Source organism: Solanum dulcamara, chromosome 5 (assembly GCF_947179165.1).
Source record: "Solanum dulcamara chromosome 5, daSolDulc1.2, whole genome shotgun sequence".
Classification (NCBI taxonomy): Eukaryota; Viridiplantae; Streptophyta; class Magnoliopsida; order Solanales; family Solanaceae; genus Solanum; species Solanum dulcamara.
The window spans coordinates 2402198-2521976 of record NC_077241.1 but is presented as its reverse complement, the minus strand read 5'-3'; the positions used below and the strand labels follow the sequence as shown (position 1 = coordinate 2521976).

General features: G+C 31.7%; 8 protein-coding genes and 1 non-coding gene across 17 annotated transcripts; 6 read left to right on the top strand and 3 right to left on the bottom strand.

The window, feature by feature from the left end:
• Positions 1-28129: 28129 nt before the first annotated feature.
• LOC129890327 (expansin-like B1) lies at positions 28130-32081 on the bottom strand. The gene is made up of 5 exons (XM_055965895.1): positions 31899-32081; positions 31172-31278; positions 30220-30401; positions 29135-29267; positions 28130-28552 (listed from the first exon to the last, which is right to left on the bottom strand). The coding sequence occupies exons 1-5, from the start codon at positions 32035-32037 to the stop codon at positions 28352-28354; spliced, it is 762 nt and encodes a 253-aa protein (XP_055821870.1). The 5' UTR covers positions 32038-32081; the 3' UTR covers positions 28130-28351.
• Positions 32082-39689: 7608 nt separating this feature from the next.
• LOC129888752 (haloacid dehalogenase-like hydrolase domain-containing protein Sgpp) lies at positions 39690-48494 on the top strand. Of its 8 annotated transcripts, none has more exons than XM_055963747.1 (5): positions 40260-40966; positions 41777-41891; positions 42428-42579; positions 43171-43432; positions 48063-48494. In XM_055963747.1, exons 2-5 carry the CDS (start codon positions 41880-41882, stop codon positions 48252-48254), a joined length of 618 nt encoding a protein of 205 aa, XP_055819722.1. In that variant the 5' UTR covers positions 40260-40966; positions 41777-41879; the 3' UTR covers positions 48255-48494. The 8 variants fall into 8 exon arrangements, 3 of the variants coding, with proteins under 3 accessions (XP_055819722.1, XP_055819721.1, XP_055819720.1); XM_055963746.1 differs by having other exon boundaries at positions 41774-41891; XR_008766710.1 differs by lacking the exons at positions 42428-42579; positions 48063-48494 and adding an exon at positions 39691-40187 and having other exon boundaries at positions 40909-40966; positions 43171-43262.
• A 4293-nt stretch (positions 48495-52787) lies between these two features.
• On the top strand, positions 52788-65397 carry LOC129888750 (regulator of nonsense transcripts 1 homolog). The gene is made up of 29 exons (XM_055963744.1): positions 52788-53529; positions 55387-55638; positions 55725-55895; positions 56045-56095; positions 56550-56642; positions 56793-56888; positions 57135-57185; positions 57296-57414; positions 57823-57931; positions 58318-58440; positions 58534-58605; positions 59106-59177; positions 59259-59325; positions 59496-59638; positions 59761-59832; positions 59925-60053; positions 60661-60816; positions 61044-61157; positions 61233-61331; positions 61406-61483; positions 61852-61986; positions 62425-62499; positions 62609-62720; positions 63002-63372; positions 63451-63513; positions 63589-63660; positions 63818-63949; positions 64186-64305; positions 64555-65397. Exons 1-29 carry the CDS (start codon positions 53020-53022, stop codon positions 64693-64695), a joined length of 3798 nt encoding a protein of 1265 aa, XP_055819719.1. The 5' UTR covers positions 52788-53019; the 3' UTR covers positions 64696-65397.
• A 1091-nt stretch (positions 65398-66488) lies between these two features.
• On the top strand, positions 66489-66560 carry TRNAM-CAU (transfer RNA methionine (anticodon CAU)). Its single transcript has one exon. It is a non-coding gene; the product is annotated as a tRNA-Met (tRNA).
• Positions 66561-76328: 9768 nt separating this feature from the next.
• Positions 76329-78353, top strand: LOC129890326 (BOI-related E3 ubiquitin-protein ligase 1-like). Its single transcript, XM_055965894.1, has 3 exons — positions 76329-76851; positions 77148-77473; positions 77573-78353. Exons 1-3 carry the CDS (start codon positions 76662-76664, stop codon positions 78086-78088), a joined length of 1032 nt encoding a protein of 343 aa, XP_055821869.1. The 5' UTR covers positions 76329-76661; the 3' UTR covers positions 78089-78353.
• A 4662-nt stretch (positions 78354-83015) lies between these two features.
• On the top strand, positions 83016-87280 carry LOC129888749 (beta-amylase 3, chloroplastic-like). The gene is made up of 4 exons (XM_055963743.1): positions 83016-83604; positions 84652-84862; positions 85594-85704; positions 86181-87280. Exons 1-4 carry the CDS (start codon positions 83087-83089, stop codon positions 86967-86969), a joined length of 1629 nt encoding a protein of 542 aa, XP_055819718.1. The 5' UTR covers positions 83016-83086; the 3' UTR covers positions 86970-87280.
• A 1649-nt stretch (positions 87281-88929) lies between these two features.
• Positions 88930-91950, top strand: LOC129888748 (60S ribosomal protein L37a). Its single transcript, XM_055963742.1, has 5 exons — positions 88930-89030; positions 90323-90362; positions 91325-91413; positions 91549-91631; positions 91718-91950. Exons 1-5 carry the CDS (start codon positions 89028-89030, stop codon positions 91779-91781), a joined length of 279 nt encoding a protein of 92 aa, XP_055819717.1. The 5' UTR covers positions 88930-89027; the 3' UTR covers positions 91782-91950.
• Positions 91951-93251: 1301 nt separating this feature from the next.
• Positions 93252-94480, bottom strand: LOC129888746 (peroxidase 41-like). Its single transcript, XM_055963739.1, has one exon. It carries the CDS (start codon positions 94266-94268, stop codon positions 93309-93311), a length of 960 nt encoding a protein of 319 aa, XP_055819714.1. The 5' UTR covers positions 94269-94480; the 3' UTR covers positions 93252-93308.
• A 1069-nt stretch (positions 94481-95549) lies between these two features.
• LOC129888747 (calcineurin B-like protein 1) lies at positions 95550-101507 on the bottom strand. 2 transcript variants are annotated; one of them, XM_055963741.1, is made up of 9 exons: positions 101298-101507; positions 100023-100200; positions 98928-99010; positions 97806-97865; positions 97415-97523; positions 97207-97259; positions 96716-96796; positions 96177-96289; positions 95550-95857 (listed from the first exon to the last, which is right to left on the bottom strand). In XM_055963741.1, the coding sequence occupies exons 2-9, from the start codon at positions 100105-100107 to the stop codon at positions 95794-95796; spliced, it is 648 nt and encodes a 215-aa protein (XP_055819716.1). In that variant the 5' UTR covers positions 100108-100200; positions 101298-101507; the 3' UTR covers positions 95550-95793. The 2 variants fall into 2 exon arrangements, with proteins under 2 accessions (XP_055819716.1, XP_055819715.1); XM_055963740.1 differs by having other exon boundaries at positions 100023-100171.
• Between the last annotated feature and the right edge of the window lie 18272 nt (positions 101508-119779).

Sequence of the window (119779 nt, the reverse complement as noted above, 5' to 3'; positions counted from 1 at the left end):
GGCACGTGTTACGAATTCGAACTTTGTCACAAATAGAAAAATGATATTTAAGAAGAAAAGAACGAATCCATTATTCATCAAATTTTAAATTGTGCATCACCAACTCATAATCATTTGTTGATTATAAAAATTGGTTATATTTTATTTTATTTGATATTCAATATTTGTATTGAGACATCAATTACATCATGTGTAAAATTTATTTAAGGGCAAAGCATTCGTGATTAAAAAAGTTTCATACTCAAAACTCAAATTTGAACTGATTTAAGATAAAAGAAACTTATCCCTCACACCATAACTCTTAGGGGTTGTTTGGTGGGATGCATTAGAAAAAAATAAAGTATGCATTATTTTGTGTACTACAAATACTTTATTTGGTACACTTTTTTAACTCAAGCATACACTCTATTTGACATATACATAAGAATTCATGATATTAGTAATGTAAGAGATTTTAATACATGCATTGATATGGCTAAAGACACAATTGCCCCCTCCCTCCCCCTCCCCACCCCCAAATCTTTTCCACATCTTTTTCACCATATTTGTAGAGGATATTATTATAAACGGATAATTATTTTTAAAAATAATTATGCAATACATGTTATTTTTAATAATTAAATCAAACAATGCATATAAGAAATAATTCCAGCTAGCAATTATCATAACTAATATCATCATTATTAATAACTATATTCAACATTATTCTTATACATTACCAAACGACCCCTTAATAATTAAAGGTTTATGATGAATAAGAAATGGATGTAAATATTGGACCAAATACTGAAATACAGAACACAAGGTTCGGTTTGATAGTTGATTTGTGGGTGAGTTATGTGGGTATTAAATCCTACATAAATAGTATCACTTTGATAACTGATTACTAGGTAAATTATTTATATATAAAATTAATAAGGTGTTTGGTTTATAATTTAGAAATCGCATAACTAATACATGTATAAGTTATGAGGAAATCTATGTATTATTTCATGCATAGTAAAATTTTAAATAACTAATACATAAATAACTAAAATCTACATAGCTAATATAAATATAAAATACATAATTTTTTTCATAATTTAGTTTTACCTTACTAATATATCCATGACTTTAATCAGGTATCAAACGACCCTTAAATGCATGTGGAGGTAAGTAAATGAAGATTTTCTTTGAAAAATAGTTATATTGAATTTGATTTGGAAAAAGTTGACTTTTGATTGCTGCCATGGAAATACAGATTGTGACTAGGACTAGAAAGGTAGTGTACTTATCATGGTATTTGACAATTCAGAATCAGTAATTGCACAATTTATTTCATGATTTCAATTGATGTGTACTTTAATTGGATACAAAATTTAAGAAGAGTCTTAATTACGTAAAAGCGTATAGTATGAAAGATCAAAGTATCTAATTTTTTTTGTGAATTTGAGCACATATTCTTCAAGTTTTAAAAAATAAAAATTTATATATTTGAAAATTATAAAAAAAAATTACTCTCTATATTTTCGTTTATGTGATTTAAAAAGAACATATACTTTTATATTTAGTAAATTTTTAATTCAAATATATGACATAACATATTCAAATATCTCATTTACTTTCTTAAATTTTTTAACCAATTGAACTAAAATATTAAAATAATAACAATAAATTTAATATAATTTCATAAATAACATTAAAAAAATAGATGTATACTAACTTTATTTCTATTTTTATGAAGTAGAAAATTTATTAATAAATTTTCGACTCAAAATAATATTCAAAGTAGGGTTGAGGAATAAAAATGACAGAACAATCATTGTGGGACAAGATAAATAGCAGAAATAATAGAATCTCATTTCTGTATTTATTAATTGCAGGATTTTTGAAATTATTAGTACTGCATGCAGTAAATTCTGTACTTTGACGCAAGTTTTTTTTTATTATTATTTTTATAAAACATGTGTTTGACCAGAAAATTTTGACAACTGTCTTTTCTTTTCTGTTGCTTTTGTTGACTTTGTATTTGCTGTCACAATTTGAACACAAAGAAACAGAAAGTCGCTAACTATGGAACACACCTTCGTGAGGTATATACGAGTGGTCGGATCAGTTTGATTCGGTTTATCAATTTTTAAATAAGTCAAATTAATAATTAAATAAATAAAATATTTTTTATATTGATTTTTAGTTTATCGATTGTTGATTTTTAATATTTGATTTTTAATTTAAAAAATAAAAAAATATTCATAAAATAAATATATATGACTTCTCCAATAATTTAACGCGACAGAACAATAATATAACTTTATATAATGAATATAAAATAGAAACAATTTATCTATATATAATTTGAGAGGCAAAATGGACATGTGGCAGCGCCACAATTAATCTCTAATTTATCAGTTTTAAAAATTAAAAATATTTTAAATTTAAAAATCTTTTTAAAGGATAAAAATAATTTTTAATTTCAAACAAAAAAAGAAAAAGAAACAAAAAAATATTAAATAACTAATTATATATATGTGACTAAAATAACTACTCCATGCACGTATTTATCTAATAAACCTTATAAAAAATAAAATAACCGTACCAGTTTATTTTTAAAAAAATAACTTCCCACGTTTTAAAAAGTATATATTTTACATAAATTTGAAACACAAATCAATTCAGACTATTTTTGTGTAACTATATTTTCACATCACATGATTCGTTCCCATTGTTACATTAACTTTTTTTTTACATTTATCACGTAAAACATTGCTCATGCAGTGTTAGATTTCATATGTTTTTATCAAGTTATTCTTTTTTATTTATTTATGTAATTTGGTTTATAATTTTTAGGTCTTGTGAAAGTGTCCATCAACAAATCTTTCATTGGAATGATACGTGGTTAACTTTATTGTTAAAAGCTTATAAATGTTCATGTTGCTAGGGTTTAAAAAACTACTAGCACACATATTGTTTTATAATTTATTTTATTGGTTTTAAAATTTTAAATTCTTTCAATGCATTGACAATATTGTTGACATTGTTATAAAATAAATTAATTTAGCAAATTAATAAGAAAGAGAGATAGTAAAAGAAAGAGAGAGTTGAAAAAATTTCAGTGTTTGTGTATTATTGCATAATAGCAATGGCTATTTATAACCACTGCAAATAAAAAAAAACAGAAACAATTGGGAGAAAAAAATTGGTGGAAGGGAAAAGAGGAAGGAAAAAGCAAAAGAAGAAAGGGGCATCCACTTGCTTCAATCATTTTACAACACTCTTCCTTGGATGTCCATACAAAAATAAAAATTCTAATGAAAGAACAAATATGTATAGTTATTCTGAACACCCATAGATGTTTTGCTTCGTTAAAACCTTACTAGGAAAAAATAATGGAAAAAAGCCTAATGAAGGAAAAAGAGTACATTGCCTCATTAAAAACCTTACCAGAAAAACCCACTGAGACAAAACCTTGATTAAGAGAAAAAGAGTACATCGCGTATTTTACTCCCCTTGATGAAAATCTCATTTGATATTTTGGAGACGACGCATTCCAACCTTATATCTTAGCTTCTCAAAAGTTGATGTTGGTAATACCTTTGTGAATAAATCTGCAAGATTATCACTCGAACGAACTTGTTATACATCAATATAACCATTCTTTTGGAGATCATGTGTGAAGAATAATTTTGGTGAAATATGTTTCGCTCTGTCTCCTTTTATGAAGCCACCTTTCAATTGAGCAATACACACAACATTGTATTCGAATATAACTGTGGGTACTTTGACATCATTTTCCAGGCAACATCTTTCTTTGATGAACTGTATCATCGATCTCAACCACGCACATTCTTTACTTGCTTCATAAATTGCTATTATTTCAGCATGATTTGAAGAAGTTGCCCCAATAGATTATTTTGCAGATCATCATGACATAACAGTTCCTCCGTGTGTAAATAAATAGCCTATTTGAAATCGAGTTTTACGTGAGTCTGATAAATAACCTGCATCTGCATAACCAATAAGGTCTGCACAACCTTTGTTAATATAAAACAAACATGTTTTAATGGTACCTTTTAGGTATTGCAAAATATGCTTGATAACATTCCAATGTCTTCATGTTGGGGATGAACTATACCTTGCCAACAAATTTATAGAAAATGTTATATCAGGTCTGGTTGCGCTAGCAAGATATATAAGTGCACCAATAGCACTGAGATATGGTAATTCAGGACCAAGAAGTTCTTTATTCTCTTCTGGAGGTCGAAATGTATCTTTATCCACTTCAAGTGATTGAACAACCATTGGAGTACTTAATGGATGTGCTTTATCCATGTAAAATAGTTTTAAGATTTTCTCACTGTAGGCAGATTGATAGACAAAGAACCCCCTGCTAAATGTTCAATTTGCAAACCCAGACAAAGTTTTGTCTATTCAAGATTTTTCATCTCAAATTTTTTCTTTAGATATTCAATCGTCGTTTGGATCTCTTCAGGGGTTCCAATGAGATTTATGTCATCAATATAAAAACACATGGACAAATGACATCATTTATATAACCTTTATTTATCAAGCACTCACTAAGGCGATTATACCACATACACCCTGATTGTTTCAGACCATATAATGATCTTTACAATTTGATTAAGTACATCTTCCGAGACTTAGTACATGCTTCACGCAATTTTAATCCTTCTGGATTTTCATGTAAATTTCATTATTAAGTAAACCATAAAAGTAAGCTATAACTACATCCATTAGATGCATTTTGAGATTTTTATGTATAACTGGGCTGATGAGATATCGAAAAGTTATTTCATCCATAACAGGTGAATATGTTTTTTCATAGTTGACTTGGGTCTTTGAGAGAATCCTTATGCAACAAGGTGTGCCTTGTATCTTGTAATTTCATTTATCTCATTTCGTTTTTCCACAAAAATCCATTTGTAGCCAACTGATTTTACACCTTCATGGTTTGAACTACAGGTCCAAAAATCTCACGTTTAGCAAGAGAGTCTAATTCTAATTGAATTGTCTTTTGTTATTCTGGCCAATCACATCTACATCGACATTGTTCGATGAATTTATGCTCAAGACTTTCACTATCTTGCATGAGGTTAAGTGCAACATTATATGCAAAAATATTATCCTTCGTGATTTTTGATCGATCTAAATTTATCTCATCACCGGTAGAATTTATTGAAAGTTCTTCATTCACTTGAATCTCGGGTGCATTGATTTCTTTGGAAATATCAGAATTACTCAATTCTTGACCTTCTTTAGGAGGTTCTTTTGTAGTATCATCTTTATTATTCCTCACGCTTCTTTTTCTCGGATTTTTATCCTTTGAATTCAATGGTCTACCACGCTTTAAGCGTATTTGGGATTCAGAAGCTATGATACTAGTAGATGGCCCTTTTGGGACATCAATCCGGATAGACACATTTACTGCATGGATATATGTGACTTAGTTATCCGTTTCAAATCAGTAAATGCATCTGACATGTGATTTGCTATTTTCTGTAAGTGAATGATCTTCTGGACCTCCTGCTCACGTGTGCGAGTACGTGGATCAAAATGAGATAGTGATGAAACTTTCCACGCAATTTCTCTTTTGGGTTTTTTTTTCTCTCCCCCTAATTATGAAAATGTTATTTCATCAAACCGATAATCTACAAATTGTGCAGTAAATAAATCTACTGTCAACGATTCAAGGTAGCGAATTATGGAGGGTAAGTCAAACCTAACATATATGCCCACTATTCGCTGAGGGCCCATCTTTGTATGTTGTAGTGGTGCTACATGCACCTATACCGCACAATCAAAATTTCATAGATGGGCTATATTTTGCTCATGAATAAATACTAATTATGACGGAGAGTATTTATTATGATTTGTCAATCTGAGACGTACAAGTAATGCTGCATGTAAGATAGTATGACCTAAAACAGTAATTGACAATTTTATTTTCATTAGTAGATGTCTTGTTATCAATTGTAGGTGCTTAATAAATTACGCAAGGCCATTTTGAGTATGAACATGAGCAAAAAGATATTCAATTTTTATCTCAATTGATAAGTAATAATCATCCAAAGCTTGGATGTAAATTCTTCAGCATTATCAAGGCAAATAGCTTTAATTGGATAATCTTGAAAATGCGCCCTTAATCTTATTATTTATGCTAACAACTTCGCAAATGTCAGGTTGCGAGATGATAAGAGGCACATATGAGACCATCTTGATGATACATCTATTAGAACCATAAAATATCTAAATAATCCACTAAGTGGATGAATAGGTCCACATATATCCCCATGTATACGCTCTAAAAGGCCAGGAGATTCGATGCCAACCTTCAGGGTTAATGGTCTGGCAATTAATTTTCCTTGATAACAAGCAGCACATGAAAATTCATCATTCGTAAGAATCTTCAAGTTTTTTAACGGATGTCCAGTTGAATTTTCAAGAATTCGTCTCATTCTTATTGATCTAGGATGACCTATTCGATCATAACATAGCACAAATGTATTTAAATCAATAAACTTCTGGTTTACGATCAAATATGCTCAATTGCACTAATTTTTGCATAATATAGGCCAGACAACAAAGTTGGTAATTTTTTCAAAATATATTTCTGGCCTGAGACACTCTTGGTTATACCAAGGTATTCAGTATTCATTTCATTTTGTGTCTCAACATGATATCCATTTCTATGGATATCTTTAAAACTTAACAAGTTTCTTGGGGATTTAGAAGAGAATAGTGCATCTTTTATAACAATCTTTGTCCCCTTATGCAGAAATATAGTAGCTCTTCTAGAGTCTTCAATCATTTTTGAATTACCAGAAATTATAGTAACATTTGCTTTTCTTCTAAGCAAATAGGAAAATTATTTTCCATTTTGAAAATGGCATGAGTCTTTCCACTATTAATTACACAAATATCCTCGTGATTGATCATTGATCCAAATAAAATTTGAGGCATATCCATATTTTTCTTCAAAAAGAAATAATGTAAATGTTATAATTAAAACATGGCTCATTATACAAATTTTTGTTTATTTACATGAATTTGAAAAATATAAACATATTATTTAGTACAGACAAATAAAAGAAAATTATTTAAATATTAGCAGGGTTATCAATATTCATATTTCCTTCTAGGAAATTGAAGAAATCGGCTATATCCAGATGCATAGGCTCAATATTATCTTCAAAGATAAAGTTTGTCTCCGAATTATTTTATGTCCTCTTCAAAGATGTCTGATATAGATGAACCAGGCGTTTTGATGACTGAAAGGTCTGTCACCAGTGATCCATACCTCCACATCTATGACATATACTTTTTAAATTTTTCTTTGGTATGGCTTCTTGCTTTTCACTCTTCTTTTTCTATTGCTGATCATTTCTCGATCCCAGCCGAGCATCATGATTATAGTTTCTTCTTCGACCACGATCACGACCACGACTGGGGCCATGATTTTTCGTTGGTTATAACTTATCTGATTCTCTTCAGGGAGTGACAAAGAACCAACGAACCGACTATCATGATTTTTCATTAACAAATCATTATAGCGTTCAGCAATAAGAAGGTGAGAAAGTAGTTCAAAATATTTTTTTAAAATCCTTTTCGCGATATTGCTGCTGTATGAGCATATTCACGGGTGAAAATATGGAGTATGTTTTTTCAAGTTTGTCTTGCTCAGTGATTTATTCTCTGTATAAATTTAACTGTACTATAATTCTAAACAAGACAGAATTATATTTAGTTATATTTTTAAAATCAATTAATCTCAGATTGAGCCAATCATGACCTGTCCGTGGAAGGATGACCAACTTTAGGTGGTCATATCTTTCTTTTAGATTCTTCCACAATTTAAGGAGGTCTTTTAATGTGAGGTACTGTAATTTTAACCACACGTCAAAATGGTGGCGGAGAAATATCATGGCTTTGACACAGTCTTGACTAGATGTCATATTTTCATCTTTGGTTGTGTTTGCAAGACCCATCGATTCTAGGTGTATGTTTGCATCTAGTGCCCATGATGAGTAGCCTTTTTCAAATATATCAAAAGCAACAAATTCAAGTTTAGAGATATTCGATATTTTAAGAAAATAAAATTCTTACCCTTTTGTTACTTTTTTAAAATAGCTCAAAGCGATGGAGGCTTGTGCTGATAACGTGTTATAAAATAAACTAATTTAGCAAATTAATAAGAAAGAGAGATAGTAAAAGAAAGAGTGAGTGTTGAGAGAATTTCAATGTCTGTGTATTATTGCATAATAACAATGGCTATTTATAATCACTGCAAAAAAAAAGAAAACAAAAACAATTGGGGGACAAAGATTAGTGGAAGGGAAAAGAGGAAGGAAAAAGCAGAAGGAAAGAGCAAAAGAATAAAGGGACATCCACTTGCTTAATCATTTTACAACAGACATCTCAATATACTTATTTAATTCTCATCTGTTTTCAAAAATCATGTATTATTTCATAAAACATTTATACGCTATTCTATTTGGCTTTAATTTCTTTGCAGTCATTTCTAAAGATTCAAACGTATTGGTCAGTCCTAATAATTAAGTTCAAAATATCAACTAAGATGAAGATAAAATAGTGTCACGTACCCAATATAAAATAATGAGAAGTAGAAAAAATTAATGTCACGTACCTCAAATTATGGTGTGACGTGATTAAGATCCAATTTGTACTACTCATGTAGTGAAATAATCCTTAGTTTTGTGTCCGATTTCTTTAAATATTAAATGTTTGGGTATTTATTATATTCGCAAGAAATATAACCGTAATAGTGGGAAGAACTAGATCAATATTCATACTTTTCTATGCAACAATTTGGATGGACTTTTTCTCCTATAACGTATAAGATGATTTATATTTCATAAATAATAAAATTATTAACATGGTCAAGCTAATAAGTTTTTAAAATGAATTTCTAACACTTTTCGCGCATCGCGTGAGTAATATACATCTCCCCCCCCCCCCCCCCCTCCCTATATATATTTTGTATATTAAAAAGCACCAGAATAAGCCAAGTAGCAGGTAAAATTATGTCATTTGTACAATTTTAGAACAAATCTCCAGAGAAAAGTTGGAGTTTGAAAATATTAAAAATAATAAATATGAACAAATGAAAAAGATTTTTTTAAAAAAAAAAACTAAACCAAAAGAAAAACTAATCTACACGTCCCCTATCCACATTACCCAACTAACTTACAAACACTGTTAATTTTTCAAATATTTATAATTATTTTTTAAAAAAAATAAAATTATACCAACCCATCTAATTCTCCGCTCTTAATTTATATATTTTTCTCGCTTTGTGTTAGATATGTACATATATTTTTAGAAAAAAAAAATCCTACTTGCGTACCGAATATAACAAAAATACAATTTTTATTTTAAGTAAAGTCTTGAGGCTAGTAAAAAATACTTTCCTAAAATCATATATATATATATATATCTTACATGAAACGAGAAAAAAATTGAAAGTGGAGGATTAGATGGGGCAGGGTAGATTTTTTTAAAAATAAAATAAAATATCTAAATTATTATTTGAAGGTGGGGAGGGGGAGGGGAGATGAAGTAAGAATTTTTTAAAAAAACTTTTATAGAAAAAATTTAATAAATAAAAATAAAACTAAAAAATGGGTGGGATGGGGGGGGGGGTTATGGTGAGAGAAAGTGGTAGAGTGAAGTAAGAAAAATATTTTATATTTTATTTTATAATTTTTTTTGGGCGGAAGATATTAATACTTTAATCTTTAATTTTAACTAATTCTAATAATTTATTTAATTTTTGTTAAGGTGGAATGTTTTGTCCATGTGGAGTGTATTGTGATAAAAAAAAATTAATGAAAGAGAAAGTGTAGTACACACACCATGATGAGAGTGTAATTAAAGAGTGGGGCGTGTTTCTCAAACTAATAAGTGATAGTTTACGTATGAAACTCATACTTTCAATATAAATTAGTCATGTTTTTTTCATTTTTGTCCTTTCAAACTCCATGCTAACTCTTACTACTAATTTAATTTATTCTTGGAACTCAACCTTGGAAATTTAATTAATGAAGGGTAAAATTGGAAAAAAAAAAATAATCAACATCTATCTTGAATAGTGAACAATTCAATTATTTTGAACACTAAAAAATACTCCAACAATTCAATTATTTTGGAAAGGAGGGATTATGTTATATTATTGCAATTAAATATAATATAATGACAATTATATTATTATCGTTAAATAATTACCGTAAAATCTTTTATTTATTGTAGTGTCTACTACATTTGAAATTAAAATGTTACGAAATTTTGAAATATAACAGAACCTCGCTATTTATTTTATAAAAATGAACGCTAATAACGTTATTTATTTAAATTTTTTTGTATATAGAATGTGTTATCATTGTCAGAAGCTTGTTTATCTAAATGCAAAATTGGTCATGTAAGCTGTTAAATCATCCAAAAAGAAAAAAGAGAAAAAAGGAAACCAAAACAATTTTGTCTTCTTTTATTATTATTTTTTCTTTCCTCCTGCTATCATTTCACACAAATCACGTTGTTCTTTTTTCTTTTTATATAAATATAAAGTATTTTTTTGCATTATATAGTTAAGTTCTCTTAAACATAAAATTTATAACTATAAAATAAAGAAGGTTAGCTGTTACAACATGTAAATGTGATTAGATGGATATTTAAATGATATTTATTTTTTGCATTGATATATGTATATAACTCTTAAATTCTAATTTTTTTTAAAAAAAATTGTCTTATGCCACTTAATTAATTTATTTTATATTTCGACTATTATAGGTTAATATGAGATAGTCCATAATTAACCATGAGTCCAGTGATAAGTGTAATTATTGGATATTGAATATTGCAGTTTATGTGCTTGGTGAGTCTAGCGAAGTAATAAGCAATGAGGCATGTAATGCAAGATTAATGATTTCAATATTTGATGAAGGGCATGGAAAGGAAATTGAGGCCGACGTAAGATTCCGGGAGAAGCTAGATTTTCAGTATTTATTTTGATATAAGATTCTGAAATTTGGCTAGTTATTCCGATGTAAGATTCTAGGAGATGCTTACTCTTGTTGTGGCTTTCCGATGTAAGATTTTGGGAGATGCTTAGTCTTGTTGTGGCTTTCCGATGTAAAATTCCAGAAAGGACTAGCATTCGATGGTTCTTGGAATTATCCCGATGTAAGCTTCCGGAAATGACCGGCCCTTCCGATGTAAGATTTCAAATAGGCTAGATGTAATGACCTTGAAGGTCATTTTTGGTAATTTTTACAAAATGACCATTTTACCCCTCCCGGTAGTTTCCCTGAGTCATGTTTGATCGGTATTCAAAGTTGACTTTGAGAAATTCTTTGAAAAGTTAAGGTTTTTGAAAAGATTTGATTTTGAAGGCTTAAGTTGTGAAATAGTGGTATTCGATGTCATTCGAAGTTTCGAGTCTCAGAATTGAATTCCGTCGATTTCATCAGCTCCGGAATGTGAAATTTGGTCTAGGAGAGTTGACGAAATAAGATTTGGAGTTATATCGAGGATTTGAGGTTTTAAGTTGAAAATTCTTGAAATTTTGATCACAGAGTTGACTTTGGTCAACATTCAGAGATCCGATGCTTGAAATTGAATTCTGATGACTCCGTTGGATTTGAGGGATGATTTTAGGCCTAGGAATGGTCTTAGTTGAATTTTTAGTGGTCCCGAAGTTGATTGGGTGTTTTGGAGGCCTAAAACTAGTTTCGTTCGACTTATTGGATTTCGGGTTACGGATACCTCGAATTCGAATTCCGTTGGTTCCATTCTGAAATTTGGCTAGTTATTCCGATGTAAGATTCTGGGAGATGCTTAGTCTTGTTATGGCTTTCCGGTGTAAGACTCTAGAAAGAACTGGCTTTCGATGTAAGATTTCAGATTTCGAAAATGACTGGCCCTTCCGATGTAAAGCTCCAAAAGAGGCTGGCCTTCGTTAGACGGGCAAATATCATTTTAAGAAAGAGTTATAGAGAGGAAGACTTAGTCTTACGTCAATTATATATATATGATTCAAATTGATACACCAGTCTCTTTACAATTTTTAACTTATTTTTAATAACAAAGAAATCCTTTCTACTTCAATTTAAAAAACACTTTTACTAAATGGCTAGACATCTCAAATTTTCAAAATAGTGCTTTGGCCTCCAAAAAGCTTGGTCAAACAGACCCAACATCAGTTCTATACAACTCAAAATGATAAGCCAATTATCATGTTAGATATGGAGTTTATTATGTTAAATATCTAATGTCTTTTCTCCAATGACATTAACAATAGTAATAAACAAAAAAAGAATTGTAAATTAGATTAGCAATCAAACCAGCTTGGCACATATATTTTAGTAGCCCCAATTGTTTAAAAGTTGATTAATACATAACTTAAAAGTGATAGATTATAAAACCGCCCCCATTAGCTTTAATCATAAAAGGAAAATTATTTGTATCTTTGTTAAACTGTCATACATTTTAATTTAGTCGTTTTCAAGGGAAATTTCCATTCACTATTGATTTGTTTTTTGTTTTTTCTTTCTTGTTCATCTTATTGTATTTTCCTTTTTCGAGATAATTACAATTTTGAGCTCTTAATTACTGATAAATTCTAATTTTCAGTCTCATAATATTCAGCTTATAAGTATACTTAACCATTAATTAAATAATACAAGTATTTTTGGTTTCTATATACAACAACAACATATCCAGTGTACTCTCACAAGTGAGGTCTATGATATAGAGGTTTTTTGGATAGACCCTCGACATTTTTCGGTCCATCTATATATAAAATATATGATATTCATACTATTTTTTAATTTATATTAGCCTCAAATATGGAGTAATGGTAATTATGCATGTAGACGAGCAATATATAATTGAATGATTTAGTATTTAATAATTCGTTAAATTCGTGGAGATTCATAATCAGAGAGATCAAAAGTGCACATCTCAATTACTCTAAGGTTAAACATACTTAACATGAAATAACAAGTACCAAATGCAGAGTTTCTCAATATTTGAAGAACTAAAAGAGTTGAATTCTCCTTTCTATTCCTTTTCTATTTCATGTTTTATTTTTAACAGAATTGTTTTTAGAAAAAATGGCATAATACACCATAATATATTACTTAATAATGTATTACCCGCGTCAAATGTAATTTTTTACACTATACTATCCTAAATTTGGGTTGACAATCTATTACAAAACGAATACGTCACTTTGGTACACAAGCATGGATACTCATCGCGCATGGCTAAAAGTAAATGAAAAAAGACCAATTATTTTTTTAATTAGCTCCACTTAAAGAGTCTTTTATATACAAGATATCACTTTACAAAAAAAAAATTATGATATACTATCAAGAAAGAGTGTCAAAATTAAAGTAAGTCTTTATAAGTATCTCAAAGGGCATATAATTTATCAGTATAACACAAGTAAATGCTTTTGTTTGTAATTTTACATAGTCAGTAATCACGTTACAATGTTTAAAATAATTATCTTGCAAGTTTCATTTACCATTACTCGTACATTTGCTCATATGCCAAAGAGGTTATTAAGATACACACAAGCTGATATATATATATATATATATATATATATATATCACATTGACATTGAAAAAAATGCATCATAATATAAAGCCACCAAAGTTACTTTTGGAGCCAAGGGTAGGTCACTAATTACACTCATATGATATATTTGAGCAAAAAAACAAATCTATAGATATTCCATAATAACTAGTAAGCAACTTGCACTTTTCCCTCTTGAAAATCTCATGTCTCTTTCCCAATAGGAAGATAGGATAATTAGTTGGATACATCACTATTTCCAATAGAAGCCAACATTTATTTGGTATACATCTGTTCATCTTTATTGTTTTTTATAACCAAAAATACAAGTGAGAAAATTATGTTTGGTGAGATACAGTACAAATAACCAATCACAAAAGAGAAAACTCAAGATGAAATGTGAAAGGAACAAAGAAGGTACAAAGAAAAACCAATCAGAAGAAGATGTTAATAAAATATTTAGGACCACAAAGCACACTAATTTTGAGGAGTGTATATATAATAAAATAGATAGATATGGTCCATACTCTATGTAAAGAGACAAAAGATTATTTCCTCCTAGAGAAAAATTGATTATAGGGATATTTTTACTTTTTAAAAAATTGATTAGGGTTCAATGAGGTTTTTTTTTTTTTAATTTGGTGTTCAGCCTCGATTAATTTAGATTTGGGTCGTATAAGGTCTATTAAAAATGAAAAATGATTCTTATTAAATTATTTTTCTATTCTAAAGACTCGAATTTGAGAAATTAGGCTAAAAAATGAAGGGATCCTATCCATTCCACCATACAATCGTTGGTGACAAGAACAATTGTGTCATTCCATATGGATCTTAACAGAAATATTCAATAAAATCTTATATTCATAAATTTTAAATTTTAATTTTGCCTCCACTTGTAATTAAGCCTCTAGATCCGCCCCTTCATACAACTCGAGTTGTTATAATAGACTAACATGGTTTGTTATGCGTAAGCCAATGAATTAATTAAGAAATATACCAATGAGAAAAAACTACAAGAAAATAAATATTGAATAGGACATGCACTTGTAAACCCTCTCAAATCTCCAATAGGAAGAGTTTGAGACGTCTCTACATTCAATATTTGGAAATTAGAATATTGAATAACATTTATAGCAATAATTCCTACTAAAAATAGACTATATATTAAAATAACACCGTCCATAAATTTAAAAGTTATAATTTTAACTTAATTAAGGCAATAAAATGGTATATAAGTTATGAGTTCAATTGTGGTCCTTCATGTACGATTGAATTTTTTAATATGTATCATGAGTCACAATCTATATATATTATTGTTGTGATCATCCTATTATTGAAGACCATTTTTATATATATTCCTACATTATATTAGTTTTGAAAGTTATTGTTGTTATCAAACCATGTTCAAAGCAATGAATTAGAAATGTAGAAGAAATAGAAAAATTATTTCGAGCCCATAATTTCTTATGTGCTTTTAAGAAATTTGCTATCTTTATTATTTTAAATATAATTGGATTAAATCCTTCTCGGATAAAACTGAATTTTTAACAATTTAATATATATATTGCAGAATTTTGAAAGTATCAGACTGTCAATAATGACTCGTTCTTATAAAGAAAGAGTATGTGTGTTATTATGTTCTTATTCTCTTAAGTTTAACGTAAAAAAACTATTCTTACATGTGTAACAGCTTATTTACTCTATAAATCCATTAGTGTTACTCTTTTTAACCGATGAGGGGTGATTGACATATAACAACCACCACCGCTTGAGAACCAACAACCTCGTTGGTCAATGCTAGCACCCCTCTTGGATCCAAGCCATCACTCCTAAGTCGCGACTTCATGTGTGGATCGATGGGCTCTAATATCATTGTTATAGTCTTATATACATATACCAAATAGAAAAGCCCAGCCCAAATGAGTACTAGACTGATAGGTGGGAGAACTCATTTAGTCTATAAACTCATTAGTATTTTTCTTGGATCTTTTTAACCTATAAAGGACAACTAATACATAAAAGTCCTTACTAATTAATACTTTAGAGAGAGAAAAAATTATTAATATTACTAGAAGAGGAATCAATCGAATACCCCAATCGAATGATTGACTAAATATAAAAGAGGATTATCATAAATATGTTTAAGCATTTCAACGAATTCACATGAACGTACAAGTATTTATGAAAGTCAAAAAAGATGCCACATCAGCAACGATCAATGATGGGACCCATTTATTGATTGAAAGATAATAAAGACGTCTTTGTTAGGAAAGCTCATGCAACATAGAGTCAATGGAAGAAAGTTTTAGGCCTAAGGGAAGAGGCAACCATGGTTTGCTCATTACCTCATTCACTACTTTGTCAATCATCTCTTCTCCCTAATCACAAACAAAAAAAAAATTAACATTATCACATCTTTTCTTTTGGGAAAATCCATAGAAGTAAAATTTGAATCTCTAGAAGTTTAATCATTTTTTGGGTAGCTAAAGCTAATAGAAACATTAATTCAAATACTTATTCACCCAATCGCTTATTAAACTAAAAATAGTTGACAGATATTTACATGAATAGCTAGTTAGATTCACTATTTACGTTTTCTAGTTGGTATACACTTATTATACGCATATTATACTAGAATTATATATATTTTATACACTAGCAGACTATTTTTTTAATTTAAGCGATTGAATGAGCATCTATTTTGGCTTTTGTTAAAACATAATATAATACATCAACTCAATTATTATTATTATTAACTCAGTATCAATTATTTGAACATTAAACATACCAATTTTCTAATATTAATCTCCAATTTGGATGTATTAATGTTAAAATGTAGATAACTTACAGGGTGAACATCTAAAGATATTTGAGGAATGCTATTGCTCATATTGTTCTGCATCCAATCAGCTTCAGCACTATAATATTCAGATGTATTCTGCATTTTTTCAAACAATTATTGAGTTAATGAAGAAATTGGTACAAGTTTGAACACAATTAAGGATCATCAAGATCGTGGTGAGATAAATAGAAATAATCCGCCATTCTTTATCAAAGGTCTAGGGTTCGATATCCAACAATGGTATAGATTTTGAAAGAAGGTGCTTGCTAATTCCTTTTAATGGGCCTTATCTTATATAAATCAAAATTAATTGAGGCTCCAAGACATGTACACTATACTCTATCTAGGTGGAAAATTAAAAATATACAAATCTAGGTCGGATATATAATATTAGGACACTGATGGTTGTCACGTCTTTGCGGCTCAATCTAGAGACAGATTCAACATTTTAACTAAATGAATTCAATATTTATGGTTTTATCGGTGAACACATTGCATGCAGTGGGGGCGGTAGTTTTTCCTTAATGAGGTTTGAAATATGAAAAAGTAAAAACAAGATAAAGTCTAGGGGGTTCAACATCTACAATATATATATATAAAAAAAAATTAAATATATATAAATATTATAACTTTTTATCGAAAGGGGTTCGAATGAATCCCTCGACTCTGTCTGACTCTGCCCATGATTGCACACTATCAAAACTATGGATTCACAAGTATAATATTTATTAAACGTACTTATGATGAATTTTTTCATATTAATTTCTCGACCCAACTTACATAAAATTCTGAATCCGCTTCTATCATAATATCAACTAATAAACATTTGGTATTTGCCAAATGAATTTTACCTGAGGATATGCTGGACAAGATACTGCAGAAGGAGGCACAGGATAGCCCCACACATCAGCATAAAGCTGCAACATTACCCAAAAAGAAAAAATTAAGCATAAATTTTCATTGGTCATGTTTTTTTAATTTAAATTCAACTTATATCATCATCATATCAAATAAAAATCAAAGTAAAAAATATTTAAATATAAAAATAATAATACTCCATTCATTTCAATTTATATGTTATATTTTCTCTTCATCTATTTAAAAAATAGTGTCGATGTTTATATTTAGTAACTCGTTAATTCAAACATTCCACTTGACACATAAAATTCAAAAATCTTCATTACTTTCTTAAACTATATGAATTAAATCCAACTAATTAATAAGAGAGGGTATCTAGGATTTTAATTTAATAGGTTGCATCTTGAAAATTCCATAAATGAATTCATAGCACTATTAAAATTATGGGTTAAAAATTAATTAAAAAATTGATGATTTTTCTTACATTTTGTGTGAAAATAACTGAATTCAGTTGAACCCTATAGCTTATTAGCTACATCTGCCACTATTAAACAATATAATTGTTGAACAAAGTATAATTAAAAAGTATACGTTAATTTATATTAAGTTCACATCCACATAATAATATCTCGTCCCAACTGACATAAAATTCTGAATCCGCTTTTATCACAATATCGACTAATAGACATATGGTATTTGCCAAATAAATTTTACCTGAGGATATGTTGAACAAGATCCTAGAGAAGAAGGCACAGCAGGATAACCCCATACATCAGCATGAAGCTGCAACAATTACAAAAGGCTTAATATAAATTTCATTTCGATATTCGAAGTATGATTTGTTTTAATTAAACTTTTGGTTCAAGTTTGGGAATTTTTTTTTGTAAATGTTCTCAAGCATCTATTAGGTAGTTAAGTTGATCACATAAAATATATCATCTCCTTTAATTATATACATGATCCTCAATTGAAACATGTCTGAGGTTTTTATAGCTAATTCGTATAATTAAAGGAGATGACATATTTTAAATGATTAACTTAACTGCGTAATAGGCATTTGAGGACACACAAAAAAAAATCAAAATTTGAATAGAAAATATCTAATAAGAATATCTTATCATGTGTTCAGTTGCTCAATTAGAATACTTTATTGGTGAGAGCTCGATTGCTCACCTTATAATTTCCTTACTCCTAATTATTTTCTTTTTAAAAAAAAACACTGATAATATAAATATTTATTTACACCGTAAATAAATATAAGTTAAATTCATACCATCATTTGTACACCATTGGGAACAAATTGATAATTGGAATGATAGGCTGTTGGAAAGGCCATGACATGTTTATGTGGATAATAATAGCTCCAATCTCTTGCTTGAGACAAACTTTTCCTTTGTTGTTTTTTGTATTTCTGCTTGTAAAATAACATGATATATAGTCCATCATTAAAAAAAATGGAATTAATTATGTGATTTGTAGTTAGATAACATTATAATTAACTGGATTTTTTGATAATTCATCATCAAATAATATTCGCTATTCGTCGAATACAGTTCGTATATATCTAGCATTTTTCTTCTCTCCTAGATTTCGCTCGCTTTTCTCCTCTTGATATGAATAGTAAATACCAAAATAATATCTATAAATTTTTAGTTAGCCCTAAACAATAGTCATTTCTGAAATTTTCTCTAATGATGTGTCTTAATTTTTTTTAATTAGTTTGTTTAATGAAAATGTCACTTAGCTTTATATATTTAGTAAAAAAAATTAGTTCCAACATTTTCATAATTTTTATAGGAATTATGACATTTTTATACTTACAAGCATCTATGGGCGAAGATAAGGTATAAGAATTTGAACCCCCTTCGTCGAATAATTACATTATATATATAATTGGATCAAAATTTAATTTTTACGTATATATAATAGGTATTGAATTCTCTTGACTTCTTTATATTTTAATTCTTTATATTTTGAATCCTCTTAATACAAATACATATTTCAACACTGCAAGTATATATATACATTATACACCTATAGTTTAATCAGCTTAGTTTAAAGATTCAAAAAATTTATTTACCTTCTTAAACTTTGTATCGTACGTATCAAACTAAGAAACATGAAATGAAACGGGATAGCATAATTTACTAAACCAACCTGGAGATGGCTAGCTATATTTTGTCTTGTCAAGTCTTCCATATTCATGAACTTTAATATTTTTGAAGGAACTGCTTGATCTACACCAAGTTGTTCTATTGCTTCAACAAACTTTTTGTGCAGCTGTGGTGTCCATTCTATCTGAATCCCAATGCAAGTAGTAACATGATCAACCATTTTTCACATATGCAGAATTTTTTTTAAGCAGTGTCGATATTTAAAAAAGTGAATAAATGAAAATTTTATAAATAGTAGAAGCTAAGATGTGTAGTGTTTTAAAAATAGAGTATTAAATTATTTTAAAAAATTCTCACTTAATAAAATCATTATACTTGAGTATTTTATTATTATAAAAAATTAAAATTATAATTATAATTATTACTTTATGAATAAAAAGAAATTATTATTCATAATTAGGATATAGCTGGGAAGTAATTTCTCCATTGTTAATCAGAGACTTCGAGTTCGATCTTTGACTATCAGGCCTCCTTTGGTAAAAATATTTTATTCTTCAAAGTGAAAATTCTTTGCGCAAATCTAAATTAATTGGCTCAAAAAAAATATTGGACGCAGAATGATTTTGCACATATGTATATATAAGTTGTTGATTTCAAGATTTAAATAAATATAATATTTAGATTAAAATATTAGGAATCGAAGCAAGGAAAGTAGCATCAAGAGATATCGCACATCTTTGACATCACAACAATATTTTTTATATAAAATGAATCCGGAAAGCCATCAATACTTTAATGAATATATATATATATATATATATATATATATATATATATATATATTGAATCTCTTATTTGATTTCAAGATCCGTCACTAAGTTCAATATTAAAAATCCTAAAACATATAGAGCTTAAGTTCTGAATTCGCCTTTAAATATTGAACCATAAAATTGTGTAACTCTAATGATTTCATCTTGTATGTACATACCTTCTTCATCTTCTGTTTGTGCGATTTAGTGTCAACAGAATGACTATTTCTATTGGCAACAGTAATATCATCCTCCATACTTTTTTCAAGAGAAAAATAGGATGTAAACCCTAGAAATACCTCAGAAAGGAGAGCATATAAATAATTTTTAAAAACCGCTCCCCGTCTAGGGACGAAGTCAGGAATTTATATAAGGAGATTCAAGAAAAAGAAATACTAAAATGGCATGCTTGAAATTTGTACTAGAAAAAAAATGAGATAACAGCCAAAAACACGCATAAATTATCATATTTTTGCGAGTTTTACCTACCTTAGCAATCATCTTTTCGCGAGTTTTATACCCTCACTTTGTATTAAAACTCAATGTTGTTGAGTTGAGTTAGACACTACACAGGCATGTTATCAATCGAGAACAAATATTTGGCCAACTCAACATTGAGGTGTGTTTTAATACAAAGGAAATGATAGTTTAAATAGATAGGTAAAGAAAATAATGGATAATTGAGATATCAAACTCGAAAACAAGTGATAATTCACGTATAACTAGTATGAGAACAAAATGTCACGCCCTGATTTCTGATTGAATCGTGATCGACATTCGATATCTTAACTTGACCAAATGAATTTTTGTGGCTATTTTATTCTATATAACTTTGTCATGCTTATGCAATAAAGCAATATTTTTTGAAACTATAAAGTATGTGCTCAAAACTTATTATCTAAATGAAAGTTTAATTATATAGTTTTTGAAATATTGACAAATAAATATGTGTAATATGACACCATAACCCTTATAACTGACATTGTTTATGAAGCTTCTATTAATATAACTTGTGAACTACTCAGAGCATAATTTCCTTGATATGTTATCAAAATATCATAAGAATTGAATAAATGACTAATATGAAGATAAAAGAAAAGACTCCACGAAATAATTGTTGGAGTGAAGGAATGTCCTAGTCTCACTACAATAAATAAGGATTTTGGAGTATTATTTAGCGGTAATAATATAATTGTCTTTATATTATATTAAGTAATAATAATAAATATGAAATATTCATAACCTGCATTCTATATAAATGTCACTAAAGACTTTAGCGACCCTAGAGGTAATGACATTAATAGCCTGTTTGGATGAACTTAATTATTTTAAGCAGTTTATAAGTTGAAAACTGCTTATAAGTTAAAAACAAAAAAAAAGTAGGTGCAACCCAACTTATTTTTCTTGACTTATAAGTTGTTTTCAATTTATAAGTTGCTTAAAATAAGTTCATTCAAACAAACCCAATTATTTATTGGGGCTTATTTTAAGCACAAAATGACTTCAAGTTGGCCAGTTAAACACTCAAAAAAACTGAAAACAGCTTATAAGTCAATCCAAACGGGCTCTAACTCAATTGTTATTAAGGACAAATCGATTTCCACTACATATCTCTTTCGTTATAGTGTCAGTAACATGCTTGTTAGCAAATTATGCACCTAGATTGACATAAACCAATGTAGGTCACAAGTAAATGAAACAACAATACACTCTAAACAATCCTCTCACTAATGTTGAAACGAGGGTTAGAAAATAAGATATGCGTAATAATAGTATTTTGAATGCTATATATATATATATATATCATGACAAGATTTTAAACAAGTTATGATATAAAAAGGTTATGATATCCCATTCCCAACACCCCGCACCCCTCACTCCACTTCATCCGACAACGAGAATTTAGAGTATAAATTATATGGTCACACAGTATCTTGTGATTTTTCCCTACCCAAACCCTCCCTTATCTCTCTACCCTCGTAGTGTTTCTTAAATTATATATAAATGTTATTGGGATAGTATTTTCTATGTACTTTAAAAAACTACTTATTTTCAAAGGAAAACTACTCCTTGCCTTCATTCATTTTATGTGACACTTTTCTTTTTTAGTATGTCCCAAAAAGAATATGTCACTTTATTATAATTAGAAACTTAACTTTAAAATTCTCTTTTTACCTTTAATAAAATTAATGATTTAAGGGTATACAAATATTTAAGGATTGTTTTAAACTACTAGTTTTAAATGTCTTTATTTGTTTTCTTAAATATCGTGTCAAATCAAACGACGTCACATAAAATGGGACAGAGGAAAGTACTTATTTTCATGAGAAAAAAATTCCTTCATACGAAATACATCCTTAGTGATTTTCTAATACATATACAAAATCAGAACAAAAACTACTAGCTTCACGTGAATTTGTTTCCTTTTTTTGAATAGCGCGAAGGAAACCTTTTCAAAACATGTAAAAAAAAATAGAAGCAACAACAGCACACTAATATAATAAACCAAAACTTTTTATGTTGATTATACCATTTGTTTCCTTTTTTGGCTATATAGGGCAGAGAAATTAAAAGTTTTTCCAATTAGAAGAAAGTGAAGAAGATGTTGTATAATAGGTGAAAATATTGTATGACCTAATTTGGTTAATAATTAGCTCATTTCCCTATCCTCATGTGACCAATTCAGCTCATGATGAAAAATGCAGAACTTAGTACATTTGTAATTGGAATTTTGTTGTATTTGCAAAATATAGAAAGAGCTAACAAATAGAGACAATTAAACCATACACATTGTCTCAAACAAGGTTAATATCGAGAAAATGATCTCATATGATCAGATATATTAATTTAGATATATGACTAAATAAAACTACATGTATTGGTGTAATTATGATTGTAATATATAGTTAGTTTGGAAGACTACATGTCTCATTAATATAGTTGTTTGTAACAACTTTTAAAGTGATAAAGAATAAATTGAAGTTACAAAAAAAATAATATGAAGAAATAAAAATATTTTATTGATAAATAGTGTGGGTATAATTTTGTTCCTTCCTAGATTTTCTTTCTAAATTTTTTCTTGATTCAAGAGTCGTTAGTTGAGTATTTCTCGAACTGGCTAGGATAATTTGAACTATCACGATCCAAAATGGGTCATGAGTGGCACTCACACTTAACGTCATAGGTGGGAGAACCAATGATACAAACCCCAACTTATAAAATATGACAATAATGCAGAAGCTCAATTTATGAGAGTAAGAAATAATAAAAAGGGCAGCCCGGTGCACTTAAGCTCCCGCTATGCGCAGGGTCCGGGGAAGGGCCCGACCACAAGGGGTCTATTGTACGCAGCCTGGTGCACTTAAGCTCCCGCTATACGCAGAAATAATAAAACCACTAAAGTTTATTAAATACGTTTTCTCAAAACCTGAAAGCTAAGTCATCACTTCAAGGACATCTAATTCTAAAATACTAAGTCTGAAAATATCAACACCAGAATAAATAAATAACTTAATGTGTCCGAAAACTAAGGACATCATGCCATGCTCGAGAGAATCCAACATGAGCTAGAAGGAATAGCTCACCCTCGAACCTGATGTGCTGGACACTGGCTAGAGCTGAGATCTAGTCAAAATCGATGCAACACTCGTTGCACTCCACAAAATAAAAAAAAAAAAATACAAGTAGGGGTCGGTACAGGACAACATGTACTGAGTAGGTATCATCGACTGGCTTAAAATAGAAATCAATATGCATAAAATAATAGCGGAAAATCAACCATAGCACTTAACATGTGGCAACCAACAAGATCAAAATCAAGTGACAACACAATGAACCATTACTTAATCAGTCAACAATATCAAGATCACATATGAGGACTCAAGCCTCCACATTACGCTCTTTTGAGAAATGAGTTATTTGAGATTAGGTAGCATTAAGTCATTTTAATCTATTTTCCTTTAATATTACTGTGCCGGAACGTGACACCCGATCCAATAATATCATATTTGCTCGTGACACCTGATTCAAATATACCATATCAGAACGTGACACCCGATCTAAATATATTGTGTCAGAATATGACACCCGATCCAAATATACCATATCGGAACGTGACATCCTATCCAAATATAATTAATTTATCATTCTTTCTTATCACTTTCCACTTTATTAAAAATATTTCATCAAGCCCTCTTTATTCAAGACATCACTTTTGATGGAGCAAGTTCAAGATTATGAATTTCACGGTCTTGGAATTTCAGACCAATCACAACAACATGTCAACCATCCAAACCACGACAATTAAATGCATAGTAAACTTCACACATTACTCAATGACTATCAATCGCTATTAAAAGTCTATCTATGATATATAATAAACCATAACCTACCTCAACCGAAAAATCGAAGTCAAGCAAGTTAATTCACTGGTGATTTTCCTTTTTTCGATACTTCAAAACGTTTTCAATCTATGAAGTGTATAATATTCGTAAGTAAACGAATTCGTAGATACCAATATTATGTGTATGTTTAACCTAGATCCAACACTCACCTAATTCTATAATTATTTTCTTAATTCCAAACCTAGGATTAAGTCCTAATTTCTCCCATTAATATAACTCTAATGGTATTCATATCATATAATATATCTAATATTTAATTGTCTATCTCAATATATCAAAATGTGAATCATGATTTGATAACTATAAGAAAATCATAAATCAAAATCAAGTTATGCAAACCCGTACTAAAACACGATAACCAGTATTACTTATGAAATATTTTATCCAATATGTTACATGGATGCTTATTCTATAATATAACATTCATTGGTCATCATAGATCAATTATTGGCCATAATTACCTCATAATGACCAATAGCCCTTGTTATAGTAACCAATAGAAACAATATTTCACTTTGCAAATCCAATCTTAAAACAATTGAAGTCTTAACTCTTTCTAGTACACCAATATAATATTACTTTATGCGCAGAATTTACTACAGAATTAGAGTTTACCTGGTGTAATTTGGTTCCTTTTTGTTTTGTGTTCGCCGCCGCCGTCGCACATGTACATTTTCTGTATTCGCCCTTTCTTTTTTCTTTTCTAAACTCCTTGTATTAAAAGTGACAAAACCTACTAACTTATTTTAATAAATATGGAATAAGTAGTATAATGTTTTAACTAAATCATCATTTTAGCCCACTAATTAAATGGGTTATCTAAAGTTACCCCTCCACTACATAACCGTAATTATAGAATAATCCAAAATATCCATTAAAAATTCACGGAATGCATTTTTTTTTATGAAATAAAAATCTCTAGTGCTCAAAACGACCTAATGGATCGTTACATGAACTTGATCTCCATGAAAGGATTTGTGGATCGTCTTGGAGTATTTGAATATCAAAAATATTCTAGCATATTTTGACCTCTTGATGGATATTCAGTGAATTTGTGAAGTTTTCGAAATGTCTTTTTAAGAGAATATAATACCTTTTATATAATAAGTACTTTTGATCCTCATATATTATTAATAAGCGCATTATTATTTCACATTATATCTTGTATATAAAATATAATATAATATAATATAGTTTTTTTTGTGTGTAATTTAATATCGATATTATTTGATATTATCAGCTAAACATTACATTCACTAAAAAAAAATATTTTTTAATTATTTATGCCAACCCCCCACCCCCACCCCGCATCTTACCCCCATCCCCGCACTCCAACCCTTCCCATTCCCAACGCACCACCCCTCCACCCACTTCATCCGACAATGAGAATTTAAAGTATATTGTATGGTCACATAATATTTTATTCTCTACTTCTCTTTTATATTTCTATCGACTTTGTTTGTTTGAATTATATATAAATATTTTAGAATAATTTATTTTATTTATTTATCTAAAAATAAGAAAATAACTACTTGTTTTCATGGTTTTTCTTTTCTTTCGTAGATTTTTAAGATCGACATGTATAAGATTTGAACAAAAATTATTGATTCCACGTGAATATTAATTACCATTTGTTTCCTTTTTATTTTCCAATAAAGTGAAGGAAACCTTTCCAAAACATGTACAAATAGAAAAAGCAACAAAACACTAGTTCTAGTAGTATATATAATAATAAACCAAAACTTTTTATGTTGATTATACCATTTGTTTCCTTTTTTGCTCTATAAGGCAGTGAAATAAAAAAGTCTTTTCCAATTATAATAAAGTGAAGAAGATGTTGTATAATAGGTGAAAGTATTGTATGACCTAATTTGGTTAATATTTAACTCATTTCCCTATCCTCATGTGACCAATTCAGATCATGATGAAAAATGCAGAACTTAGTACTTTTATAATTGGAATTTTGTTGTATTTGCAAAATATAGAAAGAGCCAACAAATAGAGACAATTAAACCATACACATTGTCTCTAACAAGGTTCATATCAACAATTTTTTTTATATCATGACTAGTTATTACTCAGAAATATGATAAAATATAATTATTTTTCTTAATTTATAATATGATCTAATTTTTTCGTGAAAAGAATCATATAACTGAAAGAACATTTGTAATCATTCACAAATTAAGTCAATTATCTCCTAACAAGTGAAGAGACAATGACAGTTGTGCTAGTTGTGGGGTCTTTGTGATCTTATTATATTAAAGAAATTAATGTAGGGTTCATTTATAATTTCAATGTGAAAAAATAATTTAAAAATTACGATCCTTTGTATTTTATTTACTAATTTTATGTATTATATTATTATTATTATAATAATTTAAATGTGAAAAAATAATTGTGTTGTTGTTGTTGTTTATTTTAAAAAATTGATTAATTTCCATTCAACGAAGAAATAAAAAAAATGATTTAATAATTACAATATTTACAAAAGTATTACAGATGCATTTTTTTGATAATTATAGAAAAAACTAGTAAGTAATTTGATAAAAATAACAGATAACATTATAATAGAGTATATTGTTGCACAGCGTATTACAACTCATGTTCTTTAAGTTATATGATTCTTTTTATGAAAAAAAACAATAAAATAACATAATATATGAGATCCGTAAATTAAGCATATAAGATTGTAAATTAAAAATCTATTTTTTTTCATTTTCAAATTATAACTAAATCATAGTAATAGTAGTAGTAGTAACAAAGGTACAAGTAAAACTGGCAGACGTACCACAATACTTGTCACTGTCTTTGTCATTTGTCAAATGTATTTTTTCCAAATATAAAATAATTCCAACGTTCAAAACTGAACCATAGCTAAATGCTTGACAGACATACTCCAAAGTCCAAACACACACAGAGATATTAACTTTTTTTCAAAATTTTGAACTCTTTTCAAAAAAAAATCGAAAACTTAAAAAATACTCTTTCCGTCCGCTATACTAAAAATAAATGTTTATATTTATGATCACTTAGAAAACTTATATATATATCGACTTTTACTTGTCCAGTTTACAAAACTATGAGATTAGATCAAATTACCGCAAAAGATTACTTATTCTCTTTACTTTTACTTATTCATAATTCTAAAAATAGATTTTTACTGTTATTTGTCATTTTTAACATATTAAGAAAAGACAATCATATTCTTTTATGTTTTACTCTTAGTATTTTTCAAATTATTTATTTTTCAAGATCTAATACTAAATATTAATTAATATGAATATTATAATAAAATATTCATATTAATTATTATCTCTTAAAAAGACATGTAAAATCCAAAGTCCACAGGAAGTGAAGAAAGATTTGGGTGACAAAGTGGAGAAAGATATTTGAGAAATTGCTACAATAGAAATCTAAACTTTTTATTAATTGGCAATACAATTATTGAATTGAGAAATTATGGTATATATTAGGCACCTATATCAACTACTTATTAGGGAGAGAGAAAAAAGAGCCAATATACTCTTTATTTTACATGAAAATTAAATCAACAAACAACATTAAATAATTATTTTGTGTTTACAAATTATATAAGATGCATTATACGATAATAATTTACGTAAGCTGCTTATTTATTCTGATATCTTCTCGTTGGCAATAATCATAGTAATAGTTGCGGGATTATTGTATCGAATTAGGACAACCTCTTATTCCTGCTCCGCGTTATTATTAATCCACTTGTATCCCAGAGTCATATATTTCACCAGCTTTCCAATTTTCAGGAATATTATTTAAAGGAATAACCCATTTTTCATCTCCATCATCAGAACTCAATAGCATTCTTATTTGCAATTGTCCTTTTGGTGGTGATGAACTTGTCCATACTGCGCCACGTGTCCTATCCAATAATTTGCATACAAAATTTTCTGTCTGCATATTTGAAATTAAAATATTTTTTAAGTTAATATATACAAAATTAACTTAATTAAGATCGTTGTGTAAGATCCAGAATTTAACCATAAAGTTCAAATAGTAAATCAATCGTAATTTTAAGTTAGTATATATACATACGAGGCATTTTAATAAGGGATGAATATAGGGTAATATACGAGTTATGCAAAATTTAGCAATTTTAACTCAAATTTTATATGTGTGTGTTAAAAAATACAATAAATATGTTACAAAATTATTTTTTTATAATCAAGTTGCTAGCTCTTGATAAGGTCGTTGTCTAGAATTCAGAACCCATAAAGTTCAAATCTTAGATTTCATTCTGATTTTAATTAAGTTTATGTAGTTAAAAGTTGCTATCATTTTTTATGAGTTATCAATTAATGATTATTATAAAAAAATTATCTTATTAAAATATCCTCATGAGTGTATAAATATATAACCTTTAGTTGATTTTTTGGTAATCTAGAAAATAAAGCAAGTTATTTGTTATCAAAAAATTAAAGTATATTTATAGTCTAACTTTTTTATATTATGTGTATGTATAAGTTAAATGTGTACCTCACACAGTTGAACAGCAGAAATATCAGTTTTGCCTTGTTGATACCATATAACAAAAGCCAAATAATACGGATTATCACTGCTCTCATCAATCTTGAATGTAATATTCTTATTTGGATAGCTGCAAGAAACCCTGTTCAATTCACAAAAAAAAATTGCTACAAATGTTAGTCGATAGTATACTATATATTTTATATATAGATAGAGATTATGTACGGTCAAATCTCTGTCTGAATATTTTTAAATTTCTATAACAAAATGTTATTATAGAAAATATATAATACAACATAACATGAAAAATCAATCGATTTCATATAAAATATGGTCATTTTAATTAAATATTATTATAGAGGATGTTTATTATATAGAGGTCTGACCATATTATAATAACATTGTTTGTCTCAATATAATTTGGTTGCTATAGCAAAATGTTGTTATAGAAAACGTATAACATATAATATAACATAACATGAAAGATCGTTTTCACATCAAACACAACTATTATAATAAAATATTATTATGAAAAAATAATTGTTTTAGAGATGTCTAACTGTAAAATAAAACGAAAAATAATAATTATGAATGAATATTATACATTGTATACACAATTGCCACATTATCAAGTGAAATAACATAATATGAAAGATCGATTTCATAGCAAACACGACTATTGCAATGAAATATTGTTATAAAGATGTTTGACAGTAAAATGAAACTAAAAATAATAATAATGAAATGAATAGTATACGCTGTATACTCAATGCCCACATTATCAAGCGATATAACATGACATGAAAGATCGATTCCATAGCAAACACAACTATTGTAATGAAATATTGTTATAGGGAATGATTGTTATAGAGATGTCTGACCGTAAAATAAAATAAAAAATAATAATTATGAAATGAATATTATACGTTGTATACACAATGCCTACATTATCAAGTGATATAACATAATATGAAAGATCAATTTCATAGCAAACACGACTATTGAATGAAATATTGTTATAGAAAATGACTGTTATAGAGATGTTTGACCGTAAAATAAAATCAAAAATAATAATCATGAAATGAATAATATACCTTCTATATTCAATGCCCACATTACCAAGTGACAATAGAGAAGCAGCAGCATCTTTAGTTTGGGCCATACGAGAAAAAGCCCTTTGGCTTAAAATAAAGTCTGTACTATCACTTGCTCCATGGTCAGTAATTACCACAGTAACTCCATTTTCTGAGCAGTAATTACTGTTTGTACACCTCACCTATCAATCAATTATACATGGTAAATAAATTTCAAGATTTATTCATGACGACTTAAACATGTTTTACCATATAAAGATTGTGATGAAATAGTAAGTGTTTCTTCATTTTTAATCAGTCGCAGAGTTAGGATTTGCATTAAGAGAGTTCAGAATATGAAGAAGTCAAAAAGATTCAACATTTATTATATATACGTAAAAAAATAATTTAACCTTGCCTATACAATGTAATTTTTCATTGAAGGGAGATAGATTCATCTCCCACATGGCTCCGCCCCTGTTCTTATTAGATGTTTCGAATTCAAGTCCTACTGATAGATTCATCTCCCACATGGCTCCGCCCCTATTCTTATTAGATGTTTCGAATTCAAGTCCTATTGAATATAAAGTCAATTTTATAAGAAAACATTTTACTTCTGAATGTGAGACTTTTGACATGCGTAAATCTATATTTATCCAGGGACACAAATCTTATTTGACCTATCCTTAACATAAAAAAGGCTTATCCAACCATGATTAATTTATTAATTTGACTTATTCTATCAAACTAAAATTTGACCTAACCTATTCATTTATCATTATTATTTTCATGTGTAAATTCTTTCGACTTCAGCTAAGAAACTTTTTTTCTCCTATAATATTATTAATATGAAAAATATGAGTTTTCAACGGATATTTCTATCATAGCAATATCAATAATATGAAATTTAATTTCGATGAAAAATACATTAAAAATATTATCAACAAGCCAAATTTCGATCCGTGTATATTACCTGGTAGCATGCACCACATCCTAGGCCATCTCGATAAAGATCTGATGCAGCCGATACATCTCCACCGTTGATTGTTGCTCCAAAAGTACCAAATCCACATGCTCCAGCTGCATACATTTAAACAGAAAATTAAATTATTAAATTGATCAACACAAGTATTTTTGTCTATTTTAATATAATTAAACATAGGTGTATTTGGTACAAATGAAAATATTTTTTTAAGGAAAATATAGGTGATTTTTCACTTAATTTTTTATGTTTGGTAAATAGAAAATATCTTTCCAAAAATATTTATAAAAAAACATTATGAAGATGAAAGTACGGTAGGTAGGGGTAAAGGGGGATGAGGGGTTGGGGATACGTCATCGGCGGAACTAAAATTTTTACGGAGGGGATTCAAAATATAAAGAAGTAAGCATACAAAAAAGGCAATATAATGAGGTTCAACATCTACTCTCTCTCTCTCTATATATATATATGTATGTATATAAAATTTTGATTTTATATATATAATGTAATCTTTCGACCTAAGGAGTTTCAAATGAACATCCTTTCGATATCCTAGCTCCGCACCTGGGATACGTATGTTGTAGGGGGAGGGTGGGCTATAGGGAGGGCGGTTGGGGATGGAAAAATTTAGACATTAAATGTTTTCTGAGAAATATTTTCCTTCGTAATGAACACAACCATGTCTAGTATGTGTTTTATGATGAAAGTAAATTCTTACTTTCTGTTCCTTTTTCTTCTGAATTTGGATAATAAGCTGCTCGAGATTGGATGAAACTTTGAGCATTTCCCAAATAAACTTGCATGAAGATTAATAATAAAAATGTGAAAAATAATTCAAGAACTTGAAGAGGTGCCATTTGAGAAAGAGAGTTACAAAAAATATTATTGTAATTAATTTTAATTGTAAGGAATAAAAATAAGTTGTTGTGAATGAAATTGTTGATGACATTTGATGAGTATTTATAGGAAGGTTTTGTTGAAAATTGGTCAAAAAGTAATTGAGACATTGACATTTTTTAGTTCAATTTGAATACATAGAATTCTAAACTTTGAATGAAATGTATTATAATCTTTAAAATTTCTCTCTAAGTTGAAAGTTTAATTTTTTTATTTTATTTTTACCAAACTTTAGAAAGTTGAAGGAAATCAATGTAGAAATCAACAAGTATAGGTGTTTTAGGAGGAGACTAATCTAATTAGCACCCCTTACTGATGGATCCAACTTCATTTGCAAAGTCTAGACGTAAGAGAATTTATTTAAATTCTCATTAATTAAAAAATTACATTGTATATATAAAGCCAAAATCATTAATTGCATTGAGTTTTTTTAATGTGTGCTCTTAACAAAAATTCAGACTTTATCATTGCTGAGACCCAATAGCTATTTTTCAACAAAAGCATGATTCTAGTGCAATTTCAATGTCAATGATTCACTCTCGTGACAATATTCTATTTTTACCGACTTTAACTTTAATGTATAAATAGATATTTTTGGACCTTGAATATTTTGTCGGTAATTCAAAGTAACTATTTTCTTCGTTCCTTTTTAGTTGTCATTTATATTAAAAAATATTTGCTTTAAAATAATTATTAATTTAAATAATCAAGAGAAAATTAGTTATCTTTTTTAATTTTGTCCTTAGAATTAATTATTTTAGAATTAAAAGGTACATATATATATAAAAATTAAATAATTAATAAAGAAAATATTAGTTAAACAACACTTTTAATTAATTTTTTCTTAAAGGTTGTGACAAATCTCATCTTGACAATTAAAAATGGACGAAAAAAGTATTTCTTTCAGATTATATAAGAATAACTCACTTTTATTCATTCAATTATAAAAATATATTTCAGATGTATGAAACCATATAGATTCCTCTTGTATTTTGCATAAGACAAATTTTAGAATGAATTTTCTTGTAGTAGAAGTAAATTGAAGGATGAGTTAGGTACTTGTGCATTATATAGAATTGTATAAAATTAGGAAAATATAATATTCAATCATTTTGTTTTTACCTACTTTGCAGCCTTGAGAATATAAGCAAGTGTCCAAATGAACAATACGTCTCCTTATTTCACCAACTTAGGATTGAGGAACGGAGCTACAATATTAGGTACAAGGTTTAAATAAATTTAATGAATTAAATATGTATATTCGTAAATATATTATTGCAAGCTTAGTAATTGAAATGAGTTACATATTGTGATCATGATGACAAATTTAAAATTTCGACTCCATTTTTATTTAAAGGGTAAAGATGGAGTTTTAAAATATATAATAATAGTAAGTTATCACATTCCTAATAACAAACTCGATCAGTAACTAAAACGATCTATTAATTCGATGACATGTTTAGAATTCATAAACTACTCCAAATTTAAATTCTCACCTTTGTTTGGATCCTAAACCAAAATATACCTTCAAAGTATGTACACTTTGACCCAATTTTTTCATTTAATTAATAAAAAAAAAGATACACTATTTTTTTCTTGCACCCAATTAGTTAATTTTCATATCCTATCTCTGAGATTATTGACCAGCCATTAAATTTTGTTTTGTCAAATAATTGTCTCCATCTTGTTTACAACAACAACAACCCAGTGAAATCCCACATCGTAGGGTCTGCTGGGGAGAGTAAAGTGTACGCAGACCTGACTCCTATCAATGTAGTACGGCTGTTTCTGAAAGACCCTCGGCTCAATAGAAGCATAGAAAAAGATCAGACAAGAATATTAAAAGTATATAAGTAGATAACGAAACAATCAAAGCACAAAAAACAGTAGGTATTATTAGATAATAACATAAATACCATAAATCAGAGTACAAGAAATCATAGTGCATTAATACGCCTATAGATAAGGGGGAATAATGCCACTATGTACTAGCCTTCTACCCTAATGTGTGTCATCCACACCCTCCTATCTAAGGTCATGTCCTCGGTAAGTCGTAAATGCGCCATGTCCTGTCTGATCACCTCTCCCCAATATTTCTTCGGCCTACCCCTACCTCTTCTGAAACCATCCATGGCCAACCTCTCACATCTCCGCACTGGTGCATCTGGAACTCTCCTCTTCACATGCCCAAACCATCTCAGTCTCGTCTCCCGCATCTTGTCTTCCACCGAGGTCACTCCTACCTTGTCTCGAATAGCCTCATTTCTAATCCTGTCGCTCCTGGTATGCCCACACATTCATCTCAACATTCTCATCTCGGCAACTTTCATCTTTTGCACGTGGGAGACCTTAACTGTCCAACACTCCGCCCCGTATAACATAGCTGGTCTAACCACCACTTTGTAGAACTTGCCCTTAAGTTGTGGTGGCACCTTCTTGTCACACAACACACCGGAGGCGAGCCTCCATTTCCTCCATCCTGCCCCAATACGATGTGTGACATCCTCGTCGATCTCCATCTTGTTTCAATATTATATATGCAACTATGAGGAAAAATTAAATTATAATAATATAAGTAATTTATAGACTTCAATAGTGAAAACTAAACACGTAATTACTACACCAGCTATGACATGGAAACCATTCAAGTTTTTTTATTTTATTTCGGACATTCATATCGAATTATTTTTAATTTTATGAATTCAACATTTAAATACTTATAATTAAATTCATATAGTATATCACTTTTTTTTCCTTTTCACTTTATCATGTTTAGGATATCTTTTTGGTTTTGGTTGATATGTTGGATTTGTTATTTTAAATCAATATATTTGATATTATCACTTACTGTTAAAATTTGTGTGTCCTCAATCAAACTATTGTTAATGATCCAAATGTATTAAGAAAATAAATTTGGATTCCAACTATTGATGGAGGGCACAAGTAAATCATTTCTTATAATTGAGAAGCAAAATTGAACTTTTTCCTTAATATTTTTGGAAGATAAACAACAGTTTAAATAACAAAATGATCCATAATATCAATGTTATTAGTAGAATGTTTGGACTTGAGATAGCATAGGTGGAACTAAGAATGCTCTGTTTGAGTTTTATGAATGATAAAAAATTTATTGGGAGCGGCCACCTTTGAAAATGAATCCTTCAATACATATTAGTAAAGCTTATCAAATATCGAGTTGTCACGATCCAACCCCGTAGGTCGCGACCGGGTTCCGATCTGGACCCCCGTATACATACCTATCAGATATAAGAACTATACATAAGAACCCCAATGGGTCATAACATCTTCTTATACACGTAGCCTCTTTCATTTGTATCATAACATGAAAGGGCACGCAAGCCGACAAGGCTGCCATAACATAACAACACTTACTACACGCAATATAGGCACAATTGAAGCAAACTTACAAACAACCCACATACATAAGTCTACAGACCTCTAAGAATATCAACGGTAATAAATGGCGGGACAGGGCATCCGCGTACCCCTGAACAAATAAATGTATACATAGGAGGACCGGTACCAACAAGCTAGGCTCCAAAACAGTGGAGCACTCCCAACATAGCTGAGTGGAAATCCTAAGCTGACGGATCTCCAAAATGCGTACCTGTATCTGCGGGCATGAAACGCACCCCCCCGAAGAAACGGGGGTCAGTACGGTACATGTACTGAGTATATAAAGCATAAAACATCATAACTGAGACAACAACTGAAATAAGGACGCAGGAAAATGGGTATAACAATTAACAATTACTATGCCTGCACCTTATGAAATGAGGGCATGTACATCATCCTCATATACCGTACTCGGCCCACTGTGGGGCTCGGTGTTATCACATCATCGTATACGGCATCATACCATCGTATACGACATTATCTTATATGTTACAAATACATCATTATGTTTTCACATGCATGCCTATCTATCGTATCTGGCCCTTTAGTGAGGGACTCGGTGAAAGAGCAATGTACATAACGTACCGCACCCGGCCCATTATGGGACTCAATGCCATTATCACATAGTAAAATATGCCGAAGAATGTTCGGCCCAATCCATAATTTAAAACAATGCCAAGGAACGTATGGCCCGATCCATATTTTTATTATATCATCGTATACATATATATATCTGGCCCGGGACTCGGTGAATAACATCATCACATACGGCGTCATCGTGTGCTTCATCTTCATCATATACGGCATTTCATCATCGTATACTTCATACATACATACATATATATATATATATATATATATATATATACGACCCGAGACTCGGTGAAGTAGTAGTAAAGTTGTGCACGATAATGTTCCCGTCCCCTCTATGGGACTCGAAGGAAGATGGGTTACAGCGTGCACGAGTAGAGTAGTGAGAAACCATATGCAACTTAAATCATCATCCAAGACTCAATGAAACAGTCAAGTGAACCTTCACTTGAAGACCAGAGTAGTAATCGTCTTGAGTACCTTCTAAACATCGTTAGGAATCATGTCAACTGGAGTCTCAGAAATCGTAAATGAGTATCGAGACAAAGCTAAACAACTTATGAATTAGAGACGTTTGTCATCGTAGAGACCTTAGGAATAGGAGCTTATGCATTCAATTACTCTTCATCAAATAGGAGACTCGAGGGTAGTAGTTCAACTACCTTGAGAACTTCAACATTCAGAAGTGAATAATGGTCACGAGTTATACTTGGAGCTCATAAATGGAAGTATCCTCAAAGCGTATTTCACATTTCATAACATTTAAAGGTTAGTAAGGATCATGCATCATGTTCAGGACTAGAGAATGGAATTACCCCAACGCTCATATTATTCATCTTTTACATCTAAGAAATGCCAAAAGAAGAGAAGGATAGCTCTACATACCTGTTATGGATTACTCGCATCCAAGCTCGCTTCGTTACTTCTTTAACCTATTTAACATGAAAGTAATACTAAGATTAATAACCTTTCACTTTCCAATTTCCAAATCTACAATCAAGTACCCATAGGAATCATTTCCTTATCCATTTCCTTCGACTAGTTCATTATTAGTTCCGAAGTTAGCGGAAATCGGACAGCATCTCCCCTATAACTTGCCCTATCAAAATTCTAATCTTAGCAGCCATATTACCAACAACAACCAGCAGCCATATACAATCAAATCACCCAAATACGACGCAATACAAGTTCTACACAACTCGCCCAAAACCACAATACCAAAATAAGGTTTTTCATCTCTATTTCGTAAAACCTTTAACCACATGAACCGGAGGGCTATAAGGCTGCAACCAGCAACACCCACACCCCTTTTGAAATACTTTCCAGCCCTGCAACACGTAACCAAATCATCTCCAACCGCAGCACCACAACCACAACGCAGTACTCGACTTTGATTTAACTAGAACGACTTCAACTTAGTTTGTTTCTCACATCAAGTATACTTATGAATTTTTCCTACTTCCAGCTTCATTTAACACATGTAATATACTCCATATCAACGTTATTAACTCCAACTCGAAAGGGAGAACCTTACCTTATCAAAACTCGCCTCGAAAGTTTCTTGATGCGGCTGAACATGTAGCGGTTGTTCGTTACCCTTTTGGTGCTGCTCCAAACCGTAAATTTACGTTATTAACACCTTCCTTTCATCGTAGTACACCGTAGAAAATTAATTCACGGAATGAAATCAAAAACCTTACCTTGGAGTAGCCATGGCCGACGCCCCTCTTTCTTTCTCCATAGGTTTTCTCTAGCTTTCTTTAAGTGTAAAAATGCTGAAATGAAGACTTAGTCATAAGACTAAGTATATATATCCACTTTTAGAGAGTGACATGTGTCATCTCCTAAGGGTGACACGTGTCAAGCCCTTAGGCAGCCACATTATCTCATGCAACCAATCACATGCTGCCACGTGGCAGGGGGGTCCACCCCAAGCAGGTGAGTCACCTACTTGGTCCAAGTAGGTGCATCACCTACTTGTTCAAGTAGGCGCATCGTCTCCTTATTTTTCTTTCGTGGGTTCGTAATCTCGTCTCACTTCAAGAGCATATGTATTCCTTGCTACTTAAGCTTGACGTGTACTCAAGTAGCTTAGTTATGTAAGATGTCCAAGTCGGTATCTTACGCAAGTAAGTCGAGTCCTACGATTCATTACTTGGCCTCCAATTCCTTTCAAATTCCTATAACCCTATTTCCAATCATCCCTATTATTGGGCATCACATCCTCCCTTCCTTAGAGTTATTTAGTAATGTTATAGATAATGTGGATCACATTATAGCTTTAGAGAAGCTAGATAGGTGTTCCCATGTACCAAAAGTGCGGGGCATAACACGAGTGAAAAAAATGAGGGGGATTTAATGATTAGTTTTTCAAAGTAGAGTGTTGTTAATTCAAATGTATATTTTTTAAAATATCTGATTTAGACAAAATATTATTAGAAAAACAAAAGTAATAGGCTAAAATTCTTCAAATTATTATTGATTTGTGAAATTCATATCTAAATTTCGAGAGTTCGCTAAACCTCATGAACTATCATGAGCTCATATTAAAATGTCTCGAAAGAAATATATGACATGCTTCATGAATATTACATTCCAAAAGCAAGTGTCGTTGACCCCAAGTTTTCAAATATTCTTGGCAAATTATTTTTGGGTGAGGTTTTGGTGAAGTTTTACTATGCGTTTGACCACAAATTTTCTAAAGCTTTGGTGAAGTTTCAAAAAATATTATTTTGTACCTATAGGATCTAAAAATTATTAAAAATATCCATATATTTGTGTTATCATTTTATAATAAACATGTTTCGTTAAGAAAAAACCTTATAACATAATTGATAATAATCAACAACAACAAAATAAAAATATGGACAAGAGCAATACATTAATCGAATTAAAAATAAATTATTCTATTTTCCCAATCTTGTTATTCAAACTATTCTTTTTCGGAGGAAGTAATAACAGACTATTATTTTATAAAATCTTCTCACATTGTACGAACAATCTTTTTCCGACAAGTTTTTATTTCTAGATAAGATGACTGAGAAGACAAAGCAATGGAGTAAGTTGCTGGATAAATATTTAGTTAGAATTAATAAATGATGAATGTTTTTATAAAATATAAAAGTTTGGGGTAATTTTTAAATTTTTAAACTTTCCAAGTTTCCAAATTTAGTTTTTTCTAGAACTTGGGAACTTGAGATTTTTGCCAAATATATTTACCAAAAAATAATAAAATTATATGGACAAACACTAATTTTCAAAAAAAATTCAAATTTATCCCAAAAACTATTTGGGCCAAACGATTACTAATATTACACATGGTAAAAATTGAGTAAATAAGTCAAATCCCTCATCCCCACCCCCCAAGACTATCATCGTTTTGAGAAATTCATATTTAAATTATTGAGTGTTCACACGATTCTCTAAATTATCATGATTTAATTGAGCTAAGTAAACATATTTTAAAGATTTTTTTCATTTTCTACACGCCTCTCGATAAGTTATTTCAAACGTATTGGCAAAATTTTAATCTTAATAAACTATAGTTTGACGGGGACAGTTAGGAACATTAAATCATTATGAAACTCGCAAAATAATGATAATTTAAAATTTTTAATCAAACATAACTTTGTGAGTGGAAAAAGGGGTTTTAAACTCCTAAACCTCATTTTCTTGAGGATCCAAACGCAGCCTATCTAAAACCTCACTAATACGACGCCGTAAATGGCCACCGGAACTCATCTCCTCCGACTACTCGTCTCCTGCCGGAAAATCACGGCACAGGTAACAACCACCAGCACCGACACCATCGTAGCTATGGCTTCATCAGCTGAGCAAGAGTTCGCTGCGCAGTGTAGAGCCAAGCTCAACCGAGTGCCTAGGTGCCGCAATCTCTGGGACGTGAAAATGGCTTCTAGAGTAGGCGAGAAGCTCGGCGATCGGCTCAATGAAGTCAGAGTCCACAACGTGGAGATTGACGTTGAAGAGGAGCTCAATAGACCCGTTCACTATCGGCAAATGGTGGCGCCGCTTTTTGAGTCCGTCAAACGCAAGGGCATCGCCGTCGTTGGAGCTGACAAATTGGTTTTCTAGTCAAATTTTGGTATTTTTTCTAATCCTGTAAAAAAAAAATTAAAAAAATCGTTTATTATGCATTCATACTTGCAGGAGCTGATTCAGAATTTTAAGTTTATGTATTTACGCAATCTCAAATTATTATCCATTGATAATTGGATTTAGAATCGAGTATTTATAGATATTTAGTGAATTCAATTATATTTATTGTGTATACACAAAGAAAGGTACTGGTTCCTGTAAACCTGCACATTATAATCTAATTCTGCCACTGATTTATAGGACTCGTAAATTGATCCGTGGTGTCGTGGATTTGAATTCGATACTCTTCAAACAATTGTTGCTTATTGAGATATCTTACATGTTCTGATTTTTTAAAAAGGAGACAAAAATACTTCATTTGGTTTAAATGATGGATCTATTCACATTAACCAGTAATTCGAGAGGCTAGTTACCAGTTTTGAAGGGGGAAAAACAGTAAATCAAGGCTCTAATTTATTTCTTTCAAATCAGAAAATCAAAGAAAGGGTAATAAAATGTCTAAAGGGATGGTTTGAAGTCTGTTTTGTTACAAATCAGATGCAAGTCCCTTACTTTTTGCCATTTATTTGGGTCCAACCATATGACCTGTATGCTATTTTCTTGTGCCGAATACTTTTTAATGATTATGAAACTTCTCCACCCCTAATTTTTCATCATATTATTCTCCATGAATTTTTTTTATTTGTGTTTTTATGCTTCTGAGACAGTTTCAAGTTTAAGCTGATCCTCGAGGCGGTTTTCAAAGCAGAGATTGGTTCATCTAAGGTTAGACAACACTTTACAATTGTTTATTTCTGATTATAACAAGATGGCCACTTCTGCTGGGGAAAACTCTAAGGAAAGGTGAAATTTTTGGTCCTCGTTTTATCTTATATTTGAGGGACAACTTGTATTTTGACCAACATTTTGATTTGGCTGTTATCTTCTTGCAACATTTCATTTGATTGCAATGTGAATTGAGATCCATTCCCTTGTTGCATGATTGCAATCAAATCATCATCTCCTAATGACCATTTGGAAATTTGATTAAATTTTAATTTCTCACACGTTTTGGAAGTTTTGATATGTTGAATCTCTAATTGATGTATCCCAATTATTTCTCATCATTCCCACACATGGATTTCGTGAAGTGCTTATATCTATTCTTCCACTGGTTTTTGGTCGTCTTGTTTTCTTTCATATAGTATCTTTAACGACTCTTTCCTACACCCAGAAGGAAGAAAATTAAAGACTAGGTAGGCACATTCCATCAAATTCAATCTTCAGAGAAATCATTATTAAACTATGCTTACTCTTACCGTTAACCTATTGAAATCCTTCTCCTTTTTTCTGTGTTTAAAGTCGATTATAATTTGGGAAACTCAAATAGTGGAATTTGTATTCCAACCAGTTCAGTTTTCAGTGGATTCATCAAAATTAGACTATGTTTACTCTTAACTGTCAACCTATATATTGGAACCCTTGTACTCTTTCAGGCTTAAAATATTGTAACGATTCTTTTCTTTTTGAGATTTTTGTGTGATGGGGACCAATAGAGCATATCTGATTGCTGCTAAATTTTGTCTTAATTAGCAGTTCTTCCTCTCTAGCAAAGCTTGCTCCCCTTCAAGCTGTATTATTTGACATTGACGGAACCTTATGTGATTCAGATCAATTTCACTATCTTGCATTCCGTGAAATGCTTCTGGAGGTATGTACCGATAACTATGATTTATTTCCTGTAGATAAAAAGAAATATCAGTTATCAATGGAGAAAAAAGAAGAAGAAATTGTCCGCTCTAAGGGTGTATTTGGTATGAAGAATAATGTTTTCCATGAAAAATGTTTTCTCGGAAAATAAGTGATTTTTTTTTTTGGTGTTTGGTAAGTAAACAAAAAAATATTGTTTCAAGAGCATTTATATGTAATATAGGAAAACACTATGAGGTGGGAGGGAGGTGGGAATTCGGGGGTTGGAAGCAGTGGGGGTTGGGGGATGCGGAGAATATAATGGACTTGGAATTCTACTTATGGAACTTTTTTCCCATACTCCTACTAGGGAAGTTATTTTCCTCATTTTCAAGAAACTTATTTTTCCATAGAAATGTTTTCCAAAACATTTTGACCAACCGAACATGAAAAAATTAGAAAATATTGTCGAGAAAATGTTTTCTTCCATACCAAACTACATCCAAAATCTCAAGTCATGATTTTCATTCCTTTTGCAATTTGGGTTAATTTCAACAGATAGGATACAATGGGGGAGTGCCAGTTGATGAGGAGTGGTTTGTCAAGACTATTTCTGGGAAACACAATGATGATCTTGTCTCTGTACTTTTTCCTAATGATCACGAACGGGGTGTAAAATTCTTGGATGACAAGGAAGCTTTGTTTAGAAGGTTTTAACTTCCCTACCATACCTTGTCTCTTTCAATAAGTTTAATTTTGGTTCTATACACTGATAGTCTTCAGAAATATGTACATAATCAGATTCACTTATAAGGTTAACAGTTAGATCTCTGTGATAACAATTAACTGGTAACCTCCTATAATAGATGTAACTACACTTGGTGGTGCAAAAATTTGGATCCTCTGCATGTGAAAGCATAGAGAAAAATGACATGCCAAAAAACCAAGAAGATAAAATTTACATCTATTAATCAAAAGAAGCGACCTTTTGAAGTTAGAATAATTTTCCTTGATACCTAACATAATGCATGAAAGGATCCTTGAATAACCATAGGGTATCCTGACAATCCTTACCAAAGACTTCTACAATACGTTCAGGAAAGGTTTTATATGAGCATATTGGTTCTTCAGTTTATATAACTCAAGTTCCATTTACTAGATCAAAACAAAAAAAAAACTTAAGTCCCATTCTTTATCAAAAAAGTAGCTCAAGTCCCATTTTAATTTTAGTGGTATGCAATTTAACTATAAGCTCAATATCATTCCACCAATCTAATTTCTCTTTTGGATGGACAATATAGGTTGGCAAAAGAACAGTTGAAACCTCAAAATGGTCTCTACAAGTTGAGAAAGTGGATCGAAGATCGCGGTCTGAAACGAGCTGCAGTTACCAATGCACCTAGAGCTAATGCTGAACTATGTATAAATCAAGTTGGCCTTGCTGATTTCTTTGATGCAATTATTCTTGGAAGTGATTGCAAGCATGCAAAACCATATCCTGATCCTTATTTGAAGGCTCTTGAAGTGTTGAATGTATCAAAAGATCACACATTTGTATTTGAGGTATGATTTCTATTTCGACTTCCAGTTTTTCTTATCAGTTCCGTAGGAGTAATTTCATGGACAGTCATCCATCTTTCAATTTGTCGCACAAAACTCACAAAACTACTTTTTATGTCTATGTATTAAAGACAATAAAAAATGTCAAGAAAGTGCTAAATCCGGTCCCAGAAACACAAGTATGCTGCCACTTCAGCAACTCACTTTACATAATATCCATGTGCCACCACTAAAAAAGTAAATATCCAGTTTCCGACCCACCTTAAAAAATAAAAAGCTGATGATCGTGTGCCACATGGTGAAAGGCATCGGATATTAGGTTAATACTTAATGAGTTCTTTTATTTGTTTTTAAGTGGTGATGTGAATAGTATGTAAAGTGAGTTCCAGACGCGACTACACCTACATGGCAACTTTTAAATATAACAGTCTACCAATTCACTTCACGTAATATCAACGTGGCACCACTAAAAAAAATAAAAGCCCAATTCCGACCCACTTAATAATAATAATAATGTTAAAGAGCAAGTGGGACAATGAATTGGATATCCACTTGCGATTGCTTTCCTTTTTTTTGTGTGGAGCCCACTTAAAGTGGGCAATTTGCCCACTATTTTTCTTACTTTCTAGTTTTTTTTGTCTATAAAATGCCTGTTTTGGCATTGAAATATACACACAGATATATATAAGGCAATTTCCTCGTTTTTCGTTTTATCTCACTATCTCTCTTTTCAATTAATTTACAAAGTTAATTTATTTTATAACACGTTATCAGCACGAAGCCCTAATTTTTTTCCAGAAAATTAACTTCTATATCAGATATATCTACCGAAGAAATTTAATTTTTAGTTGTCTTTGCTATTTTTAAAATTAATTTTCATCATGTCAAAATTGAAATTTGTAGCACTTGATATTTTTGGCAAAAATTATTTGTCATTGGTACTTGATGCTGAAATACACCTTACCGCTAAGGGTCTTGGTGATGCTATAATCGAAGGAAATGCAGCATCAAGTCAGGATAAAGCAAAGGCTATGATTTTCCTTCGTCATCATCTAGATGAAAGCCTAAATGTTGAATACTTGATAGTGAAAGATCCACTTGAATTGTGGAAAGACTTAAAAGGGAGGTATGACCACTTCAGGGCAACGATATTGCCAAGGGCTCGTTATGAATGGATGCACTTACGTTTTCAAGATTTTAAAATTGTAATTGAGTATAATTCTGCTATATTTAGAATAACTTTCCAATTAAAATTATGTGGAGAAACTATAAATGATGAGGACATGTTGGAAAAGACACTAACTACTTTTCATGCCTCTAATGTGATATTACAGCAGCAATATCGTGAAAAGGGTTTTCAAAAATACTCTGAATTGATCTCATGCCTTTTGGTGGCTGAGCAACATAATGCCCTTTTAATGAAAAATCATGAAGCCCGTCCCACTGGAACTGCTCCGTTACTGGAAGCAAATGTGGTAGAAGCACATGGCCAGTCTGAAAGAAGACAAAATAAAAATCAAAGCCACAATAATGTGCGTGGGCGTTGCAATGGCAGAAGACGATATAATAATCGTCATGGTGATGGTCAATATAAAGGAGAGAACAATATGAGTTCTCAAAGTGGACCTTCAAGAAGTAACTGTCATCGTTGTGGCATGAAAGGCCACTGGAAAAATGAATGTCGGACGCCTGAGCATTTTGTAAGGCTTTATCAAAATTCCTTCAAAAGAAAGGCAAATAGAGGTGGTGCCTCTTCTTCTAATGCTCAGATAGAGTCACACTTGGCGTTTGAAAATAATATTGAGGCAGGACCTTCGCATAATAATAATATTGAAGCACATCTGGCTTTGAAGGATGAAGATTTTAATGACCTCAAAGATATTACTCATTTGGGGAGAGGTGATTAGACAGGACATGGCGCAGTTACAGCTAACGGAGGACATGACCTTAGATAGGAGGGTGTGGAGGACCCACATTAGGGTAGAAGGCTAGTTCATAGTCTCGTTATTCTTCTCTATTCATAGGCGTAGTAGTGCATTACGATCTCTTGCGCTTTGACTTCTGATTTCTGTTATTTCTGTTATTATTTATTGCTTTCTATGCTTTGATTACTCAATTTTTTTACCTGTGACGCTTTCATTATTTATTTAATCATTATTTGTTATTTGTATTTATTTATTTGTATTTATTTGTTATCTATTCGTTATTTGTTTGTTGTTTTTCTCATAAAGCTTTTAATTTTCTATTCTTATCTAACATTTTTATGCATTTATGCTTTTACTGAGCCGAGGGTCTCCAGGAAACAGCCGTCCTACCTTGGTAGGAGTAAGGTCTGCGTACATTCTACCCTCCCCAGACCCCATGTTGTGGAATTTCACTGGGTTGTTGTTGTTGTAAAGATATTACTCATTTGGAGGTTGAAGACTTCTTTAAGGATTATAATTAATGTTTTATTTTATTATATGATTTACAATATGTTGTTGTTTTTATGTACTTTTGATTATCATGTTTTTTTTACGTTTATCTATTTAAAAGAAAAAAAAAGGGACTTATGTTTTTCTAGCAATACTGTTACTTATTTTATCTCGTATAATGTATTTTTATTTTATGAAGATAAATAAATTCCTCAGTCTTCAATTGGATCCAAGATGAATAATGGAGATATGTGTCTTTTGGATAGTGTCACAACTCATACGATATAGCCAGATTTGCTTCAATATTATTATTATGCGAAAGTCCTGCCTCAATATTATTTTCAAACGCCAAGTGTGACTCTATCTGAGCATTAGAAGAAGAGGCACCACCTCTATTTGCCTTTCTTTTGAAGGAATTTTGATAAAGCCTTACAAAATGCTCAGGCGTCCGATATTCATTTTTTCAGTGGCCTTTCATGCCACAACGATGACAGTTACTTCTTGAAGGTCCACTTTGAGAACTCATATTGTTCTCTCTTTTATATTGACCATCACCATGACGATTATTATATCGTCTTCTGCCATTGCAACGCCCACGCACATTATTGTGGCTTTGATTTTTATTTTGTCTTCTTTCAGACTAGTCATGTGCTTCTACCACATTTGCTTTCGGTAACGGAGCAGTTCCAGTGGGACGGGCTTCATGATTTTTCATTAAAAGGGCATTATGTTGCTCAGCCACCAGAAGGCATGAGATCAATTCAGAGTATTTTTGAAAACCCTTTTCACGATATTGCTGCTGTAATATCACATTAGAGGCATGAAAAGTAGTTAGTGTCTTTTCCAACATGTCCTCATCATTTATAGTTTCTCCACATAATTTTAATTGGAAAGTTATTCTAAATATAGCAGAATTATACTCAATTACAATTTTAAAATCTTGAAAACGTAAGTGCATCCATTCATAACGAGCCCTTGGCAATATCGTTGCCCTGAAGTGGTCATACCTCCCTTTTAAGTCTTTCCACAATTCAAGTGGATCTTTCACTATCAAGTATTCAACATTTAGGCTTTCATCTAGATGATGACGAAGGAAAATCATAGCCTTTGCTTTATCCTGACTTGATGCTGCATTTCCTTCGATTATAGCATCACCAAGACCCTTAGCGGTAAGGTGTATTTCAGCATCAAGTACCAATGACAAATAATTTTTGCCAGAAATATCAAGTGCTACAAATTTCAATTTTGACATGATGAAAATTAATTTTAAAAATAGCAAAGACAACTAAAAATTAAATTTCTTCGGTAGATATATCTGATATAGAAGTTAATTTTCTGGAAAAAAATTAGGGCTTCGTGCTGATAACGTGTTATAAAATAAATTAACTTTGTAAATTAATTGAAAAGAGAGATAGTGAGATAAAACGAAAAACGAGGAAATTGCCTTATATATATCTGTGTGTATATTTCAATGCCAAAACAGGCATTTTATAGACAAAAAAAACTAGAAAGTAAGAAAAATAGTGGGCAAATTGCCCACTTTAAGTGGGCTCCACACAAAAAAAAGGAAAGCAATCGCAAGTGGATATCCAATTCATTGTCCCACTTGCTCTTTAACATTATTATTATTATTAAGTGGGTCGGAATTGGGCTTTTATTTTTTTTAGTGGTGCCACGTTGATATTACGTGAAGTGAATTGGTAGACTGTTATATATTTAAAAGTTGCCATGTAGGTGTAGTCGCGTCTGGAACTCACTTTACATACTATTCACATCACCACTTAAAAACATGGCAAAACATAGTATGTAAGGTTAGTTGTTGATGTGATTATACACGGCATTCTTATATAGCTAGCAGTCTACTTGTGTTTTCTGTGATTAGAAAGCTTTTCAGGTGTTTTTTTTCTTTTTGAGAGACACATTTTATACTTCGATTATTGTATTATTTTGTTATAGTTACGGATCCTTTTTCCATAATGCTTTGTCATTCTTCCTATAGTATTTTGCAATGACTTCTTTACTTCCGCTATTTTTTTGCCCCTTAACCTGAGGGTCTATTTAAGACAGCCTATCTACCTTTCAAGATAGGGGAAAGGTCTACGTACGCTTTACCTTCTCCAGACCCCACTTGCGGAATTACAGTGGGTAGTTATTGTTATTGTTGTTGTGTCATCCATGAATAATTAAACTCAGAGTATATGCTTCTGTTCCATGGGCAGGATTCTGTCTCAGGAATAAAAGCTGGGGTGGCTGCTGGAATGTCTGTCATTGGCTTGGCGAACCGAAATCCATCTGAGTTACTTATGGAAGCTAAGCCTGTTTTTCTTATTAAAGATTATGAAGATCCAAAGTTATGGGCAGCTCTTGAGGAGATTGACAAGATGTCTGGCACCAGGAAGACCACAGCATGAAGCATAGACAATAAGAGGTGATGGTTCGGCAAAAAAAAAACTTACTCGTATTCGATGTTTATACTAAGCCTTATCGGTTTTACTATCACTAATCGACAGATTGAGGTTAAAGTACACAGTATGAATTAACCATGGTTAGCGATAAGTGTATGTGAAAGACACGTGTCATGTACTTATTGAGTTAACATAAACAGTTAAACACCATGTATGAAAAAAATTGTGAGGAACTTTTTGTTCTTACTTAAGCAGATCTCTTCAGGGATATTAGTTATATATAATATTGATGTACTTTTCCAAAATTGTGTACTAAATGATTTAGAATCCATGGAACACGTACGTGTCACAAAATTAGTATATACAATTTGTAAAGGATTCAGTTTAATAGTCAAAATCATAACTCAACTATTTTTATTTTTTTTTGAGTTTCACATTTTAAGTATCGTGTATTATTCTCTTTTTTTATTTAAATTATCATCGTTCAAGACACGCCTCGAAACTGATCAGGTCAATTATCAGTTGTTCTTTTTTTTCTATATGAACTATTATTATTTACTTAATTAAGTGTGTTTTAATATATGGATAGCAATAATTCAGATAGAATGTGCACGATTTTTAATATACTATGTTGATTGCACCTGATGTTCAGTATCTGCATTAGAGTTTGATTATATTTGAATTCACATGGGAAAGTCTTGCATTAGGGGGCAAAACACTTTCTAACAAAGGCAATTTCATATTCAAAATGATTCAAACGAAAAACTTCTGATTAAGAAAGAGGTTATTGAAGATTGAAATCTAATAACATGCTCAATTAGCATGCTATAGTTGCAACCAACATCACCATCTTATCAATAATTAGTTCAACTTCTCGATGATCACAACAATTCTAGTTGGTGATTAAACATAAGATTAAGTGCCTGTTTGGCTTAACTTAGGTTAAGCAGTTTATAAGTTGAAAATTGCTTATAAGCTAAAAAAAATTAAGTTATCTGTTTTTAGTTTATTAGCTGTTTTAGATAAGCTAAGCCAAATAGACCCAATTATTTTTTTGGGCTTATTTTAAGCATAAAATAGCTTTAAGTTGGTCAACAAAACACTCAAAAAAACTGAAAACAACTTATAAGTCAATCCAAGCGGGCTCTAATTTTCACTTTAGATCCGAGTGGCCCAATGGTAGAACTTCCATATTGAAGGTCTCAAGTTCGCAACCCCTTGCCAGCGAAAGTAAGGAGTTTGCCTTTTGGGTCAAGTCACACCAAACTTACCTAGTGCGGGTTACCTCTCCTGTGTGATTTGTGAATTATTACTAAGAAGCGAAGGTTTTACCTATGCGCACCCAAAAAATAACAACTACGGATTTTCTTGCCATAAATATTAATTTTCCCTCTCATCAATTATCACACGCTCTCTTACTTGTTAGAAAACTCATGGAGAAAGGGAGCTCGTACATAAAATCTAATAATCACGATTAAAACAACACTCAAAAAAGTTAAATGTAACACCTTGTTTGGATGGATGTTACCAATTATATTTTATTGTATTGTTAGTTTAAAGACAATATTTGTTTTGATTGTTACTTAAATTTTATTGTTAACTTCATTGTTAAGTAACGACGAAAAGTCCTATTTTGTGTAACAATTGATTGATGTGATCCGTCATTACTTTAATATTTTCTTCTCATTTTTTCTTTATTTATTATTTAATATTTTTTATTTTAGACTTTACCTTACATTTCTATAATAGCTCTATCACATACTCTACTTTTCTCGAAGGTTTATTATTCAAATTGTTGATGTGTGACATTATGTAAAAACACAAAATGATACAATTTATCCGAACATTAGATTCATTAAAACATTATAGTATAATACAATACAACATAATACAATATAATACAATACATTATAAAACAATACGTAACAACCATTAAAACAAAGTGTAATAGAATGCCATAATAGAATGACGTATGGTACATTTGATTTTTTTCCCCTTCTACAACCATAATTAGAGTAACAATGTAAGAAGTTAAATAAAGTAAAAAGACATTTTGATATATATATATATATATATATATATATATATATATATATATATATATTTTAAATCTATATTAGGGTGTGAGAGCAAAGGACACGCGATGTGGATCAAGTGAAGTGTTTAAGGACGAGCATGGAAAAGTTTTGGTAGAGGAGACCCTTATTAAACAGAGATGACAGTCGTACTTCCATAAACTCTTGAATGAAGAAGGAGACAGAAAGATTATGTTGGGAGATTTGGAACTTACAAGGAGGCTTCACGATTTTGGGTGTTGCAAGAGTATTTAAGTTGAAGAGGTTAAGGGTGCTGTGCGTAGGATGCGTTGGGGAAGAGCGATCGGACCTGACGAAATTCCTGGGGAATTTTGAAAGAGCGCGAGCTCGGTAGGTTTGGAGTGGCTGACTAGGTTATTTAATGTCATCTTTAGGACAACAACGATGCCCGAAGAATGGAGGTCGAGCGTAATGATCCCTTTATACAAAAACAAGGGGGATATCCAGAGCTACAACAACTATAGAGGTATCAAGCTTCTAAGCCATACTATGAAAGTGTGGAAAAGAGTGGTGGAGATGAGGGTTAGGAGAGGCGTGTCTTTTTCAGAGAACCAGTTCGAATTTATGCCGAGACGCTCAACTACTGAAGCCATCCATCTTATGAGGAGACTGGTGGAGCAGTATAGGGAGAGAAAGAGGGACTTGCATATGGTATTCATAGATTTAGAAAAGGCTTACGATAAAGTTCCACGAGAGATACTATGGAGATGTTTGGAGGCTAAAGGTGTACCTGTGACGTACATTAGGGTGATCAATGATATGTATGAGGGTGCCAAAACCAGGGTAAGGACAGTAGGAAGGAACTCAGAGCACTTCTCAGTTGTGATGAGATTGCATCAAAGATCAGCCCTTAGTCCATTTTTATTTTCCTTGGTGATGGATGGATTGACGCGAAAAATTCAAGGTGAGGTGCCAAGGTGTATGCTTTTTGCGGACGACATAGTCCTGATCGATGAGACTCGTAGCGGAGTTAACGCTAAGCTGGAGGATTGGAGACATACATTGGAGTCTAAAGGGTTTAAGCTGAGTAGGACCAAGATAGAGTACTTAGAGTGCAAGTTCAGTCAGACACCTCAGGAGGCTGGCGCGGAAGTTAGGCTTGGTGACCAGGCCATCCAAAAGAAAAGTAGTTTCAAGTACCTTGGGTCTATCATGTAAGGCAGCGGGGAGATTGACGATGATATCCCACATCATATTAGGGCAGGGTGGATGAAATGGAGGCTCGCTTCCGGTGTGCTCTGTGACAAGAAGGTGCCACCACAACTTAAGGGCAAGTTCTACAAAGTGGTGGTTAGATCGGCTATGTTATATGGGGCGGAGTGTTGGCTAGTTAAGGTCTCTTACGTTCAAAAGATGAAAGTAGCCGAAATGAGAATGTTGAGATGAATGTGTGGGTATACCAGGAGCGACATGATTAGAAATGAGGCTATCCGGGACAAGGTAGGAGTGACCTCGGTGGAAGACAAGATGCGAGAAATGTGACTGAGCTGATTTGGGCATGTGAAGAGGAGAGACGCAGATGCCCCAGTGAGGAGGTGTGAGAGGTTGGCCATGGATTGTTTCAGAAGAGGTAGGGGTAGGCCGAAAAAATATTGGGGAGAGGTGATTAGACAGGACATGGCGCAGTTACAGCTTACCGAGGACATGACCTAAGATAGGAGGGTGCGGAGGACTCACATTAGGGTAGAAGGCTAGTACATAGTCTCGTTATTCTTCCCTATTAATAGGCGCATTAACGCACTATAATTTCTTTTGTGGAGGATTCAGATTAGGATAAAATGCTAGGTGACTTAATCTTACACCATAGTAATTGTAGTTCTGCTTATTGTTTATTGCCATTTGATTTCTGCATTGTATTGCTGTTTATAGGTGTGAGGTCATTATACTTTGATTAACTTATTTATTTATAGTAGTTAATGCCTCTTTCTTTCCGTACTATTCTATCATGACTTTCTCACTTTTGCTATTTCTTGTTTTCATCTTGTTTTCGGTATGCTTGTCCCTATCTGACCTTTTATCTTGTTTTACTCTTTTGAGTCGAGGGTTTTTCGAAAACAGCCGTCCTACAGGTAAGGGTTAGGTCTGCGAACACTCTACTCTCCCCAGACCTCATATGGTGTGACTATACTGAGTTTGTTGTTGTAGTATATATTTTTTAAATCTTAAAACATAATATATTAATCAAGAGTAAAATAATACTATAAAAAATTAAATTAAATAAAATGATATTGTGGTACAGTTTAACTTCTTATCTTAAAACAAAATACATTAACCACGCAAAAAGTTAAATAAAACAAAATAACATTAATATACGTTTAACTTCTTGTCTTAAAACAAAATATATTAACCACTATTAAAAAAATTAATACTATAAGAAGTTAAATATAATGACATTTGGTTGTACAATTAATATTTTTTTTCCTTAAAAAAAGAATTATTCATCATATCTTTCTTCTTCATCGGCCCTTTTCAGTTTTCACCGAACCCTAACTTTCCCCATTTTTTCCAAACCCTAAAATTCGAACACTCTACAAAAATCTCACTTCGAAAAATCGAAAATTTTCATGCAAAACCCTCGCCTTTAACACTAGTTTTTTAATATACAATTTTTGATTTTGGTGAAAAAAAGTATACAGTGTAGAAGCAGTTGAAGGATTTTTTTGGATTTTTTAACTATGGATTCTCAGCCGAACAATCTCTACGACACGGCGTCGCAGCCGGATACTGGGAACGACGCATATACATTCCTGGAATTCAACACACAAGGTGAAGAGTTTGATTATCCTGAATTTCAAGAGCTTTCACAGCCAATTCGATCTTCTGCGTGGCCAACACCATCGGATTCTCTGGTATCAGAAGTACCTGATCGACCTCCGTCGTCGTCGGAAGCGTCTCCGTCGACGAAATCACGAGGTGGAGGTGGGAATAGTAATGTTAGTAGTAGTAGTAATCAGGCGTCGGTGGTGGATGCATTGGCAGCGGGGATGAGTGGGTTGAATTTTGAAGAGACAGGGGATGATGAAGGTTTTGAGTATGGAAAAGGGGATTTTGGTGTTGAGCATGCTTGTAAGTACTGTGGAGTGACGAATCCTGCTTGTGTTGTTAGGTGCAATGTGCCATCTTGCCGCAAGTGGTTCTGTAATTCCAGAGGGAATACTTCGGGCTCACATATTGTTAATCACCTGGTATGTAAGAGGAGATATGTGCATTTTAGCTTATTTTGATTCTTATGGATTAGTGAGTGGCTCTCTTCATTGTGCAGAATAGCTTTATCATAAATAAATTGTTTGTGATGAGTAGCTTTATAATTAAAAGACAAAATAAATCAACAACAACATACATATGGGGAGGGTAGAGTGTCCTATTTTAGGGAGGTAGAGAGACTATTTTGGAAGGACACTGTGCTCAAATAGCACATATCAAAGCTGTTTGAATAGGAAAATGCAGAAGTAAAGAAGGCATGTCAAATAATATGGAAAACATTACATAGCATTCAGAAAACAAGGAATAGCAATAACAAGCCAAATAACACGATAACCGTAGCATAGGAAACAACATGTAGTAACAGAAATCATAGGATAAGAAAATATAGGAGTACTGCTACTACTATTACTACTACTTTTGTTAAAGGAGAAACAGGTACAATGTATCAAACCACCCACCAAGTCTATCCCATAGGAAAGTGAGACAGCAATCACTACCTACTAATCTTATACCCTAATCTACAGCCTTCATATCCTCTTAACTAAGGCCATGTCCTTGTTAGGCTGAAGATGTGCTGGTTTTTCCTTTTGTAGTTTATTTGGATGCTGAATTGAGATGATTTTCCAGTTATAGTGATCGAATGAAAAATAAAATTTTCTGCCCGCATTTTTGCTAACGGAAGCAGGATTTAAGTCTGAAAATCTCACACTCACTACTCCCCTGGTCTTAGTAGAGGGGTATATATAGTTCAAGCAAAAGGCAGTGCTGTGCCTCACTAGCTGCAGCAAGAGTGGGTGCTGCAGAAGAAGTGGATTACTTGTGGCAGGGGCGTGTTTCACTTAATGTGGTAGTCTCCTTTCCTCCCTGGCCCCTCCCCGTTCTCTCTGGGAAGTTGTGTTAGGAAAAGGTACAGACATGATTAAACATGGTGAAGTATGGAACCGGAAATTCTTGTACAGGATAGCACCAGAAAAGTGAAGTAGGTGAAGCTTATACAATTATGTTTCACTTAGCGATCATTACATGACTAGCCAATTAGTCTTTATTCTCTTTCTTCTTCATGTTAATCGATGTGGATTTTAGTAGTAGGTGGTTACTGTTGGAAAGGTTACTTTGCCTATTTATTCAGATCTGTTGTTAGTCTATCTTTAGTAATATGACCCTATGGGATGCTACACATTCAGAAAATAAAATTAAGGCAGTTACCATAATTTGGTTATAAGAATAAGGATAATCACAAGAGGTTGGTGGGAGTTATACAAAAATGATGATAGTAGATTTATTTCTAGCTTCATCGATTTTTTAACAGGAGTTTCCTCAGAGTGCAAATCTAGATTTCCTCAGTTCATGATAAGTTTAGTAAACAAACTACGGTTTTCTCTTTTTTTTAGTGCTGGGGGATCTCTTAGATAAAATGAACTCTTACCCCAATAAAAAGAAGGTTTTGACTTTTGTCTGAATCATGCAACTTTCATCTCCGCTGTAGTTCCTAATTTGTACATGTGAGAGAAGTTGAAAGGGAAACTCTCTATATGTTCATCTGGGAGAAAAATCAAAGCATCACTTTTTCTTAGTTTATAAGGGAGTGACTTGTCTATTGATGATCCAAACTGTGGGAATTTGCTAACGAAATATAGAATCTTGAACGCATGTTATATTTTGTTAGTGTCACCAGTCTAGACAGTTTGATCGGCCACTTGTGTCTAATGGATTTACATTGGAGAGTTATATTCATCTTGGCTTTTCCTACAATTGGCACGTCTATTATTTTATTTCCAAAAATAAGGCATTTATTGTAATTTTTGTTGGTGTTGTAAATTCTCAACTTTTCCCAATAGGTGCGAGCAAAACACAAGGAGGTGTGTCTTCATAAAGATAGTCCACTTGGAGAAACAATTCTAGAGTGCTACAATTGTGGATGCCGAAATGTCTTTCTTCTTGGCTTCATTTCTGCCAAGACAGAGAGCGTCGTTGTTCTCCTCTGTAGAGAACCTTGTCTAAGTGTTAATGCATTAAAGGATATGAACTGGGACCTGAGTCAGTGGTGCCCACTCATTGATGACAGGTGCTTTTTGCAGTGGCTTGTTAAGGTCCGGATTCTCTTTCTTATTCTTCCCTTCTGTTCCTTTTGGTTTCTGTTTTCTTTCCTGTATTTGTGATGTGTGGAGTGCTGCAGGTCCCTTCCGAGCAAGAACAGTTGAGAGCGCGCCAGATCAGTGCTCAACAAATCAACAAAGTAGAAGAATTGTGGAAGACAAATCCTGATGCTACCCTGGAAGATCTTGAGAAGCCTGGTGTGGATGATGAGCCTCAGCCTGTTGCCTTGAAGTATGAAGATGCCTATCAGGTTCTCGCTTGGTGATACTATTATGTTATCTCCTTTACCTTTTATCTGTATAGATGCTTTGCAGAAATTACTCTGCTATGTAGTTGTGAATTGCCTCTGTATTGAGTATTGACATTTTAACTATGCTTGCCTTGACTCTTCTAATGTAGTATCAAAACATATTTGCACCATTGATCAAGCTTGAAGCTGACTATGATAAGGTATGTCAGGATCTTAAGATTATTTTAGATGCTGGAGCCTGAATGTTTCACTGAATACTAGCTTTATCCTATTTTATTTTCTTAGCTTTTTGTTGCATCCTGAAGTATCATGGATTTTCCTCTAAAGCTACCTGCTTCTTCTCACTTTTGCTTTTGGATAGTGGGTGTGTTACTTCCTAAGTTTTCCTGATAGTGAGTTATCCGTAGAAGTGCTGAATTAATGAGAACAATTGCATTTACACTTGATTGACTTTTTCTTCTTGATTCTTAATCTCCATGACAGTTGAACTAAGACATACTAAGTTACTACTCTCTGTTTCACTTATGAGCAAAGATGTGATACTTTCCCTGTTCAAATTAATTTGCTCATCTTGTTCTTTTGTCTTTAAGTAGATTTTATACTTGTCTTGAGGGTAAGCTTACAATCTTTGGAATTTTGTTTTCTGTTTGGTAGATGATGAAAGAGTCTCAAAGTAAAGACAATCTTACTATTCGATGGGATATTGGTCTCAACAAGAAGCGTGTTGCATATTTTGTGTTCCCGAAGGTATATCCTTGTTATTTTATTCAACCGTGATTCTTCTAGATTCTTCGACTGTTATAGTGCTTATTGTTGTCATTTACTATTAAATCATGGCATGGAAACTTTTTTGTGTCTTAACCTACCTGAACTGAAGATAGTCTGCTATTTTTTCAGGAAGATAATGAGTTGCGTCTTGTACCTGGTGATGAGCTAAGGCTACGATATTCAGGGGATGCAGCTCATCCAGCTTGGCAATCCGTGGGGCACGTGGTATGGACCTTTTGTCTTGATATCCGAATCTTTTGAGAGGGAAAATATCGTATGGAGTCTGGCTAACCACAAACACCCTTAACAAGTAGAGACAAATTGGTTGGAATGATAAAGGCTCCCTGATCATGGAAAATTTACTTACAAGAACTTCTCCCAAAGCCCCCTGCTTCCTTTTTCTCAATTTTTTAAAAGGATTTCTTTTGCGGTTTCTACTCTTAAGATTTTGGTTGTATATTCAATTTTCAGGTAAAATTAACTGCTCAAGAAGAGGTTGCGCTTGAACTTCGTGCCAGCCAGGTACCTTAGATTTTAGATTGCTAGTCTCATTGTAATATTTTCTTCTCTCTTTTTTCACCATGTGTTCGTTTGTATTTTGGGTCTTAGCTAAACTATTCCCGTCTCATCAGGGGGTTCCAGTCGATGTGAACCATGGGCTTAGTGTTGACTTTGTTTGGAAAAGTACGAGCTTTGATCGGATGCAGAGTGCAATGAAAACCTTTGCAGTGGATGAGACTAGTGTCAGTGGGTGAGTGAGAATGTCTGGGTTCTACTATAGAAAGATCTAAAACAATTGTGAAGATTTCATGTCCTTAAATCATATTACTTGCCTAAGATTTATAATTCCATCTAAAATCAGATCAGCTTGTCCCTTCTTTCCCCTTCATTTTTAGGTATCTTGTGATGCTGCTGCTGATTTTATGTTTAGAGAAATGTCTGTTCTATTTTAAGCTTTGTCACTGTTGGAATGTTTATGGTAGTGCAGCTTTTCTTTTGTTTCCCATTCTCGGTATTATGAATGAACTTTGAATTAATTTATGCAGCACAAGGAATGTCATATTCATAGATTTAACCACCAACTTTATTTGGGTCAACCAGTTTGTAACTTCTGTTGTTGGAGTATTTAGTTTTGTATTCTTTTTTGCCTCTTGTGCAGGTATATTTACCATCATCTGTTAGGTCATGAAGTTGAGATGCAGATGGTCCGGAATACACTTCCACGTCGTTTTGGTGCTCCTGGTCTTCCGGAACTTAATGCATCTCAGGTTGACTGCTCTATCTTTGATATTGGCCATCCTCCCAATTATTTTTAGGGATACCTTATTGAACAAGATATCTTTTGACAGTGAGAATTGTTATTATTTTTAGGGATACCTTATTGAACAGGATATCTTTTGACCGTTAGAATTGTTATTAGTATTAAACATGTTATGATGGTTAGGTTTGAGAATTATAGTGAATGATCAACCCTTGTGCTGTGCTTGTTACATTGTGGAGCAGTGGTGCTCCGTAATCAGTTGCTCCCCCCCACAAAAAAAAGGAAGCAAAAAATGGAAAAGAAAACCTCTACCACCTCCAGTTGAAGGAGGACCTCAAAAAGAGGAGTTATATTGCTTCTGGTTGTCTTATTTTGCCATGTTGGTATTGTTAGGTTTTTGCTGTAAAAAGTGTTCTTCAAAAGCCCATCAGTTTAATTCAAGGTCCACCTGGAACTGGAAAAACTGTCACCTCTGCCGCTATTGTGTATCATATGGCGAAACAAGGCCAAGGACAGGTAACTTTGAAGTCCTTTTTTCCCTATATTTGTTCTCGATGTTTGTCACTTGATTTAAAGGCTATTTTTAGTTGTTAACTATTTTTTCATCAGGTTTTGGTCTGTGCCCCCAGTAACGTGGCTGTGGACCAATTAGCCGAGAAGATAAGTGCTACCGGTCTGAAGGTGAGGCACCAGCTATTTCTTTATCTCCTTCCCATCCCCAATATAAGTGAAAAAAAAAAGCCTTATGAAGACATCTTGAACTGGCTAAGAAGCTCAATCGCTATTTTAGTGGTCAATCCACATTTATGCAGAACTTATATCTAGTGGAAGCATCTGGCAGAATGTCGGACTGCTGTCCTCCTACCTTTTTGACAATATTATATACTTCTCCATCCCCAATCCAGCCTCTTTTATGGTGATGAGTTGAAAAAAGAGTTCTGTTTATATCCTCAGAAGGATTGAGTATGTCAGGAAACTGAAGGTTAAAAATGAATCTCCTATATCCATCCCAATTGACCTTGTCCCACCCATGAACACAAACTGAAGGAGAAGGACATAGGAGTCTAGAAGTATTGGAAATATATGAAATATAAGAGAAGTTAATAAATATTTCCAACATCATCTTTTTCTATAACTTGTGAGATTTTAGGTCCGTCCTTATTTTATTTTCTTTTTCTCAGGTGGTTAGGCTCTGTGCCAAGTCAAGGGAAGCTGTCAGTTCTCCTGTCGAGCATTTAACCCTTCACTATCAGGTTACTTTTTATTTTTTTGTCCTCAAGTGTTCATATATCGTTCTCTTTTTAATGTTGTCTTTTGAACTTTTGTCTATACAGGTTCGCCATCTTGACACATCTGAGAAGAGTGAACTTCACAAGTTACAGCAACTGAAAGATGAACAAGGTTGGTGTTGCTGTCTTGGCCACACTTGTGTTGGGATTTAGAATTTACCTTGGGATATTTTTGTAGTTGTCCTGTGTTTGTTCCTTTCTATTTCTTATTTAATATCCTTTAGTAGAGCATTCTTAATGTGTACACATGATTCAGAGTCATTTGATTTAATGGACTTTCAGGAGAGCTCTCCAGTAGTGATGAGAAGAAATATAAAGCTTTGAAGCGGGCAACAGAGAGGGAAATAGCTCAGAGTGCTGATGTCATTTGTTGCACATGCGTTGGTGCTGGAGATCCTAGATTGGCTAATTTCAGATTCCGCCAGGTTGGTTTACCTTACTACAAAAAACTTAAAAGTTTTTGTGAACTATTTTAGCTTTTCTGTTTCTTATGTTCTTATGTACTCATTCATGCTGGTTTTAACATTTCTGTTAAACCTCTTTGTAGGTGCTCATTGATGAATCCACTCAGGCTACTGAGCCTGAATGTCTCATTCCGTTGGTTCTTGGTGCAAAGCAGGTCATTATTGCAATTAATGTCTTCATTCATAAAAAAATGTCAATACTGAAAAGTAGTACGATGTTGGATTCTTACTGTGAGTTTTGTGCTAGGCTGTTCTTGTCGGTGATCATTGCCAGCTTGGACCTGTCATTATGTGCAAGAAAGCAGCTCGTGCTGGACTTGCTCAATCTCTCTTTGAGCGCCTTGTGTTTCTAGGCGTGAAGCCAATTAGGTTACAGGTGATTATCTGAGTCTGTTGGATATGTTAAACATGTCTATTCAGGGTGTTGGGGCTGAAGTGAAATTTAAGATTCTCTTTTTCCAGTTATTCTCTTGTTCTCATATAATTGCCATATCGATTGAAGGGCTCCTTTGTCATCTATGTTGATTTGAGGAGTCTTCTTTCCCTTTTTTTGGGTGGTAGTGGTGATGTTTGGATGAAGATGTTCATATCATTTTATATTGCGTTCTCCAATCTGCCACGTGCCATTACCCTAATATTCTAGTTTTAAAGGTTTTTTATTTTTTTCTATGCTTCACACAGCATAATGTTATTTGGATATCTAGTTTGTCATTATCTAGTAATACTTGTGTGTCTGACCTGTTCTGAGTTTCTTTTTCTCTAATTTAGCTGCTTTTGATTGATTGCCAAGCAATGATTGTTGATCCCCTCCTGGTCGGCTCTTTCTGTTTTTTTTTTCTGTTTCCTTGAACTTTTGATGTGCTTGCTCACATCCTCTATAAGTACTGTTTTACCCTTATTTAGCTATTAAATTGGGAAGTGTCAGAATTCTTATTTTTCCATTACTAGTGTTGATTCTGTTGTCTGTTTGCTTGCAATATCAGGTACAATACCGTATGCATCCTGCATTGTCTGAGTTCCCATCAAATAGCTTTTATGAAGGTACACTTCAAAATGGTGTAACCGTCAATGAAAGGCTATCATCAGGAATTGATTTTCCTTGGCCTGTGCCCAACCGTCCCATGTTCTTCTATGTTCAGGTACTATCAGATTGTTTTAGCTGATTCATCTTCAGTTGTTTTTGTCTAAGTCGCGGAAAATCCTGTCATTTCTTGTTTTGGTCACCCTGGGTGTTATTATGATGGTTATGGAGATATTAATGATTATTTCTTGAAAGATCTCTTGGTGCTTCTTCGATATTGTTTGAGGACTTTTTCCTGGTATGACTGATTTATTTAATCTTGAATACTTGGTCATTTATCTGTAGATGGGACAAGAGGAGATCAGTGCTAGTGGAACTTCCTATCTGAATAGAACTGAAGCTGCGAATGTGGAGAAGATTGTGACTACATTTCTGAAGAGTGGGGTAGTCCCTAGTCAGGTACGTTCTTATTTGCATATTTAAGGTTGAACACCTTCATTTTGTGGTAAGAATGTAATTAGTATATATTCACAGATTGGGGTCATAACACCATATGAGGGTCAACGAGCATATATTGTGAATTATATGGCAAGAAATGGTTCTCTAAGACAACAGCTCTACAAGGAAATTGAGGTAAGCAGTTAATAAATTGGCATTATAGTTTTCTTAGATTATTAATACATATTTTGAGTCTTTGCTATGTTCAGGTTGCAAGTGTAGATTCATTTCAAGGGAGGGAAAAGGATTATATTATTTTGTCTTGTGTCAGGAGTAATGAGCATCAGGTTGGCTTACATATCCATTGATTTTTTTTTTTTTGATGCTCAATGTTTTAAGTTTTAAATATTTTGATTTGTTTTGATCTGTTGTCAATTTTGTATCCTCTGAACCATACTGCCTTCCCTCTTTTCCCTCCTCTGGGGTCTTTGTTTGCAAAAGTTCCCTCTCCCCTTTATCTCGGGGTGCAGGAGGTAGGGAAACGTTTTGTTAGTGTTGACATGTGTTTTTACAATTACTTGCTTGCTTAATATATTTAGTCCACGACTCCACGGTGTCTCTCTTGTGCATATGCTTTTAGTCTATTCCACCATGTCCCGTCTTTTCATGATTAAACCATAAGTTTTGACTTCTATTACTTTCTCTTTTCTTCTAGGGCATTGGGTTCCTTAATGATCCACGTAGGCTTAATGTTGCTCTTACCCGTGCTCGTTATGGTATTGTTATTCTGGGAAATCCTAAAGTCTTGAGCAAGCAGCCTTTGTGGAATGGCTTGTTAACACACTACAAGGTAATATCTTCAAAATGTTCTCCTTTGGTAATACTACTAAAGCATTATGTCATGATTTCTCTGCTCTTCAAAGTAGTTATGACCTGCCAAATTTGACCCAACATTCGATGGTTAGTCTTTTGGGCTAATATATCTTCTTGTTATTACTTGCATACTTGGGGGTCGTTTGGTTGGCAACAAGTTATTCCGGGATTAATTATCCTGAGATAAGTTATTCCATCATGTATATGGGATAACTTATCCCATCACTAAGGTATAAATAATCCCATGACTGCCTTATACCTCCAACCAAATGCAGGATAAAATAGTCTTACATTTTATCCCTGGGATTATTATACCTTATACCTCACACCAAACGACTGCTTAGGGATGTATGTAGACGTCAGTAGGTGTTTGATGCTTTTGAGATGTTCCTACTTTAATGCATTTTTCTCGCAGGAGCATGAGTGCTTGGTAGAAGGTCCTCTCAATAACTTAAAGCAGAGCATGGTTCAATTTCAGAAGCCCAAAAAGGTACTGATGGTGGTTAAATACTCTACCAAAGTTACGTGTCTCTGCTCGTGCATGATTATGCATCAGTATTGAGGTGTGATGAGGCGTCTTTTTGTGTCATGGTTTGCAGATCTACAATGAGCGCAGACTCTTCTTTGGTGGTGGACCTGGAGCAGTTCAAGGTGATAGTTTTGGATCTGCTTCAGGCCCCGTTGCTGACAGGAGAAATAGTCGTCCTAGGGGTATGGTGAATTTGAACTCCCCCCCCCCCCCCCACTGGCTGTGAATTGTTTGTTTTGATGTTGTATGAAATTTAGGATTCCTGCATTGGAACATGTTTCTGGTTCATCTGATTATGTGTTAGAACCCTGCTTTTGCTGTTCTTCTTATTGTAGAGTTCTTCTCAAAATGGTTTCGGAGAAACTAGGAAGAGGCATTTTTATTATTATTAGAATCTCGAGTATATTTATATATGTATTTATCTGCTTTTGCTAAGGATATTTTTTTTTAAAAAATTTGGTAGGTTCCTATATGGCACCTGGTGTACCCAATGGTACTCAGAAACCTGGTGTTCATCCTGCTGGTTATCCGATGCCTCGGGTTCCCTTTCCCCCTTACCATGGAGGCCCTCCACAACCGTATGCAATTCCTACTCGTGGTGCTGTCCATGGGCCTGTTGGAGCTGTTCCTCATGTTCCACAGCCAGGTAGCCGGGGTTTTGGGGCTGGACGTGGCAACATCAATGCCCCAATTGGTAGTCATCTCCCTCACCATCAAGGCTCCCAGCAGCCGGTCGGAAGTATTGGATCTAACTTCAACTTTCCTTCATTAGATAATCCAAACAGTCAGCCTTCTGTTGGGGGACCTTTATCTCAACCTGGATATGCTTCTAATGTTAGTAAATTTTCAGATTGCTTATCCGATCAAAAAGTAGGTGATTTGGTGTAAGCATTTTTTTCTTTTGAATTATAGATGGCTATCCAGGGACCAGGCCAGTCATTCCGGGATGGACTTTCGATGGGTAGCATGTCACAGGTGATTGAGTCTGGACATCAAAATTGATATGTTAATTTATTTCTCTATCATATTGACCTTAAACTTTTTAATCAGGATTTTGTGGGAGATGATTTCAAGAGCCAGGGGTCTCATGTTCCATATAATGTTGCTGACTTCTCTACACAGGTGCCTTTCCTACACATTTTCTAGTAATTTGTGGATTGCGCCTGCACGTCACTGCCTTGATTATGCATAATTATTTTATTTTTCTCCTCTCCAATTATTTCATGTAGGATAATGTTTCTTTTTTATATTAACTGGCCTTTGTTGTCCTGGTCTTTAGGCTTCTCAAGGTGCATATGCTGTTGATTATGTAAGTCAAGGAGCACAGGCTGGTTTTCCAGGGAACTTTTTAAACCAGAATTCTCAATCTGGATACTCCCGTTTTGGTTCAGGAAATGAATTCATGTCTCAGGTTAATCTAAATTCACTCCTTTGGCCCCTCATCTTACTCTTTTAGGCCTGGAAAATATGTTTTTGAATGTGAGTCTAGAAGTCATGCAGTTCATCATACATGATGACTGATCTGTTGACTCTTCTGACTGGGTGGCTTGGTGGATGAGCTATGTGAAGTCGTTTCCTATGATCTCTTTTCTCATATCTTCCAGTTCCCCTTTGGTCCTCTGCTTATCAGACTTGATATATGTGCAGGACTATATGGCTCATGGTTCACAAGGTCTATTTACACAAGCTGGATATAATGATCCATCACAAGATGATGGTTCACAGAATCATTTTGGCATGTCCAATGTTAATTCACTTCAGTCTCAGGTTAATTTATTATTTAATTCTGCCTGAGAGTTTTCTAAATTTTTCAATGTGATCAAAATATGAAATAAGCATCAGACGAAGTCCACCAGATTGAGGAGGTGATTCTTCACCAGGATCTAATTCGGCAGACTTCGCTTGTTGCAAAATATTCTCTTCTTGCTATTAGTTCATTTCACCAAGTCTCATTGTGACTTGGAGGATTCAATTTTTCCTTGGAATGGCACTTGAATTTGTTTCCTTTCTTTCCAGAGTTTACTTAATCCACTTTACTCCCAGCCATTTGCGCACTACAATACACAACCATTGAACTTGCAAAGTTCCCAGCCTCAACAGCAGCAAAGGCCACAAGGCCAGGGCTTCCAAAATCAGAAACTCCATTACAATAGTTGAAGACCGCAGAGTTGTTATATGATGATTGATGGGTTATAGTTTTGCATCCAGCAATTCGGTTTGTGCTGTCAACATGTGACTGTATTATCTGACCTTAAGATGAAGTAAAAGAGTTTGCTAATAATTCAGGTCAGTTGGTGACATATTCCTTGCCAATAATCTTGAATGTCGAGTCAGAGGGCTTACGTGGTGAAAGGCTTCTTCTCTGGTCAAGGAAACCAAGCGCAGGACATCCGGTGCTGAGAAAGAACAAATAACCCATGTTATCTTCGTGAAGTTTTAAGTACTGTTTGAAAAGAAGGTATTAAACTGTTTCTCCATGAGAGAAAGGTTACATGGCGTGGTATTTGGCCGGAAGGGTGGGTTGTTCAGGACACGGAGGTTGTTACCTGCACATTGTAAGAGTACATCATTGTTTTTGTTTGAAGCTGCGACCATATCTTTTGTACAGTGTCCAGGCAAAATCCAGCTAACCCTTTCAGCTCTTCCTGACATGTAATTATACTCTCAGTTATTAGTATTACGGGGATGATGACGATAGATGTGTTTGTTATTGCAGCACTTTTAAGTTATTGGGTATATAAACATGCAGGTATTGGTCTTCTATTTAAATTGGGTTGCTTGTAATCCCAGTTATCATTTTTGTGGATGTCTTACGAAGCGGTTTGCTCATTAATGATGAAAGAATTTACGAGTACATAAGCACTGCATTTGTTCTTTCTGCATATGTCCCTTCTATTTCTACCTTTGAATAGCATATGGATTGCATATAGTGGCGCTTGACTAGCTTGTCTCTTGGTTGAAGCCATATGGGGTAGTACGCCCGATTGTTTTTTTTTTTACAATGCCAGTTCCACATTCTTTTGATTCCGAGGGTCCATCGGAAATAGTACAAAGGCAGGAGTAAGGTTTGTGGACATTTCATTCTTTTCGGATCTCACTTGTTGTATGACTATTACATTGCGTATGTTGTTGTAATGCCAGTTCGACATGGAATCTTTCCCAGGTTGTGTTTTTATAATTGGCATAATGGATAAATAGACATTCAAATTTGGCCTCAACTGATAAGTAAACACATTAATTTTGAGAGTACACATTTAGATATTTTAAAATGAATTATTTTTGAATATGTAAATAATTATTCAAAAACCTTAAAGATTTTATTTATGAATGTATGGTTAAAGTAAAGAAGTTTGACTATTGAAATTTAAACTATGTCATATAAATTGGGTGCAAAAAGAGTAGTATTTAATGTATATACATCAACATTGATTATACACCGATGACTACAAACTGTTACGATTACATGAAGGGGTTGTTTGATAGAGTGAATTTAAAAAAATAGCATGCATTAGCTTTGTGTTTTATTAGTATCTTGTTTGATACATTTTTTTCAACTTATGTATAACTAATGCTTGCATTAATTATATACTCTATTTGGTATTAAGGTATCTATAACTAATACATGGTATAAGGAATGCAAATGATTTTAATGCATATATTAGCATGATTAAAGACACAATTACCGTTCAAATTCTTTTCCACTACATTTGCAATAAGTTTTTTTTTTTATAGAAATTATACAATGCATGTTATTTAATACACCAAATCAAACACTTTATAAGAAATAATCTCAACATACCTAACGCAAACATAGCTAATACATCATATTTACCACTATTCTTATACATCCTACTAAGATCTTAGATGGGTCGGGTCATTTCATGTCAACAACTAAAGGGAATAAACAAAAGAGAAGATTTATAATTAGAAAAGCAAATCAGTAACAACAAATCAGAGTGGCGCAGCGGAAGCGTGGTGGGCCCATAACCCACAGGTCCCAGGATCGAAACCTGGCTCTGATAGAATAATTTAGAGGCAAAGGCTTCCATCCACTCAATTTTTTCCCAACATTTGCTTTTTCTTTTTTCCTCACTATTTACTCTTAAGACTTTGCCATTTTTTTTCTTTAGGCTTTAAAGAATTTCTGACACACGAGTTATGGATGTGTCATCATTTCAATTAAAAGCTTCAAGAAATTAAAATATGAGTAAGATTTGAGCTGGTTAGATTATGATATGCTTTTTAGCCCAAATAACTATTGACTCATCCAAATTCAATTCAACTCGCCGATTTGACACCTCTAAATTTTTACTAATGGTGGACAACTTTAGGGCAAAGGAAAGGAAATAGTGACACTCATTTTAGCATTGTATTGATTAGGGAGGTAGCTAGGGTTGATGTGGGGGACAAAGGTTGTGGGTATATAGAAATTGGAGATCATGAAATTGACTAGCTCATTTATTAATTATGTTGGTTGAGGTGGCAGAGGGATTTGTTTGTTTGAATTTTTGAAGATGGACTTTGAATTGAGACCCCTACCATTTCATTCCTATCTCATTTCAACTTTAAACTTTGTTGCATCTTGAGTCTTAAAGAATTGGGTCCCATAATTTTATTTTTATTGAAAATTATATGTTCAAATTATATTATTAAATATTATGATTTATGGGTGTGATGTAGTGATCAGTGAAGTGAGATAAAAAATTATGAGGTATCAAGTTTAAATTAAATTCCTAACAAAAAAATGCAAGATAATTTTATTCACTCTACCCAAATATTAATGATAAAATTACTCAATAACTATGCTAATGGGAGATAGCAAACACTCAATAGAATTAGTTGAGCTCAAGCTGAACTAAACACTACCACCACTAAAATATATTCACTTAAATTTATAGTTAGATTGTGTCAAGTAAAATAAAATGAAAGGAATATTTATTTCATGCATATAAGTATGCAATCCTAACTTCTCATGTTTGATAATTTCATGCATATAGATATTTTCTTGCCTTTGCCTAATTATATATATATATATATATCATGGCCAATAATGATACTAATAAATTTAAATAATAAACATGCAAAGACTACACACACTCATTAATTCCATGAAAATGGCCAGCCAATTTTTGCTTGATTAAATCTCTCCACTTCTCTTATAGCTTTAATCAATCACCTTTTGTCCTTCTTGATGGTCCCCATGATATATAATTGATGTGTTAGCAATTAATTAATTGTAATTTTTGGTCCCTTATTTATGAGTAAGTTTTGATGTTGGTCATTTTGATACTTTACTAAAATTGTTTAATTTTAATTTGATTAAGATATGCTACTCTTTTTATAGCCATTTCACACTTAATTAACAACCATTCTGGTTGATTTGATGATTTTTTGGCATTTAATTCCTAATGTGAAATATCTATATCTATAGAAAAGTGATTTTGTGGTGAGTCTAATTAGCAGTAGCCAGAATTTTCATTAAGGGCATTCAAAATCTGAAGACTAGACACACAAACTAATCGAAGGAGGTTTGACATCTACTATATATACATAAAAAATTATTTTATCTATGTATAGATAGTATAATATTTTATCGAAAGGGATTCGATTGAACCCCTAAACTTAATATGGCCCCGCCCCTCCTAGTTAGCCATCACTTTCGAGTTTGATGAATCAACTTCGTAACGTTGCTTAGCTTTCAACATTGCAAAGGATCGACAACCTTTCACTATATCATCTTCCATCAATAAATACTCTCTAAGGCATCGACCATATGCCTTAACATACAAAATATAGAAAGATAATTTTACAACATAATTTTAAATAAATAATTGATCATTTAAGCAATGAACGTTAACAACAATAATATAATCAATGTAATATGACAAATGGAATCTAGGGAAAGTAAGATAAACATAGATCCACTCGTAATTTTATAAGATGGAAAAATTATTTTTAGTAGATCCTGAAGTATCAATTTGTATTAATTACGTGTCAGATAGAAAAAGGGACAGACAAACAATTTTTACTAATAATAGATAATATTTCTAATAATGTCAACTTGTTTGTTTTAGAAATTACTAATTAATCCTTTGTTATTTATTGAAGTTCACAACATCATTAGTCTCTTGCTGGCCTAAAAAAAGATGAGGAAATGGACAATACATAACACTGGACCAGCAATTAAAGCCTGGATTTGTGGGGAATTCTTCAGACTCTTTAAGCTACTTTTTTGTTGTTGGTTTTTCATTAGTATTAGCATTTGAAATTCGACTCAATCAGAATTTGTGTTACGAAATTTGATATTTGGGTAGGTTGTTTATTGGATGAATTGAACGGATAATAATGCTTAACGGTTTAACTTATTGTATATCTGTTTTTTAATATACTAATTCGCTAGTCAATATCTATAAGCTATCAGTTGGTTCGGTATTGGATTAATAATTAACGGGTTGTTATCGAATGGTGTATTGACTCAATCATTTCATTCTCCCTTCTTTCACTTTCACTCACCAATATATTGATCTCTAATAAAATAAAATAATTTTATTTAGCTCTACTTAAGCTGGTAATTCTATAGTTGTAAATACAATAATTCTTAACGGGTTAACGGTTTATCCAATAAAGAAATTAAGTAATCCGTCCCTGCATCGACAAACCGTTAACTATACAATTTTAATCCGTTCACCAACTGTTAATTTGATAACCCAAAATAAATAAGCCAATAAACTAATTTTGCGATTGACTTATTGATTATAGTTCAATTTTAAACAACTTTGTATTTAATTTGGGGGTAAAGCATATTGTAATAAAGATGACTTGCTTTATATTCAGTCTAAAAATTCAAGATTTTAATTTAAAAATAAATTAATTACCATTTCATCACAATACTTATTGATAAGCTACTTTTTTCAAAATGACATATGATGAGTGGGACCTAATACCTAAAGAAAATAACTATTGCACTAGATCTCAAATTAATATATAATAATAACGAATCAATAAATTGAATTTCAAGCTAAATATTTGTATACATTAGATAATTTCCAACCAAAAAATAAAAAATAAAAAAAACATTAGATAAATTTTTTTAATGCAAATACATGTTCAAAACAAAAGTTAGAAATTGTTGAATTCATGCAAATTGTAACTATTGCACCAAATATATGTTGAAATTACATGTTAGATTTGGTAGATGCATGTTGTTGTTTTTTGTTTTTCTTGGCACACTATGAACATTTATTTTGAAGAAAAGATTATGAAGCACAAAGGCAAACCTTAAGTAGGGTCTTTGAATTGACTCAAGTATTGTGACTGTTGGTGTATATGTATTTTATTATTAAAATAAAATATTAAGTGCATTTGTTAGTGGGTATAAATTGTGGTAGAAGATGACTATCGATTTTTGTAACTTGTATGATCATTAGTTCTTGTAACTTTTATGATCATTAGTTTTTTGTAACTCATATGACCATTAGTTTTTTGTAACTTATGTAACATCTATCACATTCATCTACCCACATTAATACCCCTCATTCTATCTATTGATTACATGGAAGACTTATTCACCTATGAATAATGGTGGTTCTTCCTTTGTGAAATAAATGGAAAAAAAAAAAGATGAGATGAATATGTTAAGTGTGAAAATATTGTAATGTGTAATAGTGAAAGAGAGAGTTGAGACAAAGGAAATATTCTAAGTCTTCAACTATATTCACTATATAAAAGAGAGTATTTATATGTTGAAGGAAGGTGTTCTTTTGCGGAGCTTTGAACTCTTCAACTAATCCGGAGTTGCTTGAGTTGTACAACGTTGTTGGGCTGTTGTATCCTTGAGGGGACAAGTCAACAGATATACTGCTGAATCGGTGTAGATTATGCTGCAGTGGGTTTGAATCTCTGTAAAGAGAGCGAGATACCCGCGCCTCAGTCTGAATATATTTTTATTCATTTTATTTTTAACTTATTGTAATTTGTGGTATATTACACTAACAGTAACCACATTAATGAATGATATATGTTATTTGGAAGGGGTGATAATAGTATCGGCGTCAGAATTTTCATTAAAAAAAAATTAAAAAATAAAGAAGTAAATATATAAAAGGTTGAAGCGTAAACTTCACCAACCTTCTCATTTTCCTCTATAGTCAAGTGCTTTCAGCTCCTTTCTTTAATAAAATATATAGAAAAATATAGTTGATACTGAAAGAAGATTTTCAAAAAATTTCTTTTATGTTTTTACACGTATATAATTTTTCAGCAAAAAAGATATCAATCGATATTTCATGGATACATCTATCTCTTTCTTTAACATTAAGTGGCGAAATAAGAAATTTTAGCTAATAATATTTTGAATATTCACATAAATTTTCTTTTATGTTTTTACACGTATATAATTTTTCAGCAAAAAAGATATCAATTAATATTTTATGGATCTATCTATCTCTATTTTTAACATTAAGTGGCGAAATAAGAAGTTTTAGCTAATAATATTTTTAAAATGTTAATAGATACCATAAAAAGTAACTATCAGACTTATATATACTATTATTACGTTTTATATGCATAAAATAATTTTTCGACGAGATGATATACACCAATTCTGAGAAGATCTTTTTTGTTTTGAGGATTTTAATTTTTTCTTTGTGGGGATTGCTGAGGTTCTTGATTTGCAGCAGGAAATCTCTGATTCTGTGCAGCACAATACAAAGAAGACCCACCCACCCCACCCCACCCCACCCACTCTCAAATGTTCTACACCATTCCATATGCAATAACATTGAATTCAGAATTTAGACGTAGTGTATTTTTATTTAATTAAAATATATATATGTATATATATTTTTGAATTTGTCTTTGTATATTTATTTTTTCATTTTTCTAATGTTCCTTCTTGTGCTCAAGATTGAGCGTGACTCCACGAAATCTACTTGTTCTATATGTTTTTCAAATAACTTAGTCGATCGTTCTAAATTCTAAAGTTGAGTCTAATATGACCATATACTAATACTAGTATCAAATTTAATGTACTTTTAAATTTAGTTACAACTGTGAAAAATAACATGACAACTTTTAAAAAGTATATATGATGCGATCGATTCATATCGTATCGTATTACATTATATTTAATTGGTTATGTTTGTTTCTACCTAACCTTGTTTTGAAAAAATAGTTGTCTTATTTATGCTTGGTAGCTCCTTCTCGTGACTCTCATCAAATTTATTACTTAATTAATATTCTTCTATTGTCAAAAATATGACAAAGTACATACATACAGTAGCATTAATTTGATTAAATTTTGAATCGTAGTAGGACGATCACTCATAAGTGGTGGGGAAGGTAGGATGGTACCGCTCTGTGGCCAATCACTCTAACTATGTGTGGGTCTAACTTAAAGTTCGTGAAACTCACCACTATCTCATGTGAGCGTTGAGATAACTTCATTTAACTAAGAATTAGTAAGATAAGTTATAACCCCTTTAGCTTATATTCTTCTTTTCTCCAGTGGCAAAACATACTTTTAACACCTTAGCTAAATTGTAAGGAATTAAAACTAATGATTAAAAAATAAATAAAAAATTGGATGGATGTGATAATGTATATGCTTTTTATTTTTTTTATTTTTTTAGCCTGCTATTCTTATTCACAGAGGAGCTTAATTAATTTGAATTTATGTTGTGAAATCTCACTTTAAGATAAAACGCATTCTTCTAAAATGACTTCAATCACAAAGTCCAAACTCAAAATTTCTTATTAAGGACGAAGATCAAAATAATTACCCAACCATCATAATCTTTGGTCATGTGATCATCCACTCACCTGCTACAATACATATCACACCTAGAAAACAATAGCAAAGTCATGCTAGGTGTTGTTTAATTAGGTAATAATTCATTTGAAGCTTTTTTGTTTTTTTTATCAATAAGTGGAGCTTATCAATACCAATAATTTCCACTATCTAACTTGTCAAACACCTCTCATAAATCCATGAAACTTTTAATTAGCTTAATTAGAACATTATTAGCTATTTTTTTCCTATTGCTTTCAATAACAACAATAACATATACAATGTAATTTTATAAGTGAGATTTGAAAAAAAAAAATAGTATATGTGCAAAATTTATCCCTACTTGTGAAGGTAGAAAAATTATTTACAAAAAGATTCTCGATTCAAGAAAAACACAACAAATCACGTATGAAAAGAAAAGACAATAATAAAGAAATCAAGACAAAAAAACAATAGTTACAACAAATAATACAATAATCGAGATAAAAAAAAACATGTTTCTTTTGCTTTCTCATTATAATTAATTAAGATAAGGAAATATGGTTGTTGCACCACTTCCATCTATTCTTTTGATTTTTCAATCAAAAGCTAGCCATATTTTTCTTTGATTGCTTCCCCTTAATTTGATGGATCTTGTACACAAGATATGTTTAATTAACGGTCCTCCTCTCTATTTTTCTCCCCACTAAAAATCTTTAAGCACCATGCATTAACTAAATATTGTCGTTATTTTAATTTATGTGAATCTATTTGACTAAATACGAATTAAAGAAAAACAAATAAGAGTTTTAAGAGATGTGATCTTAAACTCTTAATTAAATGTGTCATACTATTTGTGTGACTATAAAACTTTTGACATGTCATAATATTAAGGAGATTTTTTCTCGATACAAATATTAACTATTAAGAACCAAATATAGATTTTTGGGTACCATTTTTCCGTCGTTAATAATTATTTTTCTTGTAGTGTTCAATTTTTTCCAAAGGTGAAAAAGGTTGAAAATGAGAGGATATAAGTTTCTCCCACTTGTCAATTAAACATAAGGCTATGGTCACAACAAAAAAAATGAAATTGACTACGAATTTTATCGCTAATCTATTATCGCACATAACTAAATAGAATTTTTTAAAAATATATTGCTAAATAAAACTAGTATCACTATTTTTGTTTATCTACGTAATTTGTCTGTTGCTAATTCATATTGTTTTAAGTGATGGATTTGGTTTGAGGTGTGCTTTTGGTGCAAAGAAAGGCGTAGTTAGTGGGTAGATTGTTGTAGGGGAGATGGTGAGGTTAGGAATGAGGACGGTGCTATATGTCAAGAAACTAATTAAACCAAATAATTACAAAGTCCAAAAGTGATTAGTTGTTGGAAGACTATTCAGATTATAATCGGATGAATAAGATTTCGACAATTTTAGTTAAAAATATCAAATTTGAATATCATAAATAAAATAATTTTGATAGGACGTTATAAATATTTGACATCTTACTTCAGGAAAAAAGCTCCATCTAACACCAAATCGATAATTTGGACAACAGGCACCAATTTTTTTTCAAGCATACAAACACCAAAAATTAAAGTATAATTGACTTTCATGATAATAAATAAATAAATATATATTTCAATTTTTTATTTTTTTGCAAAAAAATATCAAATTCAAAATAAATATTTGCTTGTATGCATGTCGATCAGTTACACTAAAATGAAAATTAGCTAGCAGTTGATGATATTGGCAACACTTCTCCCTTTAATGAGACTTATATAATGTGAATCCAAAATAATTTTAGGATCATAAAATAAGTATCGATTACCGTGTGAAAATATTTTAAATAATTATTAAATGAAGGACCACCATAATTTTTTTTTAGTGCTAACAAGAGTACAAGTATGACAACCAACTTGTTTTCAACAATATAAATGACAAATGAAACAAGAATAGGTCCTACTTGCTTAAAAATGGATGGAAAATTTTGACGTGCATGCAATTGATGTTTGAAAATTAGAAAAAACTTAAGAGGAAAGTTCATGAACATTAGCAAGAAATAATTGGATTGATTTGGCCACCTCAAATTGTCTAAAGTGTGAACACTTGTTTAAGTTAATTATAATGTTAATATATCATGTTAGTAATTAATTGTCTAAATTGTCAATTTATTTGGTCTGGTTAAGACGTGTATTAAGTATTACTAGACAACTTTGTTCAAAAATCTCGAAACACCATCTTCATCATAATATTTCTATACTTCTTTTTTCTGTTTTAGTTTCCTCTATAGTTAGGAATATAAATCTTTCCCCTAATAACAATAAAAATAATAATAATAAATATACTCAATATAGTTTCACAGACAGGACATGACGCATTTACGACTTACCGAGGACATGACCTTAGATAGGAGGGTGTGGAGGACACACATTAGGGTAGAAGGCTAGCACATAGTGGCATTTCTCCCCCTTATCCGTAGGCGTATTAATGCACTATGATTCCTTGTACTTTGATTTATGGTATTTATGTTAATATCTAATAATACCTACTGCTTTTTGTGCTTTGATTATTTCGTTATCTATTTATCTACTTTTAATATTCTTGTCTGACCTTTTTTATGCTTCTATTGAGCCGAGGGTCTTTCGGAAACAACCGTCCTACATTGGTAGGAGTCAGGTCTGCGTACACTTTACCCTCCCCAGACCCTACGATGTGGGATTTCACTGGTTGTTGTTGTTGTTGTTGTTGTATAGTTTCACAGTTAAGATCTAAAGAAGATAGATTGAACATAGATTTTACTCCTGCATAACGGAGATAGAAATATTGTTTTCAAAAAACTCCAAACTTAAATAACACATATCAAAAGACATACAAAATCTTCTCTCCGTAATAAAGTTTAATAAAAGTTGTGATAGAAATAAAAAGACAGTTTCCAGTGGACCCTCAGCTTAAATAAAATCTGTCAAACAGTTTGAATAAGGATACATATATGAGAGTGATAACAACAACAAATTAATGCGAAAATGAGAGTGTTATACAACAAACAAAAAAAAGAACAATATCAAAAATAAAATAATACAATAATCAAAGTAATATTTTGTTAATATAAATATCAAATATCGATAAAAAATTTAAAAAATTTCTTATTCCTATCTCATACTTCATATGTGTTCTCAGCAGCACATGTGGGAGATGATTATGAGAAGTGTCTTGTTGATCAGATTGCCACATGACTTAATTAATTGGTTTTGTTTTTGTTTGATGTCTCATATTCATATTTTGATATGATTAAATTTAAATTTTCATATCGCAGAACTCATTTTTGAGAAGGATTTATTTCTGAAAAAAAATTAAATTTAGAATAATTACATTTTTTAATCCTTAATTAGTAAGAAAAATAAAAATAGATTTAATCCTTATCATATATCATTAAACATAGTTAATTTTGAATTGATTAAAATATATATGTTTGGTCCTTCAAATCTCTATAAGAAGAAATATGTTGGGATAGCTCCTATTACAAATATATATATATATTATAAATTCGTTCGAATTCAGTAGCTATTCAAATTCAGTATATGTATTAAAATTCTCGCTAAGATTTTGAGTTCAAAATTACTTAAACATATTAGATAAAACTTTTAACACAAATATATAATCAGAGGCCAAAGATATTGAATTATGCCAGTCTCATTAGTAGAATTGCAGCTCCACTCCTTAACAAATCAAATTTTAAACACAACAAATCGAGTTATTATAAAATTTTAAATTTAAATTTTGAATTTACCTCGACGGAATAAAAGAACCAAAATATGGGGCTACCCCTCTCTTTCTCTCTTTGGACTGCTTCCCTTCAATCACATCTCTCCCCCTTTGAAGTAAAAAAAAGTGTTATTCATTATTTTCTCTTTAAAAACACTCTCTCTCTCTCTCAAAAATCAAAATTTTCTTATTTCTCATTCATTCTTGTCTCTAAATCGTTCAAAAAAAATAATTAAAATAATCTAGAAATTTTTAAGGCTCAATAATGCACGATTCGAGATTATTTTTGAATTTAAAGAGTTATTGAAGAATCCACCATGATTTATAATGGCATCTTCCTCTCTTTCATGTTGTTTATGTGTTGGCCTTTATTGTTAACCTTTTCTCCTTCTCTTTCTATCCCTATTACCTCCACCAATCACACTTCTCTATTGCAATTCTTATATATTCAACTTTGCGAGGTTGAATTTTTTACCACGAAAAATATATCAGTTCTAAATTACAATTCGAAAGTTAAGTGTATATCAGGTCCTTTTCCCTCCTTTCCTTCCTTCATTCATTCATATTCTTTTGAAAGAGAAAAAAAATGGCAGTTCAAGCTCAATATCCATCAAATGTTCTATTTCTAAATAGAAGTGTAGAAGAAGGAAAGAGCCAAATTGGCAATAATCATTTATCATTAGTAGTAGTACAACCTCAACAACAACAACAACCAAGAGAAGTTTTTGGTGAAGAATCATTTCTTGATCCTACACAAATGTTATTCAACCCAGGAGGTATATCAATTAGCCCAACTAATCTGAAGTTGCGTTAATCACTTCTCATTCTTAAAGCTCGAATCCTGAAACATGTGTTAAAGGGTGGTAAATGGATTTAGCACACAAATTTAAATGTCATATTCAGTATTACTCAGATTAATCTGAATTCGCGTTAAATATGACTTGTTAAAGAGGATTTTCTTTTTCATTTTCATTCTCGAACTCGAGACTTCAACCAGTTAATTGATTGATAGATTGATCAATGCAAAAGGAACTGATGTTATCTCTATGTTTTTTGTTTGGTTCAATGACAGTTAGGGTGAATTCGCGAAAAAGAGGAAGAGAACATACCTCAGCTACTACTACAACATCAGAGGCAAGGAATCCATTAATGTCGATCCAATCTCAACCGCAGCTCATCAATCTTATTCAACTTCACAACAATTCATTGCAGCAGCAGCACCATCAACAGACAAATGTTGTATCTACTGGCCTTCAATTAGCTTTCGGAGATCAATGGCATCATCATCAACAACACACTATTTCTCATCTCTATCCGCATCAATCATCACTTGACGATTATTTAGCTTCTCATATCAAACAACAACAACACGAAATTGATCATTTCCTACAAGTTCAGGTAATGATTTGAAATCTTTTCGATAGCTTTTCAATTTTACCGTTGCATCAAAGCTCGCGAGCCCTCCAATAAGTAATGTGCGTAAATTTGCCAATATAGGGAGAACAATTGAGGCGTACGTTAGAGGAGAAAAGGAATCGTCACTATCATGCGCTTATCGGAGCAGTGGAGGAATCAACGGCGAGGAGGCTGAAAGAGAAAGAAACGGAGGTGGAGAAAGCAGCTCGGAGGAATACGGAGTTGGAGGCGCGTGCATCACAGCTGATCGCGGAGGCGCGTGGGTGGCAAATAAAGGCTTGCGAACACGAAGTTACGGCGGCGACGCTGCAATCTCAGCTGCAGCAAGCTATGATGAACGGCGGCGGGATGAGTCCGCCGGAGAGAGACGGCGGCGGTGGTGAGGCGGAGGATGCTGAGTCAGCGTATGTTGATCCGGACCGGGTTGTGGAGTCGACCGGCCGGTCGAGTTGCAAGGGTTGTAGAAAACGGTTCGCTTCAGTTGTGCTTTTGCCGTGTAGGCATTTGTGTCTTTGTATAGAATGTGATGTTGTGGCCCAATTTTGCCCATTGTGTAGATCCATTAGAAGTTCAAGTATTGAGGTCTTTCTTTGTTAGTGGTCCAAAATGGAAAAGCCCAATTCTAGGCCCAACATCTTCGAACTTTATTGGGTAAAAATAGATATTCAAAACCTATCTCCACAATAAGTTCCTCAAGTTGATCGATCCGGTCCATCATGTTTTGGACATTGCCAAGGAGATCGTTGAGACCCTATGAAGACGACTCATTAGCCACATTTTAATAGGGTCTATGAAAAATAGTTATTATCATAAGGTTTCAATTGTGATTTTTAGAAATTTTGGACAATGACTATTTTTTAATTACGAAAGTTGAAAATGACTATTTGTGAAATTTCCCACTTTATCTCATGATAGTGGATAAAAGAACATTTTCTAAAGCTTCACTTATGAGTTTTTAAACTATATGATAGTAACTATTTTTCAATTACAAAGTTAAAAGCGGCTATTTGTGAACTTTTCCCTTTTATCTCATGATTGTCAAGTAAAAAAAATAATACCTTTTACTCTTTTAAATTGATTTTTCATTTAGGAAAGACATAATACATAAACAAACATTCAATTGATAAGTACGTATTTAATTTTGAGAAAACACATCTAAACACTTTAATTTGATCCCAACTGACAACTAAATCACTTTGTGAAAAATCATTAGATAAGAATATGTTAGATACATATGACTCGATTGGTGAAATAGTATCTTTCTCAAATGAAAGAGACCAAGGAAGAGTAAGATAGATTTACGGTCGATAGGTGGGTCTAAAATAGATTCTCCAATGGATCCTGAATTTTCAACAATAGAGGTGAAAAAACGGCAAGGCGTTGTTGGATACTTCTGATCAATAGAACACAAAGAAGATGAAATCTAATTATGTATGATGAGCTTGAGTCAAGTCACAAAAAAGGATAGAAGTTTTCCTCTGCTAAAAAGCAGCCCTTCATGAATATGGAAGCTTACTCTACTGTTGCTGATTTAGTAAGCTATTCAAATACTCGCCATCTATTTTCATTGTTCAAATCTTTGACAACACGAAAAAAACCATTGTTCAACTCTTTGACTACATAAAAAAAACAAAAGCTCTTTTATTCTTAATGAGTTTTGTATATAAGATCTATCATCACATCTTTGATGAGATCCAATTTGTCCCTATTATATCTCATGGTCACCCGACGCTGATGTGACACATAAATTTGGAGGTGTCTAAATGATCATTTTGTAAGTTAGAGTATTCAACTGACATGATGAAGAAGGATTTAGGTGTCTAGATGTGCATAATCAAAATTAAAATATTTATTTATCAGTTGAGTCCAAATTTAAATATCTTTATGTATTATATCTTTTGGAAACCAAATTGGGACTCAAAACCAAGAAAAATCATGCTGGATCTTTAAATTTAATCGGGTAAATATAACATTCATTGATCACTTTTCAATTATGCTTTTGAAAAATAGTCATTATTTATTTATTTTGGAGTTCTAAAATTTTCGAAAAAATGACTAGTTTTTCAATAACGAGATTAAAAGTAGTTATTTATGAACTTTTCCCATTTATGTCATGATGGGGAGTTTTTTTAATAACTTAATTTATTTTAACATATTTATTTAATAATTTTAATTTATTTTAATTTGTTCAAATTCAAGTCCATCTATTTTCCATCCCTAATCACATGTTTAAAATAGAGCAAAGCTCAACACAATTCAAGTAGCAATGATTCACAACCACTAAAACATTTTGAAAGGATGTTGATGAATGACTATTCCACTTGATGTTTAACCTCATCCCAAGTGGATTTTTCCTGTCACTTCTTTTGATGAAAGAACATAAAATACAAAAAATCTGACTGTATTTTGTATTCTTAATTTATGACATTTGGGGTCCCTTTGATATATGCATTATCCAAATCTCAAATTAAATATATTCTTCTCCTAATAAATGCGTAAAATATTTTGATATAATTAAATGATATATGTCCCTTCATAGAGATTTCTTATGTTTCATAACCCCAAGAGTTAGGATAAGAGAAATCTGGAGAATTAAGAAACAAAAACAATTAAGTTTTAGAATTTTACAAATTGAATAGTGAAAATAAGAAAGAATAATACGATGGATTAATTGTTGAAGTCGATTAAGGAAAAAACTTGAAATTCTTATTATTTTGTGGGCTAATAAAACATTTAACTTTCAATTACTTTGAAATGTGTATTCTTCTTTCTTTACTCCATTCCGTATCGGGGCTCATAATTGAATAAAATCTCCTTAAATAAAGAAAGGAGGCGTCCAAATTGGGTTTTTTGGCTCACAAATTTGCTTGTGAATAATGGCAGATTAAAAAAAAAAAGAAAAATCAGATAATCCAAAGCATCGACGTCCTCCAAACCATTAGACTCCGGGTCATAAACTCCCCTAATCCCTTTTTTTTTTCTTTTCATCCCCGTTCTTAATTTTTCAAAAGCTATTAAACGTTCCATCATTTAACTACATATATATAAGGGTAATGTAGTTCTAAAAATAGTTCAAATATTATATATTTCTTACATAAAAGAATCAAATTACACATTTGAACTTACGGAATGTGAAATGTGTTGAGTCATATAACCTAATGATCATAATTAGAATTTACCAATAATGGAAGAACAAAAGATGTTATCATCCCTTAAATTTATACTTCCCTTGATTGCATTTTTATTATTGTTATACATCATACATGTATAATTTTATAATACTAGAACCATTGTATGATATCATCTCCAATGTAGGATATAAGTATTTGAAAAATGTTTGACAAGGGGAATTGTTCTCTGACATCACTTATGAGATATCATATGATGTACCAATTCAATTTTCTTTATTGATTATATATATATCCTTTCTTAATGCAATGAATCGACAAATCATAAAGTACTACATAATTGAGGATAATAAATCATAGCATTATAATCTCAACAAATATGGAAATAAAATCCTATTTTCTGTGTCATACCAAAATATTGCAAGTGTTAGTGGAACAAACACGTATGAATACTCACAGCCAATCAATTTTCAAAATTTAAACTCAAAGTTAAATGATATCATTTAATTATTGCAAACTTCTTAGTCACTTCCTGGTCCACTTTAGTGCCAAAATTCTAATTCTTTCAAAAACATCCTTTTCATCATAGCCTTCAAAAAGTTGTTTGCAAAGTTTAAAGTGCAAATGTGTATTTTTGTTTAACTTAGGAAATTTGTGTAACTAAAGATTTTGAATTTTAGATTTTCTATGTGAAAAATATACGATAGCTAGCATTATATATTAAAAGTTATTGTGTAATTGATAAGTTGGATTAGCATTATTCGCACAAAATCCTGCATATATATGACATTGTGTCATGCATATATAAACTTTATTTCTAAATTACTATTAAGCGATATGCACTCTTACCGTTATTGAAATGACGTGTTTTCTTATATTATTATCATATAAAAATGAAGAATTAATAAAGTTTGGTGCTCTAATGGGATGTGAGTAAGTATTTGAGGTTCTTAATCCCGAGTTAGATATTTGGTTATCAGTTTAACTTGTTAATTACCTTCAATTTATATTATGATTTTTTTAACTTCTAAACACTTTTGATTTGATTAAGTATTTTACTATCATTCTTTTCCATGTAAAGATATTTTAAAATTTTATTTTTTGTAAAATAACTTTAAGGACATGTTAGTCATTTTAACATAAAATTGATGATCAACACTTTATTACCATATACATCAATAGGTTATTATCAGTTTTAACACTTCAATTCAAATACATACTTATTTATTAATAAAATTAATTTCAACATCAAAATATTATTTTCAATACGTATTACTTATCAATTATTTTTAATCAGCTAATCCAAATGAATTCCACATTTTGTTATTACTTGCAAAGCTCTTGCTTTACTAGAACACATTCAACACATGTGTAAAGTTGGATTAATATGAGTAGCTATATGTTTGACTTATAGTGATTTCTTGAGAAAAAAGAGTTGTTAAAGAAAAGGAAAGCAAAGACTTTTGATTATACCCACAAACTCAACTTCTTTTGAGAGCCCTTCATATTTCATACTTATCTTTAAATGATGAATTACACAAATTGGGAAATTCAAGTTTTTTTTTTCATCCACAAATGAATTTGAAGAGCTAGACTTTATTCAAGTACATGACAAGAAGAATATGCTAATTTCTTGAGGGTTTTGCTCTATTGTGGCAATAGCAAGCCACCCATTGGTTATCACACAAATATGGCTAGAAAATGATAGTGGAAAATATAAAAAATCACTTATCCGCTTTATATTTTTTCTCTATCCAAATAAAAATATCTTTGCAAAAGAAAAAAATAATATTCTAAAAGCCATTAATAATAATAATAAAATTATCAAAACCCTAAAAATTAACTCATAAATTGGACTCAGACAACAAGCAAATAGAACTATTCACTTGTATTTATCTAAAAGAGACATGAAAATAGATTTTAGTGTTCCATAATACACACTAAGTTCTGATTTGAGAAGTTAAGCTAAATAGAATTTGTGCAAGGCAAGTTCATTAAAGGGTAAAATACTAGCGTCATCGAGAGGTTTTTCAATTCTTAATCTTAAACTTAAAGTCTTGAATTAAAGATAAAAAGATCTCACCACACCTAGCAGCGATATAACCTCCAATATCCTAGGAAAACAAATAAACAAATATTGATTATATTTTTTCCCATAATATATTGCATTTTTCTTGACTTGGTTAAAAAATTCTAGATGAAAATAAAATAAAATATAAAAATGTATTTTATATGTGTCATTTCATCAAGTTGAGGGCAGGACATATCTTGAAAAGGTATATGTGTTGCTGACCTGTCTCGAACTTTTACACTTTTTTCCTTTTAATTTCTTAAAACTAGAACTCTCAAAACTTTTCTCATCCATACACCATATGTTTGATACCCTTTATAAATATACATCCAAGAGCTTCACCAATCCCTACCTCTTCTATTTTTTTAAAAACTTCTTTTTTCAAAATCACACAAAATGGCTTTAACACCTTGTTCTTCAACTTCTTTTATCAATAAAAAAGAAAGAAAAAATTATAGAACACATGATGATATCTCAAGCATGATTTGCTTTGCCAGAATCAATCCACCATCATACAATCTCAAAGCAAAAAGTTCCAATCAAGAAGTTCAATTCTTGAATTCCAATATGGCAGAAAAAGAGAAATTCCATGTGCTCACAAGTAATACTGATCATAGCAACAATAGTAATACCAAAGTGCCTGTTTTTGTGATGTTACCACTTGACACTATATCAATTGGTGGCAATTTGAACAAGCCAAGAGCTATGAATGCAAGTTTGATGGCATTAAAAACTGCTGGAGTTGAAGGGGTAATGGTGGATTGTTGGTGGGGTTTGGTTGAAAAAGATGGACCTTTGAAGTATAATTGGGAAGGGTATGATGAACTTGTCAAGATGGTTCAAGCAAATGGATTGAAGCTTCAAGTTGTCATGTCTTTTCATCAGTGTGGTGGTAATGTCGGAGATTCTTGCAGGTATTACTGATTTTTTCTTTCATTTCTATCTGTCGTTTAAAATTTCGATATGCCTATTAAGAAAATGATTTGATAGCATCAATTAATCATAAGAGGTGTTATTTGACTATACTACCCCTTTATCTATTACTTAAATGAGTAATTAATGACCATATACCTTCTTGAATAGTAATAATGGGATTAAAAAAAAATGTTTCTTGATTTGTTAGAGTTCAAAACATCTATTATACCTTAGTTTTCTATTTGAAATTGTATATAGAATTATACCTATGGCCGAAAATCTATCCTACTATTGCCACATCTTCCAAAATCTCAAAATGTATCATTTTTATATAATCTACACTCGTTCATAGTTTTTATGATTAAGTGTAGTAATGAAGTCAAATTTTTTTTTAAAGGAGCTCGAGATTTAACACATATCTTAAAAAGTAACTTTTGACTAATAAACATAAAGCCCGTTTGGATGGGCTTAAAAAAATAACTTTTATGTATGAAGTGCTTTTAGAATTTTGAAGTGCTGAAAATTATTTTTATAAATAAGCAGTTGAGTGTTTGGATAAAAGTTCTTATGTTGAAAATAAGTATTTGAATTTTAGGGTTAAAAGAATAAAAAGAGCAGTTTGGGAATTTAGTTAAAATATAAGGGATATAAAAGTAATTTTCATGGTCAAACAAAACGGCTTTAAGCAATTAGAAAAAAAAACTTAGAAATCCTAACTTTTCATTTTTGACTGACTTTAAGAACTTTATGGCTTAGAATTAGCATTAGACAAACACATCCAAAAGCTAAAAAGGAGCTTTAAGTTGACCAACTTAAAACCGATCGGGTCATAGTATACTTTTCTATATACAACCACATATTTCTGAGAAAGGATATTCAACTGTCCGTCCTTTTGTCTATGTGGTCAAACTTGAAACAAGCAAATACATGATATACTTTTCTATATACAATTAAATATTTCCAATAAAGGATATTCAACTGAACATCCTTTACTCTATGTGACTCCGCCATTGATTAATTTTAAATTTATTAATTTATTTTTACAGCATCCCTCTACCTCCATGGGTACTTGAAGAAATCAGCAAAAATCCAGACCTTGTGTATACAGATAGATCAGGCAGGAGAAATCCTGAGTACATTTCTTTAGGTTGTGATCAATTACCAGTACTTAGAGGAAGAACACCAATTCAAGTCTACTCTGATTATATGAGAAGTTTTAGAGAAAGATTCAAGAATTATTTGGGAGATGTTATAGTGGTAAGTCTTTTAATTCTTCTGTATAAAGTTTAAGTCCTATGCATTGACGTATGAAAAATACTTAAAGATCTATTAGGTCACTTAAAATGGAATTAACTAGCTCACTTGGCAAAGGTCGACGGACTTTGTCGCTCAAGTCTCAATTTCTGAGTCCTATGCCAAACGAACTAAGCCTAGTATTTAAAAGGAGAAAGGTAGAAACGCCGATCTATCATCTCGAAATTTCAAAGATTGCAATTGATTTTAAAGGTTATCTGACGTTAGATTTCTCGATAACTTTAAAGAAATGATAGGTAATCTATTATAACATATTAAATTACACTAATAATATAAATATTCTTTAAACTTTAGTCTATATGACTTAAATCCATTGATATCATTCTTTGTGTTGATTCATCAAATTCTAGGGAACCATCAGTTGAGAACTCTAAGGATAAGGATTAGAATTTCACACACACAAACATGTAGAATACTTGGAAGAGAAAAACAACTATGTTATTCCAATAAGGAAAAGAAATTGGTAAAGAAAACAAGTGAAAAAACAAAATCAATGAATTACTTTATGTCAATCTCAAGTGATCCACTAAACTTGTTTGTTTAACAAATTACAAAATAGTGGACCACCAAAAAATTTAAAAAGTTACATTATTAGGGACCACATTTTCCTAGCAAAAAACAAAAGAGTAACTTTTGAAATTGATTTTTTGTCTTTTGTTTTTCTTCTTCTACAGGAAATACAAGTGGGAATGGGTCCTTGTGGTGAACTAAGATATCCATCTTATCCAGAAAGCAATGGTACTTGGAGATTTCCTGGTATTGGTGAATTCCAATGCTATGACAAGGTAACCTTACCTTTTTTCCCTTCTGCATTTTGAAATATTAGTAGAGCTACAGATAGCAGTGAAGACAGGAATTCAACAAAGAAAATTAGAAAAATACAAGGATCATTTCACACCTATCTAAAATTTATGTTGTCCAAACACTTTAAAAATATAGATAGGTATGTGTCCGATTCTCCAAAAGTTATATATTTTTGGAAGATTTGATACTGGCGCCACAATAAATTTGGGAGAGTCCGAGCAACATAGCCTAAAGTGGTTTCTGAGCCACTTTTTGTCACTATACTGAAAGCTTCTGTTATGTCAAGGCGATTGATTCAACAATATATATTGAATCGATCGCCTTGACATAAGAGAAGTTGTTTTTACTGTATTTATATCGTATATATAATTTTCTGGCGAAGGAAATTCATTTGAACACTTCCACAAAATGAAACATAAAAAACACTAAACATTTTCCTTTCTTGAAATTATAACAGTACATGAAAGCTTCACTAGCAGCATCAGCACATGCAATGGGAAATGAATCATGGGGCCGAGGTGGGCCCCACGATTCTGGTCAGTACAACCAGTTTCCAGAGGAAACTGGATTTTTCAAAAAGGATGGAACATGGAGTAGTGAATATGGACAATTCTTCCTAGAATGGTATTCAAGAAAGTTATTAGAACATGGAGACAAAATCCTAGCATCAGCACAAGGCATATTCAAAGGAACAGGTTCTAAATTATCAGGCAAAGTAGCTGGAATTCATTGGCATTATAACACAAGATCACATGCAGCAGAGTTAACAGCAGGGTACTATAACACAAGGAACAAAGATGGTTATTTACCAATAGCACGTATATTCGCGAAACGTGGGGTTGTTTTGAACTTTACGTGCATGGAAATGAGAGATGGGGAGCAGCCACAGAGCGCAAATTGCTCACCAGAAGGTTTGGTACGACAAGTGAAAAACGCGACTAGAATTGTTGGAGTAGAACTAGCTGGAGAAAACGCGTTAGAGAGGTATGATGGAGGAGGATATGGACAAGTTTTGAGTACAAGCAGAGCAGATTCTGGAAATGGATTGAGTGCATTTACATATTTAAGATTGAACAAAAGGTTATTCGAGCCCGAGAATTGGAGAAATCTCGTTGAGTTTGTCAAGAACATGTCGGAAGAAGGTAACACGAGGCTTCCAGAATGCGATTCGAGTAGAACAGACTTGTACGTTAGATTTGTCAAACAGAGTCATGCTAAGAAAACTGCAGAGGTTGCAGTTGTGTAAGGATATTCATTTGGTTCAATGGTAAGAGTGCAACACTTAACGTGTGGATTAGATAAACGTCAGGAGTTCAAACTGTGCTATTAAAACAATTTGAGTTACGAATTGTCTGCCAATTGATCTTCAAAGATTTCTCGATTATACAAGCAAATGTATTCATCAATATAACATGTTAAATATATAGTCACTCCTATATAGTATATACTATAGCATATAAAAGCTAAAAACTATATTATAGTACCTAGCTCCTAAAAAGTCTGAAAACTATTTGTTATTTCCTGCAATTATACGACTCAAATGAGTATATTCTTATCTTTGTACAAAAATAATAAATTTTGCCTTTCCACATTTAAATCATATTTCTTATTACTTTTCTTGTGATATTAGATTAAACAACTATACTTGAATCTTTCTATAGTAGAATGATTTATTGTATACAGCTTTACCTTGCATTTCTGCAAAGACCGTGGAGACAGTTTCTTGTAGAAATGCAGGATAAGGCTGCATACGAACAATAGACTCTTGTGGTCCGATCTTTTCCCGAACTTCGCACATAACGGAAGTATTAGTGCACTGAGCTCGTTGTATACACACTTGTACTATCGTACCATTGATTGATTAATTTTAGTGCCTTTCAACATGTTGCAAACCCAATAATGTATACTATTACAACTCAACACAATAGATGGATCCTGACTAAACAAGTCACTATTTATCAATTCCGATCCCAATCATAGCCACTTAATTCAGTGTTGGACTGCTTTGCCAATACTGATTCTGGCCCATTCATAACGATACCTCCAAACATGCCCTTAGGCCCAATATCTCTCCAAACAAAAAGAACCTTGTCCTCAAGGTTCAAGTCAAGAATAGCTATCATAGCGCATGTCAAGACAAACTGTGCCAAAAAATAGTATGCAATCATGTTGTCCAGTAAAGTTGTTGCAAAAAAAATTGACCGAAAATTATATTACCAAAATATTTATGGGCTAACATATACAAAAAACTGAGAAAATCACTTAATTTCGGTTGAGTGACCTGACCCCTAAATGCTAAATGAATGGAGTGGATCTTGCCGAGGCTATATGTATTGTTTCACCAGATCATTACTGAGGGTCCTGTAAAGTTTTTACAAAAAAAGTGATAGAAAACCATATCACTAAAAAATTCACGGGCTAACATACAAGCAAAATTGAGAAAATCGCCTAGTTCATGTTGAGTGGCTCCTAAATGCTAAATAAATGGCGTGGATCATACCGAGGATGTACACATTGTTCCCCTAGGTCATTACGGAGGGTCCTGCAAAGTTTTTGCAAAAAACATTATTGAAAATCATATCATCAAAAAATTCATGGGCTAACACACACGAAAAACAAAAAAAATTATCTAATTCTTGTGACGTGGATCATGCAGAGGCTATACGTACTGTCCCCCCAGTTCATTACAAAAGGTCATGTAAAGTTTTTGCAAAAACAAGTGACCGAAAATCATATCACCATTCATGGGCTAACACATACGAACAACTAAGAAAATCATCTCAGATACATAGAGCTGATAAAAAAAGGAAAAACTACACAAATTGAACCTATTAGGCAAAGTATTTACCCAAATTGAACCCAACCCAAATTATTTATTCGATTTGGACCTATGACCCAAACTATTTACCCTTATGTCTCCTTTTTCTCTTTATTGAACAATTGCTTCTTCATCATTGATACCATCAGAGTATATATATACTCTTTGTTATTATCAAAGTATATATATACTCTGATGCTATCAAATAGTAAACGCGAATTGACAATTAAAAATAAAAAATATGAAAGTAAAAGGGTAGTTGGTTGTAACTGGTTTCCCTTTTTTAAATATAAGTGTTCTTTCCAAAAAAAATAAAAATAAAAAATTAAGATGCTAGGCCTGGTATTAATTTGGGTAAGCCTAAATACATACTGGGCCTCATCCCAACCCGATCCAAAGGCTATAAATCTGTTGAGCGAGTAGATTTCTAGGGTTTCTCTGCCAAACGCCCTTCATCGAGAACCGCTACATCAACGTTCAGCAAATATGGTAACCTCTCACCTCAATTATTTTTCTATATAATTTGTGTTTTCGGTGATTGATTTCTGTTATTTTTCTGTATTTTGTTCAGTAAGTATGTTGATAAAGTGTCAAAAGGATGCGTAGATTGTTCTGGTCCTATGGAATTGGAGCTGTTTTTGTTGAATCAGAATTAGTATATAAGCAGAGGTGGATTAGTTTTTTAAGCTAGTGGGATTTGGAGTTGTGACAGTTGATTTGGTCTATTTTCAGCTTTATTTACCACTTTTTGGGTGCAGTTCTCGTCGAACAATTTGTTTTAAAAATGGTGTCTTTTGAAAACTAAAATGTTAATTTGTGCATTAGATTGTGTTCTCATTTTATCTTATTATCTTCTTGTTGCTTCTGATTGTTGTTACTGCCTCGTTTTATCGTTCCTTGAGCTGATGTCTATCGGAAACAATCTCTTTATCACTTCGATGGCAGGTTTAAAGTCCGCATACACTCTACCTGCCCATACCCCACCTTTGGGAGTGTCTGGGTGTTGTTGTTGTTGTTGTAGATTGTGTTCTCTAGGCTCACTTGGTTGTAACATTTTCATGAAGAGAAAAGGTAGTGGCTTTGATGGATTTGGATTGAGAGATTGAGAGATCTGTTGTGACAGCTGATATCCCATGTTTCATTCAAGCTTCATTGACCCTTTAGTGCAACACATTGCTCTGTTCATGAACAATTTGAGAGAAAAAGGTGTCTTTAGAAAACTAAATTGTTAATTTGTTCGTTAGATTATGCTCTCTAGGTTCATCCAGTTTGTAATGTTTTCAAAGTGAGGAAAGGTAGTGGCTTTGATGGATTTGCATTGAGAAGTTGAGAGATCCACTAAGGTTTTCAAGCTTCGCGGGATTGGAGTTGTGATGGCTGATATCCCATGGTTCAGTCCAGCTTCATTGACCACTATGTCACACCCTTTAGTGCAACACATTGCTCTGTTCATGAACAATTTGAAAAAAAAGGTGTCTGTAGAAAACTAAAATGTTAATTTGTTCAGCTCATATGGTTGTAATATTTACATGATGAGGAAAGATAGTGGGTTTTGATGGATTTGGATTGAGAGGTTGAATGTTCCTAAATGAGCAATTATGTTATGAGTTACTGATCCACTAAGATATTGACAACAACATTGTTGTTGTAGAGGTGGGCTTGTTTATTCCACCATTGATGGCGGACCTAGTTGTAGATGACTTTGGATGATGCAGATGCATTTTTTCAGTTGAGGTTATTTTTGATGAGTTATAAAATAACATACTATATTTTTTCTGCAGACTAAGAGGACCAAGAAGGCTGGAATAGTTGGGAAATATGGTAAGTAGATGGTTCCGCAAGTTATTTTCTGTTTTGCATTGTCCATGCGACAAATTTGTGAACTTAAATACACAGATAGAGCTATGTTTACTATGCACAAATATGGTTGAGAAACTTGCTTCAATATGTATTTCAAAAATAACTTGTCTTAGCTGGAATGGCGAGCCAAGCTGAATCTGAGTAAACGCCAGTTTAGTTGCACTTAGCTAAACAAAGATGTGACAGTATTCCTTGTATTCTTGATTATTGTAGAACATGTTACTTGAAATTTTGTATAACTTCAGTTTATTCAATATACAAATATTCGCTGGAAATATAAATGGGATAATTTGTTGATGATTTTTTCGAGCAAATAGAAAGAGCTCACATAGGAAATAGCAGAACTGTTCTAGTTTGTTAAGAATATCAAATGATTGTATACATTGTAGAGTAAATATGTAAAGATTGTACCCTAGCTAAATAGCTTTGATCATGTTTGTTTTGCAAGTTTACTCAATTGTCTGTAGTCCTTGATCTGAGGGTCTATCGGAAAGGACCTCTCTACTTCCCAAGGTTGGGGTAAGGTCTGCATAGTTCTACCTTCCCCAAACCCCACTTGTGTGATTACACTTGATATGTTTGTTGTCCTCAATTGTCTGAGGTATACAAGCTGAATGTATTGGTCTAGAAAGTTATGTGGATTGGGTGGAATACTCCGGAAGTATGCTTTCTTGTTCCCCATTTCTATGGAAATAGGGTTCTTTTGTAGTAAATCAGCTTTCCATCTAATTATTTGAATGAAGTATTGTCTTCCCCTTTTTGTTCTATTGGTTATTTGATTAGAACTCCTACATAACATACTTCTCATTTTACATTGATTATTTGTGCATAGATCGCCTTTTCCTCCTTCTGCAGCTGCATAAAGTGTGTTCTGTTTTTTGTCGAGCAAAGTTATGTTTCTAAATATCTCATATATGTTTTAGGTACCCGTTATGGTGCCAGTCTGCGAAAGCAGATTAAGAAAATGGAGGTTAGCCAGCATAGCAAGTACTTCTGCGAGTTTTGTGGAAAGGTATGTTTTTCTGGTCTTTTGGATAAATTAGTAGCTATATGCAACGGGATTTAACCATCTACGGAATGCCTTTCTGCTCTACTTGGTTTGCCTTGAATACATATGATCTGAAGATATACTTGTCATTATGAGCAGTATGCAGTGAAGAGGAAAGCCGTGGGTATTTGGGGCTGTAAAGATTGCGGCAAAGTCAAAGCAGGCGGTGCTTATACATTGAAGTAATACTTCATTCCCTTATCTATATTTGTCTTCAATTTTCCCTTCTTTTTTGTGTGATTAACTGATTCATCTTTTTCTTCAATAGCACTGCAAGTGCTGTGACAGTTAGGAGCACAATCCGAAGACTGAGGGAGCAAACTGAGAGTTAGAGCAATTATCAGTCAGCCTTTTTGTTTATCTGCTTATGATGTGTCTGCGGAATTTAGATCAGATATCTTTCTCAATTATAAGACCATTTTGATGTTTGTGAACGCGTAATTTAGTAAGTTAGCTACTGTTGGGGAAATTGATCTATTCTGAGAAAGTTATTATCGTTTACATCTGTTCTTCCAATGAGTTTTTGAGTAAGCAGAATAGTTCCAATATGGTATTCACTTCTCCGAAACTGGCTACAAAAATGAAAGCTACATACTATCCCCAAAAAATTTCTTTCGACTCATTTGTTCTGGACTGTTGTGCATGTCATCTTTGCGCGCATGTCATGTTAGCCTTTTCTTTATTGTTCAAAAATTCTCCCTACTCTTAAATCACCTCAAAGGGGATTAGAGTTTTATCACTTCTGTCCTCAAACTATTCTTTGAATTTGACCTCCAAAGCTGTAAAGGGTTGCAATTCACTTAGTTAATTGTGAAATGGTGTGAAATACAGTTGTACTACACTAACAATCATCCTCTATAATAGTATTTCACTGTAATGATGAAATTTTTCTTTGAAATTGATTTTCATATAATGTTCTCTATAATAGTATCTTGCAATAGTAGTTGAAAAATGTATAAACAATTGATATTGTTATAAAGAGATTTGATTGTACTTAAATATATGATTCTTTTAGTCTTTAGTAACTCATATGCGCCGCAATGAAGTTTGTAACACTACCTCTTTCAAATTCCATGTACCCAAGAATGGTTTAACTAAATGCAACAGTTCGAAATATTGGAATCTTTTTTATAAAAAAAAACAAATAATGTTGATTTCGTTTATGTGCGTTCAATGAAAGAATAGTTGATCTCAAATCCAAATAAAGAAAGACAATTGTGGTGAATAAATTAGCAATCACCATAAAAATAAGGCATTATACATGGATAAACATTTTAACTTGGCTATAACTAACAACTAAACACTTAAACTTTGAGAATGCACATTTAGACATCTCAACTTGTTTTTCATTGTATCTCGTGGGCGTCCAATGCGGACGTGACACATAAATTTATTAGGTGTCTAGAAATTGGAGTGTTCAATAGGAGACGAGTTGAAGTGTTTAAATGTGCATTTTTAAAGTTTAAGTGTTTAGTCGTTATTTGAGGCTAAGTTAAGGTGTCTATCTATGTATTATATGTTCTTTGAATAGTGAATTATTGGGATAAAATGAGTTTAGTTTGAATAGAGCATCACATTTGTACTACCCACTTTAATTATTTTGAAATTGAAACAGCATGCCTTTAATTAATGCACAATATATGTGATGGTATTAATTTGGACAAAATGATGGAACAAAATTTCAAACTTCGTTTGATCAAACAATTATAAATTACTAATAATATTCTTGTCCAATATTATCATTAATCATCATATGTAAACACAAATTCTACACATCATCATCATGGAGAGTACTTCTTGGATCATTCAAAAACCCAAACAAATCCCATAAAATAAAATAAACATTATGTCAAATTCTTTCAAGTGTGGTTAATAGCATCACATCTCTTCCTCACCTCTCCTTGTTGGCCAATCTTGACTTGATATACACTTACTTTCTCCATTGCATGAGCAAAATCATTAGCAAATGCAATAGCATCTTTAGCATATAATTCAACAAATGGCTTTGTCCTAGGATCACTATATAATAATTGGTCTGAACCGAGTAACCCTATGCCCTTCATTAAATTCTTGAACAACACATTGTCAAAATTACCAGGACTTATAACATCTAGGAAGGCTGACATGTCATTGTTACTAGTATAATTTGCACACATTGTTCTCAATCTCTCAACTAATATTGGGTTCATTGTAGGATCAGGAGTGGGGAAAATCCTATGAGCAAACTCCTTACAATGAACAAATCCAATTGTGTGTCCACCACCAATCAACACAACCATGTCCTTGACATCAAAGCCCATGGATTGGAATTTATTGATCATTAGGTCAACCGTCGCGTTCTCACGCGTCAGGTGTGCTTCCACGTTTGAAATGTTGGAAACTAGACTATCTTTCCGGCCCAACTGGACTTTGTAGTGGGGCCCACCGGTTATGACGATGAGGTTTCGGGTGGCGGTCGCCAAGATGTCCGCGCACGAGACGACGCCCGGGCATGCGAGCTCGACCGCGGTCTTGACGCGGTTGACTAGGTCAAACGCGTCGCCCGCGAGGGAATGGTTGATGTCGTAGTCAAGCTCGGATTTGTTGAAGGCGGTCGACTTGATAAGGATGGAGGCATCACAACCATCTACAACACAGTCGTGGAAAAAGACGCGGAGAGTCGCGGCCGCCGTGACGGGGAATTCCATTTGTTTTTGTTGAGTGGTGTCCCTCACTATGGCATCAAATTGTGGACATGTTTTGGCATAGTAGTCCAATGTAAGTTGTGCATGAGAAAAAGCAAAAGATGAAAACAAGAGAAAAAGCAATGGCCAAGTCATTGTTAAAAAAAAGAAGAGAAGAAAACAGATCAATTGATCTGTTTCTTCTCACAAAAGATGATTATGGAGTCAAATTCCAAAGAGGATTACAAAAAACTAAACACATTTGATAATGAAAGAAGAAAACAAATGTAGAGAAGAAGAATTGGATGATAATTAGTGTAATGGTTAAGAGATGTTTTAGGGGAAGAGTGGTTATATTTTTATTTAATTTATTCATCTAATGTTTTTTATGTGATTGAAGAATTTCAATTAAGCATGACATGCGGTTAATCGACCATTTAAATATATTTCATTTACAAAGTAATCATAGGTAAATCTTTATGATAAGCATTAATTGCTAATTAGGTAAAAATATATATTAAGGCGACAACTTATAAATATCAACTCTGCAACTTTATACCTTAAATCCAATTTTTATTTTATATTCAACTTTAGTAATTTTGATTTTGTTGAAGACTGTATTTCCAAGTTCCAACAATTGAAAGTATTGGTTCTCTGAAATGGAAAATATTCTCTTAGTTATTCTTATTGGTCTAAAGCTATCTTACACATATTATTTCACTTTTTATTCGGCATAAAATAAAGAATCCCGTATAATTTGTATAGTATTAGTTATGCGGAGTTTAATGAGGCCAACAAAATATTGTATCAAGATATATTCACTTACAGACTCCAAAGAAAAGTTGATTTATTGGAATGAAAATCACAAGTACAATCGGACTCTCTTTGGTTCATGATACTTAAAACCATCAAGAACAATAACGTAATAATGAGATCTTTTGGTACGACTAGTGTAGTTGATGGTCACAACGATGGAGTCTAAGATAGAGATCTTGTTATATATCTTTCTAGATTAGGCAAAATTGAAAGACGCTCTAAGATAATTTCAATAGCAGCCAATCGTTAAGCCTACTAGCATTACGGTGAGAGTCCAGTTGCGTGCTAAGTATACATTCATTTTTATTTAGAAGTCTCGAGTTTGATTCCTGAGTATAAAATGAATCGTTTTTTATTAGAAGCACTTTACCCTAATATAAAACTTTCTAACACAAATCTATATCCCATCTTTAACCAGTGTCGCGAGTTCTAAAGCAGGATTTTTCAATGCAGATTCAAATTAGTCAAATTTCATAATGATATCACACGTGGATACCACCAAAAAATAGTATAAAGACTTCAAGTACAATGCATATACCAAAAAGTAGAGAATCTCATATGGAAAAACATAATTCTCTACAAAAGGTAAAGTTATCTTTTTGTAAACAAAAGAAAAGTATGTCAAGTGAATCTAAGAAAATTATATTACTTTACCAAATTGGCAAAAAAAATATAATCACTTTACAAAAAGGGAGGGCTAAACAAAACCTCCTCACCCAATTTAGACATATATTGTTTGCATTTTCCCCCAATAAAATTAGATACATTTTAATAATATATTTAGAGGGGAAAAAAGACAAATGAAATATGTAGACGAGAAGAACTAATTAAAATCTGAACTTCACCCCTTTTTTCTCCCTACTCCTCAAGTAGCTCCTTCATCAACTTCTGAATGAAATACAAAACTTGGAAAAGTAGTTGTTACATCCCTGCAAATTAAAACGTAAATCTCGTTAGACGATATAATCCTCGTCTTATCTTTTACGAGTTGAACCCATATACAATGACGGTAAAGAAACTTTCACACTACCGGGTCACCTAAAAGATACTACAACCTATGTTTGCTCGAACTTTCCAAAAATGGTTTGGCGCTTGTGGTGGATCCTCAAAGAATGCATTACTTGTGGAGGATCTGACACGCACTCATGACATTTTTGAAGAATTTGAGTAACATAAGCTTACAACAGATAAATGTGACCTGATCGTCTCATCGTTTAAATGTATTATCGATTATCAAATGGTATATACCTTAGATATGGAAGCGTCATAATCTTTAGTATTGAAGGATTTCGATCCACAAAACTTTGCCATTCTGATTTGTCAATCTTTCCGTCTTGATTCGAGTCTGCCTCTGAAAACGTCTACATATAGGAATAGAATCACTAATCATTCGAAGCTCGTTGAGACTATAGTTAGGACAGGAAATGACCAGCAAAAGCCAAGTAAAAAAAGGTTGTATTAATGCAAGGTTGTCAATAACTTAAAGAGTGACTACGCATTTCAGTTATACTTGAAGCAAACACAATATATGGACTCCCAACGATAAAAGCTTACTAGCACCTGATGTTCACATCAAACCAAACATGTAAACTTAACAAGTCAAAAGTTAAAAGTGAGAATATAAGCTTCTTAACCAAATGTGTGTACGAAAAACACATCAGCTTGCATTCATTGTTGTGCACATCGGGTGCGGGTGAGTTTTACCATAGATCTTGAACCCCTTGTCAAAATAGAAGTCACAAATACAAGATCGCCTGATCATGAAAAACTGGATGGGGTAAAATTACCTTATCAAGTATTATCTCAATGGTTTCATCAGCCAACTTCATCTCAGACTCGCGTAAAAGTGCAATCAACATTTGTTTAACCTGCCATTACCACAAATAATAAAGCTTAACAATAAGATAAACTATAAACCCAAAAAACTAATTGATGCATCGTGTCAGCATGATCGTTCGTCAAACGAGTTGAAATGTTATAAATATGTGATAGATGTCTTGAATGCCTCGCTAAAGAATCCCATATAACTTAACATAATGCTGAAAGCAGCTCCAAATACACAAAATTTACGTGTGTCAAAACTTAACAGCCACAAATGTCAGGAAGGAAGTCAAAATCAAGTTTCTGTTGATCAAGTGATCACAAGAAAGATAACACAAGCAGGAGAAATACAAAGTAAGCACATGAGATGCCAGGTTACATGGAAAGCAAGCGTAACGAGAAGCACATAGGCCACTCTCAACATAACATGAAAGAGAAATACATAAAAATTACGCACCTCTTGTCGTTCAATATACCCCGAGCCATCCAGATCATACAGCTTAAATGAAACTGCAATAGCACAAAATGGAGTTTCATGCGACTGTCTGCATGCAATTAAGCATTAAACTAAAAAAATTACAAAATACCAAGATATATATCATCTTCTTTTTTTTTTGATGATGAAGTAAGAGAATACCGAGATATACATCTTTTCTTTTACTTACAAGTGAGCTTATCTTCATGCGAGGCATTTGGGTGGAAAACATTCATTGCCATAACGAAATCCTCAAAATCGATGACTCCTCTTTGCTTCAGATCAAAGAGATCAAAAATCTGCAAGTAAGAATTTCCTAGGGGAAATTAATATCCCACACGCATCAAGGTACTAAAAATTAGTAGTTTTCACCTAGAGAAATAAATTAGCAAACTTGCCAATTCGATGCATTTCATAAGTTAAATGTCCATATTTTGGCTAATTACTTATAGGTGTTCTTTAAGACCAACAAAATATTACAGAAGAACCTCTATGATATGTTTACTCGAGTAATACTTATTAAGCATTCTAAGCACAACATTACATCAAAATATTGAATCAATACCAATGAAATACCATACCCGATTCGCAAGAAGGTCTTCTTTCTTTCTATTCTCGAATAAAGCCAACTGAAACTCTTCCTGCACATCAATAAAGCAATTGTTCATTGATCAGCAAACAAAGACATATTATCGACTGTAATGCAGTTAAATCAAATATGTTACACTAAAAAATAACATAAGGTGCGCTATGTGACAAATAAACTCTACTAAATATCTCACAAGAACAACTTTTCCATCTCATGATAGAGAAACCATCACAAATAGACAATATGGCAGATTTGGATGTTTCAAGGCCCCTTCAAAAAAATTCCATTACAGCAACATACTCAGTGTAATCCTACAAAATGGGGTCTGGGGAGGATAGAGTATATGCAAACCTTACCCCTACCTTGAAGGTAGAGAGGTTGTTTATGATAGACCCTTGGCTCAAAGGAAAAACAATTTGAAGCAGCATGGCAAAAGAAATAATGGAAGTGAAGAAGCCATGGTAAAATACTACAGAAAGCTGACAAATCATTCTGAACAGTAACTACCACAAAATAATACAATAATCAAAATGCAAGAAACAACAAATTGTAACAAAAATGAAGGGACAAGAAACTACATGAATAATGCTACGACTACTAGTATGGAAGGATAAGCGAGACAACTATCTATTACTTAACCAAGATTCATTAGGAAGATTTCTTTTTCAACCGATCAGAAAAAGAGGAAGATTATAACAAATTCCATTATCCATGATTAACGAGGAAGATTCCCTTTTCCATCGATCAAGAGAAAAAAAGAGAGGAAGATTTCCTTTTCCACCGATCGAACAAAAAAGAGAGGAAGGTTTCCTTTTCCACCGATCAAAAGAAAAAAGAGAGAAAGATTTCCTTTTCCGCCGATTTGGAAAAAAAAAAGAGAGGAAGATTTCCTTTTTCGACCCTTCCCAACATATAAGATTTCTCCAAAATGACCTCTTTTAACAGCTTCTTATCTTAAAAGGTCAAAAAGAGGAAAAGCGAAAACCGTTAGTATTGACCGGCTGATGATAAGAGATTGAGGAAACATAGTCTACTTTAAACCATCCATCCAGAATTATGCAATATGAAATCATAAGCCCATTCGAATAAATTTCACCAGTTAAATAGAAACTACCTTGCTTATCAGCCCATCATCAATTACTGTACTGCTAATAGTCCTGAACATCTCAAATAATGCCTGAACTTCACTTACAGTAACTGCAAAGAAGAAGGCAAACAAATAAGGCTAGTGGAGGAAGGTTCAGTAATACATAAAAAGTTCAATTAGGAGGTTCGGGAGATAAGTAAAGAGTAAAATTGTAAAGTGAAAACATATGGCATTACCGAATTAGGCACACAAAACCAGCAATAGAAGAACGGGCATATTGTAAGAGTAAACTGAAATATAATTAACCTTACTACTCTTTCAAGGTGGGGGTTAGGTCTGTGTACACTCTACCCTACTCAGATCCCACATGGTGGAACTATACTGGACTTGTTGTTGTTGTTGTTGTTGTTGTTACTACTCTTTTTTTTAATGAACTGAGAAAGCCGTAAGGGGCCAACCCTTGAGACCAACCACAGCCTTCATAACTTGGTGATAACGGGTTCGTCTTCTCTGAGTTCTACCCTTCTTCATTTAAATACCAAACTTAGTTCGCACAGCACAGCACAGGGATCGAACCTCCGACCTAAGTCACAAGTCCTTCAAGCTGTGCCACTTTAACTAAGCTCTTTTGAACGATTTTCAATACAACCCAAAAAGATTAGTTTCTTCTACATAAATGAGGAAAATCCCTGTTTCATTGTGTTCTAACACCAGATCTAATTTTGAACTCTTCTTCCTGTTACTCCCACCTTTTTTTAAAGTAAAAGCAAATGTACTAGTACTGCTCTCCCAGAGGAGGAAAAAACACAAGGCGATTTCTTTCTATCTGTCCAAGCCTTGGTGGACAAATTACTCCATATCTATGCTAGTGGGAGGTAGGAGGTGCCCCATGGAGCCGGACTCCACGGTATCAAAAAAAAAAAAAACTAAAGGAATGAACTCTGTACATGAATTTAGCAACTTAAAAATGGTAAGGAAGTTGAAGATCGTTACTTTACTTCTCCTCAAAGTTACATATTCATCTCAAAACTTCCAAATTCATACCACAAGTTCAACTCTACTAAGTCAATTGGTACACATTGAAAAACCTCAACCGACCAAGATCAGTTACGAGTAACTCACATGCTGTTTGGGATGCCAGGATTACAGGATCTTCATATCCAGGAAACTGATGTCCTCTTGCCACCTTAGAGCTAAAACAGCCCATCTTCTTAAGAACAGAGACCGAGGAGAAAGCACACAACTAGAATGGAGTCTAGCAACCAGCTTCACTACAATATATCATCAAAACCATTTTAACCTTGCAATACAAAACCGAAATTCACATACACATACCAATAAACAGTATAATAACTATATCAACTCTCAACAACAAAACATAAAACCACTATGGATTACTCATTTCGCCATAACAAAAGATAGGGAACATGAACATACATCCTCCATATAAGTTTCTTGCTAAATTGTAGTAACTATAATGATACTATAGGAACTCATCCGTCAGGCTTTCACCAAACTACATTTCCAACCACACAAAAAAAAGATGAAGGAAGCTTAGCAGGTTACTTCTTTGATCAAACTGACACTATTCATGCAAAGGATTTTGGCATTTAAAAGTCAAAAGACCAGACAATACTCCTAGTTTTTTTTTTTTTTCATTTTCTTAATTGTTTATTAGCCTAAACTTCCTCTCTGTAAGCTTCTCAAAACCTGCCTCAATCAAGCCCGGATAAACGAGAAGGATCAGTGTAGATTAACAATCATTAAGAAGTATTTAATCCTCTAGACAATTAGAATCAAATGTGTCCAATAGAGTATTAATATACAACAACAAAATATTGAGTGTAATCCTACAAGTGAGGTCCAAGAGGGTGGTGATGTTTCCGATAGACGCTCAAGTATATTTTTGTAAAAAAAAAGTACGGAAAAGAAATATAGTAGTAGAGAGTATAAATATAAATGATTCAAGAGCTAACTTCAACTAATTTAAAATTGAGGCCCAATACATTATTGATTCTTGAATTGTCTACCAGCCTAAACTCCCCCCCCCCCCCGCCCCTCTCCAACCCCTCCATGGTGGCTAAGGAAAAAACCAAAAAATTTGCAGAAAAATCATTACTTGATTCTCAAAGAACAACAAAACTTCAACATATCAAAAAAGGGGGAGAAAGAAGAAAAAAGATCAAAACTTTAACATGAAAAACTTCAAAATTCATTTCAAATTCGAAATATATGAAACACCATCATCTAAAACATCATAAATTTCTATCCTCTCTTTGCAAAAACACCAACTATACACATCCTAAAACACAAAAACAAAAAATACCCACAAATCTTGAAACATCAAAAGAGCATTAAAACACCAGAAAAAACAAAATGGGTATTACGAAAACATACAGATTAAAGATGTCCCAGATGAAATTGCTCGTCCTTTAAACAGAAAACCAGGAAAAAAAACCAAAAAAGAGGGAACTTGTCTTAAGAGAAATATGAAGTGTTTTCAAGAATTGATGTGTATATATGCACCAACACATAAAATTTGTGTGTATATATATAGGAAAAAGCTGAAAGAAGAGAGACAAAACAGTGGGAGAAGCCAAAATTGGTGACCCCAAGAAGAAGAAGAATAAACAAACAAGAAAAAGGAATAAATAAATTGGCAGGGAGATTGAAGTATACGCGCTACAAAAGAGCGTAGTCTTGTAGGGAAGTTACGGCAGGATTATTACCGCGGTCCACGGTAAAAACATTTGAGTTATTTCTGGAGTAAATGGTTAATTAGCTATATACTCTCTGACTTTTTATGCTATTTTTTAGAATAAACTTTTTTTTGGAAAATTTTACTTTGACAATTTTTCACTGCAAACAACATAGCTAATGAAATTCAAAAAGGATTGTGTGTACTCATTTTTATCTTTTTTTTTCATAAAAATAAAAAAAATATTTTTAATAGACATTCGAACAAATACAGTAGCAAAAAAGATATACTGAGAACAATGATGAAGAGAACAATAATAATAAAAAAGAAATGATAAATTAAGCAAATAAAATATCAAGTAATATAAAATTGAAGGATAAAGATAATATGAGAGTAATAATAAAAATAATGAAAATGAAATTAAAACAACACTCGACCTATGATAATGGCGGAGCCACATGTACTTGAGGGATGCAGACCGATATTCCTTAGTCAGAAAAAGTACTGTGTGTATCTATGTTATTTTTTATTTTTGTGTATATACTTTACCTAATGATAGTCATTGACTTCTTCGTGAATTTATTTCTTTATATTTTGATGCCTTTAGTGAAATTTTTTAATTTTGTCATTGCCTACTAATCTTCGACCTTCATATATCCCTATTTAAAGCTACGCCATTTTATTTAGGATTAAAAATACTTTTGGTTACTCATTTTTTTAATGAATTTTAATTTTAATCTTTATAATATTTGATTAAGCATATTTAACCTTTAATTAATTAACAAGTGCACTTCATACTTACTTCCTAATTATTTGTTATGCTAAGATTGTACATTGTTATTTTATACGGCGATAATATTGTTCTAAATAAAATATAAATACATAAAAAGATTTAAAAAATATATTTTAATTAATTAAAAGTTAAATATGGTTCGTCAGATATCATAACTCAACAACAACGGAGGGGATGAGAGACCGACATAGCTATGATACCTTTTATTTAATTTCTTTTCATGTGAATGAAGTAAAGTTAGACCACCAAAGATGTGTTGCAGTAGATGAGATTGTTTCTCTCCTAATTATAGTTTTTGGATTCGAGACTTGGGTATGAAAAAATCTTTGATAGAGAGCATTTTCTGCCAAATGATGCTCTATGTGGTGCGAATCTAAATTAGTTGTGCTCCAATCCAGATATCGAACATTGATAAAAAAATCAAAAAAAGAAAGAAGTAAAATTAGGAAAACCTACTAAATTAGACTAAAAGGATTTATTTTTTCTACTTATGTTTAAATACATTCATACGTTACAAATATAAAATCAACATGTTTGATGTTTATTTTCCTTTTATTGAAAAACTACTTAAAATTAGGAAATTATCAGTAATTTTATATGATATAGTATCAAGTATATAATCAACATGTTTAATGCATAAGATTGTAAAATTGAGTGTCCAAGTTGATTCTGTAAGTTCTAAAATGAAAATAAATTATGGACCCTATCTTCAATAATATCATTCAATAAATTTGAAGTATAATATTCAAATTTGATAGATTCCTATGTCCTTGTCTATGTAGAAAATCCATTTTTTAAATTTTCTATGCAAAGGTACTTTATATGCATATATTGAAATGCAAAAGTAATTTGAACTATAAAGTATCCACCACTAATTTTCTACTCCAAAATAGAAAATAAATAAAGAAATGATAATGATAATGATAATAATAATAATAATAATAATAATAATAATAATAATAATAATTTTAAGAAATATAGGATTATGCACCAATGCTAATATTCTTACCATCTTTTTTAATATATGTGATTTTTTTTAATTAATAAAAGAACAAGTTCAATGTTGTGTGGAATATTCTCCCTAGAGAATTAGATTAATTTAATATCCGCTTAATCCGTTAATCTTCTTGATTAAATACTAAATATATATAAATATGAACTGATTTAGTTATGTAATTTTTACATTTTCAAAGTATCATAGTAAATGAACAATCTCAATGTCCTGTGGAATATTCCCCCTTAGACAGGTGCAATTTAATTGACTAAATTAATGTTTGGACATATGATATAAAGTCATGATATCAAATCAATGTTTGAAAAATGCAGTTTGGGATCATGATTTTAATTTTTTAAAATGTAAAAACTTGACCTATAAATTTATATTTTGTAAAAAAAAAAGAAAAATCAATCATTTTAAATTTTGTTAAAAAAAAAAGACACATGCTCAACGTGAAAAAAATGTTTATAATATTTGAAAGGATGTGTAGATATCGAAATTTTGTAGGACTCTACACGACAAGTCTTATTTCAGTTAGAGTTTCTTGAAGGTTACTTTACCATAAACCCTAATTCATGCCTATATAAAGGGTATTATATTCCCTTAAATATGCATCTCGAATATTTCACAAATTCATGGAATATTCATAAAGAGATCAAATCTAAATTTTCTAGTTCGAGAAATACGCCACTAACGACCCTCGAATTATGGAGAAATCTTATGAGAGAAGAATCAAGGAAGGAACAAAATTGTACCCATATTGTCTTATCAATAAAATGTTCTTGTTTCTTCAGATTTTATTTATGGTTGATTTATTTTTCATTTATTTAAAATTTGTTTCAAACCGGATGATACTAAAGAATAACTAGTTAGTAATATTGTTGATTAGCAGATATTTATAAAATTATGTGTATTTGAAAGTTTGTAATTGCAAACATGTATTTATAAAAAGGACATGGAGAATGCAATATAATTATCAATGTGACACCTTAGGATATCCTGATATTTTGTTTATGAGAAAAAATACAACTTAAGAAATTCAAATTGAATGTTCAAACAAAACTTCAACTTCAAATCAACCTGATTTCAAATCATGTTTCAATAATCAATATCACATATCCAGACGGACCTTAAGTATTTAAGTTTTAGGGAAACTTACATAAATATATAATATTAAGAAAATATTTACTATCTATAGCAATAAAACAAAAATTTCACTGAATATTTATAATACATTTATAATACAGTTTTAATACATATTGCAAAGAACTATTTATAAAACATATATAATACAAGTTTTATAGATGGATAATACATTTATCACATACTTTAATAGACTTATAATACATTATGTTAGTTTTTTACTACACAAACATAATATATATTTTAAAACACTTATAATACATTTATATTGTATGCATAATTCACATTTAATACAAGTATAGATTTATCATAGTATTGTTATATATTGCTATAAATAGTAATAAATAAAAAATATTGCTAAAATCAGTAATTATTTTTAAAAAAGCAATTAATCAAGTAATTTTCCCTAAGTTTTAACTAGATTTATTTATGGCCCTTTAGGTTTCGGACTCTGATTTTTGCACTTCCAAAGTATTTTAATAATAAAGGAACAATCTCAATATCACATGGAATATGCTCTCTAGGGGGGGGGGGGGCTGAATTAGATTCACTTAATTCTATAATCTTCTTAATTAGTGATTTTGTATGTGATTTTTGTACATCTAAAGAATCCAAGTAATGGAACAATATCAATATCCTGTAGAACATGCCCCTAGGGAGGTGAATTACCTTGAATTAATTGCCACCTTGTTTGATAATTTTCTTGATTAAATATTTAGTAATAAAGGTATCATTAATTAAATATGATATTCACTATTATAGATTAATAATGCTAACAATTAGTCCAACAAGTCACATGCTTTTGTTTGACGAGTACGTAATGGAATAACCTAGTGGACAACAATAACAATAATCAAACGGTTGGCGTAATTTTATAAGTGAGATTTGAGAGGATAAAATGTATGCAGATTTTATTTTTATTTTTTAGTGGAGGTAAAAAGATTATTTTCGATAAAAATTTATCTTGAAAGAAATGTTTTTGAAGCAGTGTGACAAGAAAAATAAATGAAGATAATATAGCAAGATACAAAACAAATAAAGCAACACATATAACTAGTAATACACATTAAAAAAATAAGACATTGCATGAAATAATATTACTAATAAGGACAAGTAGAGAGGAGGAGGCTAGCCCTGATCGTGATCCTGCAAGGGTGAGCTAACCTCCAAAAATCTGTCTTCAATTCGAATTGCAGGCCGCAACTTTCGCCTGCATCAAACCCGGAATAGCTAGTAATCGTTGATCGATCACACGACGAATTTACCTATCTTCTGAAAAATGCAACAATACTAAATTACCTATCAAATTTCTACGGTTCTAACCTAATCCTCGACAACAAAGTTTTTCTTTTGAAAATTATTTTTCAATTCGATATTATTTATTTATTTATTCATATTCTAGTTAAATGTATGCCACAAATCAAAGAATTAAGAAATTAGACATATATATGCCCTTATTTAATCTTCTAACACTTGTGCATTATCCATGATGCCTTTGTTCTCTTTTTTCTTTTTCTTTGTTTTTTTTTTAAAAGAAAAACAACTCAAACTTGTGGTTATCAAAATTGGAGAAAAATTTAAGGATTTAGAATAATAACGTTAATGATGATAGATACGAAAAAAATATGGTAAAATTACCCTTTTACACATATTCCCCTAATATATTTACTTTTATTCCCATATACATCAAAAAATTTCCAAATTCCCTCTTTTTCCTTTCTCTCTCTATACCTCTCTGATACATCCGCCTATTCCTTTATTCTTGCCCTAATTTGTTCTAGTTAATTTGTTACTCTTCAAGGTTCCAAATAAGGTATATTTCAATCTTTCCTTATATGGAATTTTACTTCATCCTCATTCAATCTGATTTCTCCTAAAATTTGTATATTTTGATTTCTTCTGAAAATTTTTGAAAAATCTTCTAAATTTTTATCATTTGTTTTCTTCTGTAAATCTTTCTGTTTTTGTTTCTCATACCTTCAATGGAATCTGTTCATGGTCTCAAACAGTCCACTAAAAATCAACGAATTCTTGTTTCTCCTAGTTCTGATTCATCTTGGGAAGGTTACGACGAAGTTAGATCCAAACATCGTAACGATCCAACAGTGATGAATAAGCTACGTGAGAAATTGAAGTCGAAAGTTACAGTTAAACATGCACCCAAAGAAATAGACAACAAGATTGAAGGGGTTACAACACGCCCTAATCTCCCAAAGGTATGTGGTCAATTAAGTTTTTTGTTTTAGAATGAAAATTTTGTGAAGGTTTTAATGATTCTGATACATATCATTTATGTATCAGATTCATAATGTATTTTTAAAAGGAATTTTTTTTGGAGATTTTATATTTCTGATACATCATGTTTAAGTGTCAGTTTCTGTTGTTTTAATTTTTAATGATTCTGATACATATACATTTATGTATCAAATACATAATGTCTTTGTCAAATGTATTTTTTTTAGAGATTTTCTATTTCTGATACATCATGTTTAAGTGTCAGTTTCTGTTGTTTTAATTTTTAATGATTCTGATACATATACATTTATGTATCAGATACATAATATCTTTTTCAAATGTATTTTTTGGAGATTTTCTATTTCTGATACATCATGTTTAAGTGTCATTTTATGTTGTTTCAAGTTTTAACGAAGCTGGTTATGTATCAGATACATAATGTCTTTTTCAAATGCAATTATTTGAGATTTACTATTTCTGATACATTATGTTTAAGTCCCAGTTTCTGTTATTTCAAGTTTAATGATTCTGATACATCTACATTTATGTATCAGATACATAATGTCTGTTTCATATGCAATTTTTTGAGAATTATTATTTCTGATACATCATCTTTAAGTCTCAGTATTTGTTATTTTCAAGTTTTAATGATTTTGATACATATACATTTATGTATCAGATACATAATATTTTTTTCAAATGCAATTTTTTGGAGATTTACTATTTCTGATACATCATGTGTAAGTGTCATTTTTTGATGTTTTAAGTTTTAATGATTCTGATACTTCTACATTTATGTATCAGAATATAATATATAATTGTTTTTGATACATCTTCTGTATGTATCAGATTCTCATCTCATGCATCATATATTTTAATGCATATGATACATCGTATTTATGTATAAAGTTCAAGTTGTATTTAAGCATTTTTATGTCAATGCAGGGAATGAAATACGTTATCAAGAAGATCCTGTCCCACCCATTGAGATTCGGAACGGCATATAGGGCTAATTTTCTTGATGATTTTGAATCATCAATAGGTGGAGATATTGTTGTCAGAAGGCCATGGATGGTTATGTTAGCGATAACGACGATCCAAAAAAAAAACTAGGAGAGACATCTCTCCAAACCAAGGAGAACTGATTGATGTCCAGTAGTTTTTTTTTTATAGTAAACATTTTAGGTGATTCTGATTCTTTTAATGTATCTGATACATAAACTGTAATGTATCAGATTTAATATGTTTTAATATTTTCATACATCAGATTTACTATGTTTTTCTCTGGTGTCAAAATCGAATATAAAATCAAAGTTTATGTTTTATATTTCTACTGTATCAAACTTGTATCGAGTATAATATTCATAAGTGTCACATTTTGTGAATTCTGATACATGAATCAAGTTTTATTTATTATGATACATCATGCACATGTATCAGATTCTCATTTCTCAATATTTAATGATTCCGATACATTAATTTTTAAAATTCACGTACATAACTGTCGCCTTCTTTAATAGATCAGTAATTGATATAAAGAGCCAATCTTTTATCCATAAATAGCTGATGTGCATTAACTATTCTATAGCTAAAGTTATGTATCAGATACATAACTTATGTATCAGCAAAAGTGAAAAAATAACTGAAATCAAATTCGGTATGAATTGATGCTCTGTTTTTTCCATTCGAGACGACGCTCTGTTTTTTGGCTTGAATCTTCATGAACATAACAATTGATTTTTTTAACAATTGATGTATCAGATACATAACTTATGTATCACCAAAACTGAAAAAAAATTTGAAATCGAAGTTGGTTTGAATTTATGCTCTGTTTTTTTGGCTTGAATCTTCAACTTCACAACCGTTATTTTTTTAACCAAATTAATCCCATTAATTAGATTAATAATTGATTTAAAGAACCAATCATCCATTATATTAAGATATTATCCATAAATAGATGATCTTCATTAATTACTCATTAGATAATTGATGTATCAGATACAAAACTAATGTATCAGAAAAGTTGAAAAAAAAGGGGATATCGGGTAATTTTGATACGATGAGGGATGTATAGTAATTAGACTTTTTCATTATGGGATTTAGGTAAAGTTTACAAAAAATATACTACTAATTTTGTTTTGGATCATGATTAGTTCTTTGTATCATACCATTATTAAAAGATATATATGATAATACCAATTAATTTAATTATTTATGACGAAAACTAAAATACTAATTTTGTTTTGATCATGATTTTTATTGTCTCATACCATAATAAAATGATATAATAGTACCAATTAATTTAATTAGCGCCTCTAATTTGAACCATTACACTCTTAGATTATTAAAAATACCTTCAAAACATCGTGTTATGTAAGCTATATATATATAATTAATTTGTCGGAAACTTTAGTTTTATAAAAAGTGTCTGATTAATAAAGTATTTTCTTATCTCTAATGAAGAAAGGATTAGCATATTATTAAAATTTGTTTGATTTTTTTCTTAATGCAATGACTACGTGGAGAAATACTAAATGGTGTTCTCAAATAAATAATTTTTTTAAAAAGAATTGTTTTTTTCTTGACTAAATCAAAGCTTATTCGAAAGAGTTAAGTCATATGCACCCAATGTAAAGCTATTTACACAATTAAATTACTTATAAAATAATGACGGAATGACCTGGGATACTCTTGTATTTGATTCTGTAATCCTTCTACTCACGATTTTGTCAAGTGAACAATTAAAATTATTAAAACGCATTTTTTTTAAATTCCTCTGACCATGAGTGTCTCTTAATCGCGCTGATGTGGATAACACATCACTATCCACATAAAAAAAAAACATGTGGATACACATCATTTTTATCATTACAAATACTATTTTCTATAAAACAAATCTCAAATTCATCTCTAAAATTAGCCTTTTAAAACTGATTCATCGAAAAAAATGTCTCTCCGTCCACTGTATTCAAAGTTAGTCACTGCCGGCGAATTTTTTGGTTGAAACTGAATTGGAGTAAAAAAGTTTATCATCCTTTTCTTCTAAACCTTTTCATCTATTTGCTATTTAAATTTTGTTTTCTCTCTTCTTTGTTTCTTTTTTCTTTTTTTCTCTTGTAAATCTTTTGTGTTAGAAGAGAAAAATAAGAAATGAAGAAGAAGTGGGGGAGGGAGGAAGGTGGAGGGCTAATGGCCGCGGCGGCAACGAGGAAGAAGAAGAGGAACAATAAATGGGAGTGGGAAGATTGGGAACTTTTCTCTTTTCTTTTTATTAAATATTATATTTTTCTTTTTAATTTTAATATTTTTTAATTAAAATTTTATCTTCACTTGCTTTAAAATGAGTGTAATCACGCATTTCATCTGATTCAGTAAATAAACGTCACATAAGTTTGATCAATGGAAGAAGAGTTTAAAAGAACACGTTTTAATAACTTTAAATACTCATTTGGTAAAGTCGTGAGTAGAAAAACTTAGGTAACAAACGGAGCTAAGTACAAGGCTCTCCCAAGTTATTCCGCCTAAAATAATTACAATGTAAATCTTTATAATAAGTATTAATCGATAACCTTATAAATATGATAACTACAATTACTATCACTTATATATATATATATATAAAGAAATTAGTGACGGACAACTTTTCTCACTAAACAAATAAAAATATGTTGTTATTCCTAACAAACGATCATAAAAAAATTATTAGCTACAAAATATTTAGTGATAGTTTAAAAATATAATTTTATAAGTACATATTTTTTCTAGTAGTGTATACTATGATACATTAAACTACATAAATTGTATAAAAATACTATACATTATCAGTGTGTGTATAGATATAACTTAAATCAATTTGAAAATTATAAGCACGTAGGCTTTTTATTAAATCTATTTTTGAAATTATAAGTACATAATATAAGCTACTCCACGAATATTAATTTGTGGTTGGCTTTTCAATAAGATGAAAAGTCGATAAAATTAATTTAATGACGGAGTCAAATACAACTTATCTGATATGGGAAATTAGGTATTTAAAAATGAAAATATATTATTTTCTTCTCATTTTTTCCTTTTGACTTTTTCTTATAACTGGCAAATATTAAATCAAATAAATAAATAACATTATCTCAATTATTTTCATGGATGATGGATATGGTAATAAATATATAAAATTAAGTCTTATATTAATTACTCGAAAAAATTCTACAGAGTGACTAGTGGTAGCCTAGTTGACGATTATAATTTAGTTTATCTGAAAGTCAAATCCAATTGGTATGAAAAATAATATATCATTCGTTTCAATTTGTTTATCTTAGTTATTATTTAAACAGTCAATATGATATTATTATTTTTTGAAAACTAAATTGTTAAATATTGTGATGTCTAATACTTTTATGTAATTTCTAAATATATGAGTTTTTTTTATAAAAACAAAAGTGGAGATTCTATTCCGAATTTGTCTCAAACATTATTTAGTTCGAACCTCGTAATCTGAATGAAGCGAAACAAATTGAGATAAAGAATACTGAATAGACACTAACATGGTTTGTGGTGGATTCGGGATCCTTCCACCCCTTAACAAAAGGTAACGAGCTCGAGCATTTGAAAATAGAAAAAATAGGCAAAATCTAATTTAGTTGCACTCCAATAGAAATACCGGATACCACAAAGGAAATAAAGAAATAATTATTTTTCACAATAAATCTTCTAAGTATTTCCATTTTGTCCAATTTTTTTTTAATTACATAACTCAACGAGAATGGATAATAATTCATAATAATAATAATTAATAATGTCCAATAATGTGTCGGCAGTTGGAGAAAAAGGACATAAAGGCATAAATTTTTCAACGTCCAAACTTCAAGAAATGCATGTGGTGATTTTTATTAATTATGGATTTAATTTATGTAAAAATAATTTTCTAAAAAAATTAATTTAATCAGTTATAACAAATTATGATTCTATTTTTAAGTTTATCATATCATGCTTGATATAAAAATGTTGTAAGTCAAATTTATGTGATAATATAAAATATATTTACTTATTGGTGTACAAAGTTTAAACTCATTAATTATTACTATATTATAAGTTATAATTTTAATTGTTAATTAATCAAGTAAGTATAGTGATCATCTTCCTAGTTCCTTCTAATTAGTTCTTTACACTTTTTTATTGCTTGGATTTGAAGGCTTTGGGAAAAACTACTAAATTATATGCACTTTTATTAGTTTAATTAATTTGGAGTTGCAATCTAATTATTTAATGATTACTTTTAGAACAAAATGCCTTTGTCGGTTTGAGATTACGGCGTAATCTAGATAGATTAGCGATTTTACCAATAATGTATCTTGTGATGTGAGGAACAATAATTTAATTTTATTTTAGAGTACTTTCTCGCCAGATAACTAGAAATCACACAAAAACTCAATATTTATTTGTAAGAAAATATATACAGAAGAACAAGTAGATTTGATGCAGAAAACTAAGGATAAATCTCCTCTATTCAGAACTGGTATGATGTTTGTTGGGAGACAATGTTTGTTCGAAAGGAATATCTAGAAAAAGAAAAGCAATCAATGAGAATGAAAAATTAATTTTGTTCAAAAAAATTATCAATTAATCATTTGTCAAAAGTCAAAGTTGAGCTAGCAAGCAATGACGACGATGCGATGGGAGACCCTCTTCTTAGCTCCTTAATAGCTAGAAAGAATGTTTTTATTTAAAAGCACATATCTCCTATTCACCACCAATATTGAGGGAGAAATAAACTTTTTTTTCCCTTCATCTTATTTTCCTCCATTTTCCAATTCAACTTCCACCTCTTCTTTTAAGACTTCAACCTTAAAGAAACCCAATAATACATACTAAGAACGATAGAATCATGAACGAAGTGATTCAGGATAAGGTGAGAGTGGTCTCCGATCGACAAGATGAGGAAGATAAAATTGAGATGGTAATTCAGAAGATGCACAAATGTCATAGTGAAGAGGTGTGAGAGCTTGACTATAATGGATATTAGGAGAGGGAAAGGTAAGCCGAAGAGATTTTGGGAAGAGTAATTAATAATAGGCAAGACATACAAACCTGCATCTTACAAAGGACATGATCTTAGATATATAGGAATATATGGAGGTTGACGATTATAGGTTGAAAGTTACGTTATTAGTAGGTAGTCGATATGTAACGACATATCCCCGTAGTTATGGATAGGACAATGGGGAAGGAATTTGGCCAGAAAACTTTGGGTAGTAACTTCAAAAAATTTTAGCCTAGGCCAGACTTGGATGAATTTTGAGTCAAGTGAGACCTAGGATAACCCTGTGATAGGTGGGGGATAAAATCGGTAGTCAGAGTTAGTTAGTTAGTTGATAGTCAAGATGATATGGAGCATTTGCGGCTTTACGGATACGCATTCGGGCGAGTAAAACTCCCGAAATTAAACTTGTCGTAAAGGGTATAATTTAAGATGTCGCGGGGAGGGGGTGTGTTGTGAAATGAGAGTTTGGAGCTCAAGTTTTGTTTCAGTGCAACCCGCCATAGCAAAACTTGTCTCGCCAAAATGATGCAGTCGCGACTTAAAGACGGGAAAAAACCCCAGAATGGTTATTTTGACTCTCATTTTGTTCTTAAGAGACCCGAAGCAACCTAGGGCGAATTCTTGCTGATTTCCACCATATTTTGTGTCTAAGGTAAGTAAATCACTCCCGTACTTCATAATTTGATATATAGAACCTAGAAACTATGATTGGTAATCATTGGAGGAGGGTTTTGGATAGAAACTAATAGTAGGAAATAACCTTAGGGTGGGGTTAGGATCATAGGTTTTGGCCTAAGAGGGAAATTATGTAATAATTCATGTGAATTAGGTTATTGTATTGATCCTTTGTGTGTATGTGACTTGTTTTAAATCAAGAACAAGCAGAACGAACTCGGAAAGGGTAAGCTCTTGCATCTTAGAGTGGTTGAAGCTCGAATTCGAGGTAGGTGATGATTTTGTTCCTGTATGTGTTTCATGTAATTGCTAAATTACTTCATGGCATGCAAATGTGTATATGAATAGGGAAGCATGTTAGAATTTATGTGAAATGATCACTTACTGGCTTGATTGGTGATGAACACGTTCTTGGTGACATAAAGTTGACTAATGAATGTAATTGTGGTTGTTTTGTATGTTTGGAATCCTGGCACATAATTGGATCGGGTATCATATTTCGACACACATTTAAATTGGGTGTCACGTTCCTACACAAATTTTGAATCGGGTGTCACATTCTGACACAAGTTAAGTGTTTGCAGGTCCCATGAGAGGACCCTTATGTGAAGTTGTATGATATTGAGGTTGTTGAACTGTGATCTTGCTGAGTACTGTTGAGATGAAAATGGTTAAGTTATTCTGTATATATGTGCTTATTATGTTGGATTTACTTGTCCATGACTCGCTTACTGGCTAGTCGCGTGATCCTACCAGTACACTATTGATTTTGTGTATTGATACTATACTTGCTTTGTCTTTGTTGAGTATAGAGCATATTCAACCGGCTGCAGAGTGACCTGGCTTAGAAGAGTGAGAAGTGGTTCGAGTTCAAAGGTGAGCTAATTCTTTCAGGCTGTCATGAACACTCTATATTATTAATTCTTTAATGACTTTCTTGTGGGAATTGTTCTCCCTTTCTAGACTTATTAGTTTTAGAGTTTTGGTATGAATGACTTTCAGTTCCTAGGATGTTTTCCGCAAGTTTAAGTTTGTTAACTAGATTGTTTCTGAGTTTATGGGAACTCAGTATTAATTATTGATTAAACCTGCTTCCGCATCTTTAAATTATTTATATCTCACAAGTGTTGTTAGCTTGAGCGGTAAAAATGGTTCTCCCACCGGAGAATTAGTGTGACTGTCAGTCACGGCGGATCGAAGTCGTGACATAGTCAAACATTGTCTAGTTTCCTTTCTGGTTCCCAAGTATTGTTATAAGTACTCTCTTACTATCATATTTTTCTATTTTAGTATATTACTCGTTATTTCATTATATTTACTTCAGTAATCATATTTTTTGTTGTTGCTAGCTATTGTTCTCTTCTTTATTGTTCAGCATGTCATTTTTGATGTTGTTTTTTATTTACACACTTTTTTTTGATAGGTTTTACTTGAGTTGAGGGTCTATCGTAAATAATAATTCTACTTTCTCAGAGTATAAGATTGATACACACCATCCTCTCTATATCCAACTTGTAAAATTAGATTGAATATATCATTATTGTTATTAACTTGTTATCTATATCATTAATGCATAATACTTAAAAATTTATAGATAATGATAAATTTAATAATACGTGTAGATTTGAGAAATAGACATGGTCAATACTGGTTGAAATATTACAAGTAGTTTGACAAATCATGCATTACCTTTAAGGGACAAGAGGAAATGGGAAATTCCAAGCAAGTAGCTAGATATGGTCCAATTGTTAGATATTTTAAATGATTTTCTTCTTAATATATGAAATTGATGTTTAGAGATGAGTTGATTATGGACGTTGAGGGCTAGACAATTGTTAGATATTTAGATGACATTTATTTTTATTCAATGGCTAGCTAAAATTTTTTATGATACTTTATACCGCATGATAATATACTATTCTGTATTGATTGTTTATACGAAATCATGCAAATTTTATAATAGTTAAATGATTTAATAAGGTGAGAATTATGCATGTTGATTAACCATGATTAAGTTTCAACAATCGAAATATGCAAAACATATTACATATGTTATGTATCGATCTATATTAGCACTGGCATAATATTTTAAATTTGTCTCTTTTCTATATCACATGGTTAACTATAAAGAAACACAGGGTAAAGTAATTGCACTTTGGACCTAAAGGTAAATGAAAGAAAATTTTAAAATAATTATTACTTCAGAGATAAATATTTGAACCTCAACATATATGTTAGGTGAATTAAATACAGTGCATTTATTCAAAATATCATGTTGAAGTCTTATATATTCTATATTTTTACGCAGTTTTACAAACTTCATTCGATCACTGTTGTTATTGGCGTAAATTAAAGTAATTAATTGGTAGGTATTCTTGTAGTCAAAAGTTCTATCAGAAATAATTTCTTATTTTTACGAGATAAGAATAAGACATGCTTATAATATAATATCCTTATCAAATTTTGCCTGTAAAATTACACTGAATATATTATTATTATTACTGTTTAATTAATTGATAAATATAATAAAGTAGGTTTTATTATGGGCATAGCCATCTCAAGCAAAGGATAATCCAGTCCAATCCTTCACTGAAAAATTATCATGTCGTGTACATATATAGTTAAATATTAATTATTATAAATTGTATATTATATATTTACTTTTATATATCTTTAATAAAAGGGCAGCCCGGTTTTCAAGGCTTGAACTCGTGACCTCCTGATCACATGACAACAACTTTATTAGTTACTCCAAGGCTCTCCTTTTTTATATATCTTTAATACAAGAATAAAATTTACATATATTTTTTCGTTAAATTTCTGACTTTGTCATTACACGTGAATGGATTTGTAAAACCTTTTGACTAAATTCCATATGGTTTTAGCAGCGTCTTTGGCGTGTCTGCTGGCGTGCTTGATTTTTATGTGTCACGTTCCGAATTCAACGGGAGAAATATGCTCTGCCTTTTTTAGTTATTTATAAATGTATTTAAAATATATTGACTCAATTAATATTTTTTTTTACGACAAAGAAAATTTATAGCCGCTACTCTTTGAATGTGCACAGAGTAAAATGTCTGTTTTTATGTAATAGTTTACAAATCACACATGCGAGTTAACCTACACTAGACAAGTTTGGTGCGACAAGCTCGATTCAAAAGACAAATTTTAGATTTTCACTGACAAGGAATTTCGAACTTGAGACTATGAACTCAACTAGTTTAAATTTATAGAAATAGCACACATTGGCTATGTTTCAGTCTTGTATTTGAAAAATAAACACGACAATTTGAAAATTAAAATTTTAATTTGCATGTAGATATAAAAAGTTGCGATTCAAATTCAATCCAAATATCCGAATTATGACATTTAATTTTATGATAAATATTCTAGAATTTCACGTGTAGAATTTAAACTATTAATAGTTAATTAATCAACTATGTCATTGCATGTGCTGGAAAGCTAATGAGTTATGCACATTACTTTCTTTTGGATTTTCCATTTAATTTTTTAAGGATTATTTTTAAAATAAAATGCTTTTGTCGGCCTGAGATTACGGCGTAATTAAGATAACCAATTTTATCAATGAAAAACATCTTGTGTTGCAAGGTATTAGCTACAAAATTTTTTTAAAAAAATTGAGCCAAATCAAACTAATTTAATTAATGTTAAATTGGAATGGAATTTAATTAATGAAGCGATATGAATAATAAAAGTTTAATTTATATAGCTTTATATAGTTGATTTCACCTTGCTTAAAACTGAACATTATTATTGATATTCTCTAAAGAAGGTCAATATATATGATAATACAAATAAAAACAAATTTCGCATTCTAATTTAAGTAGTTGTGTGCCAAGGTGTTAGATGAGCGGGTTTGATATAAATTAAAATAAATTGAATTAATAAATAAGACGATTATTAATCTATCCAAACTTCAAAAGACACTTAGGTTAAAGTGGATTGAATCAAGATAACTAAATAATAAATTATAATCTAACTCATTAAATTCTTATCATGTTTTTGCTCTTTTTTTTTTTTTTTTATATATAGAGGTCAGGGTTCAAGCTTTGGAAATAGCATGTGACAGAAATGCAAGGTAATGCTGCATACAATAGACCCTTGTGGTCAGGCCCTTCTCCGGACCCCGCACATAGCGAAAGCTTTAGTGCATCGGACTGCCTTTTTTTTTTTTAAATTCATCTAATGACCTAATAATTCTCTTTATTACAATTATAAAAAAACATAGTTACTTAGCCCAAATTAACACGATTTTAGAATGAAACAAATTCAACATATTAAAATGAATTATATTTCAGATCGCGAGTCGAATATATATAAATTTTATTTCTATCTTTATGAAATACAAATATTATTTTCGATAGACACGGCTAAAAAAAACAATCACATGTCCTTTTCCATTGTTGTTGTAATAAAGTAACTAGTAGGTTATTTTGTGTTCACATGTGAATATGCATTTGTAAAATTACATCTATTTGACTCTTCCATAATTCCAAATATTGAACGTGGCCACATTCATTTCCATGCAACTTCTGGTGAGTAGTTATTTATCGTGTTTGTGTTCGTATTTTTATATGAGTTTAATTTTTACACATCGATAAAATAATAAAAAAATATATATTATATATAAATTATAAAAACAAATTCAGGATTTGAAATTAAGAATGACACTATTTATATTTTATTGACTTTTATCAGAGTCAAAGATAGAAGACTCGATAATTAAAAGTGGCTAGGGCGTTTCTAGTCCATGAACTTGGTTAGTTTTCCTTTTCATGTGCTCTTCAAATGTGATAACATGTTTAATGGATTTCACATCAGCCTTTTGCATCCCAAAATTGATTCCATATCCGTCCTTTTAAATTCTTTTTACGCACTCTTCAAACGTGATACAACGTTTTATGCAATTTCAGCAATGAATGTTTAAAAGGTATAAATTATGTATGATTGAGGAGTTCAATAGAAAGGCGGCATAGTTAAAATATCCGGAAAAAAACACAATCAAATTCGAAGATCTATCTATGTGTTCAGCCTTATAAAATTTAGGTGAAGAAAAGTTACGAGAAACATCCATGTGTATACTTTGTGACATTCAAATAGTTCTATTTTATTTTTAAAAATTAATTAAAGACAAGATTAAAATAGTGGTACACTTTTTCTTTTCCATCAACGTGGCAATCTATTATGGATGAATTTTCTTATGCTTTCTTTTTCACACGGAGAGGATAGGAGGAGATGACACCTAGATGTTCCGTACAATAACAACAATTCAGTGTAATCCTACAATGTGAAGTCTGGGGAGAGTAAATTATAAGTAGACCTTACTCCTATCAAAATAAGACGGCTATTTCCGGGACCCTCGGCTCAAAAAAAAGATGTTCGATAACAAATTCACGTAAATTCAATAGCTTTCATTTGATCAGACTCATGCGATATCAATATTAATGAAGAATATTCAAACTCCATTTATTGAATTATATTAAGACACGTATGTTATATTTATAAATATTTAAATATAAATCCAATTATCATTAATTATAATATTAATTTATTATTATTATATAAATTCATAAATTTTAAAAATACATCTTTAATTAGTCTTTAGTTTTTCCTCCTGAATTGCCAAAAGGATTTTTTTATAAAAAAACTCTGTATCTATTCAACCAAAGTTTTTTATTCTTTTGACTTCCAAATCCAAATAAAAGAAAAAGCAGACTATTCTCATAGCCTCCCAATGAACTTTAATTTTGGTCAAAACAAAACGGTCAATTATATTCTTTTGAATGACTTCAAAAGTATATGGTGAAGAAAACATGTTCAAATAAAATGAGCAAATGGATGATGTAAAAGATCTTAACAAAATCAAGCTATTTTAAGATGCATAAACTTAAATTTAATTTAATTTTAATATGAATATAAGATATTCAATAAAAAATAATAAGATAAAGCAACTTTTAGAGTGTGCTTCGTACTAAAAATATTTTTTCTTTTTCTTAATGTTTAATAAGTATGCAAACATATCATCGATCTAGTGAATATTTTATACATAATTTTTTAAAAAAATTATGAGGATAAATCGAATATGAAAGACGCGGGAGGGTTGGGGGTGGGGAGCCGATGGAGAATAGGTTACGTAGGGAGCGGGCGGGAGGAGGTCTGCAGGGTGGATAGGGGGGAGTGTGAGTGGGATGTAAGGAGGGCAGGGAGACAATTATCATGAAATATTACTTAAGAAACTTGTTTCTTATTTTCATAGAAAAGTTATTTTTTTAATTTCTTT

Bases quoted from the DNA above. Each gene is read 5' to 3' on its own strand.
- LOC129890327 (XM_055965895.1), bottom strand. From the start codon at position 32,037: ATGGCACCTCTTCAAGTTCTTGAATTATTTTTCACATTTTTATTATTA. The intron at 31,279-31,898 runs GTAAGAATTTAC...AAATGTATGCAG, and splicing joins AGAAGAAAAAGGAACAGAAA to CTGGAGCATGTGGATTTGGT. The intron at 30,402-31,171 runs GTAATATACACG...ATTGATTGATAG, and splicing joins GATGTGGTGCATGCTACCAG to GTGAGGTGTACAAACAGTAA.
- LOC129888752 (XM_055963747.1), top strand. The intron at 42,580-43,170 runs GTTTTAACTTCC...TGGACAATATAG, and splicing joins AAGGAAGCTTTGTTTAGAAG to GTTGGCAAAAGAACAGTTGA. The intron at 43,433-48,062 runs GTATGATTTCTA...TTCCATGGGCAG, and splicing joins ATCACACATTTGTATTTGAG to GATTCTGTCTCAGGAATAAA.
- LOC129888750 (XM_055963744.1), top strand. From the start codon at position 53,020: ATGGATTCTCAGCCGAACAATCTCTACGACACGGCGTCGCAGCCGGAT. The intron at 63,661-63,817 runs GTGCCTTTCCTA...CCTGGTCTTTAG, and splicing joins TTGCTGACTTCTCTACACAG to GCTTCTCAAGGTGCATATGC. The intron at 63,950-64,185 runs GTTAATCTAAAT...ATATATGTGCAG, and splicing joins GAAATGAATTCATGTCTCAG to GACTATATGGCTCATGGTTC.
- LOC129890326 (XM_055965894.1), top strand. From the start codon at position 76,662: ATGGCAGTTCAAGCTCAATATCCATCAAATGTTCTATTTCTAAATAGA. The intron at 76,852-77,147 runs GTATATCAATTA...GTTCAATGACAG, and splicing joins AATGTTATTCAACCCAGGAG to TTAGGGTGAATTCGCGAAAA. The intron at 77,474-77,572 runs GTAATGATTTGA...TTGCCAATATAG, and splicing joins ATCATTTCCTACAAGTTCAG to GGAGAACAATTGAGGCGTAC.
- LOC129888749 (XM_055963743.1), top strand. From the start codon at position 83,087: ATGGCTTTAACACCTTGTTCTTCAACTTCTTTTATCAATAAAAAAGAA. The intron at 83,605-84,651 runs GTATTACTGATT...TTATTTTTACAG, and splicing joins AATGTCGGAGATTCTTGCAG to CATCCCTCTACCTCCATGGG. The intron at 84,863-85,593 runs GTAAGTCTTTTA...CTTCTTCTACAG, and splicing joins ATTTGGGAGATGTTATAGTG to GAAATACAAGTGGGAATGGG.
- LOC129888748 (XM_055963742.1), top strand. The intron at 90,363-91,324 runs GTAAGTAGATGG...TATATGTTTTAG, and splicing joins TGGAATAGTTGGGAAATATG to GTACCCGTTATGGTGCCAGT. The intron at 91,414-91,548 runs GTATGTTTTTCT...CATTATGAGCAG, and splicing joins TCTGCGAGTTTTGTGGAAAG to TATGCAGTGAAGAGGAAAGC.
- LOC129888746 (XM_055963739.1), bottom strand. From the start codon at position 94,268: ATGACTTGGCCATTGCTTTTTCTCTTGTTTTCATCTTTTGCTTTTTCT.
- LOC129888747 (XM_055963741.1), bottom strand. From the start codon at position 100,107: ATGGGCTGTTTTAGCTCTAAGGTGGCAAGAGGACATCAGTTTCCTGGA. The intron at 97,524-97,805 runs GTATGGTATTTC...TCTTACTTGCAG, and splicing joins AAGACCTTCTTGCGAATCGG to ATTTTTGATCTCTTTGATCT. The intron at 97,260-97,414 runs GTAAGTAAAAGA...GTGCTATTGCAG, and splicing joins GCATGAAGATAAGCTCACTT to TTTCATTTAAGCTGTATGAT.